Source organism: Parasteatoda tepidariorum, chromosome 8 (assembly GCF_982258835.1).
Source record: "Parasteatoda tepidariorum strain Cologne lab strain chromosome 8, Ptep-v5.0, whole genome shotgun sequence".
Lineage (NCBI taxonomy): Eukaryota > Metazoa > Arthropoda > Arachnida > Araneae > Theridiidae > Parasteatoda > Parasteatoda tepidariorum.
In genome coordinates, this window is record NC_141762.1 from 78,929,521 (window position 1) to 79,060,529 (window position 131,009).

At 30.9% G+C, this 131,009-nt stretch overlaps 6 protein-coding genes and 1 long non-coding RNA gene across 12 annotated transcripts; 1 reads left to right on the top strand and 6 right to left on the bottom strand.

Moving 5' to 3' along the window:
* Window positions 1–14,458: 14,458 nt before the first annotated feature.
* On the bottom strand, window positions 14,459–20,843 carry LOC147806465 (uncharacterized). Its single transcript, XR_015428560.1, has 2 exons — window positions 20,778–20,843; window positions 14,459–14,661 (listed from the first exon to the last, which is right to left on the bottom strand). It is a non-coding gene; the product is annotated as an uncharacterized LOC147806465 (long non-coding RNA).
* Window positions 20,844–42,983: 22,140 nt separating this feature from the next.
* Window positions 42,984–43,670, bottom strand: LOC147806466 (uncharacterized). The gene has a single exon (XM_087149633.1). The coding sequence runs from the start codon at window positions 43,668–43,670 to the stop codon at window positions 42,984–42,986; it is 687 nt and encodes a 228-aa protein (XP_087005759.1).
* Window positions 43,671–54,990: 11,320 nt separating this feature from the next.
* On the bottom strand, window positions 54,991–55,422 carry LOC139426422 (uncharacterized). The gene has a single exon (XM_071185280.1). It carries the CDS (start codon window positions 55,420–55,422, stop codon window positions 54,991–54,993), a length of 432 nt encoding a protein of 143 aa, XP_071041381.1.
* A 7,289-nt stretch (window positions 55,423–62,711) lies between these two features.
* Window positions 62,712–118,179, top strand: LOC107450928 (very long chain fatty acid elongase 7-like). Of its 6 annotated transcripts, none has more exons than XM_087169217.1 (9): window positions 62,783–62,850; window positions 76,525–76,641; window positions 82,542–82,637; window positions 87,985–88,175; window positions 92,233–92,316; window positions 98,569–98,628; window positions 99,590–99,698; window positions 102,131–102,267; window positions 117,967–118,179. In XM_087169217.1, exons 3-9 carry the CDS (start codon window positions 82,607–82,609, stop codon window positions 118,123–118,125), a joined length of 771 nt encoding a protein of 256 aa, XP_087025343.1. In that variant the 5' UTR covers window positions 62,783–62,850; window positions 76,525–76,641; window positions 82,542–82,606; the 3' UTR covers window positions 118,126–118,179. The 6 variants fall into 6 exon arrangements, with proteins under 6 accessions (XP_087025341.1, XP_087025346.1, XP_087025342.1 ...); XM_087169219.1 differs by having other exon boundaries at window positions 76,525–76,567; XM_087169218.1 differs by lacking the exon at window positions 62,783–62,850 and adding an exon at window positions 62,873–62,952.
* On the bottom strand, window positions 68,933–70,270 carry LOC147806467 (uncharacterized). Its single transcript, XM_087149634.1, has one exon. It carries the CDS (start codon window positions 70,268–70,270, stop codon window positions 68,933–68,935), a length of 1,338 nt encoding a protein of 445 aa, XP_087005760.1.
* LOC147806468 (uncharacterized) lies at window positions 70,335–71,117 on the bottom strand. Its single transcript, XM_087149635.1, has one exon. It carries the CDS (start codon window positions 71,115–71,117, stop codon window positions 70,335–70,337), a length of 783 nt encoding a protein of 260 aa, XP_087005761.1.
* On the bottom strand, window positions 71,278–73,221 carry LOC147806469 (uncharacterized). The gene is made up of 2 exons (XM_087149636.1): window positions 72,440–73,221; window positions 71,278–72,322 (listed from the first exon to the last, which is right to left on the bottom strand). The coding sequence occupies exons 1-2, from the start codon at window positions 73,219–73,221 to the stop codon at window positions 71,278–71,280; spliced, it is 1,827 nt and encodes a 608-aa protein (XP_087005762.1).
* Window positions 118,180–131,009: the final 12,830 nt, after the last annotated feature.

Sequence of the window (131,009 nt, forward strand, 5' to 3'; positions counted from 1 at the left end):
TTAGCTTGCCTTTAAGAAAAAATCATAAAAATTTCAAAATTTGTAATTTTAGCTAAATGATGGTGTCGACATATTTGTTATTAAATACAAATTATGTAAAAAAAATTAGATAACTTACATAATATTGTTTTAAGCTTTTGGTGGTTTAAATAATAAGTAGTAAGATAACCAATAAGTAGTAAGATAACCAAGTGAAGGAACAGTTTTTACCAGTGAATAAACACTAAATTTTCCAGTGAATGAACACTTAATTTAGAAAATGTTTGATGCTCGTTAGGAATCCATTGGCCACACAAATGTCTAAAAACAAGATTTTTCTCGGAATTACAACATATAACCACAGTTAATGCAGAAAATGTTACTTTTTTTTCCGTCATGGAATGGAAAGTAAAATATGTTTGAATACATAATTTTAAAAAAAAATTTTTTTCATTTTTTTTCTCACAGTTTAGTAGTCCGTTCTAAATTATGAATGTTTATCATTGCGTAATCCGATGATGCTTTTATTATTATTATAATTAGATCACTTTTTTGTTTACTCTTTTCATGGTTTATTATCTTTGGTGGTTTATTTTGGTGGGTTTGGTGGTTACATTTTTTAAGCTATTTTTTAATCTTTTTAAGTATTTTTTTTCTCTTCGTCATATTTTCTGCTTTAACTTTTTTTTCAGCTCTTTCAATCTCTTTAAATTTTCGTTCTTTTTCTGAAGTTAATGCAAAAAAGTAATTTTTTTCTTTTGATTTAACCCTCCTCTTTTTTCCAAATTTTTGGCCAATGTAAATGTATCTTCGAAATTTCTTCTGATTTTCCAATACCATTTCTAGAATTCCTCACTGGATAATAAATGAGAAAAAGGAGTTTCGAAGTTTGAGTCAAATCCATCTCTCATTGACTTATATCTAGAGGGTCTTCAGCAGTACTTACCATTTACTTATGGAACCAATTGTTTTTGCAACTAACAATGCCTCAAGAGGACTTATATCAAAATCAGTTTTCAAGATACTTTCATTATCAATGTTAGTTGTATCAGCTTCAGTGCCAAAATTTGATTAACCAAATGTTCTTTTTGAAATAAATTCTTCAATATTGAGAAAAGCCCAGGCTATTGGATATTTGGGAGATTAAACTTTTCTGTCGTCAATGTTCCTTTAAAAATTTGCAACATAACTTGTGAGATTTCCCTCTCAAGTTTCTGAAGAAATAGTGCATCGTAACTCTCGAAGCATGTATTTTGTTGATAAGTAGTCTTGCTCATTAACTCTTGGTGTCTGTTTTGCATGCATTTGTTAAAGTCAACGTTTTTTACATCGAATGGAAAAATATCGCATTTCATGAAAGCATTTTAATTTCATCAGTTGATGCCTCAAAATCTTATTTAAAAATGGATGTAAAATTTTCTCGACATATTGCTTTACAATTCTTTTAAGATCTAACGGGAGATTTCCCTGAATTGGGTAGATAACTAAACTAGAAAATTTGTTTTGATGAACATAACTTGCTCAGTTTCAAATTAATATGAGATTTATACCTATCCAAAACGAGCAAAATAGGGAATTTGATAGCATTTTTAATTAGGCGTGGGTAGAAACATTTGCAATATATTTGTGAAATGTTGCTGCGGTCATTGTTTCATTTCATGAATCGCTTTTTCCAATGAAATATATAGCAGGGACTGATTCTGTAATATCTCAAAGAATTCTTCAGTAAGGAAAAACTACTAATCGAGGTACTTTTTCTTTCCTAGGTACTTAAGAATATAAATCCTTATAATTTTTAGAGCCAAGGACGTTTCCCGTTTAAGGGCAGTATTCAACTCTTGTTTCGTTCGCATTGTAAATGCAGTCACTTTCTAAAAGGATGCCAGGGCTACTTCATCTAAAGTTCTTAAAACCAGTATTTCGAATATTATTCTCTATGGGAAGTTTTGCCTTTTGAAATTATCTTCGCATTGCACTGAGTTATCGGTGGATGTCGCCTTAAAAAAAACTTCTCCCATTTTTCACCTGGATGATTGTCTTTAAATGGATTTTTCCTACCAGTTCCTGTCTGGACGTTAAAGACAGCAATAAGATAATAACTTAGCTAATTATTAGCACAAAGGCCTGCAAAGAAATTTTCTATTCAAGCTTTTATTATTATATTTAGTCAGTGAACATAGCTTATTAAGGTGTCTAAGGTATGATGTAATAACTAATCACTATAATTATAACGATAAATAATTAACAAATTATTATTATAATTCTTTAAATAAATTTAGCAATTAAATTTGCATTTTGAAATGAAATTGTTATAGAAACTATTCAGGCAACATTTAACTGAATTTAAGGTGTCCTCTCACAGAACTACTAATTATCCTTGTAAAATCATATTTCACACATACTGTTCATTCACTGGGAAATCTATTCCCAGTGAAGAAACATGCCTGTTCCTTCACTGGTTAGAAGTTGTTTTTTGTACTCTTAGCATAATTTTGATGTATAATATGACTGAAAGTACAGAAAAATTAAAACTTTTCTTTTATTTTCATTAACTTGAAAAAATCCCAATAAAGGAACACTTGTTTATTCATTGGTTTTTCATCGTTTGGTAATCCAGTTAAAAAGCACCCCCTAATCTCAGTACTTGCTTATGTTATGATGCTTGAAATAAATACAACGTAACTTCAATAACCATATTTTGAATTCTATTTTTCACAATGAAAAAAAAAGCATTATTATACGCAATTAATTGTACTTTAAACGGATAACTACCACCACTGACCTTATAATTGTGTCAAAGAAACAAGATGTTGACCAGATACTAACAAATTCAAAACTTTTTCCAGTAAAGACTCTAAGACCAGGTAACTCAATGCGTTGTTAGATGACTTCCTATTGTTAGGTAGTAAGCTACTGTTACCATTCAATCTAAATTAAAACGTTTAAAATCTTATTTCTAAAAAATATCTATGAAATGTTCCTTCACTGGGGTGTGTTCCATCACTGGTTGGTTTACCCTATATCGTCTTAATCTTAAAAGAAATTTTCGGAAGTGTTTCACAAGCGTTTCGCAGAACTAGTTTACCCATTATTTAAGTAAATTTTGACATTTTTAAGAATCTTATTCTTTACCCTTTTACGTTTATTATTTCTTCATTAATATACTAATCAATTTTTTCAGTTCTTTAATTTAGGTTTTCTTTAAAGTAAAGTTCCTTTCTAAATTATAGTCAAGTTTTCTTGAAAAGAATTATTGTCTGCTAGCTAAGAATAAAATCTTGTAATGAAATTAAAAACATTCCGCTGCTTAAAATTATTTAATGCAAAACAGCTGATTATTTACTAAGCATACTATTTTTTTTTTTGAAAAAAGAGTATAAATTATTGATTGTCTTTCTTTTGCTTCTCGTGACTTCAACATAGATTATCTAAAATAGCGTTGATGTATTTCAAGTCAGTACAAAGAGTATAAAGATACCGAACATAAAAAGTTGTCGAATTCCTAGCCAAAATTTTTAAGTGTCTTAAAATATCTCAGTATTTTAAATGTCGTTCTAACATCTTAGTTGTGAAATTAAATTTTTAATTATTGGACCACGAGTGATTCACTTATTATTTCATTATATATTTTACTCTTTCTTTATGATACCAAGTAGATTTTTTTCCTGATAATATACTAAACTATTTTGTTTAATTTTTTACTTTAGCACGATTCCCAAGATATTATTGTAGTATAATTTGTTATCAGGAAAATGCCTTATTTCGTTAAGCAGGAAATACTAAAAATAGAAATTTGTAAGAAGATTCCGAAGACGTGCCAATTTTAGAGTCATCTGATTTCAAAATAATGCTATAAGAAATGCGCAATTTCCGAACTCATTTTAATAAAAATAAATAAAAAAACGTGGCAAGAAGGCGAACATACTTTTTACAGAAACTGTGAAAACTAATTTTTCCCATATTTCGTCAAAAGAGGATAAAAATGATATTGCTCCAAGGGACCTACTCAATAATTTCGCTACTTCCAGAATGAAATCTGTTTGATCGGAACATATTATTCCTTGAAAATTAAAACGAGGAAAAAATTAGCTTTTATTATTTATCTAAGCTTATTCCATTTATTTAATGATAGCGGTATTAAGGTTAAGAATATGCGATGGAAGCCCCGTTTTATAATATAAATGCGTTAAATCATGTAGCTTGAATAATTTATTTTAAGCAAATTATTTAATAATTTAAGCAAATAAGGGTGTAAAAATAAACTCGATCAAAATACTCCGAAAGTATAACCTAAAATATATGTAGAATAAACTTTGGCATCGATATATAAAAAATACCTTTTCAAACAACTTCGAGTAGGACGGAATCGCAAACTTTTTTAAAATAGTTGTCCTTGAAACTATTTAATTTCGATTCCTGGTGCTAGCGGACATTTCATTTTCGACTTTTGAAATTTAAAGCTTGCAGCAAAAAAAAAAAAAAAATTCATTGATTTTTTTAGAAAGTAGTGAATTATTATTTTTTTCAATCAAAGAACCTGTGCCTATAGCTTATGTAAAACTTATTTTCATATCGAGTGAAATAATTTAATATGTTGTGTAACTATGAAACTGAATCGAAAGTATAAAAATTTCATTGATTTAAAAAAATAATAGATGATAATAAAAGTAGACATGTTTTGAGCGTCCAATAATGAAAGTCACAACTTATTCCAGCCTGACAAGTCTTGAGAATGGGCGATTATATTTGAACGCTCAAAGCATGTCGACTTTTACTTCCCTCTTCATACGTTTCGAAGTCAGTTGAGTTTGTATCGTCAATTATACTGTTTTACATTTGGGTCTTGATCATTATTTTGATAAGGATTTCACACTCGTTAAAGTAAACATATGCATTTTAATATTTAACAGGATTCATGTGGTCTTTAAAAGCGTAAGAGCATCAATATTGTAAAAGTTATATTTAACTTAAAAATTAAAATTTTGAGTTAATGAAATTAAATATTTTATCTTTTAAGTTTTTCAGTATCTTAAGGATCTTACTAGCTCTGTTTAAAAGGAGAGTATCAGATATATATAAGAAAACATAAATAATCATAGTAGCAGTATTTGGTGGTAAATGTAGCTTATCGTAATTGAAGAATATGCTGTGCAACATTGTATGATGAATTTGCGAACGTAAGTTTCAGAATGCATCGAAACACGAGGATGCAATTTGCTAATCATCTTTATCCAAAGAAAACCATGTAACCTAAATATCTAGCAGAATGAAGCGATTTTATAACCAACGAATCATACAATATGCAACATATTATTTCAATATCTTATTCATAAACATAACATATTTCAATGTCTTTAAAATGCCACTAAACATTCAGCAATTCCTTGAGTTATAGAAAAAAGAAATATCGTAAATTACAGAAAACCTTGTGAATGTGCATTAGAATTACTATACAATCTACATTTTATTTTTCAAGCACTTTTTTTCATCTTCAAACTTTCTTGCCTAGAAGACTCGATTAACCCTTTCGCGCTGACTGTCACAAATACGTGACAGCATAAAACAGTATCTACCAGGGTAAAAAGATAAAACTGGTAAACAAAGTAATTCTTTACCAGTTTATTTGTGGGCGGGGTTATAATTGTTTGATTTATTTAATTCACCATTACTGAGTTCAAAATAAAATTATTTAGTTATACTTTGAACTAGCATTGATTATATATATCATTAAACTAACTATAATTAAATTCAAGGCAGAGTAAGTCCGTGAAATTAGCAAAGCCTGCATTTAAGCTACCGCTTTTTATTTATTTACATCCTGATTCTGACTTTGTACGAATGCTTTCATGAATCACTGGCCCCAAGGGGTTAAAGCTGTAAAAATGATTATCCCTAAAATTTTGTATATAGCTGTAATAAGTTATGTCAATTTGATTTTAGTATGAAATACTCGAATAAATTTAGCAAAAACAGCATAATCTAAGCAATATCAGATAAAAAGTTCATGTATTTAAATTCTAACAACTTAGAAAATCATAAATAACCCTAAATCGATTCAAATTTTGATAAATCGATCAAATTTTCTTTTCAAAGGACATTAAAATAATTTTTTTTTTGCTTTTTAGACAGAAATTAGCTTAAAAATTGTCTATTGCCTAGAAACTTCGAGAGATTTTCTATTAACAATGAATTAAACCTCTCTGAGCAATCACAAAACATTATTTCAATTTTTTACAGTCATAGTATGGTTGCCTAGCAACCTAGTAAAACTAAGCATTCCTCTTTTGAATTAGTCAATGGGTTATCTTAAAATATTCATTTGCGCAGGCGACTTTTTTTGGCGGTTTTCTGGACTATCGCCAAATATATAAACCTTTATTGCTACCCAATTTACCACCCAATATTTTTGAAATTTTGTCTACCCCCCCTAATTCAAGTGTCTAGATTCCAAATATGTAAAAAAAAATATATGTTTATTCAGAGAAAGTACGTTTTTGTGTCTGATTTCGTAACTTAATTAATAGTTAGCCCTAATTAATTAACATATTTGAGGTCACCCCCAAGAACCATTAAGATTGACACTTAGTTCGTGAAAATCCGATCATTAGAACGAAAGTTATTCAGGGTGATTCGTTTTTTTTTTTGCGGACTGTACATAGAGTGCTGATGGGACAATACTTCTTACGTGGGCTTATACACCATTAATTTTTCCACTCATTGATGCTGCACCATCGTACCCCTGTCCACGTAACTTTTTTATATCAACTTTCATAGACTGTAATTGGTCTAATATTGTTGTTGCTATTGCTTTTCCGGTTAAGTCATGCACCGGAATGAATTGCAAAAACTGTTCGGTGATGTTAAAATTTTCTTTATCGACATATCGAACGCATAACGATAATTGCTCTATACCTGCAATATCAGTTGTTTCATCTGCAAGAATGGAAAAGCAAGTAGCATCATCAATAACTTCGTTCTGAAATCGAGGGCTGGTATACTGAGCATTTTTTCTGCTTGACTCTAAAAGGTTCTTAAGAGTCGAATCGTTCTTACTCCGGAAACGAAGCAATGCCCGAAAATTTCCGTCGTTCTCTTCACCTGGTTGTTCAGCAATTATTCCCGAATCCTTATGTCCTCTTAGAGCGAGACCTTGATTTCCACAAAATAGGATGGTTTCAATGATTGGAGTAATGTTTTTTCTATTTTCTAATTTTCTTCTGCTTGCTGCACTGTCAACTTGTTCATCCACAGGTTTCATCTTTCCAAATAAAATATCGTTTAATGTCCCAGCAGTTTCGATCGATTTTTTGCGATAAAGACATTTCTCGTGTTCAGAAAATCGCTCTACAGCATTTTTCCAGTTGTCAAATTTTACATTGCACAGTTGGCCTAAAGAGGTTGCTTTCCAGAACCGGCACCACTTGGGGCGAAAAGTACACAAAATTTGCAAAAAGCACCACCCTTAACCTCTGAATGTGCAAGCCATTTCCAGCGATAAAGCCATTTGTACTGAAATTTCAATTTTCTTTTTCCTTTTTCAGGAAAAACAAATGCTGGATTGGGTTCCCAAACATTTTTAAGTATATCCAGTTTTTTATCCTCGCATGTATTATCTTCTGAAAGAAGTCCAATGTCATATGGGTGGGAAGTAACACTTTGAGGGCCGCTTTCACATTCATCAGATTCTGTTACGCTAGAAACGTTTTCTTCAACGGAAGTATCACATTTCTGTTCAACAGAAAAACTTACATTGGTACTAGATGCTGTCACCTCACTAATTTCAGGTCGTGATTTTTTCTCAAAGTAATTAAAAATTGTTAAATGCTTGCGTTTAGACATCCTAAAGATCCAAGAACAGCAAAAATATATACATATATATTGGCAGAGAAATATCCACTAAGCTGCGATCTCAAAGTTTCGAGCTGGAATGAATAACTTCAACGAGCACAGAGTCTCCAAAACAAAACAGATTTAGAAACAAGCTCCGAAGGACAAGCGGCAGAGATAACTCTTAGTCTGACTAAAATCGAAAATAAATGTAACCCCCTTTCATATAATTTTTTTTAACCGCATCTACAAAATTCTCGAATTGTCTCAAAGACGACAGAACGTCTAGGATTCCAGACCTCGCGAATGCCAGCCAGTCTCGAAAACTATCGCGACTGGCAGGTCAGAAAGGAACCAGTGATCGGGGCTCGCCCGTAACAGTATCACGTGAATTTGGTTTCAAAAATACAACCCTATTATAGTAAATGTTTTATCAGTATTCTGAGAAATACCGTGAGAAAAAAAAAGTAGGCATACGGCAAATAAAAATATATAGTCTTAAAAATAATAACCCGCATAATTTCTACTAAACTTTTTATTTTTGTCTGTATTATTTTGTAAATTCACTTTGTCTGAGCTCAAGGGGGGGGGGGTTAAACCCCTAAACCCCCCTTGCGTACGCTCCTGGGAGTGCAGACAGTGTGGGAGTACATAATGAACCGTTAGAGTCGTAAGTGCACTTGGTGTAGCCATTCAAATCCCACAATGAGCGAAAATGGAAGTTGTAAACAAATTCCAACCTCAGTCATTAGATGATCCATGTTTCCAACCTTGATGTTTAAATAAATCCATCCAATAGGTTTTATTAAATGGTCGCCGACTAGAAAATGTCCATCAGTCCATGGGTGAATAACGGCATTAACAGGAACGCAAGAATTTTGAATAATTTTAACGTCAGACACGGATCACAGAGGGCTTGAACTTCTTTATATTGTTAATAATAACAGATATTAAGGCACGCTTATTTGTTTGAGTTATACAATCATTTAATACAATTTATTGAATGATCATTTTCATTTGCGGGCCCAGATCTTGTAAGTGGGAGGTTCCGGTTTGTGTTGAAATGTGAATTCGGATAATTTAAACTGGTGGCACCGCGTGGTTCATTATTACTAGAACTAGCTGAGTGTCTAGTAGACGGGAACTGAGTTTTATGTTGCTTGTTGGATTCCTGAACTGATTGAGATGAATTTCGTGATTGGGTTGTAGGTGAATTTCGTTGAGGGGGAGTGAACTGCACATAAAAGAAGCATGACCCTTTTGTCCGCATCTCCAGCAAGTAATATCTCGAACCTTATCAGTAGTAGGACTATATTTGCGTTGTGGTTCAACGTGCAAATTGAATGTTTTTTACTGTGATTTCGATACTGAAAATAAGTTGTTAGTTGATTGGCGTGACATATTTTCTTGTTGGAAACTTCGATTTGCATCAAGTGCTGTAGCTCTATCAATTAAATCTTCGACATGAATCAAGTTCTGAGTAGCTAAGGAAATCCGCCATTTTTCTTCCATGATATCACCAATTATCATAGAAGAGCCGCGAAGACTCAGGGGATAGAGCGTTCGCTCTCCAATGAGGCGAACCGGGTACGAATCCCAGTGGATACGAATTCCGCATCCGGCTTGGCTTGCACCGACCACAGTGCTGACGTGAAATATCCTCAGTGGTAGACGGATCATGGGTTAGACTCCCCTTGCTGCCAGTCTAACCATGGGAGGTTCTCTTGGTCTTCCTCCCCATGTAACGCAAATGCGGGTTAGCTTCATCAAAAAGTCCTCCACGAAGGCAAATTTTTCCCTATACTCGATTCAGGACTTCTCATGTCTTCTGGAGAGGGTTCAAAATTACAAAGCTACGGAGTTGAACATCAGTAGTTGTAAACCCATTAAGTGGGGTCGGCTGCTCAACGACGATCATAAAATTATCATAGAAAAACGATCAGTTTGTAGTGTAGTAAACTCAGTTTTTTCAAGAAGCATTTTCATTAGCATAAATATAATCAACTAAACTTTAACTATTTTTTGTTTGTGAGGGTTCTGATGAGCTAAACATTCTTGCATTGTAATGTGCCTTTCAAATCAGTTCTTCATGCTCTCCAGTCTCACTATAAATTTTACCTCGTGTCATTTGCCATTTTTTTGCAGATTCAGCGAAGCGAGAAATAGCATTAGTTAGTTTGAGAGAATCAGATAATCAGATCAATTAGACAGTGTCGCAACTATATCTACTTCTTTTATCCATTCAGACGCATTGTCAATGGCATCTCCTTCAAATATTGAAATAGAATTTGTGGTATCATTAGTGGATGTTATTTGGATGATAACTGGTTGACTTACTTGTTTGTTTCATATTGTTTTTAAGTATCCAAGCAAGAGTTACAGCAATATTAGAATCTGATGTGAGAGAGGAGGTGAAGGGATATGTTGACTGCTTAAAAAATCCACTTGTTTCTGAAGTAATTCAATTTTAGTCAATAATTTTGTGTTATCGAAGCAGTTTTCTTCGGAATATTGTGCGTTGTATTCATTTGGCTATTGTATGCGAAGAATTAAAAGTTCGTCTGAAGTTCCATTATCTGTTCTATTAATATTAGCATTAACTATACGCGATATTAAGTAATTTTTATTTCCACTGAGCGAAAGATTTTCGAAACGCAAATCTGACTTTATTTGGGTGACAGTTAAATGAGTCAGTTGTTCCATATTCAAGGCACTCAAAACAATATTCTCCACTGTTGACATCTTGGCGAAGAAAAGTGCTGTGAGAGGAATCTGTTTTGGCGGCATCTGTTACCGAGAAGTTTGGCGAGTAGAAATCAATATTTCATCGAAGGCAATTTTCAAATTTTCTTCAGTGAAATGTTTCTTTTGTCAGAATAGGATTACCTGGGCCATTTGTAGCCAATGGTGAACTCTTTTTTGCTTCGTTAGCAGTCAAAATTTCATGGGAAGCATTTAAAATGCAGCTATAAAATGACGATGCTTTAAGTTAAAGAAATTGAACAGTTCTTCTTTAAAAAGACGACTGGACCATATAAGATATTGTTGAAAGACAAAGAATTTAGTTTAAATGAAATATAATTAAGAAGCTAGACGATATTTAAAAAAAAAATATTTTAAATAACAATAATAAACTGCGACAAATATTTTAAAGCGAAGCGTCTTATTTCTGTGTATAATATGTTGCCCCCATTTTTATATAAATGTTTAACTTTTCTGCACTGTGAACTTATGCTAACCTTACAGCAGCAAATTTTGTGAATACTATTATTATAATAGAATGACAGCCATTGACTACTAGGTCATTAGGCTTCTAGCTCTCCAGTACTTTTTAATAATGCAGTCAAAGTCTTTTAGTGCGGAGCACGTGTCCAAATTCGCAGCAGTCATTGCTTGTCCAGAATTATTTTATGAATATAAAATTTTGCAAAATAACTTTATACAATGATTCTAAAAAAGTGCAATAAATACATATATAGTTCAGTCGGAATTCAAATGACATTAAAAAAACTTGTACTTTGCGGTGTTTTTTCGATTTAACATTTTTATTTTTATTCGAAACAAGTTAGAGATACTTTAAACACAGAACTCAACAATTTTCCGATGCTGCTGCAATAATCTGCTATTACATTAAAGAAATAATAATGGAGGAAATAGAATAAAAAATGAAACTGATACACAACACCCTCTTTTCGACAAAATACGTAATTGCTTCAAACAGAAACAAGGAAACGAACTTGTTATTCAAATGAAAACTTCAGGAACTTTTCGATCTGTTGTTGTAATTAATTCTATTAAATTCGAAATAGTCCGGTTTAAAATAGGCAGATATAAATGGGAGAAATTTAATACACTGAGAAGTAAAATATAGTTAAAACTAGCAGAGGTTGGTAAAATTTATAAAGTTTCTGGCTCCATGGGAACTCAAAAAACTTATTAATTATTATTAGAGCGTTTTGGTAGTGATTGATAAAATTAACAATAAAATATGGTTTTAAAACATGCGTTAAAATTTGGGCGACTTGGTAAAATTCGATAATTTTATCATGATACCTTAAAGCGAAGCATAAAAACCATTCATTTGGTTAAATTTACTTTTCAGTTTCGTATTTTTTTCTAAATATGTGATAATAAAGATTATAATTTTGAAAAAAAAATTTCCGGTCAACCGTTATTATATGAAATGATTATAAAATGAATATTATAATATACTAGGAGGCTTCGCCCCCTGCTCGCTGGCGTTCACCATCCCCCGGAACTGCTTTCGCAGTTCATTTCGGATTGCTTCGCTATCCAATGCTCGCTTCGCTCGCTCATTGGATATGTTCTTAACGTCTAGTTTTTGTAAACTTTTTTGAACACTGAAGTTCCGAAAACTTTTCACTGTAGAAAATTCTAAACCTGTACATTTCAATATTAATTTGAAATTGCAAACAGTTCACATATTTTTCTTAATCATAGAAAAAGTTAAGTTTTCATAGTCATAGAAAAAGTTAAAATTATAATATAGTATTTGGCAGTTAAAATAAAACTTTTTGTTTAAGTCATTGCTAACAATTCAAATTTCTCCGAGGCAATTCTAAAGTATAAATTAAGCTAGTATTGTTAAGTTGAAACACAATATTTTTAGTTTTGATGTCAACAGTACAATTCAATTTTTCACAAAAACGATTGTTTCCATTGTTAAGTTCAATGTCAACAACTCAAATTTTTCAGAGGCAACTCTAAACCTCTAAATATTATTTTTTTTATGTACACATTTCTAAATGTCAGTATTCAACGACAAAACAACTTAAACTCTTCAAATTAACATAAAGTTGTAAAATGTAATGAAAGAGGATCATAGCAATAATGAAAGAAGTAAAGTTAGTACTGTAAAATTAAAACAATATTTTTAATCAATGAGCTAAGTTCTTCAAGAAGCAGTTGTAGAAGTAGGTTGCTTATTTAAAACCTTTTATAGAATTTCTTTAAGAACACAATTGTTAATTTGGGCATTTGGCGATACAACACTTTTAGAATTGAAGGATTTGTAACGTCAAGCGCTCAGATATCATAATTTTGATCTAGTTGCGCTTCTATGTTATTTTGATTTATGTTGCTAAGTTAACTTTCAAAAAATTCTCTGGTTGGCAACAGCATTTTTATTTTTTAAGTTGTTTATTTTTATTTCTTTTAGAATCCGTTATTTTTTTAGCGAAATGTTTTTTAACCTAACAGAATTCTTTGCCGACTGTTTTCTCTATGAATGAAGAAAATAAAGTAAATATTTAACTGTTGAGAAAAGAATCTTATTTAGTTGTACAAAGTACTTCAGCAAAAATTTGGGAGCCACGTAAGAGAATTATGTATAATAGATTATATCAGAAACACATCATTAAAAGGCAGAATGCTTTGGTGTTTTCAAAACAAAGCAAACGTTGCCACCGGCGGAAAAGAAATACAGCCAAAATTTGGGAGCCACGTAAGAGAATTATATATAATAGATTTTGGCTTTATTAATGAGAATTATGTGTTTTTTTTTTCAATTTAGTAAAAATGCCATTTATCTTACAGTACGGTAATTAAACTGGCATTTTCTTCTTCGTTTATAATGAAATAACCCAGATAGCAATATAAGGTTTTTTTCACCCAACAAAAACCTTTTCATGTAAACCTAAAAAGGGTTTTTACACGGTTTACGTGTAAACCTTCTAACCTTAAAACGAGGTCTGCGACAATCTGCTCTATTCTACGCACATTACCCTAATCCAAAACCTTGGAAAACAACCTTCAACATAACAACCTTAAAACGAGGTTGTCTTAGGGTTTTCAAGCTGAAAAAAAAATCTTGAATAAAGCTAGTTCTAAGATGAAAATCATCATAAATCTACATAATTATAAGGTTTCCGTTTGCAGCGTTTCGTATGCTCAGCTAAAATCTACCCTGTCATAAGATTTTTATTGACAATGCAATTTAATGCTATTGCGTCAGCTAAAACGTCATTCTGAACGTGATGTCATCGCTCCCACGATTATATGACGGCGCGTTTCATTATTTGTTTTATATTTTACTTCTTATAGCTTCCCAGTCCGAGGAAAATTCTCCTTTCCATCAATTTTGCTTGATTATTTTGCGGAAAATAGACATTTTTTATCAGTCTGACTTACTCTGCAGTAAGAACTTAGTGATTTACAAGTTCAAATATCGTTTAATATGATTTTTTTTTATTTAACGATTTGATAAATGAAAACACAAAATAAGTGTCATGTCAATAGAACATATGTAATACTCAAAGAGGGTCTGCGTATTTCCTTCTTTCTTATTCAGAAATTTATGCGGTGTGAGAAATTTTGATGAGTGCAAAATTGTTCAGTTTTTTGTATATCAAAGAAAATTAACATGAAATATTTTCTTTCGTCAAAATAAATAAAATGCAACTGATTAATTATCTCTTACTTAATATGTATGATATGATAAATGTAGGAAATTTAATGATAACAAAATATTTTTCAAAAAAAAAGTCGTTTAATGAATGTAGAAATTCCAAACATATTTTTTAATGCACAACAACAAATAAATATTATGATTATCATAACAATTAGTATATGACAAGTGCATTAGTACAAATCAGATATGCCAGAATTATATTAGGTATTTTGTTAATATATAAAAATATTATCTGTATAATAACCATTAGTGAATAATACAAAACAGATATACCATAATTAAATCAACTATTTCGTCAATACATAAACAAATGATATTATAGGTATAATAACCACCGGTGAATACGTAACATATTTAACATGACGGAATTACCGAAACAATCTTCATTCAAGCAAATGACTTCCTCGTCAGATATGCTCCTTTCTCTGAAAAATAAGAGGAAATTTTTGTGTGCGTACTAGCATATATAGGGTGTCCCAAAAGGTCGTTTACAAACTTAACATGCTGGTCTGTCATATCATGATGAACAAGATTTACATAGGAATTTGTGTCCGAAAATTAAAACTGAGACCGCTAGAGGGCGATAAGTGCAGGTTTGGATGAGGAGAAAAAAAATGATATCGATAGCGGTGTTAATATGATTTTTATTATAAAACATCATTACATCACAGCAAATGCTCAAAATTCCTTCCATTCGCCACAATGTACGTTTCACAGCGTCAGCGCATGGATTCACGAACCCGTTCAAATTGGCCAGGAGTGTCACGGACACGTGCTGCCGCTTCCGCGATCCTGGCGATAAGATCCATGTCCGATGTTACAGGTGTCTCGTACACTATGGACTTCATGTGTCCCCACATGTAGAAATCCAGGGGAGTCGGGTCGGGGGATCGCGGTGGCCTTGGGACTGGTCCGCCTCTACCGATCCAGCGATTAGGATAAATCCTATCCAGGTATTCTCGAACAGCGTAGCTAAAGTGGGCAGGCGCTCCACCATGCTGAAACCAGATGTTTCGGCGTGTAGCGGCTGGAACGTCACTCTTCAGATCCGGCAAAACTCTTTCTAAAAAAATGCGATAGGTATTTCCGTCGAGGTGTTCAGGTAGAAGGTAAGGGCCAATCAACATGTCACCGATAATACCAGCCCAAACGTTTACGCTGAAACGCTGTTGATGTGCATGGGCACGTGTACATCTTGGTTTTTCATGCGCCCATACTTGCATGTTGTGCAGGTTCACGACACCATCCCGTGAAAAGCAGGATTCATCAGAAAACAAAATCCATGATGGAAAATCTGGCTGTGCGACCCGCTGTTGCAAATACCAGCGTGAGAATGCAATGCGTTTGGGATAATCGTCAGCGCACAATGCCTGTACTTTTTGGAAGTGTTGTTTGGGTGTTGCATGTCATCGTGAAGTATGCGCATTATGGTAGAACGAACTACACCCAAGACACGTTCGCCTTCTCGGAGACTTCTTTGCGGGTTGATGGCATACTCCTGTAGCACGGTTTCCTCTACGACAGGTGTGCGTGTAGCACGTTCTCGACCGATGTGGCTACGTGCTACGAAAGCACCTGATTCACATAATCTGCGGTGCAATCGTCCAAACAAAACATGACTTGGCTGACGTCTGTTTGGGAAGCGCTCAAGGTACGTCCGTGCCGCGGCTCGTCCATTTCCATCAGCGGCGCCGTATACGTAATGCATGTCGGCCATTTCTGCGTTACTAAACTCATTCATCCTTCTCCTTCAACGTCCACGCCTGAAATGATTGTTTTCCCCACTATCCCGTTTTCGTGCAATTATCGCCCTCTAGCGGTCGCAGTTTTAATTTTCGGACACAAGTTCCTGTGTAAATCTTGTTCATCATGATATGACAGACCAGCATGTTAAGTTTGTAAACGACCTTTTGGGACACCCTGTATTGAATGAAATTTTATGTATATACACATGAATTGTATGTACGTACATATTGTACGTACAGGAATACATGCGTACATTATATGTATACAGGTGTATGCACACGTATAAATAAAAATACATGCATGCACACGCAGTATATAATTATATATCTGCTGTTACTTTAAATATCGTTGAATGAATAACATTGTTATTAGACAGTACATGCATATAGTACATGCACACTTGAGTACATTGTATGCATATGGACGTAGAATGAATAAATTTCTTGTTGAAAACGGAAAGCAGACTACTCTGAAAATTTTTTGATCTAATGATCGGTTGTTTTTGTTGGTCTATGTCGCACTGACGATGAACAATGGGGTATTGGTGCAGAGTAGGGAAACATTCCTGAGGATGATCCGAATACATGTCAACACAATTTTGATCCTCTGTAGAGGGGATGGATCTCCTGCTTGACGACCTGCGCGTGAAGTCGAGCTCTTAATGGTTGAAAAGCTTAATTAGGATAGATACCGCACACCTTTAGTTCCTTTGTAGGTTGATCAAAGTGATGACCCATCCACACACTGACGGTAGTCAGTGATCCTTGACTTCGGTGTTCTACTGGGAACCGTGTCTTAAAGTTCACTCTACTGCGAGATGATCTAATGATCGGATATTTACGTTCTTGAACTCAATCTTAAGGGTTAAAAGGATCTCAAATATGTTAATTAATTAAAGCAAACCATATTTTAAGTTATGAAATTAGACAAAAATAAAACGTACTTTCTCTGAAAAACATACCTTTTCTCGACGGATGTACATTTCTAACCCACAAAATATAGGGGGTAGCCGAACTCTGGGAAATATGGTCCCTGTTGCGGCAAGTACTAAATCCAAGTAGTTTGCGCCATCAAAATTATTCGGAATATGTAGGTTACTCTAAGTATGGCAAGAGATGAAAGAGAGAACTGAAAATATGGTTGAATTGGCTTTTTGAAATATCTTTGGAACGCTGTGTTTTGTTTTGCTTTTTGTTGTTTTTTATTTAAAATAAATGTTTTGTTTTGCCTGTTTTTAAACGTTATCAATCAATAGACAAGATGCCTCTCACAAACACAGTCAATCCGGTTAGGAACGACATTTCTGGCGCCCCCGGGTGGGCGGCCTTGTCTTAAGGATTGGTAAGAAAGGTAGGCGAAGATTTATTAATTTCCATTTTGAAGATTAAATATTTGACAATTTGAATACTTTTGAAGATTTGAAATATATATATATATATATATATTTATTTGAATATTTGATACCATAACGGTAATTTATATGTGCTTGGATCGATAGTTTCAGAAGCTAAGAATTTGATATTAAGATAGTAAAAATGGAAATAATAAAAAGAAATAAAACGGCTCAAAGAGCTTCATTTACTAAGGCCTACAGTAAACTAGAAAATTTATTAATTGGCGATAGCGTGACGTATGACGAAATCGAAACGGATCTTTGTTTATTTGAACAAAAGGTAGACATTTTGGAAATAACTCATAATAGTTATTTAGATAGTTTGCTAGATGAAAAAGAATTCGAAACTGAATATAGTTCCGTTGAAGAATACCGAGAAAAAGCTTTGAGAATTCAATTAAAAGCTAAACGTTCCTTAGATAATTTGAAAAAGAACTCGAATGAAAACGAAATTGTTACTTCCAAAAATAACGGCGAATTACCGAACAATAAATCTCCGAAAGCTTTATGTCAACGGCTCCCCGAAGTTGAATTATATAAATTTGGCGGAGACTTGAAAGATTGGTTAGCGTTTTGGAACCAATTTAAAAATATTCATGAAAATGTTAATATAACGAAAGCTGATAAATTTCACTATTTAATTCAGTCGACAAAGCTGAAATTGGAAGCTAGGGTAATTGTGGAATCTTTTCCTGTAACAGATGAAAATTATCCTTTAGCTGTTGAAAGTTTAACCGAAAGGTATGGTCGAAATATGGTTGAATTGGCTTTTTGAAATATCTTTGGAACGTTGTGTTTTGTTTTGTTTTTTGTTGTTTTTTTATTTAAAATAAATGTTTCGTTTTGCCTGTTTTTAAACGTTATCAATCAATAGACAAGATGCCTCTCACAAACACAGTCAATCCGGTTAGGAACGACAGTCCCAATAATAGGTTGGTCCAAAGAGCCGTCCAACGGGTATTCGCAATCCGAAATAAATCGTCCCAATTGGCCCTCACTATTAATAGTGAGGTCTGAGTCCAAAGCTTAGACTCCTTAATGTTAATTTTACTTTTTGCGTATTTCACCATGTCTTGAGAACTTTTAAAACCAATTAAAATAATTTTGCATACAAATATAAATTTCGTTTATCCAAAGATAATTCTTTGCAAATTATAACTTTTAGTAAATATTTACTTTTTTTAAATTTAATTTTGTAATAGACGAAAATTTTTTGACTCTTAAAGTATACAATTTTTTATAACATTTTAACGAAGGAAATTTTAAATGGCAAAATACAATATTTGAGTAAAATGGATTGAATAGTTCCTGTTAAAATTGAATTTTGAAAAAGTCGCATTTTTAAGAGCTATTCGATTGATTTCGCTCAAATTTTGCGCTTTGGCATTTAAAATTTTTTAACTAAAATTCACAATTTCTTAGACTATCATTGAATAAAATGATGAAAAATAATTATTTTGACTAAAATTTATATTTTGCATGGAATTAGCTTTGGACAAACGAATTTTTTAATTGAGTGCAAAAAAAATTCAATTCACTTAAGATGCTCTCAAGATGTGGTCTCATGCGTAAAGAATATTAACTTTAAGGGGCACAACAAACTTTGAACCGCTCTTCTGACTATAACTATTGGGATTATTTTTTCCAGATTGCGGCTACCCCTATAATTTGAGAGACAAAAACCCAAGAAACACCATAAAACAGGTATTATTATTAGGGTGTATTAGGACAAACGAATCTTATTATAGTGTGCAAAAACTTCATGATTCGCTTAAAAAAGTTCTTCAAATATAGCGAAATACTCAAAAAGCTTTGTTAACATTAAGAGATCCAAACATTCAATCGCTCTACTGCCTAAACAACTTTGGCAATATTTTCAGGCTGGAAAACTTTTAAAATATTGACTACCTTCCATATTTTGAGGATCAAAAATTCAAATCCATCAGAGGAAAAAAAATCGTTTTTTTTCTGGTTTTGTAACTTAAAATATCGTTCGTATAAATTAATTAGCATGTACAAGATTACGTCCTCGAACTAAAAAAGAAAATTGAGACTCAAGACGTAAACCATTTACGTATTAGATTGAAAGTTATTTTGTTTCGCACTATACATAAATATGAGCCGGCCAGGTGGCCAAGTGGTCAGCGTGCCTGACTGCGGAGCCAGTGGCTGCGGGTTCGAATCCCCCTCTGGGCATGGATGTTTTCTTCTCTGTATCTGTGTTCTGTGTCCTTTCTCTTTTGTGTGTGAATGAGACCCGCCCTATAAACGGGTTGTGGTAGTGTGACGTGGGCGACGCTGCTCCACCGCCGTGGCTTCGCCACAGGTGCCCACTGGGTAACGAAAAGAGGGTTAGCAGTTCTGGCACTTTCTGTGGACAATAGTTCCAAGTGCCCATCCTTAAAAAAAAAACAAAAAAAAACATAAGTATGAAGTCGAATCAATAGATAAACTACATTCAAGTTCCGAAAATTTTGTGGTAGAAGCAACCCAAGAGCCGCTAGAATCGATCACGTTATCTTCCATGTTGAACCCGAACTATCGCTTAAAGCAAACTGAACTAGGGTGTATTAGTACTGGTCACAAAAATTTTTATGGACATTATTCGAAACTTGACAGTATTCGACGATTTTTAATCAATTATGGAGATCAAATTCTCAAATGAATTCTAATTTCAAAATGAATCACAATTATTCCTATAAGCAATCAATTCTACTTATGGTGATTAGAAAACGAAAAAACATGCATTATCCTGTCTTGACATTAAAAGTGCTTAAGCTAATCGGAAAGTTACCCAAATTGTACATTTACAAAAAAATGTACAATCTTCTAGCCATGGATACACTCGAAAGTGGGTTAAGAAAATATTATAAATGCTACGTTTGTCAAAAATCAGAATCAAATTACAGTAATACACAGTTTCTATTTTAAAATCCTGATAAGTAGTCTGGAGCCTCATAAAACTTTTTTATATGGATAAATCTTCAATTTCTGAAATATTATTTTTATTTGCTGAGCTATATTTTGGTATTAGTGTAAATCTAACTAACGTTAGTGCTAATTTCCATTTTTTATAATAACTATAAATGTACTGTAAATGCTATTGACTTGAATCTATCGGCAACTCATACATCCAAAAATAAAATTAAGGTAAAATAGTAATAAACTAAAGTATTGATGATTAAATTTAAATTTAAGTTCCAGTGTTTACTTGAAACTTGCTGAAATTAAGAAGAGAGTATAATAACCATTTAATGTCCTTTGGGTAAGGCCGTTCCAAGCATAAATTTAAGTTTTAAATTCTTAAGTTAATATTAATTGATAATCTTAAAAAAACAAATAACAATGCGTAAATTAAGTACTTAATAAGGCAAATGAAATGTAATTAAACCGTGTACTTACTTTTTATATCAACGAAAGGGACTTGGAACAATAAAACAGAATATCATTAAGAAACTTCACTTTTAAACTTTTCAAGCAAGTAAACTCCAAGAGTGTAAATGATCAGCAGCCGTAAAATAAGTGTAAAGTTGCGCATGACGTAAGCAACAGTTTTTAAGACAGTATTTTGAGAGGGAGGAGAATCAGGGGTTTACAATAATTTTCAAAAGTAAAATTTAGTGAGATTATTTTTTTTTTATTTTCTTTTATTTTCTTTTATTTTTATTATTATTTTTAATTGAATAAGAATATTGAAGTTTGAGCATTAAGCATTGCCTCAAAGTTTCGGTACAATAAAGCCAACAGAAGTTTTTCTAGTTTTTAAAAGAACTTAGTTTAAAATTTTATTTATTGCTTTTTCATTTTAATTTTATGTATTTTAGGCGTATATTTGTTTGATATTTCAAATAAGACGTTAGAAAGAGAACAGATTTAAAATACTATTTTCCGATTTTTTGACTGCTGCAGAATTTCAGGAATGGTTGAACTTTTACATACCTGCTAACTCTTAAACTTTTTCGAGAAAATCCTTTACAGCAGTGACAAAATTTAAATTGAGAGGTATAAAATTTTTACATCCTTTTAAAATATATAATTTCACATGACGAAAAGGGAAAATTTGAGCATAATCGGTTGAATAGTTTCTGAGAAATCAAATTTTAAATATACACAGGAACAATTCGTTAGACTTAGCTCGATTTTGTATTTTGCCATGCAAAATTACATACACAAAAATTGTATAAAAAGTTGTATGCCTTATAATTCAAAAAATTTCCAGCTATTACTTAATAACGTAATAAAAATAATAAATATCTACTAAAGTTTATTTTCTGCATGCAATTATCTTTGGATAAACGAATTTCAAAATTATGTTCAAAATTTTTTTAACTCGCTTAGAAAGGTCTCCATATGGGGCGAAATATGCAAAATATAAAATTAAGATAGAGGCATCCAAGCTTTGGATCGCCCTCATGATCAAACTATAGGAACAATATTCCCCAGATTGTGGCTATCCCCCTATACTTTAGGGGTTCAAAATCTGAATCCGTCGGAGAAAAAGTATGCTTATTCAGAGAAAACACTTTTTTGTGTTTAATTTCGTAACTTAAATAATCGCCTGCACTAATTAATAAGCATATTTGAGATCACCCCTTTGAAAAATTAAGATTGAGTTATAAAACGTGAAAATTCAATCATTAGGTCAAAACCTATTCAGGGTGGTCTGTCTTTTGTTTTGCACATTATACATCGAGTTCTGTGAACAAAATGTTCTCAAGTTCACTCCAAAGATATGATGAAAGAAACTGTGGGTCTAGGTTTTGAATCCACCCAGCTTTAGAGCGGGTACCAGCTTGTCAGGGAAATAAAGGTGGTAGGTGCACAATGCTGATTTTATTTTCACCATCACTCCTCGTTAGTCATAAATCGCGGAGTCTTATTATCGATGACCCTATAGCTCACAATAGACTGTTGGGCAAATTTTTTCTGTACATAAATATTTTAAATAAAATTCTCTTCGCGCGAATATTTTATTGCTACGCCATAATTAGGTTCGCAATAAGGTAAAATGAACGAGAGAAGGCCACAAATTTTAAAGAAACCGCAAAACTAAAGCCAAATTCGAGAAAAAAATAAAATTTGTAAAAAAATATTGAAGAGTCAATTTTAAACTCCAGATTCAAATTATTTAAAATTTTATTTATTTTTTAATGAAATTGTTCGAATGAAAAGTTTCTAAAAAAGAACTATTACTTATACTTGTGTCGAGAAACCTTTAAAAGAAAGTTTTCGTATTGTACTTTCGCAGACCTTAAAAAACAATCCAAAAACATGGCTACATATGCTCGTTTATTTGCTTTCCCTTAAATGAGGTCTTTGCAAAATATTTTCTTATTATTTATTAATATTTTCACTGAAAAGGTTAATATTTGCTTTATTTCGTTTTCTTTGAAAAAGGTTTTCACTTAAAATTTCGGCTAACCTAATCATGACAGCAAACAAAAATGCATAAAATAAGGTTTACAATTTGCTTGTTTTTTAACCCAAATAAAAATATTTTCTAAAAAAGATTTAAAAATCATTTAGTTTTCCTTTAAGGAGGAAAGGTTGGAAATTGCAATATTTTTACGTCATTAAAAAAAGGTTTTTACCGCAAACCTTTTCGTGACAATGAAAATAAAGTTAAAACACAAGGTTGTCGTAAGGTTACATGCTTTCTGGGAAATATGTTATTTCGGTAGCAGTTAAAAACGAAGCAGTTTGTCAACAATAAATTCATCCTCTCTCATGGTATAGTTTCTATATATCGAAAAAATAAAAACCCACTCTTGAAATGTTTCGTTTTACTGTTATAATTCTTTGTTCTTCATTATTAAAATTCCTAAATATGTTATCAGTATTGCTAATTGGTGGGCATTACGCAATTTAAAATTTGGATTAAGGAAACTAAGCAGATTTGTCCAGCATCAAGAAATCAATAACTCATGTATCGCCTTGGATTGTTGGAGGCTAGTTGAAAATGCATCCTTCCCAGAAAATCTTAAAATGCATCATCCTGATTTGCCTCATATGCCAATCATCGTTCTTTCCTTTCAGCTATGATGACCATACTTGTTTCTTACCTTTATTTATTTTCCCTTTTTTCCTTTTCCTTCTTTCTTCGTTCCTCTTTCCTTTTTTTATTTCCCCTTTTTCCCTTTTTTTATTTCCCCTTTTTCCCTTTTTTCGTTTCCAACATTGTGTTTCGCTTCTTTTTTTTCAAATCTGTTTCATTTTCAACTTTTGCGTGTTGTTGGGTCTAGAAAATGCACTCTTGCTTAGAGCACTCTAAACATGTCAATAATTTCTATTATAATTTTTGAAGTTACTTATTTCTTCATCAATCAAATGATTTAATCAATTCCTTACGTCCTTGGTTACGCCACATATATTTAGTTGGCTGCTATTTAGCAAACCTTTCAACACGCATTAATCTAGATATTTAAGAAATATAAATTTATTATTTTCTTCTGGAAAAAATTTTATTTTCCTATTTAAAAAAAATAATAGTATATCTATAGTATTTATTCAATTATAATTTTAGATATAATTTCAAATTCATTAATAAACTTATTCCTTCTTTAAACTTCATCAAATATAAGAAATTAATTATTACATTAAATTATAAATGTATTTATTTTTTAATCTTATGAAGAGGGGAATATTTGAATTAATTTTATTTTCTGTTAGAAATTGTATAACCACATCTTTACATTTTGTTATCAATTATCTATTTATTTTTTTAAATACAAAGTAACTATTTTAAATCAAAGAAACACATAATGGGAAATTTTTTTATACTATAAATACTTTAATTTTCTTATTTGATTTTATAATAATGATAAAAATGATGATGTTACTATATTAGAAAATTAGGAGTCGGATTTAAGAGTATCTTTATATATTAATGGATACATTAACAAAACATAGGGAAGGGGAGAGTCAAAAAACACTTTCTCGCAAAATTACGCAATAAATTATTTACGTAATAGTTTCCTTCATTATAAGCAGATGACGTAAAACTATACGAATTCTAACATGGATAACAAAACTAATGTGTGTTGATTCTATTATGTATGATATCTTTATTTTCTAATATTTAATTGAATATAAACTCATGTTTGTGAAAATTGCAACACCATGAACGACTTACGCGAGTGAGCTGAAATTTTCAGGAAATGCAAAGTAGAGTATGATATGCAAATGATTAGAATTTCAAACCCGTAGGCGAATTGACGAAACATACCGTAGATTGCCAAGGGTTGGCGAAAATTTCTATTGGCGTTAAAGGAGCGTTCTCGCAAATCGCCAAACAGCTGTGTGCTTATGTTTTTGTTTTGTTTTCGGTATCGCATAACATTCAACAAGTTAAATATGGATGCGACATTTCAATTAAGCGGGTCTTCATTTGATTCTTTTGCATCAAATAAAATATAAAGCGTATTTTTTTGTTATAGCGCCGACATAATCGTTTGTATCTGTTGACTAAATTGTGTTTATTAGCGTTTTCTATAAGGTCGTAATAGAACTAAGATAGAAAAATTACACATTATTACATATTCTATAATTTCATAACTTTCATTAAATGTATTACGAGTAGTGAAATTCTTTTCCTATTTATCCACTAATTAGAATTAATAATTTCACAATAACCTTTAATCCTTAATAATGAAATGATTATTATAATAAAGTTTGTTTACTTAAAGATAATTTTTTTTTATTGTTTATCAGAGACTTAGTTTCCAATTCTATAATCATTAATTAAACTTAATGGTTCTGCTCCATAACCATTTACAATTTTTTTAAAATTTTATTTAATTTTCTGTTATTATGAAATTCTTTAAATATTTTTCGACGTAGAGATTATTTAGCAATAATGCGAAAAGCTGAAATTTATAAATGTATAATATTTATAAATGCTTAAGAGAATTTTTAGCAGCTATTTCGTACTAATTATTTTAATTGAAATGTTCATTATACGCAGTTTTATAATAATAATCGTAAAATTCATTGAAAAATTGAGTATTACATTTTAAGATGCAAGTATAATTTAATAGTTATTTCATTTTATAACTGCAAAACGGTAGATAAGTAGCTTCGTTATAAAGTTTTACATGATACGAGAATATTATACGATTGCTTTATAATGAAAGAACAACAATTTAAGTTTTAAACCTTTTTTGGAAAAAAAAAAATTGAAAATTTCTCCTGTCATCGGTGTTAGCGATTAGAGAGTCTTTTATCGTATAAATATTAAGTCAGTATTGTTCCCTTTTAAATAAAAATGCATTTTGCTCCGGAAAAAAAAATTACTTGAATTTTGTCGATAGAAATTCCCTAATTATAGCAGCAAAAAGTTTTAAATTTCTAATCAAACCTTACCTCATTATAATTTTGTGTAAATAATAATTATTAATAATATTAATGACTATTGAAAGGAATTAATTGAGAATGTCCAATTTTAATGAATTAACTGTTTACGCAATCAGATTAATATTTTTTTTTTATAATTTACAAATGGAGAAAAAGTCTTTACAGTTTAAAAGTGAAGAGAAAAATATAGTTGAGATTAAATTTATAAAGTAAGCACAACCCGAAGGAGATCGAAGTAATGGCATCAAAATCGAAATTTCAAAAGAGAAAAAATCACGTTTTAGTGTACAGTGAGTAGTAAGCAAAAATAAAACTAACTTTTGATCTAATGATCAGATGTTTACGTTCTAGGACTCAATCTTAATGGATCGAGAGGGTGAATTCAAATATGCCGCTTAATTATAGCAGACAATATATTTTAAGTTCTGAAATCAGACACTAAAACGAGCCTACTTTGAGAAATTTTTTTCCTGCGTATTCGGATTTCTGATCCCCAGTATATAGGGGTTGCCGCAATCTGGAAATATTATCCCAATAGTTTGGTCAGGAAAGCATTGCAATGTTAGGACCCCTTAGTGTTAACTTTACTTTTTGCGCATTTCACCATATCTTGGGAACTTTCCAGTGAACTTTTAAGTGAATTGAAAATTTTTTGCACTCAATGTTTTAATGTTCATTTAATTTAGAATTTCCTTAATTCCCTACCACTATTGTAAGATATTTACTTTTCACCTAACTTGTAAAATTAAAAAGTTTAGAATTCTTTACAAAATCACTCAGGCGAAGTGATTGCGTTTTATTTAAATCTTATTTAGAAGGTATTTTTCTAAAAGTATTTCATTTAAAGTTTTTATCTAATTTTTGTTTCTTATTTATCTATAGTTATTGAAAGTTAAGTTGATATATTTTAAGTTGAAATGCATGTCGCCCTGCTTTGCATGGTTCAAAAATTATTTCAAGGGAAACATAACTTAACATTAAACACTCAGGACTTACAATTATAAATCAAACAATCACTACATTTATTTATTAAAAAACACTCTTATGAACTGATAATAAATTGATCTAAGTCCTAAATGTGAGTTCTATAACATATAATTTATTTAAACTCAGTATATACATCTAACCTCTGTTGTTGCCAATGGCTCAATTTTAAAATATAGTTTTTTTTATATAAATTTTCGGATATTTTCATATAAAGGATAGTATTAAGTTTGAGAATTAAATTTTTTTTTAAAAAAAAGTTGTTAAAAATTATAATTAGTATTAATACTTGACAGCAGGAAGTTTTTAATAAAGGTTGAATTTTTTTTTAATTCTGTTATTTTTTAATTCTGTTATTTTTTTAATTATGTTTTTAATTACCTAATTTATATAACAGTATTTAGGAATCTATAAATTTATACTACGTATGATCGTTGCAGAATAACCTGTACACAATATAGGTAAATAAAATATATTTTTAAAATTGTGCATTTTTTATTAATTGCATTCATTATTCTTATACTGAAAGAGTATCAAGGTATCTATGACCTCCATAATAAATGAAGTATTTACGGACTTTTATATATATTAAGGAATTGAATCAATTTTTCACGAAGTTTAAGATCTTATCCCATTGAAAAAAAAGTTTTTTAATAAATATTTTTTTTATAATAAATGCTTCTAGTAATAAAACAAACGTGATATAGGTCATTAAAAATAATCCCTTCATTTGTACATTTTTCCCTTCTTGAAATTATTTCACACATTTCTTTTTTCACTAGCGAATTTCCGATTACTTTAAAATTATAAAAATATTGATTTTTTCATTTGCAAGAAATTTTTACTTTAAAGCGTGATAACATTTTTGAATACTCCAATTTTTTTTCTACTAATAAATAATATGTCTTTGTTAATTTCTAAAAAAGTTGTTCATAAAAAAGTTTACATTATTCTTTTATCAAGATTGATTTAACAGAGAAAATCACTAAATTAAAACAGGTTATGTTTTCTTACAATAAAAGTTAAATAGAATTAATTCTTCAAAATAGCGTTCCAATAAAACATGGTATCAAATGTTACGTTATTTTTTGTGATTGGTTCATTAATAAATTATTTTTATTTCTTCACAAACACAATTCTTGTAAAAAAATTTAAATCTGTTGTATTAAAAAACTAGATCGTTTTATAAAATATAAATTATTGCGCTTAATAAAATATAAATACAGTTTATTTGTAACGTGATCCTAAGAATAAAAAGGCTGTTTTCTTTTTCAGTTCTCTACTAAAATGAATTAATGAGTTATTTTTATTCATCATGGCTAGTCGAGGAGGAGAAAAAAAATATCGAATTTCACTGTTTAGGTTAATGTAATTTCATTCTCCCACCACATTTACGCGTAATCCATCGCCAATTCCACGTGAAATCGCCTAGTTTATAATCTACGGTATGTTCTGTCAATTCGCAACCCGTAGCGCATACGTATGCTGAACAGCACCCTCTGAACGGCGGATGGATCCGAATAAATAGACGGCTGTAGCCTAGCGAGTATGGTTATCGGTGGTTACCTGCTAGTGGTAAACGTTAGCTTAGTCATTACTTATGCCTATTCGACGAAAGAGAGCGATATTTCAACAACTTACGGAGTTTAAACGGGGGAGAATCATCGGCCTGCGTGAAGCTGGATTATCTTATCGTGCAGTAGCCGCTCGTGTGCAGCGTAACAGCAGCGCAGTGATGCGTGTTTGAAAGCAGTGGATGGACAAGTGTCGGACGGCTCGGAAATCCGGGAGTGGACCACCCCGAAATGTCACGTCAGCTCGCGATGATAGACACCTGTTCGGCGTTTCGCTGACGGATCGTACGGCTCTCTCCAGACAACTGGCAGCACGGTGGTCAAAAGCTACTGGTGTTTCATTGTGTGCTTTATCAATTCGTAGACGTCTGCTGCAGCGTGGACTGCGCGCAAGGACTCCTTTAAACAGGATCCCCCTCGCGCTAAACCTTTGCCGTCTGCGGCTGCATTGGACCAACCAGCATATGGACTGGCGTGCTGATTGGCAACGTGTCGTGTTTTCTGACAAATCTCGCTTCAATTTGTGGTACCATGATGGCCGCATTCGTGTCAGACGCTATGCCGGTGAACGCCATCTTCCAGAGTGCGTTATCGAACGCCACAATGGACGAAGAACCATTCTGGGGTGCCATAGCATATCATGGACGATCTCAATTGCTACGAATTGTGGGTAATCTGAACAGCAACCGGTACATCAGTGAAGTTCTACAACCCCAAGCTGTTCCCTTCCTTCAAGCCTTGCTAGGTGCTGTATTTCAACAGGACAATGCCCACCCTCATATTGCTAGGACTGTTCAATCTTCCTTGCATCGCGACAGGTACAACTTCTTCCTTGGCCGGTGTATTCCCCGGATATGTCGCCGATTGAACATGTGTGGGATTTCGTTGGTCGGCGTCTCACTCGTGATCCTCGTCCTGTTGCTTCTACAGGCGAAGTTTGGGCGCGCATACAAACCATGGAGCTAGGAGTAGATGGAGGAGACGCTAGCAGAAATTCGTGAAGCCGAAAACTCGGCAATGTTAACCGCGAAATTAACCGTCGGCCATCTTACTTACTTCAAAACATTCGCAGTTGTAGCTCGTTTATGCTTGAATTGTCGTATGTTCGGACAGTTATTATCATTTTTATTTTATTCGTTATTCGAGTAGTCTTACTTTGTCTTATTATTTTTTCTTGGACTTCTTATTATTTTAGTTATATTATTTTAATTATGACTTCTTGCATCTTAAGGTTTTATGTTACTTTATAAAAATTTCAGCTGTAGTTTCATTTATTTCTGTCGAAGTTATTCATCTGAAAATTGATATTTTTTAAAACCAGAAAGTATCCCATTGCATTCCAAATATGAAATAGATAAAAAAAATTTAAATTTATTAAAAATCTAATATTATATACAAGTGATTGCATGCAATATTAGATAATAATAAAGTACTCCATGATTACTTATACATTTATTCTAAGCTTTATAGTGATGTAGTTTTTGCTTAATGTTAAGGTATTGATAGTTTCTGTTCTATACCTTCATTTAATGTATTTCCCCTCAAAAAATAATAATAATTTTTATTAAAGCGTAGGGTTTTCTAATCCCTAAACAAAGTCCTTTTTTAAAACAAAGTGATTTATTTTAAATTTAGCAATAATCAATTTCCTATTTATAGAGAATATATATATATATATATATATATATATATATATATATATATATATATATATATATATATATATATATATATATATATATATATATATATATATATATATATATATATATATATATATATATATATATATATATATATACATAAGGATTTGTGAAGTTAAACCTTTTTAAAGAAATTGTTTATTGCTCTCAGGGCTAAGATATTTTGAGTTAGTCACTAGAATACTGTGATAATATTTTCTCAATCTCCAATTTTTATTTGTTTTTAAGAAATATTTTGACGAAAATTTTTTAAACTAATTTACTTAGTAAGCTATTAAAAATGTCATATTTTAAGTATTCATAAAATTTTCATAGTATAAATTATTTAGGTATATTAATATGGATTTGTATAGACTAATTTTTAGCAAGAGAAATGAACATTAATTATGTATTGCACTTTCTGAAATTCTTTTTTTAACAAGAAACATCTTTCAATATTGTGGAATTCAATTTTATTTTCTATATTGAGCTATGAGTTAGCTCTATGGATGTGACATATTCATAACCGCTCAGAGCTTGTTCTTTAAATTCTAATTTTTCTTAACGTAATAAGTTTATCTACCTTTACTAGTATAATAATTAGTAAGTTTGAACTCTTAAGTTTGAACTTATAAAACTCTCAGGGTGGTTGAAATTTTACAATTCTTAATAAATTTAATTATATTTTTTAAGTTGTATTGATAAATACATAGAGATTGTAAAATGAAATAGATCTACTTTTGTTTTAAAAACTCTCCAAGTTAAAGTTTTTTTTTCTAAATGTTTTTGTTGTATATCTTCATTGAAAACATTAAATGTGTTTTTCTCTACATTTAAGAATCTTTTTCTGGATTTATAAAGTTCAATGCACCCCTCTAAGAAAATTGTTAGTTGCTTTTTGTTGTATACATTAAATGTACAGTCCGCAAAAAAAAAAACGAATCACCCTGAATAACTTTCGTTCTAATGATCGGATTTTCACGAACTAAGTGTCAATCTTAATGGTTCTTGGGGGTGACCTCAAATATGTTAATTAATTAGGGCTAACTATTAATTAAGTTACGAAATCAGACACAAAAACGTACTTTCTCTGAATAAACATATATTTTTTTTTACATATTTGGAATCTAGACACTTGAATTAGGGGGGGTAGACAAAATTTCAAAAATATTGGGTGGTAAATTGGGTAGCAATAAAGGTTTATATATTTGGCGATAGTCCAGAAAACCGCCAAAAAAAGTCGCCTGCGCAAATGAATATTTTAAGATAACCCATTGACTAATTCAAAAGAGGAATGCTTAGTTTTACTAGGTTGCTAGGCAACCATACTATGACTGTAAAAAATTGAAATAATGTTTTGTGATTGCTCAGAGAGGTTTAATTCATTGTTAATAGAAAATCTCTCGAAGTTTCTAGGCAATAGACAATTTTTAAGCTAATTTCTGTCTAAAAAGCAAAAAAAAAATTATTTTAATGTCCTTTGAAAAGAAAATTTGATCGATTTATCAAAATTTGAATCGATTTAGGGTTATTTATGATTTTCTAAGTTGTTAGAATTTAAATACATGAACTTTTTATCTGATATTGCTTAGATTATGCTGTTTTTGCTAAATTTATTCGAGTATTTCATACTAAAATCAAATTGACATAACTTATTACAGCTATATACAAAATTTTAGGGATAATCATTTTTACAGCTTTAACCCCTTGGGGCCAGTGATTCATGAAAGCATTCGTACCAAGTCAGAATCAGGATGTAAATAAATAAAAAGCGGTAGCTTAAATGCAGGCTTTGCTAATTTCACGGACTTACTCTGCCTTGAATTTAATTATAGTTAGTTTAATGATATATATAATCAATGCTAGTTCAAAGTATAACTAAATAATTTTATTTTGAACTCAGTAATGGTGAATTAAATAAATCAAACAATTATAACCCCGCCCACAAATAAACTGGTAAAGAATTACTTTGTTTACCAGTTTTATCTTTTTACCCTGGTAGATACTGTTTTATGCTGTCACGTATTTGTGACAGTCAGCGCGAAAGGGTTAATCGAGTCTTCTAGGCAAGAAAGTTTGAAGATGAAAAAAAGTGCTTGAAAAATAAAATGTAGATTGTATAGTAATTCTAATGCACATTCACAAGGTTTTCTGTAATTTACGATATTTCTTTTTTCTATAACTCAAGGAATTGCTGAATGTTTAGTGGCATTTTAAAGACATTGAAATATGTTATGTTTATGAATAAGATATTGAAATAATATGTTGCATATTGTATGATTCGTTGGTTATAAAATCGCTTCATTCTGCTAGATATTTAGGTTACATGGTTTTCTTTGGATAAAGATGATTAGCAAATTGCATCCTCGTGTTTCGATGCATTCTGAAACTTACGTTCGAAAATTCATCATACAATGTTGCACAGCATATTCTTCAATTACGATAAGCTACATTTACCACCAAATACTGCTACTATGATTATTTATGTTTTCTTATATATATCTGATACTCTCCTTTTAAACAGAGCTAGTAAGATCCTTAAGATACTGAAAAACTTAAAAGATAAAATATTTAATTTCATTAACTCAAAATTTTAATTTTTAAGTTAAATATAACTTTTACAGTATTGATGCTCTTACGCTTTTAAAGACCACATGAATCCTGTTAAATATTAAAATGCATATGTTTACTTTAACGAGTGTGAAATCCTTATCAAAATAATGATCAAGACCCAAATGTAAAACAGTATAATTGACGATACAAACTCAACTGACTTCGAAACGTATGAAGAGGGAAGTAAAAGTCGACATGCTTTGAGCGTTCAAATATAATCGCCCATTCTCAAGACTTGTCAGGCTGGAATAAGTTGTGACTTTCATTATTGGACGCTCAAAACATGTCTACTTTTATTATCATCTATTATTTTTTTAAATCAATGAAATTTTTATACTTTCGATTCAGTTTCATAGTTACACAACATATTAAATTATTTCACTCGATATGAAAATAAGTTTTACATAAGCTATAGGCACAGGTTCTTTGATTGAAAAAAATAATAATTCACTACTTTCTAAAAAAATCAATGAATTTTTTTTTTTTTTTTTGCTGCAAGCTTTAAATTTCAAAAGTCGAAAATGAAATGTCCGCTAGCACCAGGAATCGAAATTAAATAGTTTCAAGGACAACTATTTTAAAAAAGTTTGCGATTCCGTCCTACTCGAAGTTGTTTGAAAAGGTATTTTTTATATATCGATGCCAAAGTTTATTCTACATATATTTTAGGTTATACTTTCGGAGTATTTTGATCGAGTTTATTTTTACACCCTTATTTGCTTAAATTATTAAATAATTTGCTTAAAATAAATTATTCAAGCTACATGATTTAACGCATTTATATTATAAAACGGGGCTTCCATCGCATATTCTTAACCTTAATACCGCTATCATTAAATAAATGGAATAAGCTTAGATAAATAATAAAAGCTAATTTTTTCCTCGTTTTAATTTTCAAGGAATAATATGTTCCGATCAAACAGATTTCATTCTGGAAGTAGCGAAATTATTGAGTAGGTCCCTTGGAGCAATATCATTTTTATCCTCTTTTGACGAAATATGGGAAAAATTAGTTTTCACAGTTTCTGTAAAAAGTATGTTCGCCTTCTTGCCACGTTTTTTTATTTATTTTTATTAAAATGAGTTCGGAAATTGCGCATTTCTTATAGCATTATTTTGAAATCAGATGACTCTAAAATTGGCACGTCTTCGGAATCTTCTTACAAATTTCTATTTTTAGTATTTCCTGCTTAACGAAATAAGGCATTTTCCTGATAACAAATTATACTACAATAATATCTTGGGAATCGTGCTAAAGTAAAAAATTAAACAAAATAGTTTAGTATATTATCAGGAAAAAAATCTACTTGGTATCATAAAGAAAGAGTAAAATATATAATGAAATAATAAGTGAATCACTCGTGGTCCAATAATTAAAAATTTAATTTCACAACTAAGATGTTAGAACGACATTTAAAATACTGAGATATTTTAAGACACTTAAAAATTTTGGCTAGGAATTCGACAACTTTTTATGTTCGGTATCTTTATACTCTTTGTACTGACTTGAAATACATCAACGCTATTTTAGATAATCTATGTTGAAGTCACGAGAAGCAAAAGAAAGACAATCAATAATTTATACTCTTTTTTCAAAAAAAAAAAAATAGTATGCTTAGTAAATAATCAGCTGTTTTGCATTAAATAATTTTAAGCAGCGGAATGTTTTTAATTTCATTACAAGATTTTATTCTTAGCTAGCAGACAATAATTCTTTTCAAGAAAACTTGACTATAATTTAGAAAGGAACTTTACTTTAAAGAAAACCTAAATTAAAGAACTGAAAAAATTGATTAGTATATTAATGAAGAAATAATAAACGTAAAAGGGTAAAGAATAAGATTCTTAAAAATGTCAAAATTTACTTAAATAATGGGTAAACTAGTTCTGCGAAACGCTTGTGAAACACTTCCGAAAATTTCTTTTAAGATTAAGACGATATAGGGTAAACCAACCAGTGATGGAACACACCCCAGTGAAGGAACATTTCATAGATATTTTTTAGAAATAAGATTTTAAACGTTTTAATTTAGATTGAATGGTAACAGTAGCTTACTACCTAACAATAGGAAGTCATCTAACAACGCATTGAGTTACCTGGTCTTAGAGTCTTTACTGGAAAAAGTTTTGAATTTGTTAGTATCTGGTCAACATCTTGTTTCTTTGACACAATTATAAGGTCAGTGGTGGTAGTTATCCGTTTAAAGTACAATTAATTGCGTATAATAATGCTTTTTTTTTCATTGTGAAAAATAGAATTCAAAATATGGTTATTGAAGTTACGTTGTATTTATTTCAAGCATCATAACATAAGCAAGTACTGAGATTAGGGGGTGCTTTTTAACTGGATTACCAAACGATGAAAAACCAATGAATAAACAAGTGTTCCTTTATTGGGATTTTTTCAAGTTAATGAAAATAAAAGAAAAGTTTTAATTTTTCTGTACTTTCAGTCATATTATACATCAAAATTATGCTAAGAGTACAAAAAACAACTTCTAACCAGTGAAGGAACAGGCATGTTTCTTCACTGGGAATAGATTTCCCAGTGAATGAACAGTATGTGTGAAATATGATTTTACAAGGATAATTAGTAGTTCTGTGAGAGGACACCTTAAATTCAGTTAAATGTTGCCTGAATAGTTTCTATAACAATTTCATTTCAAAATGCAAATTTAATTGCTAAATTTATTTAAAGAATTATAATAATAATTTGTTAATTATTTATCGTTATAATTATAGTGATTAGTTATTACATCATACCTTAGACACCTTAATAAGCTATGTTCACTGACTAAATATAATAATAAAAGCTTGAATAGAAAATTTCTTTGCAGGCCTTTGTGCTAATAATTAGCTAAGTTATTATCTTATTGCTGTCTTTAACGTCCAGACAGGAACTGGTAGGAAAAATCCATTTAAAGACAATCATCCAGGTGAAAAATGGGAGAAGTTTTTTTTAAGGCGACATCCACCGATAACTCAGTGCAATGCGAAGATAATTTCAAAAGGCAAAACTTCCCATAGAGAATAATATTCGAAATACTGGTTTTAAGAACTTTAGATGAAGTAGCCCTGGCATCCTTTTAGAAAGTGACTGCATTTACAATGCGAACGAAACAAGAGTTGAATACTGCCCTTAAACGGGAAACGTCCTTGGCTCTAAAAATTATAAGGATTTATATTCTTAAGTACCTAGGAAAGAAAAAGTACCTCGATTAGTAGTTTTTCCTTACTGAAGAATTCTTTGAGATATTACAGAATCAGTCCCTGCTATATATTTCATTGGAAAAAGCGATTCATGAAATGAAACAATGACCGCAGCAACATTTCACAAATATATTGCAAATGTTTCTACCCACGCCTAATTAAAAATGCTATCAAATTCCCTATTTTGCTCGTTTTGGATAGGTATAAATCTCATATTAATTTGAAACTGAGCAAGTTATGTTCATCAAAACAAATTTTCTAGTTTAGTTATCTACCCAATTCAGGGAAATCTCCCGTTAGATCTTAAAAGAATTGTAAAGCAATATGTCGAGAAAATTTTACATCCATTTTTAAATAAGATTTTGAGGCATCAACTGATGAAATTAAAATGCTTTCATGAAATGCGATATTTTTCCATTCGATGTAAAAAACGTTGACTTTAACAAATGCATGCAAAACAGACACCAAGAGTTAATGAGCAAGACTACTTATCAACAAAATACATGCTTCGAGAGTTACGATGCACTATTTCTTCAGAAACTTGAGAGGGAAATCTCACAAGTTATGTTGCAAATTTTTAAAGGAACATTGACGACAGAAAAGTTTAATCTCCCAAATATCCAATAGCCTGGGCTTTTCTCAATATTGAAGAATTTATTTCAAAAAGAACATTTAGTTAATCAAATTTTGGCACTGAAGCTGATACAACTAACATTGATAATGAAAGTATCTTGAAAACTGATTTTGATATAAGTCCTCTTGAGGCATTGTTAGTTGCAAAAACAATTGGTTCCATAAGTAAATGGTAAGTACTGCTGAAGACCCTCTAGATATAAGTCAATGAGAGATGGATTTGACTCAAACTTCGAAACTCCTTTTTCTCATTTATTATCCAGTGAGGAATTCTAGAAATGGTATTGGAAAATCAGAAGAAATTTCGAAGATACATTTACATTGGCCAAAAATTTGGAAAAAAGAGGAGGGTTAAATCAAAAGAAAAAAATTACTTTTTTGCATTAACTTCAGAAAAAGAACGAAAATTTAAAGAGATTGAAAGAGCTGAAAAAAAAGTTAAAGCAGAAAATATGACGAAGAGAAAAAAAATACTTAAAAAGATTAAAAAATAGCTTAAAAAATGTAACCACCAAACCCACCAAAATAAACCACCAAAGATAATAAACCATGAAAAGAGTAAACAAAAAAGTGATCTAATTATAATAATAATAAAAGCATCATCGGATTACGCAATGATAAACATTCATAATTTAGAACGGACTACTAAACTGTGAGAAAAAAAATGAAAAAAATTTTTTTTAAAAATTATGTATTCAAACATATTTTACTTTCCATTCCATGACGGAAAAAAAAGTAACATTTTCTGCATTAACTGTGGTTATATGTTGTAATTCCGAGAAAAATCTTGTTTTTAGACATTTGTGTGGCCAATGGATTCCTAACGAGCATCAAACATTTTCTAAATTAAGTGTTCATTCACTGGAAAATTTAGTGTTTATTCACTGGTAAAAACTGTTCCTTCACTTGGTTATCTTACTACTTATTGGTTATCTTACTACTTATTATTTAAACCACCAAAAGCTTAAAACAATATTATGTAAGTTATCTAATTTTTTTTACATAATTTGTATTTAATAACAAATATGTCGACACCATCATTTAGCTAAAATTACAAATTTTGAAATTTTTATGATTTTTTCTTAAAGGCAAGCTAAGCTTAAGTGTTCTTTCATTCGTTAATTTTCTCTATTTGATGTTGAGAAATTTGCGATGTTGTGAGAGATACTTAAAAAAGTTGACTACGTATTTTTATTAATATTTATAAAATATATATTCAAGAAATTGATAAACATATTATTCCAAATCTATGCATACGTATGTATATTATTGAAAATGTATCAGTTATTGAAAAACAAAATCAGAAAAAAAAAATAATCACATTAAATAAGCACAATCTGGTGTATAATCATATTCTCTCAGAAGATCATATCATATCCTATTTTATAAAACTAGACATTCCTTGAATAAAGTGTTTTTTATTCAAAATGTTTTATTCAAATTTCTTTACTAAATTTCAAATAAATTATTAAGCGACTAAAAAGGAAACATTGTATTTTATAGTTAGAAATCAATAAAAATTAAAAGATTAGCAAACGATTATTAGCGAGAAAAAATATGAATGAAATTTTACACTACGCTCGCGAAGTCAACTTCCTCGCAAGTTTATCACATTTTAATATTAATCGCCCCATTTAATCATTTCTTTATTGTCTCCAAATTATTTTTTTAAAAATAATTAATTTTAATTTTTCTCCGCTTCTAATAAATAAAAACAGTTGAAACTTTAGATTTTTCAATTGAAAAATATGTAGATTAATATGGTATAAAAAAATTCATACCTTATAATTCAAAATTTTTTCATCCTCTCTTTAATTAAATAATAAAAAATAATTAATAATCATTAAAAAAATTTTTTTTTATGAAATTATTTTTGGGTAAATGAGTTTTATGAGTGGGTGCAATTTTATTTAAATTGCTTTATTAGTTTTGAAAATATGACAAAAAACGTAAAAAGTTAAATTAACATTAAGGGGTACGAACTTTGGATCGCTCTCCTGACCAAACTATGGGGACCATTTTTCCCAGATTGCGGCTACCCCCTATATTTTGAAGGTTAAGAATCCAAATATGTGAAAAAAAATGTATGTTTATTCAGAGAAAGTCCGTTTTTGTGTCTGATTTCGTAACTTAATTAATAGTTAGAACTAATTAATTAGCATATTTGAGGTCACCCCCAGGAACCATTAAGATTGACACTTAGTTCGTGAAAATCCGATCATTAGAACGAAAGTTATTCAGGGTGATTCGTTTTTTTTTTTGCGGACTGTACATTGCTCTGCTCATAGCCTCAATTTGGCTGTATCAAATGCATGCGAAATAACTGGCATTAGAAATTGCTTAGGGACAATTAAAACATTATACGACTTTTTAAATACGCCAAAAAGACAGTATGTCCTATCTTCAGCAATAGAGGAGATGGAAACCAGCTCTAAGAGGGAGAAAATTAAACAGCTATGTGCAACCCGTTGGATGGAAAGATACGACTCAGTAACAGCTGTGGTGGATTTTTTAGAGCCTATCGCCGAAACACTACCAAAAATATCAGAATGGAAGGATAAGGAATCAGCTACCCAGGCTAATTCTTTACTGTGCACAGTATCTAATTGCCAGTTCGTAATATCTCTTCTGTGCATTTACAAAGTTTTCACCATAACATTCCATCTCTGTAGATACCTACAAAAAACAAGCATAGATTTGATAGAGACAGTGAGTCTTGCAGAATATGTCATTAAAGATCCAAAATTAATGCGTGAAAATGCCACTGAAACATTCTCTGAAATATTCAGCTCTTCTTCTCTTATGCTAACAAGCATTGGATCTTCCACTTCCATGCAAATCCCTAGAATAACAGGAAGACAGAAAAATCGCGATAATTTTCCCTCATCGACACCGGAAACATATTTCAGAGTTAGTGTTTTTATTCCATTTATAGAAAATTTTATAACACAATTAAACTTAAGATTTGTATCGCATCGTGATATTTTGAAATGATTTCAGTGTCGTCTACCTGCCGATCCTTTCATTTGCCAACATTCAAACATAAAGGCTTTTGAAGCATTAGTGGAATTTAAAGCTGGAGATTTGGATACCTGTAAAGAAAGCCTTAAGTCTGAACTAAAACTCTGGTATAAAAGATTAAAAAGGATTAGTGAAGACGGAGGTAGTGTTCCAAAAACTGCGGCGGATGCTCTTGGAATGTGCAATAAAGATATAACACCAAACATTTTCAAACTCCTAGAAATATTGGTCATTCTACCCGTTTCAACGAGTGCAAACGAAAGATCCTTTTCGACTTTGCGCCGTTTGAAGACTTATTTACGCAACTCAACGGGAAATAATAGAATGAATGGATTGGCGCTCTTAAGCATTCATAGAAAATTTACCCCAGCTGTCGAAGACATTTTAAACGAACTTGCAAAAAAAACCCGTCGTTTGGATATTACAGTATAAATCAATAAATTTTTAGCGTGTTTGTATACTGGCTTAATTCCCTATTTGTTGGTAAGTCATTTTTTAGTTAAATTCATTGGTTTTCTATGGAATATTCACATTTATATGGTTATTATTTAGGTAGCTGTTACAGTATGAGTAGTTTTTTCTGGCTTGATTTATTCCTACTTTTTAATAAAAATAAAATATTTTACCTCTTATTATAAAAAAAATTATATTCTTGAACTTAAAAAATAAAAACAAAATTTAACTAAACAATTTTGTCTAAATAAAAAGTCAAAATTGTCTAGCTGTCTAAATTAGGGAAGTAATAGTGCTTTATTACATACTCGAATTTCTTTTAGTAATTTCTGAAAATTATGAACCCCCCCCCCCTTGAAAAAATTCTGCGTACGCCACTGATTGCAACCATAGGTTGACGCTGACTTAACCAAGATATAGCCCCACCTGCATGCAAAACTAAAACTCCACTCGTCGATCTTCCTGTCTTCATGCAGCCTCCAAAGTCAGCATTACTAAAACATTCTAGAATTCCTGGTTTATAGCCCGATTTATAGATAATACATTTTTGCTTGGAACTCGCAATGCATCGAAATACACGTTTTACTTTGATAAAATCTTCTTTGGCAGGATTTTTTAACTTACGTGACAAAACGCTTATAGGGTATGCCAAGTCAGGTCTAGTGACCATCATAAGATACATTAATGCACCGACAGCTTCACGATAAGGAAATACTGTTTCTCTCTCTTCTTCACTAGTGCATGATTCTTCCTCTTTTAAAATAGGTGTATGAACTGGCCTACAATTACTCATACCAAACCGCTGTAGTATCTTTGTGGCGTAAGCTTCTTGTCCAAATTTAATGCTTCCATCATCAAGTCTATAAATTTCTACTCCTAAAAATATGATGCTGGCTTGCTTGTAATTTTGAACTGAGCTTTCAACTGATTTATGAAGTCTCTTGACTCTTCTTCGTGAGTAGCAGCAACTAGTCTATCATCTACATAGAGAGCTACGAGTAGCTTTTTATCTTCTTTCTCGCGAATGAATAAACACTGATCCGCTTCATTAACTATAAAGCCAAGGTTTAAAAGAAATCTACCAAAACATTTATGCCAGCAACGAGGAGCTTGCTTAAGGCCATACAAACTTTTCTTGAGTTTGCATACATCGTTGGTGCCATTAGTGTAACCTTCAGGTTGATACATGTAAATGGTTTTCTCTAAATCACCATATAAAAAGGCAGTTGATACATCAAATTCCGTAAGATGCATGTTCTCACGAACTGCAATACTTATTATTGAACGTACAGTTCCTAACTTAGTAACTGGACTAAAAGTTTGATTGTAATCAATGCCCTTTCTTTGATTAAATCCTTTAATCACAAGTCTTGCTTTATACTTATCTATAGTACCGTCAGGATATTTCTTGATACGAAACACCCACTTACAAGGCAAAGCCTTAGCTTTCTCTGGTAAAGGTGTTAATATCCATGTTTGGTTTTCTTTTAGTGATTTCATTTCAGCATCCATTGCTTTTATCCAACATTTGTGTTCTTCGCAATTGATAGCTTCTTCGTATGACTCTGGCTCATTTGAATCTGATATGAAGCTTTCAGCTGCCATCACATAATCTTCAAAACTTTTTGGCTGTTTTAGTTCACTGCGATTTCTCAGTTTCATGTTAAATAAATTTTCTCCATCTTCGCTTTCATTTTCTGAACTCATTTTCTCTTTTAAGTAATTTTGATCAAACTTTCCCTCATTTTCAGCTTCTGTAGGTAACTGACTCATTGTATCAATCAAAGGTATTACTGCAGAATCTTCACAATTAGTTAGAAGTTTCTCATCAAATATTACATCTCGAGAACAGATAACATTATTGTTTTCCTTTATCCAGATACGATATCTTTCATCACCATCATATCCCAATAGATAACCTTTTATGGCTTTCTTATCCATTTTTCTATGCTTCTGTTTTGGTATATGGACATAGCATGATGATCCTACTATTCGCATATGTTTTATTCTGGGTCTTTGCCCCATCCATAATTCATAAGGACTTATATTTGGTAATGAACCTTTTCCTGTTCTGTTTAATATGTACACAGACGTATTTATTAGTTCTGCCCATAATGATGAAGGAAAATTTATTTCTGAATTGGAATTCTTCAAGGTTCTTGCCATTTCTACTAAAGTCCTGTTCTCTCGATCACTGACGCCATTCTGCTGAGGCGTATAAGGAGCTGTTAGTCTTTGAATAATTCCACCTTTATGCAAGATTCTTCTCACATTTTCATTATCGAATTCTCCTCCATTATCACTCAAGATCTCCTTGATATTGTGCCCTAGATTTTTGGCATGTGCTAACATATTTTCAAGAGCTTGGGTAACTTCTGATTTCTTATAAAGATAAAATACATAGCGAAATTTAGAAAAATGATCTTTAAAAACTACAAAATAACGATACTTTTTAAGTGATTGATCAAAAGGTCCACAGACATCTGTTGAGATAAGCTCTCCTGGGCTCTTGGTTTTCTGTCTATTACCAAATTTTAATCGATGAGCTTTACCGTAGATACATGCTTCACAGAGTTGATTGTTGAATTCAACTTTAAGATCCATTTGCCTTTCAAGAACATTCTTTACATGGCGTTTGTCTTGGTGTCCCCAGCGCTCATGATATAATTGCGGAATGGAATCACTTGTGGTAACTAAGTTCACTTCCACTGGATTGTTTGGAATAAGAGCTTGCATATGTGCTTTATATAAACCACCTCTTACATTTCTTGTACCATAGAGTACAGTTTTGTTACCAATTTTCAACCAACATTCTTCCGTTGTTGATACGAATTTACTGTTTTCGTTTCTATCCTGTGCTGCTAGTACTGAAAATAAATTTTTCTTAATATCTGGGACTAACCAAACTTCTTTAAGTTCTTTAAATTGTCTCTCACCATTAACTTTTGTCATAATCTTTAAAGTGCCTCTGCCTATAGTTGGTAGTACCTTACCACTTGCAGCAGTAATCCCATGCGGGGATTCAAAAACTTCAAAACTGGCGAAAAATTTACTATTATTGGTGACATGTTTTGAAGCACCATTATCTATATAAACCAATCGTAGTTGCTTTCTTCAAATGAAAAAACTTCTCCGTGAAGAGCTAATAATGAATTATTTGCTATAACATTATCTCTATCTTGAAATTTCTCATTTTGCTTTGGCTTAGCTGGCCTACCATCGGCAATCCACTTTCGACAATTTTTCACCCAGTGACCATTTGGATGACAGTAGTTGCACTTTTCAATTTGTCTTCTACTTTTAAAAATCGGTTTGGCTCTAGTTACTTTTGCTTCTAATGCTTCTTGATTTAATGATTCACTAAAACTTGAATCTTTCTTTATCTCTCTTTCATGAGTACACAACTGTGTTGTTAGTTCATCTAGAGTTCTTTTTTCATCATTCAAAAGTAGCCAACTTGATTTAAAGGTACGATAATTGAGATGAAGAGTGTCCAAAATTTTGCAAATTAACAACATTTCTGGTAGCCGGTTTTCACTTTTACTCTCAAGACCACTATTTAAATCATTCCATAAATTTTTGAGCTTTGATAAATGAGCTGACATATCATCATCCGACCAACTAAATTTAAAGAATTGAAAACAAATGCTATAGAGCTGGTTGTCAGAAGAATCTTCAAAAATTTTCTGAAGTTCCAGCCAAACTTCTCTTGCGCTATTAAATCTCATTACCTTCTGTAATGTGTCTTCTGTCATGGAGTTGGTTAACACCATCATCACACAGTTATTTGCCTCATTAAAATCTCTGAGATCATCCTTATATTTATTTTTGATAGTTTCAGAAGCTGTTGGCTCAGGCAGTTCTGGCTTGTACAGTCCGCAAAAGAAAAAAAGATATCACCCTGAATAACTTTCGTTCTAATGATCGGATTCTCACGAACTAAGTGCCAATCTTAATGGTTCCGGGGGGTGACCTCAAATATGTTTAATTAATTAGTGCTAACTATTAATTAAGTTACGAAGTCAGACACAAAAACGTACTTTCTCTGAATAAACATATAATTTGTTTTGCATATTTGGAATCCTTATTTTCAAAATATAGGGGGTAGCCGCAATCTGGGAAATTTGGTCCCCATAGTTTGTTCAGGAGAACGATTCAAAGTTTTGACCCTTTAATGTTAATTTCGTTTTTTGCGTTTTCAGTCATATTTTAAAAACTAATGAAGCAATTCAAAAAAAAAATTGCACCCACTCATAAAACTCATTTACCCAAAGATAATTTCATGAAAAAAATAATTTTTAATAATTATTTATTATTTTTTATCATTTAATTAAAGTGAGGATGAAAAAATTTTGAATTATAAGGTAGGGATTTTTCTATACCATTTTAATCTACATATTTTTCAATTGAAAAATCTAAAGTTTCTATTGTTTTTATTTATTAGAAGATGAGAAAAATTAAAATTAATTATTTAAAAAAAAATATTTTGGCGACAATGAAGAAATGATTTAATGGGGCGATAAATATTAAAATGTGATAAACTTACGAGGAACTTGACTTAGCGCGAGTGGCGTAAAATTTCATTCATATTTTTTTCGCTAATAATCGTTTGCTAATCTTTTTATTTTTATTTCTATAAAATACGATATTTCTTTTTAAGTCGTCTAAAATTCTATTTGAAATTTAGTAAAGAAATTTGAATAAAACATTTTAATCAACGAATGTCGAGTTTTATAAAAGCATGCTTGTGATAGAATATGATTATACACCAGATTTTGCTTATTTAATGTGATTATTTTTTGTTTTTTAGTTTTTTTTCTCAATAACTGATACAATGAATAGATTTGGAATAAAATATTTATCAATTTCTTGAATATATGTTTTATAAATAATAATAAAAATACGTAGTCACCATTTTTAAACATCTCTCTCATCATTGCAAATTTCTCAACATCTTATATATCGTCTTCATCTTAAAAGTAATTTTTTAATCACCTACCCTGAAGTGTTTCGCAGAACTATTTTACCAACTATTTAATTAAATTTTAACATTTTTAAAAATCTTATTCTTTACCCTACTACGTTTATTATTTCATCATTAATATACTAATAAATTTTTCACGTCATAGATTGATTCGAGGAACATTTCAGAGACTTTCAAGTCATATCTTGGCTCCCAAATTCACCTGACCTTAATCCAATAGAGCATTTGTGGTCCTACTTGGAAAACCTAAATCATACTGCCACGCTAGCCCCTCGCAATGTGAGGGAATTGCAGGACCAGTTGGTGAGCACTTGATACCAGATACCTCAGACTCTATCAGCACCTTGTGGAATCAATACCACGGCGGGTGCTAGCAGTTTTGAGGGCTAAAGGTCGTCCTACGTGTTATTAGCAGGGTGGCTATAATGTAATGTCTCTTCGGTGTATATTTCACACATTTCCTATGCATTCTATAGAATGCCAAATGAGAAACAGGCAAAGTATAAAATGCATTCGTCAAAATGTCATTCAAAAATGACAATTAGGTTATTTTCTTATTTTTTATATGAAAATTTTGTTTCCCTTAATAAGTGGCACTTAACTAGACTTAGTATATATTTCGGACATTTACCAAACGTCTAGTCATACTAGTTCTAGTTAATTGCCACTGCCCGGTATACATTTGCCTGGTATACCAGACACTGATGCTTTTTCAAGGTCAAGTGTCACTGCCTGGTATACATTTGCCCGGTATACCAGACACTGATACTTTTTTAAGGTCAAGTGCCACTGCCCGGTATACCCTACACTGAAGTTTTTTTAAGGTCAAGTGCCACTGCCCGGTATATCCTACACCGATGATTTTTTAAGGTTCAGTGCCATTGCCCGATATATATTAGCCTGATACTCCAAACACTGATGTTTCTTCTAATCTATCGTCAGTAAGTATTAAAATATCGAATAAATGTAATTATATCCACGAATAAATTAATATCAAATCGGATGTAATAAATATTTCGGACATTCACCAAAGCGACTATGTGATTGTCAACATTCACCTGTGAAAGTCAACAACCACCGATTTCGGTCATTCACAGTAGCATGCACATCATTAATATAACATAATGACCTCATCAGTATGTTTTTTTCATATTTGCCTAAATAATATTTGTCATTCTATAGAATGCCTAGGGAAAATATGCAATACCTCTCACATTTCATACTTTGCTGAAAACATCCGGCATTGTATAGAATGCCTAAGCATTCTATTCAATACCGGCGTTTCATACTTTGTCCGGTAACATATATAAGAAAACAAAAATAATCTTAGTAGCAGTATTTGGTGGTAAATGTAGCTGTAATCGTATTTCAAGAATATGCTCTGCGACATTTTATGGTGAATTTGCGAATGTAAGTTTCAGAATGTATCGAAAGATAAGGATGGTATTTGCTAATCATCTTTATCCAAAGAAAGCCTTGTAACCTAAATATCTAGCAGAATGAAGCGATTTTTTAAACAATGAATCTTACACTATGCAACATATTATTTCAATATCTTATTCTTAAACATAACATATTTCTATGTTTTTAAAATACCACTAAACATTCAGTAATTCCTTGAGTTATAGAAAAAAGAAATATCGTAACTTATAGAAAACCTTGTGAATGTGCATTAGAATTATACAATATACATTGTATTTTTCAAGCACTTTTTTTTCTTCAAACTTTCTTGCCAGAACACTCGATTAAAGCTGTAAAAATGATTATCCCTAAAATTTTGTATATAGCCATAATAAGTTATGTTAATTTGATTTTAGTATGAAATCCTCGAATAAGTATAACAAAAACAATATAATCTAAATAATATCAGATGAAAAGTTCACGTATTTAAATTCTAAAAACTTAGAAAATCATAAATAATTTATAAATCGATTCAAATTTTCTTTTCAAAGGAGATTAAAATAAAAAAAATTTTGCTTTTTGGACGGAAATTAGCTTAAAAATTGCCTTTATCCTCAGGGCCGGATTAAGACCTCTTGAGGCCCTAAGCACTGAAAATATTTTGGTGCCCCCTCTAACAATTAAAAATATATCTACTATTAAGTCAAGTGTTAATTCAAAATATTAAATCAAAATTTTTTTAAAAGAAAATATTTAGTCAAATTAAAACAAAAAAATTTAAATAATATAATCAATTCAAAACTTTTCAATTAATAAAAAAATAAATAACTTCTGTTTGTGTGTATGTACAATGTGCAAAAAAGCAAACACTCTGAGTAATTTATGATGGAAAGTTTTAATCTTTATATACTAAGACTCAAAATACTTTAAATTAGAAAATCAGACACGTACTTTTTCTAAAAAAAGCATACCTTTTTTTTCAATGGATTCGAATTTCTTGAGTCTCGAAATAAATAGCTCTATTTCGAGAATTTTTTAAACAAACTAAAAAATTTAGCACCCAATAATAAAATTTATTTACCTAAAAATAGTTCTGTGTCAAAAATACTTTTTAAAAAGTATTAATTATTTTATATTTTATTTATTAAGAGAATAGTCGAAAGAGCTTTAAATTTAAAATTTAACAAATGTTATTTTAAATGACAAAATACAAAATTTAATGTGTACTAAATCTGTCAAATACAATTGAATTATTTAATTTCAAAAAAGTTTTATATCTAATATTTAATTTCTCAAGAACTATTCGACAGATTTCGTTCAAATTTTGTATTTTACCATTTAAATTAATATTCTTTAAAATTATATAAAAATTTGTATATTTTTAAATTTAAAATTGTTCCGACTATTAATAATAAATAATTTTTAAAAAAAACTATTTTTGACAGGGAATTATTTTTAGGTAAATGAAATTCATCATTAGGTGCAAAAACTTTTCAATTCGGAGCAAATATTAGGTGCAAAAAATTATATAATTTTTAATACCTAATTTTAATTTTATTTTTACATTTAAGTTCAATTAATTTTTTGTTATTAAAATGTAATAATGGTTTAGAAAAATTAAACTCTTCACTTATATTGATTCAGACATAATCAATGTTGATGGATGAATAATAATTATTCATAAAATTTTTGAAGGGTTTAGCTACAATCTGAAGCAATATAAGCTTTACACTATTACAACATGCTTTCAAAAGCAATAATTTAGAATAATGTTTTAGTACAATAAACTTTTTGTGTGCATTCACGTAGGATTTTACCATTTTTTTTCCTTTCATGAAATTTATTTTTCTTCTTATATTTCTGTAAAAATGTCATAAAAATTTTTAGAGTCATAAAGAGTAGTTTTATCTGTTGCTTATAATTTTTATTTACCAGAAATGACTTTGTTAAAATAAGGATAAATTATCGATACTATAATTTCAATAGCCTATTGAAATATTAACTATTTTAAATATTAAAATTGTGAAACTTAATTACGAATTGCAAATAAACTTAAAAGTTTTTAAGAAAAGATTGCTAGTTATTTTACATATGATGCATTAAATGTTAAATGATACACTATATGTTAAAATAACCAACTTTGAAATACCTTCTACTAGATCTTAGTACACATTTTAACACAAAAGGAAGAAAAAGAACTTTTGAATTTAAAATTTCGGTACAGGCAAAGATGATAAAAGAAAAATTTTGAAAATAAATATTTTCTAAGTGGAAGTACATCAAAGTTAACCATTATAACAAGGCTATTTATCAAACACCTGACTTTTGCTTTTCTTAAAAACAAATTAGTGATTTCGTTTGAACAAAATTAAACTTATATTTCATTAATCTGCCTTTAAAAACCTGTTCAAATTTTAATAATTAAAATTATTTGCCCAATGAAATGGAAGATTCCTCAAGTATTGTTTATAAAAACATTTTCATTTTCAATAAACATTGGGGAAAAGGAGGATGAACCAATTTAAATAGAATAAATGGTTACCTACGTCAAATCTAAAATTTCTGCACGAGTCTTGTTCCTCTTTATATGACCGTTTCCCGAAACTTTTCTTTTAAAATAGTCACACAAATCAAATAGTAAAATATTCGATAGAGTTAAATTAAAAGTAAACAATGCGAAAAAAGTAAAATAATCTAAACACGAACCAAGTTGAAACAAAATACTGTAAGCTAAGGTGTAAAGTGTTTACCAAAATGTTAAATTTGTGTGTATATACGGGAAATCAGTTACTGATTGTAGCTTAAATAATGTTATTGGTTTAAAATTATGTCAATCAAGAAACTTTTCTTTTTCTTGACCTCCCACTTTCTTCAATCTTAAGTCACAATTTATTTGTATCTCTACCCCCCCCCCTCGAAAGGACAGCAATTTGAATTTTCTGAGATATGGACCCTTTTCTCTAAAAAAAAAGGGAGGGGGAATGAGTCACCTATATGATGCTTAAAGATATCTGAGATGAAAGGATGTTCTCTGTCTGTGGTAAATCAATTGGTTGCACTTGTCTTGACCTTAAAGTGGTACTTCTCAGAAAATTTAGCTTTGTATTCTAACACATATGTTGGTGACAATCACAGTGGTCCTTTTGAGGAGCCTCTGAATTCATGTAATCGAATGCTGGCAATATACATCTTTTGTTGTTATACAGCGGGATTGTTAGTTACATGCAGAAAGCAAGATCAGGTTAAATTGGACCACGTTTCCCAGCAGTCTGGTGCTTATAATAAAATAACAGGAACAACAATATTTTCCCCACTCGTTTATACAGAATGACCAATTTTTATTTTAAGAAAAAGTTAAATGGACAATGGAAATACATGAATTAATTATTTATTTATTTCAATTTGATATACATACGAGCTACAAGTAAAAATTAAGCACAACTATTAAATTTATTTTTAGTGACAGAAATAATATTATTATTTTCAAAATATTCACATGTTCAAATTATCTTAGTAAAAGTTTATGAAATTATATATATATATATATATATATATATATATATATATATATATATATATATATATATATTCTCAATAATAATTTTGATTGGCTCAAACTTTAATCATTATCATTAAGGATTTCCTTTATTAGTTATTAAACATATTTTTAAATTCAATTAATAAAAATATCTTTCCTAAATTTTCTATTTATTTTTAATTTGAAATTTTCGGTACTTTTCTTAGTTCCTAATTATAACTATACAAATTTCGTTATAAGATGTACAAAATATAATTTACTTGCACTAAATCCAATTCAATGATTGAAAATTTGATTTTATTGCTACTTGTTTCTTACATTTGCTTTTAAAATTAAATCAGTTTAGATGGGTGCTCTTTTTAACGAATTTTTCACAGTCAACGAACATCCGGTTCACATTGTGAATTTACGCATCTTTTGTGCTCAACTTTTATATTATTTTTATTTATACAAGACTCTAAGGACTAAGGAACCTGTAATTCTTTCCTTATTAAAAGACTAGCTGCTTGCATTCATATTACATAGTATATATTTTAAATCTTAAATTCTAATTTCAATATTCGATATATATAGATAAAAGAAAATCATAAGTGATACGAAGTGTGTGGTCATATTTTCTCAAATTTAACCTCTCCTCCACAAAGAAATTTCGAAAAATGATACTTACTCAGCTCCTTTTTCTTAATTTAGTGAATAAAAAAAAATATTTGACGTAAAATTTTGAAATAAATTTTTGCAACACAACCTTTACGTAATTAGATAATTTCTTTTTCCAGTTGCAATGAAAATATAATTAAAAATATAGTATAAGCAAATATTTTTAAAAAATGTGCAGCACATAAAAGCAAACACATGCATAACACAGTTTTTTTTCACATCAAAAATCAAATTTTTTGCATCATCAAATCATTGCATCAACATTTTGTAAATCAAATTTTTTTACATAAAAAATCAAATTGTGGAAGTATTAACGAAAAATATTCTGTAAACATGAATCGTAGCAGTATATTATAGAATCATTGTAATGGATAAATAAGTAGAGAATATCGCATAGAAATTCACTACCTAATTTTCTATATAAGACCAAAAATCTTTGATACATAACATCTTTCTTTTTTTTTCTTTTATTATGTAAAATTTTGTACTTAGAAATGCTTGTTATCTACTATTAAAATGGAAGCTTAAAATAATAAATTTATAAGTGTTTCGAAGAAAAAAATTTTGTACTGCGAACATTTAGTTAGACTTTGTGGTGCCCCCCTATCCTCTGGTGCCCTAAGCACGTGCTTAGTGTGCTTAATGGTTAATCCGGCCTTGTTTATCCTAGAAACTTTGAGATATTTTCTATTAACTTTCTATTAACTTTGAGATATTTCTATTAAACCTCTCCGAGCAATCACAGAGCATTATTTAAATTTTTTTAGAGTCAGAAATTGGTTGCTTAGCAACCTAGTGAAATTAAGTCTTCTTCTTTAGAATTAGTCAATGGGTTACCTTAAAATAATAATTTGCCCTGGCGACTTTTTTTGGCGGTTTTCTGGACTATCGCCAAATATATAAACCTTTATTGTGACCCAATTTAAGACCCAATTTTTTCAAAATTTTGTCTACCCCCCCCCCTAATTCAAGTGTCTGGATTCCAAATTTGTAATAAAAAATACATGCTGAGTTATGCTTATGTGCCTGATTTCGCAACTTAATTAATAGTTAGCCCTAATTAATTAGCATATTTGAGGTCACCCCCCGGAACCATTAAGATTGACACTTAGTTCGTGAAAATCCGATCATTAGAATGAAAGTTATTCAGGGTGATATCTTTTTTTTTGCGGACTGTACATCTTTCCTTCAACTTCCAGAGCATCTGCATGATAATTCAAAACGAACTTAATTCTGTATTTCCAAATTGCCCAATCACTTTTACCACTTAATAGTTTCACTTGGATTTTTCCTTGATCCATTACTTAAAACTAACTGCAATTGCTGACTTTCGGAATATGAATTAACTTAGCACTAACACTTCCGCTTAACTATCGCCAAACTCAATTATTTCATTATTTCAACTTCGCATAAACAGCTTGCTGGAGTCCATAACCTGTAGAAATTATTGAGTTATGCAAGTATTGACTGAACATGACATCTTTAAGTTAAATTAACTTTTTATTCAGTATACTACAAAAAAGAAACAAAATGGAACGATGATCGTAATATACATAAAAATAATAAAGAGCACGGGCTTCATAGGTGAAAGTTAAATTAGTAGTGCTGATGTGTTCCCAGATTTCCTAAATATGTAAATACCAATGTTTTTTCTTTCTTATTAACACGTCTACATCAATAAATATCACGTAGAACAAACTGAAAACTTAACTTTATTTACATCAAAAAGAATATAAAAACAAGAAGATGTTGCCAGCACAGGAAACTCAAAACTATCTAACTAAACTCGAACTCAACCTCAACATAGGGCTTCTCTCATAGCTTTCCATCTCCCTCTAGCTGCGGCCAGATATTTTGCCTCTCTCCATGCCTTTCTATTGCTTTCATATCATTCACAATCATCCTGCCCCAAGTATTTTTAGGTCTTCCACTTTCTGTATTGCTCTGAGTGTTCCAATCAAAAACTTGTTCTACGTAAATCTGAAAAATTTAGAGTAAAGCATGAAGTTTTTTCATATGATTTTCATTGCTGTGCCGTGCCTCAGATTCACATATTAGGACAGATTTAACATTAATATTGAAAATTCTAATTTTTGTTGAATTTGTCCTGTTTTTGTTTTTCTAGAATTTATTGAGAATAGTGTGACTGCTTCGGGAAATTATTTTATCTATTTAGTATGTGTTCACCAGTTCCTCTTTTGCTGTTGATTATACTTCTAAGATACATAAAACTGCCTACCTCCTCCAGTTTATTATTTTCTAATATGAAACTTAATTATTTAGGATTAATCTTCAAAATTTCAGTTTTATTTTGGTTGATAATAATCCCTATTATATTTGCCTCCACGTTTAAAATGCTTGTGTTTGTTTGTATGGCTTGAAGGGTGTTGGTCAGTTAACATAAGTCATTTTCAAAATCAAGATCAGAAAGATATTCAGCAAGGTTTCATTTTATACCCTTTTTATTCTCTGATACTCGCATCATAATCTAGTCAAAACTATTAAGCAGATTGTTGAAGAAAGTATACAGCCCTGTCTAACATCACCAACAATCAGAATCCTTCAAGGTTTAGGGTTGATTATAATCCTCACGTATACATTTTTAATACTTCAGGATTTTTATTTTCAATTTCTTTTTAATTGAATTTCTCTTCGTTTATAAAACTATCTGTGCATTAAAATTTGAAGTTGAAGTTTAGATTTCTTGTTTTAGTTTATTTATCGTTTATGTATGTTTAAAAATGTTAATTTCAAGTTAATATAAAGCACCGCAAGTACTGTCTCTTTGGGTCAAGCCAATTATTTTTAAATAGAAAATTATGAAATTTAAATAAAACTTGTTGTTTGTTTGTTGGCAATAATTCTTAAAAAGAAAATTAGGTTTTTAGCAGATATATAAGTCTATGTAATTGAAACTAATGCTTTAAGTAAATGAAATAAGAACAGTAAAAACTTAACAACTTTAATATAACATTTAACAAGTAAATAACATTCGTGGAAATATTAGAACACAACTATAGACAAAGATCGCTGACGTTATCTTGAGTAGAGCACAAAAGCTAAACTGGATCTCTTTGTTACAGAAAACTAAACTGAAACTCTTTGTTCAGTTGCCAGATCACGAAAGTTCAAAGTTAGTGCCGCCACACCATCCCCCTTCCTGAAAAAAGATTTTAAACAAAATTTTACGTAGTAAACTGTGCATATTTGGCGGGGAAGTGAACTCTGATGTAGTCCATGACAGGTGTATGTCAAATGTATTTGCAAAGAATTTAAAAAGTTCACTAGTAAATTGGGTTCTTCTATCGGTTGTCACTCGTTGAGGTACTCTAAAACATGCGATCCATCCACTGTAAAATCCCTGAGCAACAGCTTCAGCTTTTATATCTGTTAATGGAATTGCTTCAGGCCAACGAGTAAATCTGTCAATGCAAGTTAAACAATAGGTAAATCCTTGCGAAGATGGCAGAGGATCTACCGTAAATCTAGACAGAGGAGAATGCACATGTATAGTGATCTTGGAACGTTGGCATGATACACAACTCTTTGTCAAGAGGGAGACATCTTCTTTAATGTTTGGCCAAATGAATCTTTCACTTAAAAGTTTGGCGGTTGCTTTTATTCCAAAGTGAGTCAGATCGTGTAAGCAATGGAAAACTGCAGTGCGATGATATATGGCCGGATTATCCCAGTTGAGGTATCACAATATAGGAAAGTGTTCGGATCAGAAATGCTAATCTTTTTCAACTGCAGACCAGTTTCACTGTTAAGTAAGGCTTCTAATTCTGGATCATTTATTTGTTCTTGAGCAATATCAGCATAATTTAAGTCTTTTGGTACTGCAATCTGTTGAATTCTGGAAAAGGTATCAGCAACTGCATTGTTTAAGCCGCTGATGTGCCGGATGTCATTGGTGAATTCACGGATGAAATTTAGTTGATGAATTTGCCGTGGTGAAAGATTGTCATATTTTTGAGTTAATGCATGAATTAAAGGTTTATGATCAGTGAACACTATAAAATTTGTTCCTTCTAACATGCAACGAAAGTATTTTATGGATATAAAAAATTTAATGAGTTCACGATCATAGGAGCTATACTTTTTCTCTGCAGCACTCAATTTATGAGAAAAGAAACCTAAAGGCTGCCACTCAGCATCTTGATGACTTTTCTGATGAACACATGCACGAATAGCAGTATCTGAAACATCTGTCATCAAAGCCAGCACTGCATATGAGTTTGGATGAGTCAAGTACGAGATTTCTTTTAATTCTGCTCTGCAAGATTGGAATGAGTTTTCAGCTTCATATGTCCAAGAGAGAGGAGTTTTGTCATTTTTCTTGCAACGTCCAAGCATTTGATGTAATGGTAATTGCTTTTGAGCAGCATGCGGCAAGAATTTACGATAGAAATTTAGACATTATGAGGTACAGTCATTTTTTCTGGTTTTCTTGGTATTCACTAATTAAAGAATGATATTCCGCAGACGTTTTCAACACAGTTAATTTAGGCGTTCATTCATAAGAAATTTTTCCGCAAAATGTAACATTAGTTAGCTTATCAATTAACGACTTGGATTTTAGATCCACTAAAATGTCATAATGTGATAAAAAATCAGCTCCAAGAATGGGTCGTGATACATCAGCTATAGTAAACGTCCAGGGAAAGATGCGACGCAGTCCAATATCAAGATTCAATTTTCGCGTTCCATAAACCAGAATTTGAGAACCATTAGCAGCAACGAGTTTCAAGATGGACGGAATCTTATTGCGCTCATTCTGAGAAGGTAGCAAAACGGAAATATCAGCGCCAGTGCCTACTAATAATTTAAGACCTAATGTCCTATCAATAACTATAAGGCGACAATTTGCATGGCCGTTGGCGTTCGCCGCCAGTAACGCATGGCCGTCTAGTTTTCGTGCTTGAAACTGCATGGTTGGATACATTTGTTAGCTCTTTTACGGAAACGATAATGGTACCAGCAAAGTCTATTTTTGCTTGTGGAGCGATTACGGTGTTTATTCATATTTTTATCAGAGCTTCGACCTCGGAAACGCAACACATTATCAAGTTTTTTTTATATAATTCACACACTTGAGCTTGCAGCGATTCGATAGTATTTGAATAATCGCCGTCGTTGGGTACTTTTTGTTTCGTTTCCGAACTAGCAAAAATATTTCATTTGAAAAAGTAACATCAGCAATCTTATCCATTATAGCTAATTTATTAAGAGGATCTGATGAAGTACTTAAAATCGATTGCATTTGTGTGGGAAGTCTTTGAAGCCATAATGATTTTAGAAATGCGCCGCCAACACGATCACCAGCCAAATCTTGCATTCGTCGCAGCTGTGTAGACGGTCGTCTATCACCTAATGCGATATCTTGCAACAGTTTTTTTAAACGACGTTCTTCAGAAATATTGAATATTTTTATTAATCTTTGCTTTAAGGAATCATACATGTTTGTAACTGGAGGGGAAGGGATAACGTCACTGTCCTGCGATAAAATGTCCGTCTCGAATGAAGCGACGATCGTATGATATATTGTGCTATCTTGAGTAATTCCCGCAGTGATAAACTGATATTCCACCTGTGAAAACAATATTGCAGGATTCTCTTTCCAAAAATTGCGGAACTTTAACAGCTACAGGCGAAAGTTCCTGCATCGCAAGCTCCGTTTTAGAACTGTTTCCATTTTCGCCATCCATCACGTCCGGTGTCACCAGTTTAGCAGATATATAAGTCTATGTAGTTGAAACTAATGCTTTAAGTAAATGAAATAAGAACAGTAAAAACTTAACAACTTTAATATAACATTTAACAAGTAAATAACATTTGTGGAAATATTAGAACACAACTATTGACAAAGATCGCTGACGTTATCTCGAGTAGAAAACAAAAGCTAAACTGGATCTCTTTGTTACAGAAAACTAAACTGAAACTCTTTGTTCAGTTGCCAGATCACAAAAGTTCAAAGTTAGTGCCGCCACAGGTTCAGTTTTTTTAAATAAAAATAAAATAATAAATGTTAAATATGCTCATGTTATCTGTATACTATCGTTTTATTAAACACAATGATTCAAGCTAAGAAATAAGTACTTGTGCATTTGTTCCATCTTTCATCATAGTAGAAACAATGGAACTCATCACGTTATTAAATGTTTCTGTTGGGCTCTTATGTGAAAGCATATGCAGTGTAATATATAAATAACTTCTTATGATAGAAAATAACAATTTACAATTTGCTTATTATCAATAAAAGGAATACAATTTACCACAACAAAAGAAGCTTTTTTGATAATCTTAATTCCATTATTGTATTACTACCTTGCCACTCACTGAGTTGAAATCTTTAAAAAATAACATAAAATGAAATAAAATAAATCATGCTTATGTGGACCCTAAATTACTCTCATACCAAGAAACAATGTTACGATACATTTTTAACATTCACTTCCGCATTATACTTGGTAAGTAATTGTATAAGTTCTGGTTTTTGGTAGGCTCAATAGTATTTTGTTTTAATTTTGAATCATCTGCAGAGGGTTGTTCAATGTTTTTATCTATTGGAGAGCTGTTTGCTACGTTTAACAAATAAGCTGGTTACAGTCTATAAAATGAAACACTGTCATCTTTTCCTTTAATTTTGATTATGAAATATTTTTCATATCTTCTTGACACCGGATATGGTCCTTGTTAGGCCACTGGATATGGTCCTTGGTTCAAGTTTTTTTTATTACTCCATCTAGTCTGATGAATGCAGGTAAACATGATTGAAGATCCTTGTTTATAAAAATATTTTGCTTTATATTTTGTCTTGCTTTAACTGGATTTAAGGATTTCATCTGATTTTGCAGAGCTTTTGCAAAAGATTCTGCTGAGAAGGGATATTTGGAGGGTTCAAAAAATTCTTCTGGAACTTTTATTGTTTTGATATTGAACAGTTTGAATATTTTCCTAGACCAGATCTCAAACCAAGAAGAACAGTTATGAGAGTTTCACCCCATTTTCTTGAATTATGAGCTTTAATTGCACATCTTAGGGTTCTATGTTGTTTCTCTACTTTACCATTTCAGGTTAGATAATGGGCAGTGGAATGTTGAATTTTAATGCCACATAATATTCAGAGGTTCTTAAAGACTTCGTAAGAGAATTGAGTTCCTCTATTAGTTATTACCTTATATGGCACACCAAATCTTGCTATCCATTGCTCATAGAATGTCTTGGCTACTGTTTCTGCTTCAGTATCCTGAATTGATATGGCTTCTAACCAAGATGTATATCTATCACTGCAAGTCAGGGAATATGTTTTTCCATTTGATGGTGGAAAAGGTCCAATTAAATCTATATGAACTACATCAAATCTCTCGTCTGATTGTTGAAATTCAGCAAATTGTGATATAGTGTGTCTGTTATTTTTTTTTAGGCAATTTATGTATAACTTTGTCCATTTCTGCAAATCTTTATTAATATTGGCCCATATAAATCGAGATGCTAATTCTTTTACGGTTGATTTGACTCCTGGATGTGCCATTTCATGTATTTGCTCAAACACATCATGACGATGAAATTTAGGCACGTATGGTCTGATATTAGTGGTTGAAGTTTCTCACCATAAAAATTTTCCATTTCTGAAGAGATACTTTGAAATTTTAAATAAGGGTTCATAAGCAAACTTTGCAGCTCTGGATCATCAGTTTGCAATTCGGCGATAATTTCTTTCATCTATTACAGATATCTCTCCTATTCTAGATAACGTATCCGCAACTATATTATTTTCACTTTTAACACGTAGAATAGATGTGGAAAATTGAGAAACATATCATAAATGTCTGAGTTGTCTTAAAGAAAATTTTAAATTTTTTTTGTTTGAATGCAAGTATTAAAGGCTTATGATCTGTAAAAATATTAAACTTCCTTCCTTCTAGCAAATGCTTGAAATATTTATATTGTTAAATAAATTCTGCGTAACTCTCGATAGTAAGTACTATAACTTCTTTCGGTAGTATTTAATTTTCTGGAATAAAAACCTATTGGTTTCCAACTATCGTTTTCGTATTGTTGGAGTACTGCACCTATCGCCAAATCTGAAGCATCTGTAAATAAAGACAGAGGTAATTCACCTAGCTCCATGGTAATTCACGATTTAGGTGGGATAGTAAGGCAACACTTGCTAGATCTTGTTTGCATTTTTCAAACCTTTGAATAGCCTCTTCGGTTTAATTAATTTTCCTTTGATCCTTCTTCACTGATCCTTTAAGATATTCATGTAAAATTGCTTGTGTCTTGACAGCATGGGTGAAAGCCATTATATAGCAAGACGGAAAAGACAAAAACCTGGTACGTAAAACATTTCATTCCAGCATTTTTTTCGAAAAGAATGAAATATCTGTAACTATCAAGATTTCTTTTATAATTCTGGCATATATATAAAACTGCTTCTTTTCCAAGATAAAGTAGATACTGTTGAAAAATTTTAAAAAAGAATAAGTAAACTCCTCCCCAAAACTAACTGTAACTGAAATGGTTTTACTACCAGCCTTTCCTCTTTTCCGTCTCGCTTTCACCCCTGCTGGACAGCATCTTTCAAAAATCTTCTGTAAAAATTTACCATACCAAGAAAAATACGTAATTCATGAATAGTTTCAGGAAATTTTTTGTCTAAAACAGCTTTGACTTTTTCAGGAAGTGGTTTGGATCCTTCTCTGGTAGTCAAGTAACCTAAAAATGTTAACTTTTGAACACCAAAAGTTGATTTAGGCATATTAAGTCTCAATCCATATTATTCTTAGCTGTCGAAAACTTCTTTTAATTGCATTCAGATAAGCCAAAAGACGTAATTATTGCTGTTTTTGGTATATGTATTTCTGTGATTGGAATTTGATAATATGCCTTAAATAAATATATCTTCGAAATTATTACTAGACGTAAGAAAAAAAAATTGTATACCATACAATTCAAAATTTTTTCTACTATTATTAAATGAAATAATAAAAAATAATAAATATTTACTAACATTTATTTTTGCATGGAATTATTTTTGGATAAAGGAATTTTATAATTCTGTACAAAAACTTTTCAATTCTCTAAAAAGGTTCTCGAGATTGAGTGAAATGCGCAAAAAATAAAATTAACTTTATTGGGTCCAAACTTTGGACCGCTCTCCAGGCCAAACTATTGGTACCATATTTCCCAGATTACGGTTATCCCCTATATTTTCGGATTAAAAATCCTAGTCCTTTGAAAAAAGGGTTTGTTTATTAAATTGAAGGGTATTAAATTGAAAAAACTATTTTTATAGTAGAAATATTGCTTTAAAGCGATATTAAATAGAAAATATTTAAATTAATTGTACATTTTATTAGTCCCAGAATGTTATTTTATTTAAAAAATGAATATGATGAATCATGAATGTATTAATAGTCTACAGAAATTTTGACTGTATCCATTTCTAAAGAAGAAAATGTCTAATAAGTGCCTACCAAAATATAAGGAAAAAGTGTAAAAATATCAACTGTGAAATTTAGTTGAATTTAATTTAAAATACAAAAGCGAAGTTTATGCGTAAAATAAAGAGAAGAATAGATTAATCATGAAATGTAATAGTCCTATTTTTTAAGTAAACATCGCTAAACTTAACGATTTGTAAAAAAGAAGAAAAAAAATTACTTATCAACAAGTGCTTTTAGAAAAAAGAGGATAAAGAAAAATAAGCACCAGGGGAAAAAAATTTGAGAAATAAAAAGCACAAGAATAAGAAACTGCTTTTAATACTGAAATGCAAAACTGAAGCACGAAGTAATGATGACATGTTTGATTTAAAATTTTGATGAATTCAGCTGACAGTTCACTTTGGAAACATGAGCTCCGATTAAAAATGTATTAGAATATTTATTAGAATGCAACTAGAAATTACTTATAGCTATAAATAATATACAAAAATTGATTTTGTGATCACAAAAAATTCGCTTTTAAGAAAGCTAAACGTCAAGAATCTAATAAATGCTCGAAATGTATATTTTATATCCATATACAAATTATATATTTTTAGCCATTTAGTTTTGAAATGAATCAACCTCGAAAAATAACAAAAAAATAGCTACTTTTTAACGATAAAATTGCCGAGTTTAAAAGCGGACAAATTGGATATTCTGACTTTTTAAATGCAGTATTATATAGAGCAAAACTATTTAAAGAAAAATTTGAGCAAAAATAGTTAAAATAAATTAAAGTAAAAAACTAAGTTTCTATTGATTCTACTTGAATTGAAGCATTTGCCTTAAAAACGGAATAGATATTTTTTTTAAATGAATATTATTTATTTTAATTTTTTGAAGAAGATAAAGCTTCCACAATTTTTTATAACTATTTCATGAATCTTTTCAAAATCAGTTTCTGCTTTTAGTTTTTAAATTTATTTAAAAAATGAAATAAATATCCTAAAAATGATGACAAAAGGAAAAATTCGAAGGAATGGAAAAATTAATATAGAGTGGAAAACGTAAGAAATAATGGCAAAATTAAAAAACGAATATTTTGAAGTAAAGGAATTTAAATTTTGTCAATAATTTAAATAATTATTTAATTTTGTTTTATGTTAATAATTAGACATGCTGTACAATCATAATATTAGATGAATAATGTAGGATAATTTTTTATTGCGATTAACGAATTTTTAAAAAGCATTTTTTTTCGAAATGAGCTATTTTTAAATATTTTTGAAAGAAATTTTTTTTCCAACTTCAGATGAAATCAATAACATTTAAATTTTACTGTAAAATTTCTACCCATATCTTAATTTCAAGCTTAAAAAATTATAATATTTAAACTTATTCAATATTTTTATGTTCAGTAATTTAAAAACGTAAAAAAATGTTCATTGAGTAAAACAACTTTATTTAATTTTTGCAATGCCATTGCTATTTCATATTATAATTGTAACTTTAAAAGTAATATATGTTCTATAAGTTTTTTTTAATTCTGTTTATGTTTCTATGTTTAATATGTTTATTATGTTTATTATGTTCATTATGTTTTATTATGTTTATTATGCTTATTATGTTTATTATGTTCATTATGTTTTATTATGTTTATTATGTTTATTATGTTTATTATGTTTATGTTTATTATGTTCATTATGTTTTATTATGTTTCTTATGTTTCTTATGTAAATTATTATTTTCTAAGAAACTACTGATTTAAAACCAACAATAACGGAATAGAAAAAAAAATAAGTATGTATTCAAAACCAAAATTATTTGGAAAGTGGTACTAAGAAGTTGAGAAACATAAAAATAGAAAACAATGGGACTTAATTACCCCAATGATGTTTAATTAATTAAGGAAATACGTATATGCATTTTGAAATAAAAGAGATAAGCTATGTACTTGAAATCAAAAGTTATGGAGTAAAGGTATTTATTTGCCTAGAAGAACAGCAAAAAAATAGTCACACTATCATTGACGACAATGATGTCAATTAATGTTGGTAATATGTATTAATTGAGATTAAAAACTAACTTCTGAACTTAAAAGTAATAAGGGGAAAAGATGCTTATTCGCGTTTTAGGTAACAGTAAAAAATCTGCACATTATTATTGACACGAATGCTCAATTTATATTACTAATGAGTATCAATCGAAATAAAATAAAATAAGCTATGTGCTAAAAGATCAAGGTCATACAGGATACATTAATGGGAAATTCGCTTAAGAAAACCGCAAGAAATCGCTATTCACAGATGACGCTTAATTCATACATATCACTGACGGTAATATGTACTACTGGTATTATGGTAATTGGTGAATTGGTTTTGATGCGAATTCTACAATGGGTTTTTCGTAATTTCAGAAAATATTTTTTCCGGTGGTAGCTTAGATAGTGTATTAAAATTTTAATTCCGAGTCACAAAAAGAATGTTCTTGAAGCATCGGCATCATTTCGTCCACAAAGTAAAGAGTTACCTGATGTTTACAGATGGATCTGCAGACGCTAAATAGTCTGCAGAGATGTTTTCTGAGATGTTGTGAGCTAATTTATATCTAGTCTTAAACGAGTGATGGGAGGAACTCCACATATAAAAGATTAGTTACACAAAAAATTCTCAGGAGGAAATATATTTATGTTTCAAAACAATTACTATGTGCACAATACCACTACTTCTTTGACAATATGTGTTTTTTCCTTCATATTTTTGCTCAAAGGCGTGTTCTAAATAGGGGAAATACAAAATAAGCTTAATTGCGTTAGCAACTTACTTCCTCAAAACTCTCATTTAAAGAGTTTTCATAATATAATCCTACAAAGCTTAAAGGTAAAAACTGATAAATTGTTAACTTAGATTTTCCTTGTCCAAATCCTGTTTTTACTAAAGGTAGACATTCTTTTTTCAATATTTGAAAATTCTTTTAGTTTTATTTGATATACCTAAGATATTTTGAATTAAGTTTGAAAAATAAAATTCTGAGAATTTAAGGTATGTGATTTTATTTAAATTTTAATTAGTATCAGTGAATCTTTAACTTATTTTTTAAACTCATCTTTTGATTCAGTTCAATTTCAAAATATATTAAAACTTGCACCGTAAACATAAAACCTATCTCTAAATTCAGTAACAAAAATATTTTACTAAATTACAAGACCGCTTTCAGTTCTGCCTATATTCTCTGAATTAATCAAAAAATTAATATCGAGATGAATTTATATTTTTTTTGTGAAAATGTTTTCTTGCTGCAGACAGCTAGTTAGGTTGTATTAAAAACAGACACATCCCAGATGAACTTTCAAAACTTATATATTTAATTCACACACGGAACAATAATCCCTTGTAAAACTCCTGCAACTTTTTTTAAATATTTCCAAGGCATTTGATAAAGTAAATCATTCAATTTTATAACAAAAACTCAATTATACTGGAATAAGAGGTAATAATTTAATTTGGTTTGAGTCTTACTTATTTAATAAACAAAAAAATTATAAAAATTAAAAATTATTTTAGTAATTTAATTTTTCTAGGTTTCATTTTAGGAACTTTACTTTTCTTAATTTTTATCAATGACTACCCGTTCTTCGCACGGGGAGAGTAAAAAAATTAATAAAAAAATCAATAAATCAGTATTGAGAAGCACTACGAAATCATGCCCAAAACTGTAAATCATATACCGATCCAATTAACGAAATTGGACGAAGAACCAGGTAAGTGAAAATTTGTGGGGAATTAATGAATCAGAGAAAATAAAAGAAGTGGTTGTATCAATACTGTTACAGAACTGTTTTTGCCTTCTCTCAAATTTTAACATAACTAATTACATCAGTTTTCAGTATGCTTGCATGATTTTTATTTCAAATTAGGCAGGAATAAATAAATAAAAACAATGAAATATTTGTCCCTCTTTTTAATAAATTGGTAATTAAATAGTTCGGATGCAACTTTTTTTTAGTTCTGAAAATATAACTCATCTGGTTCTTCCTCTAAGTTTGTCAATTAATATAGTTAAAATAATTAAAAAATTTTTGTTTAATATTATTTGTTTCCCGTTTTGGTTTCTTTCCGTCATTGAAGTAAGCAAAGCCTGTTTTTTGTAGTTTATCCCATTAGAACAAAGATAAAATATATTTAGTATCACTTCGCATGATGCTATTGCACTAACAAGTAATTTTCTAAGGTACATATCCCTTTCGAGGACCGCAAAACACTTATTTCCAAAGTATCAGTATGTACTACTAAGTATTGGTGCTGTCTTAATAATCACCAAATATATCAATATGATATTTTATACCTTTATTAGTATATTTGGAACATATTACATAACCATTCAACATTTAACTTTTATGAAAAATACATTTATCAGTGACAGCCAACAAAAGCCGAAATCGAAAATAGAATTCTTATTAGAACTTGATAAGATTTTTGGAGCTTGAGCATTTCTCTATCTGACCTTTAATTTACTATTAAAATAGTTATAAGTAGTAAATAGACAAAATTCTTTATCCTCTAATCCATTAAAATATTAATACACTATCTTTGCTATCACTGAAAAATATAATTTCTGAAATTACGAAAAACCCGCTGTAAAACTGCTTATCAAAACTGCACCAATTACAATAATACCAGTAGAACATATTAACGTCAGTAGTGCACAATAAGTAAGCGTCATCCGTAAATGGCGATTTCTACGGTTTTCCTAAACAAACTTCCTATTAACCTCTTTTTCCTTTAAATTCGCTTTTTAGCACACAGCTTGTTTTGTTTTATTTCAATAAATGCATATTATCAGTGGTAATTAAGCATTAGTGTCAATAATAATGTCGTGATTTTTTACGGCTTCCCAAAATGAATAAGTATGTAGTCTCCATTAGTTTTGGTTTTTAGTGCGCAAGTTTTTTTTTAATATCAATTAACATATAACTAACATTAATTAAGCATCATTGTCGGCAATGATAGTATAATGATTTCTTACGGTTCTTCTAGTATCATTGTCTAGATAAATATCTTTACTGCATTACTTTTGCGTTCTAATACATAGTTAATTTATTTTATTTCAATATGCATATATTATTCAAATTAAGTGAACCAAATATACCAATGTAATATTTTATGCTTATCTAAGTATATTTGGTACTTATTACATAACCCTGCAACATTTGAGTTTATACATATTTGTCAGTAGCAGTCAACTAAAGCCGAATTAAAAAAAAAAGTATTGGAACTTTATAAGGATTTTGGAGCATGTTCATTTCTCTATCTGACCTTTAATTTACTGTTAAAATATTTATAAATAGTGGTGGAAAAAAATTCTTTCAATTATAATACTTTAAAATATTAATACACTATCTTAGCTACCACTGGAAAAAATATTTTCTGAAACTACAGAAAACCCGTTGTTGAATTCTTATCAAAATCAATTCGCCAATTACCATAATACCAGCAGTACATATTACCGTCAGCGATACATATGAATTAAGTGTCATCTGCGAATGGCTATTTTCTACGGTTTTCTTAAATGAATTTCCAATTAATCTTTCTCCCATGAGCTTGGCTTTTTAGCACATAGACTTATTTTATTTTATCTCAATTAATACACATTATCAATATTAATTGAGCATTAGTGTCAATAATAATATGCAGATTTTTTTACGGTTACCCAAAACGCTAATAAGTATCTTTTCTACTTTTTTTTGCTTTTTAGTTCAGAAGTTACTCTTTTTATTTCAATTAATACATATTACCAACATTAATTAAGCGTCATTGTCGTCAATGATAGTATGACGATTTCTTGCAGTTCTTCTAAACAAATAAATACCTTTACTCCATTTACTTTGCTTTCTAGTATATTGCTTACTATTTTATTTCAATATGCGTATATTACCTTAATTAATTAATCATTATTGACGTAATTAAGCCTCATTGGCGCCAATTTCTTGTGTCTGTCCTAAACGAATAAGCACCACTGTTCCATTAATTTCTGCTTTTGATTACATAAATATTTTGTTTCTATTCGCGATCGCAACGCTCGAGTACGCCGTCTAGCGGGAGCCTGTAAATATCAGACATTAATTTATCACGTTTTCATTTAGTTCCATCAAAGTCATTGACAGAATCAGACACCATTTTTTAGCAGCAAATAAGAAACAAAATTTCCCTAAGGAAAAGGCCGAAGAACTTGAAAAAAATCTCCAGAATATTAGTAAATCTTTCAGGAACAGAACACGCCAAACATTTGAAGAAAAATTCCTCAATAATTTTTAATTTCTATTATCAACAAACTTGCAACTGATGACATCCGATTTCGGATACTGTTACAGATGTGTGTATTAAGGTAAAATGCATTTCGTCTGTCTTCAATTCATTAGGAATTAAAGTGAAGTCAACATTGCTTTCGTCATTCCAGTGAATAAATATGAATTCAGAACATACAGAATTGTAATAGTTATAGCATATTCTTCTTCGTTATAGAATAGTATATATTTCTGTATCCATATAATTCGGAAAACAACAATAAAAAAATATCCAAGTTACTTGAAATAGTGCCATTTGTGCTGATTCTTAATTAATTTTAATCGTTTTCTTGGCAAGTTTTTTTTAGTTTTGAAAGAATAAGTTCAACTAGAATTCAGCTATTCTGTTTTTAGCTACATATTCAAATTCATATCAATTATAAAATTTTGCTGTGTAGTATGTTATCTAAAAGTAATGAAGGGATAAACTATGTATCTATTATTTGAGAATAAAGTTTTCAAACAAGGAACTTATCATTTTGGAATTCTCCGGGAATTATAAATCAGGTAAGTGCAATGATTTTTACAATAAAAAATTTGCTTGTAAATATTTTTTTTCCATTTGATGATGGTTCTCTACAGAATGGTTTTTTACGTCTGATTAAGAACTATAAGAATAATAAAAAAAGAAACAATATGAAAGTTTTTATTTCAATGTAAAGAATTCTTAAAATCGTTTTTTTTTATCCTAAGAATTCTTTATTTTCCGTTTTTTAGTTTATAATTTTTTGATAAAAATTGTTCTCAAAATACTTTTTTTGAAAAATTAAATGGTATAACATTATGTGTTTATGTATACTTCTTGTATATTCCAATGTTTGAAGTAATATGATTCAGAAAAGTATGGAATAAAAATTCGGTACTTACGTATTAACGCCACCGCCGCTACAGATTTGGCGGTTTTTAAGTGCCGCCAATCTACACTTAAAATTTTTGCAACAATTCATAAAATAAAACACTTTATTTAAAATCAAAATAGTCAATCGGATTTCGGTGGAAAATGAGCCGATATAGAGTTTAGCATAGATTCAAAACAATCATATCGCCATATGAACTCTGATAAATAAGATTCCAAATGAAATAACATTTCCAAAACGTACGTTTACCAAGATAAAGTTTCATGTTGTGGGAATTGGTACATTTTCGTTTTATCGGTAAAATATTTCCCTCCTGAAAAAATAAAATTGCATCTTGTTTTGTTTTTGGCAAATTCCAAAGACGAATTTTCGTAGCACTAAAAATGGCTACAAAAAAGAATTGTTTTTTTGTTATTGTTTCGTCAGCATTCTTTATTTTACGTTTCTTTGTTTCTAAATAATGATTTTTATTGAAACTTGAAATTTTTTGATAAAAATTGTTGTCAAAAAACTTTGTTTACAAAATTAAATTTCATAAAATTATGAGGCTTATGTATACTTTTTGTTCATTTTAATTTTTGAAGTAATATGATTCTTAAAACTATAGAATGTAAAGTTTAAATAGGACTTTCATGTTATATCATTAAATTTAGTAATACTATTTCTCGGGCATTAGGTTTTAACTCTTATAAGAATATACATATTTTTTTCTGTTAATGTACAAATATTTTTCCGATGTGTTTTGGATATTCCTTCTCTAATAAAAAGAGATACCATTTTGTTTTCGGTTGTACAAGAAAGAATATCAAGCAGTTTTCTTTTTTAAATTTAATAAGCCACATTAAAAGAAGGAACGTTGCAATGCTACACGCTACATTAACGACGTCTCCAGAGTAACTGAATGACGGTTCAGATAGAAATCGCAGGTGTGCGTCTCATACAACAACGCCCCCTATAGTTCGTTGCGATCTTGAAATTACCGTTGGTTTTAAATAAGTAATTTTTTGAAAGACGCTTAAAAGAATTAATGTAAATAAAATAAAAGCACGTGGTATCAGACAAATTTTAAATTTGGTGACGAAGATCACGCGTGCAACCACGTAATGTTCATTAAATTCATCTGACATAGCGAATATAAAATAATTAAATATTTAAATACGTGCAATAAACCATTTTTCGATGAAATAGAGCTATAAGCTAATAATTATCACTGATGTATCTTTAAAATATGTGAAAATTGATTTTTTTAAGTTTAAAACAATGGCTAACGCTTAACCAATCAGAAAATTCCATTTCGTTTTTCGCTCATCCTTTTAGAACGATTTGTCGTGGAATGTTTTAATGTTTACAGTGTCCTTCCTCGTGCTTGAAACTATCTGTATGCCAAATTTCATAACTTTCGGTTGGATGTTTTAGGAGTCTATAAAGGACACACAGACAGACATTCATTTTTATATATATACTAGCTGTACCCGCTCACACGTTGCTGTGATTAATGATCAAATTTATACAATACATCAAAATGAAAATTAATAATAAAATTATCCCTACATATATGTCACTTGAATATAACAAAACATAGATGCATAGTTGATGGTAGAATAAACATGTTTCTTCACTTGTGGTATTAAACAATACATCATGAAATGAAGGATATTTGATGATTGATGGTGAACTTTATCTTAGTAGTACTTGTAAATATACAATATTTTTTGTTTTCCCATCAGGTGCAAGAACAAATAAATTTGATGGTTTTCCAACTCGTGAACACGCAACGTACAGCTGTCCATGTGTGAAGCATGGATTTATCAAATGCAATCCTCATACTTGCAATGATTGTCCCTGAGCTTTGTTAATGGTCATTGCAAAGGCTAGTCGTACAGGAAACTGTAGACGTTTGAATTCAAATGGAGTATCCGTTGGTATCATGGGAATGCTTGGTATTAGTTCATGTTCTCCTTGGTGTTTTCCATTTAAAATGGTTGCCTCAATTATGTTATTCATCAATTTTTTTACTGATAGCCTAGTCCCATTGCATAGTCGTGGTGGATTTATGTTTCGTAGAAGGATGATTGGGGAACCAATTTTCAAAGATAAAATATGCGGTGGCATTCCTGGTAGATCCAATGAATTTAAAAATTCTATTGGATAATTAACTGATTCATCTTGATTGACAACAGTATCTATGGATTTATATGTTGTTTCTTTATCAGGTATTTCATTTTGAATTTTGCAGTTTATTAAATTCACATCAATGTTTTTGGCTGCCAATATAGCACGCTCACTAACCCATTGATTATTTTTATAATTCTGCGATAAATTTGGAAAAACTTTTGCAATTAATTCATCAGTGGAATTTACAATGTAACAAAAGTTTTCTGGTAATGTAATACAGTGTGTGGATTGGTCCATTTCCATTTTACCATTCCCAATGTCTAGCAATTGTTTTGCAAATCGTTTGGAAGATTCATCTTGTTGTAATTGAATACGCATATTGGTCTTTAAAGATATTTTCTCCACATACCGCCATAATACTGATGATTTGAGACATGCATTAAATTCATCTGCTGGTGTTGAACGGGGTATAACTGGTAGAGTTTGTCTGAAATCACCAGCTAGTAAAATGAGTGCACCACCAAAGAGCTGCTCATTTCCTCTCAAATCTTTTAATGTGCGATTGAGTGCTTCCAATGATTTCTTGTGTGCCATGGTGCATTCATCCCATATTATAAGCTGACATGATCTTAGCACTTTTCCCATCTCAGAATCTTTGCTTATATTACATGTTGGAGTTTCGATTACCTGCACATTTAATGGCAATTTCAATGCTGAATGTGCTGTTCGACCACCGTCCAAAAGAGTTGCTGCAATACCAGACGATGCAATAGCAAGTGCAATATTATTTTGTGATCTTATAGTTGCCAGAATAATTGAAATAAGAAAAGTTTTGCCAGTACCTCCAGGTGCATCTAAGAAATATAAGCCACAACTCTTGTTAGATATTGCATTTATAATTGTGTCATATGCTGTTCGTTGTTCTAATACCAGTTTCGGCAGATTAATTCGAACAAATGCTTGTAATTCATTAACATCGAAGTGCGTTTCTCGTTGTATATCACGATCGAAAATGCCATTACCAGATCTATTTGGAGCAATCATTCCCAATTCTGTCAGTGATTTGTTGGCTATTGTCAAACATACATTCTCAATTAAAATCAATGCTTCATTGTATATATTTGATGTAAATTGAATGGTTGGGATTAGCATTTATTCTACGCATGCGATGTAAAATGTCTTCACTCATATAGTCTTTATATTTTTCCCAAAGATCCTTTGGATTAGCCGGAAAACATGTAGTTAGTATGATGGAAAATAGTGTACGTATCTGTGGTGGTTGAGCTGTATTGTAAGCATCAGAGAGTGAAATATCCCAATGAGCATCGTTTTCTAAGAGACTTAATTTCTGGCAAGCCTCACGAAATGTAGCGCACACATGGCCATTGACTGTTTTTAATTCTTGGAAAGATGTTGGTCCACGAACATTGATTAATAATAATCTCAGGTAAAAGCATTCTGCGTTATTTGGATGTACAGTGTACAGACGACCCAATGCATCTGTGGAATATAAATTTAGATGTCCTTGTACTGCTCTACCTTGTTTACGACGCTGAAATTTTCTTGTTGATGTATTCCACGTAAAATAAGTTGGTACTTCAGAGTACATTAGTGTCTTTGCAAAGGTATCATTTCTACATAATGTGAAAAATTCAGTTAATGTTGTTGGCGATGGTGACATTGCTCTTGCACGTACATTTTCTGATGTAAAATACACACGCTGTCCATTTTCAAGATGTACTGCTAAATGAACAACCGTTGGATATCGCTCATGAATGGAAAATGATAAAATACGCCATACAGCCTTATTGCTACTTATGAAGCGTCCCAGTTGATATTGGGTGACCTCATCGTTAGAAGCAGTTGTATTTTCCAGTGTATACACTGCCATATCGCTTCCTTTGTTCACATATTTGCAAATATATTTTATAGCTTTCACTGAATTGCAGTACTTAACATTTATGTGCACGTTATACGTTTTTAGTAGTAATGGAGAATATGGTACTACCCAACGATTATCAACATCAATAGTATTGTTGAGTACTTTTAGTTTAATGGATTTTCCGTCGTCGATAGAGTGGATATCCATCATTGCCTGTAATAGTTTCCGCAAGTAAGTCTCTAGGATACCGCTTTGTGCACTTTCCATCTGACATGCATGGTGAATTATTATTTAGTGAGCCACATGGACCGTGAATCATATTTTTTGAGACAACTTCGTGCAAATCTTTATCAATTTCAATGTCTGGTATTTCTGCAGAGATGATTTCATCAATTCTGTTAGGTGTTATCTTTTCCATCATCCATATTAAAATATGCGCATGTGGTAAACCTCTTTTTTGCCATTCAATGGAATACATCCAACAGCGCGTCTCTCCAAATACATGGTGTTTGACAATAAAATCCATTAAGGATTTTAACTTTTGTTTAAATACACGTGCAGAAATATCATGACGATCTGATGGCGATTGTCCAGTTAATAGAAGCTCCTTTATTTCATCCCATGCTGAGTTGCATGTAAATGTGATGAAAAAATCTGGACGACCATATGCACGAACATACGTCATTGCATCTTGTGCATATTCATGCATGTGTCTTGGGCTGCCTGTATGTGTGGATGGTAAAATGACTATTTTTCCAATTTCACTGAGATTGCCATCATTTACAACTGCATCACGTAAATGGATGTACTCTTCAGAACGCAATTTGACTTGATTTAGTCGTATGTAGAGGAGTCTTTCACTTTCTATTTTTGCATACATGTCAACAATGTATTGATGAAATAATTGTCTGCATTTCAATACATGATTATCAGCATTCTCACGAATCATCATTCGATGTGCATAATAATGCAAAGCACTGACCTTTTTGTTAATGTCCACATTAGTTGTAGGATTTCTCATATTAATATTAAAATGATATCCATCCTCTCCTTGCCAAAATAGAATGGGATATTGTAATGCATCATATGAACGATACGTTTCTGATACTTTCTGGACTTCACCATTTCTACGATGAAGAATTATGTTTCGAGAAGTAAATTCTTCACCAACTATGACAATTGCCACTTCATCAATCGTTGGTGCGTTGAATTTTCTTTGATGTTGACCAACAGGTGTTTTATATGCTTTCATTATTACTTTGTAATCGTCAGATGGCATTTGTTCAATGGCGGTTTTAAATAATTTAATTAATTCATTATGTTGTTCAAACAAATTTTGTAATTCAGCGACAATCTCTCGTTCAGTACTCATATTCAGTTGACACCGTCTGTTGATTTGTTCGTCAGTATTTCCCATAAAATATATCTGAAGATATTTGTGATCAGCATTTGGCAAGGGTAGTAGTGATCCAGCATGGTGATAAATTTGCCCTTGCACTTTAAATATTGGCATAAAATTTGCGCTAACGATATTCGTTGCTCCGAACGATGTCATTTGGAAGCATGAATTGTACTTGCGTATATTTTTCAAAAATTTTTTTGATTGACTTGTTTCACCTGATACTAAAGTTAGTAATGGTTCAGGTGGTGAACGCAAGTTTGGTAACTCTACTTTTCCACCTGCACAGCACATACCTGGTGTTTCATTTTTAAATTTTAGAGCACCACAATACGTACACTTTTTATCCATTTTTCCAATAATTACACTTGGATGAAGACTGTAATTGTAAAGGGGATTGTAATTGAAACCACACAAATTCAAATCAGTATGTATCGTTCGTCTTGTCTGTGTCCCGCGAATTCGATTCCTTTGCTGCCTTGCTTGCCTCTGTTCACTCGTTTCTAATGATCGATCTACAGCAGTGTGATTTCGATCTCTTTCTTGCCTAGCTTGTCTCTGCTCACTTGTTTCTAATGATCGAGCAAGAGCAGTGTGATCTCGCTCTCTTTCTTGCCTAGCTTGTCTCTGCTCACTTGTTTCTGAAGCTCGTTCTTCTCTTTTCCTTTTTGCTTGATTTGTAGATCGACCAATGGCACTTCGCTTTGGTGGCATAATTGAGGAGTTAAATAAAACGTATTTCCAGAAAATATTAATAATTTTCACGTATTAATAGTTTATTCTCGTATTAATAACTGCAAAAGTTTTTTGATATCTTAAAAAACAACCTACAAATGTATTACATCCTATAAGAAATAATAGAAGTTGCCATCTTCAGTCATTGTAAAGTAGGAATAATACTGAATTTGATATCACGTGAATAATAGACTCATCATCTATTTTTGCTCCAAAGAGCTAACATAAGCACAATACTAACATAACGTTAACTTGCGGACTGTTTTGCTCCAATATTGCTTGATAGGTCAGCTCTGATAGTATAGGAGCCTAACAAATTATAACAATAATACAAACAATCTAGCCAATATTACATTACGTCATATTACATTACCAATTAAATGTTATTTTGATATTTTTTGAATAAAATTTGCTTTTGCCTTGATATTTATTAAAAAGTTTTCACAATTCGCGATCGCAACGCTCGAGTACGCCGTCTAGCGGGAGCCTGTAAATATCGGACATTAATTTATCACGTTTTCATTTAGTTCCATCAAAGTCATTGACTGAATCAGACGCCATTTTTTAGCAGCAAATAAGAAACAAAATTTCCCTAAGGAAAAGGCCGAAGAACTTGAAAAAAATCTCCAAAATATTAGTAAATCTTTCAGGAACAGAACACGCCAAACATTTGAAGAAAAATTCGTCAATAATTTTTAATTTCTATTATCAACAAACTTGCAACTGATGACTTCCGATTTCGGATACTGTTACAGATGTGTGTATTAAGGTAAAATGCATTTCTTCTGTCTTCAATTCATTACGAATTAAAGTGAAGTCAACATTGCTTTCGTCATTCCAGTGAATAAATATGAATTCAGAACATACAGAATTGTAATAGTTATAGCATATTCTTCTTCGTTATAGAATAGTATATATTTCTGTATCCATATAATTCGGAAAACAGCAATAAAAAATTATCCAAGTTACTTGAAATAGTGCCATTTGTGCTGATTCTTAATTAATTTAAATCGTTTTCTTGGTAAGTTTTTTTTAATTTTGAAAGAATAAGTTCAACTAGAATTCAGCTATTCTGTTTTTAGCTACATATTCAAATTCATATCAATTATAAAATTTTGCTGTGTAGTATGTTATCTAAAAGTAATGAAGGTATAAACTATGTATCTATTATTTGAGAATAAAGTTTTCAAACAAGGAACTTATCATTTTGGAATTCTCCGGGAATCATAAATCAGGTAAGTGCAATGATTTTTACAATAAAAAATTTGCTTGTAAATATTTTTTTTTCATTTGATGATGGTTCTCTACAGAATGGTTTTTTACGTCTGATTAAGAACTATAAGAATAATAAAAAAAGAAACAATATGAAAGTTTTTATTTCAATGTTAAGAATTCTTAAAATCGTTTTTTTTATCCTAAGAATTCTTTATTTTCCGTTTTTTAGTTTATAATTTTTTGATAAAAATTGTTCTCAAAATACTTTTGAAAAATTAAATGGTATAACATTATGTGTTTATGTATACTTCTTGTATATTCCAATGTTTGAAATAATATGATTCAGAAAAGTATGGAATAAAAATTCGGTACCTACGTATTAACGCCACCGCCGCTACAGATTTGGCGGTTTTTAAGTGCCGCCAATCTACACTTAAAAGTTTTGCGACAATTCATAAAATAAAACACTTTATTTAAAATCAAAATAGTTAATCGGATTTCGGTGGAAAATGAGCCGATATAGAGTTTAGCATAGATTCAAAACAATCATATCGCCATATGAACTCTGATGAATAAGATTCCAAATGAAATAACATTTCCAAAACGTACGTTTACCAAGATAAAGTTTCATGTTGTGGGAATTGGTACATTTTCGCTTTTTCGGTAAAATATTTCCCTCCTGAAAAAATAAAATTGCATCTTGTTTTGGTTTTGGCAAATCCCAAAGACGAATATTCGTAGCACTAAAAATGGCGGCAAAAAAGAATTGTTTTTTGTTTTTGTTTCGTCAGCATTCTTTATTTTACGTTTCTTAGTTTCTAAATAATGATTTTTATTGAAACTTGAAATTTTTTGATAAAAATTGTTGTCAAAAAACGTTGTTTACAAAATTAAATTTCATAAAATTATGAGGCTTATGTATACTTTTTGTTCATTTTAATTTTTGAACTAATATGATTCTTAAAACTATAGAATGTAAAGTTTAAATGGGCCTTTCATGTTATATCATTAAATTTAGTAATACTATTTCTCGGGCATTAGGTTTTAACTCTTATAAGAATATACATATTTATTTCTGTTAATGTACAAATATTTTTCCGATGTGTTTTGGATGTTCCTTCTCTAATAAAAAGAGATACCATTTTGTTTTCGGTTGTACAAGAAAGAAGATCAAGCATTTTTCTTTTTTAAATTTAATAAGCCACATTAAAGAAGGAACGTTGCAATGCTACACGCTACATTAACGACGTCTCCAGAGTAACTGAATGACGGTTCATATAGAAATCGCAGGTATGCGTCTCATACAACAACGCCCCCTATAGTTCGTTGCGATCGCGAATACTAAATCAAAATAATTAAGAAATCTTACTTGCTTGTGCTCACCTAATATAAAGAAACTTGTCGAATTATAATTAAATATTACAGTATATGTAATTTACTTTTCAAAAAGAATAGAGCTATAAGATAGAAAATATCACTCTTGTTATCTTCAAGATATTTGAAAACTGTATCGTTTATAGCGAAATTTAAAACAATGGCTAACTTTTAACCAATCAGAAAATTCCATTTCGATTTTTGCTGATATCGCTGAAACGGCTTGTCGCGGAATGTTCTAATGTCGACAGAAACCTTCCTCGTGCTTTGAACTATCTGTATGCCAAGTTTCATAGCTTTCTCTCGGATGGTTTAGGAGTCTATAGAGGACAAACAGACAAACATTCACTTTTATATATATAGATAGATTATTTGGATCTGTTAAAATTATTTGGATTGGTTGTTATGCCCATGATTTGCTATATTCACGCTCTGATATAAATACCCACAAGTCAGAAGTTCCACTAGATGTAGTAAGAACAGGTGATTGTTTTTCGTAGAATAATCTGAATTTAAATTTAGGCAAGACTGAATATATGTATTTCAGCTTGATGAAAACAACTTTCAGGTTGCACCAAATTTTTCTCGCTTGAATGCAATGCATTTTCAAATTGCTTTTTTTTTCCCGAATCATTGTATATCTTTGCCAAAATAAATCATTTAGTAAATTAATAGAAAAAGAAAATATTTCAGGGACGTAAGCCGACACAATTAAAGAGTTTGATGAAATAACCAGGTAAGTGAAGTTCTATGGGATGAGAGAATTTAATGAATGAGAGAAAATAACGAAAAGTGGTGACATCATTATGGGTATGTTTTATGTAAAAGAACTGTTTTTGTTTTCAATTTAATCTTAACAAAACTAATACATATATGATGTTAGTATGCTTACATGATTTTTATTTCATATTAGGTAGTGGTAAATAAAATGAAGCAAAGAATTATTAGTCCCACTTTCTAATAAGTTGGTAATAAAGTAGTTTCGATAAAACTTTTTTTTCGTTCTAAAATGTCACTTAACTTGTTCTTTCACTAAGAGTTTCAATTAATATAGCTAAAATAATTTTAATTTTTATTTAATATTATTTGTTACCCTTTTCGGTTGCTTTACGTTATTGAAGTAATAAAAATTTGTTTTTTGTAGCTCATCCCATTAGAATAAAGATAAAACGTATTTAGCATCACCTGGCATGACACTATTACTCACGGCCATTTCATAATAGTCAGAATTCACCACTATAGAGTAATTTTCTGCCGTACATATACCTTTCGAGGGACAGTAAAAAACTATAATATAGGTATAGGTATTGAAACAATTAGTATTGGTGCTGCGCTAATAGTCACCAAATATATCAATATAATATTTTATACCTATATAAGAATATTTGGTAAGTATTACATAACCCTTCAATATTTGATTTTTTTGAAAAATACATTTGCCAATGATAGCCAACTAAATATGAATTTCTTTTTTTTAAAATAAAATAGAAGAATTTTTATTAGAACTTGAAAAGGATATCAGAGCATGACCATTTCTCTATCTGACCTTTAATTTATTGTTAAGGTATCTATAAGTAGAGGTGGAACAAAATTATTTTCATTCTAAGTTCTTCTCTTTAATTCATTAAAATATTAATACACTATGTTTGCTACCACTGAAAAAAATATTATCTAAAACAACGAAAACCCGTTGTAAAATTCTTATTAAAACCATCTATGTCAATATAGAGCCTATTTAAAATTTCTAATTGATCCGATATTTCATAGCCATTTTTCTTTTTGGTACTTACATAGTTCTTTTTGAAATATCAGTTAACATATTACCAACATTATTTAAGCATCATTGTCATGAATGATAGAATGACGTTTTCCATGGTTCTTCTAGACATATGTATATATATATATCTTTACTCCATTACTTTTGCTTTCTAGTACATAGCTTATTTCTTTTACTTCAATATGCGTATATTACCTAAACTAATTAAGCACATTGTCGTTAATAATAATATGGCGATTTCTTACATTTTATCCTAAACTAATTAGTACCACATTTATCTTATTTTTGCCTTTAAATACATAGATGAATTTTTTAGAAACACGCTTTAACGGAAATATTACTCATGAAAAACAGTGCGTGTTATCAGATTACTTTAAAAGTATAAATTTAGTGACTTGCACCACGCTTAATACCACGTAGTGCTGTTCAATTAATTTATGTAACACAGCGAATATAAAATAAATAGATATTTAAATTCTTGCAATAAACTATTTTTCGTCTTCATAAAATAGAGCTATAAGCTAAAAATTATCACTGATGGTATCTAAAAAATATGTGAAAAATTTAACCGTCTATAGTTAAATTTGAAATAATGGCTAACGTTTAACCAATCAGAAAATTCCGTTTCGTTTTTCTCTCATCCCGCACGAACGGTTTGTTGTAGAATGTTTTAATGTCGACTGTGACTTTACTCGTGCTTCAAACTATCTCTATGAAAAATTTCAGCGATTTTGGTTTGATAGTTAAATAGTTAAGGAGTCTCTATTAGACACCCACACATCCACAAATAGGCAGACATTAATTTTTATCTATACAAGATTATTAACTATTTTTTTAAATTGTTAATTCTACTACTAATCAAAAATAATTTTCATTAATTCATGGTATAATAATAATAATAACAATATATATATATATATATATATATATATATATATATATATATATATATATATATATATATATATATATATATATATATATATATATATATATATATATATATATATATATATATATGTATATATATATATATATATATATATATATATATATATATATATATATATATATATATATATATATATATATATATATATATATATATATATATATATATATATATATATATGTTACCGTTAAAGTATGAAACCCGTTATTTTATAGAATACCTAGTTATTCCATGAAATAACTGATCGTGTCCGTTAAAGTGTAAAACTCTCTTGTATTTCATGGTTTAACTAGTTATTTCATAGAATAACGATCTGCAGCCCGTTAAAGTGTAAAATAGTGGTTTTTGTGGGGTTTACCGTCAGTATCCCAGTAACTGAAGTTGACAGAGGAAAAGGTGATGCCAAATCTATTTTAGCTGTCTGAACCGAAGAAGGATTTTTCCAATTGGGCACAAGAAACGGCAGCATAAAACAATTATATTCCCGATCCCAGTTCATTGTCTGCGAACAAAAACACTACCTTAACTAGCAGTTCAATAAGGAAAAAGATTAGTTTTGCTAATTAACTAACATTGTTTTTAACAAATGAAGCTGAAATGGCGTCTTGGGGACAATTGTAACAATAAGTAAAGGGACGATTGTAACAGCTGAAAATAAATAATCTTATGTTTACAAACCATTGCTTAAGTCTTTAAGAACCACCAATAGTTTCCTATATCATTTATATTATGTTGCATGTGCATTATTTTATTTGTCACCTTTCACAGCATAAATTAAAATTTTTAACCCCTTAAAGTTAAAAGCTTAACCCTTTAGGTCTCTGCTCATTATTATTTTTACTCCTAAAATATCACTACTATTTTGATCAATAAAGAAATATATCACAACTATGATACTATGTATAATTAACTATGTTTTAGTTGAATTTATGAACTGTTACAATTGACCCCGTAAGTGGGGACAATTGTAACAAGTGCTCGACTGTCAAAAATTGTTAATAACTAATATAATAACATTTAAAATTAGGTATTTATTTTTTTTCTAGCAGAGGATAGTCTACTTTACTCGTCTGTCAATTAATACTAATAATATATTGGATTTTTTGTTAGTTAAAAGTAGTTAAGTAAAAAATGTTACAATTGACCCCACTCTCCCCTACTTATTTTTCGGATTTAGGTATTAAAAATGAAAAAAATGGTTGATTTATGTTATAGAAGAAATTTTTTTAATTTCAATATAAATAAACTAATTACTTGGAATTCTAATGGTTTTAAGAACATTTATTTAAGTACCATTTTTAATCAAATGAATAGAATTAAAAGAATATGTAGTAATGTCTATTTATCCAAAACACGAATGGACAAACTCCTTCAAAATGTGATAAAAAAACAATGGATAATCAACTAATGTAGTTAAGTTCTATATAAAATCATTGAAAATTGTTTGTTAACATTATTAATAAATTTACTAAAAACTTCTCTACTAACTAAATTTGTGTTTTTACCATATGCAAATCCAATTCCATCAAATCTGTGCATCCCGGCCAAATTGTTTTTCTTTTTTAAATAAATGCTACTTTTCTAAAATCATTAAAATTGTGTAATTAAATTGTATAAACTTTAAATTATCCTGTATAATATTATTACCTCGCACACATCCTATTTCGGGCCAATCCAAGGTAACTGAAAATCAAACGTGCTTCAGTACTGTAGTAAGAACACACTTCAGTACTGCTGTAAGAACGTGCCATGAAAGGTCCCTCCATTCCAACCTCTATTTTCGCTTCTGTTTTAATATTTTGTAGTCTGGCAGGCTTATTACAAAAACATTTTAATTCCTTCTGGAAAAATTTACGTTTTGAGTTTTGTTCTGTATTTTTCTGTTTTTATGTGTCATATTTATTTTGTATTTTTTTTACTTAATGTTATCTATTTTCGTTCGAATTTTTTTTAGTATTCCTCACAATATTGTATTGATATATTTTGCTTTGACTATATTAATGCAATATTAGAAAGCACTCCTTTTTGGTTATAGAATCGTGGGAGCTGATGACGAGAGTACATCTTTTCATTATTTTGTTTTCCTGCTTTTTAATAATTTTTTTCAAATAAAAGTTTTTTCTAAATAGTTTTTTGAAAAATATTTCATTTTAATAGTTTTTCTTCTTTTCATTAATTTTTATTATATTATATTTTATGTTTTCTCCATGTTTTTTTTTTATATAAAATAATATATTATAATATACTATACTATACTATACTATAATATAATATATATATATATATATATATATATATATATATAAACAAAATGTGATTTTTACATAAACAAAGATGTAATCTTAATAATGCGAATGTTTAATTTAATGTGTGGCAATTTATTTGCGCAGATGATATTTTATGTTAGGAAATCGAATTGAAAAATACTTTCATTGAACTAGTATGTTTTTTTTCGATGGATATAAATTCTTAAGTACCAAAACCTTTTTTTGGATTAGCGGCTACCTTCAGTGTAATTTCATCGTTGTTGTTGTTACTTATCTCTAAAGGTCTGACGTTGTCAGACCAGATCCATAAATCCGTCGACGAGTAAAAAGTTGGAAACAAGGAGAGGAGAAGTGTTAATTTCTTCCCGAAGAAGTCCCAAACAGCTTAAAATATGTTCAGCTGAAGCCTGATGTTGGTGGCATTTTGGGCAGAGAGGGTAGGATTTTATACCCTCAGAAAAAGTAAGACATTTTAGATGTCCACTGGCAAGGCGTGAAAAGCAAGTATTGGTTTTTCTGTCACATGGAAGAAATCAACGACTGTCCCGGCTTACTAACCCTATACCAATCATGAGATTTCTATATTAATTTTCCCTCAAAAGGCTTCAAGTCCCGCATCCGCTGCTAGTAATTCACTTCTAAAAACATTAAGTAAAGTCTTGGTAAGTAAAAGTTTTGTGAAGTGTTTCAATATAAATGCCACTACCTGCAAGATTGTCAATTTTACTGCCATTGGTATACACATGTCACTTCTAGGGATAATATTTACGATTTCCAAGTTGTCTAAGATGATCTGGTAAAGTATTCTTTTTATTGATGGAGGAAGAAAGATTGCAATGAAAATGAACCCTAGAAAAATCTTCTGTAGGCGTCATGCGGAAATGAATGGAATGTGGCTCAACACTTTTAGCAATAGCATTTTGAGACGAAGCCAAACTAAAAGGGCTATTTTTCTTGAGTCTCTGGTAGTTTTCCCAATTACAAAGTTACTTTGAGGTATCGTTCTGAGAGCCATAACTGTAAAGTTTGTTAAAGTATTTTGTAAGGTTGGCCAGTCTTCGAACGTGAAGAGGCTCTAAATCAGCTTCGAAAAGGACTATCTCTGAAGGGCAGCTCCTCTTCCATCCAGTAATTATCCGAGCTGCACCCCCCCCCCTTTTGCTAAACATCATGGCTAAGTCAGGGAAACGTTTGAAATTTTGAGTCCCTTAATGTTATTTTCCCATTTTATATATTTCACAGTATATCTCAAACAAATTAAGAGAAAAAATTTTTTGTTCACAAATGTTTAACTCCTTTATGCTAAAAAAGGAAAATAATATTTTTAAAAATATTTTTCATATGAAGTTTAAGAACGATGAGACTATTTTAAATTGAAAGAATAAATCATTGTTGAGGTATTTCGGCACTCATAATTTTAAATTTCCAAATTTATTGGAAAAGCGTCAAAAAGTTTCTTAGCAAAATGAAAAAAAAAAATTGGAAAAAGCTGTATTTTTTAAGTTGTTTCGTGCATTATATTTTATATTTAGACAATTTAGATTGTTTTAAATGTGAGCATTATGTACCACAAAATATGAATGCATTAAAATTAGAATAATTTAGTTTGAATATCAATGCTATTTAAAAAATAAGGATTTCGATGGTTAGTTAAAGGTATTTTATTTTATCGTTTTTAATATGGTTTAGTAACAGTCAATATTTTTAATTATAGAAGCCACTTTTAAACTTCCGGAGTATTCTGAAAAATTAAATTCAAGTGCTTGCTGAGTCTAAGAGATGATGTTTTACAATTTCTTCGAGAACAATGGTAAGTTCTATAATTTTACATACTAAATATTTTGGCAAAATATTTCTTACGTAAAATTTTAGCATATAATTACTAAATAATTTACTAAATATTTAAATTTACTAAATATTTTAGCAAAAGGTCCAGAGCAGTTTTTTCGGGCTTGTAATTATATTAATAACAATATTTAACTCAAATAATCTCCAAAAACAGGGCTTGTAATTATATTAATAACAATATTGAACTCAAATAATCTCCAAAAACAGGTCTCCAAAAATACCACAAATTTATTTACTACTTTCGACACAAATTCAATTCACAATTTTTAAGAAATGATAAAAGTATTTTTTTACTGGATTCAGTTAATTATTTCTGGTTCGGAGAAATCGATATAGATAAAAAAAATTTTAAAACTGCAAAAAAACCTGAATTTTTCAATGCTCCTGGGTTTCGGTCTTTGATAATGCAATTGAGGGCATTATGGTTTTCATATTTTAAATTTTCATTTAATTTTCTATTATTGTTTTTATGTTTATATGGTGAGGCTGGGCATGTTTTCAGTGTACAGAAGCAAAATTTATTGTGTTATAATTAAGCTAGTCTTCCTTTTATATAAATTTTTGATTCGATTTTTTATGCAAATTTAAAAATAAAATTGCTTTACTTTGTCTATTGCTTTTCGAATCACGTCTTTGAGGTTTCGAAAATGTTTGCTTGTTAAATTCTTCATGTTAGTAGATCATTACGAAATTGCTGAATTTTCTTAAGCATGACAGAAGCTGACGAAAATCTGGGCAACACAAAACAATGTTACTATACTAAATAAGAAAATACAAGAATCGACTTAAACGAAAGAGGGTCAGAGAGTCCATACGCAGGACGGCAAGCACCACCTTACGAATGCAACCCCACAACATCACGAGGACCAAGAAACAGACCACGAAGCCCGCTACCCAGAGGGTGGCCGTACCAAATGGCCTGCTGACCAGTCAATACCGAGCCGACAGCAGATATACCGCTCCCTTTCCGCTGTCTACCAGACGGCGCCCTCTGACTGAAAAGTCTGAGAACCTTGTTCATTTAAAACGAGAGAATACAGAACAGTTAAAAACTGACATATATATATATATATATATATATATATATATATATATATATATATATATATATATATATATATATATATATATATATATATATATATATATATATATATATATATATATATATATATATTGCAAAAATAAATTTTGTTTCATCCGTTATCTGAAATTGTATTTCAGCGTTTATAGCATTATTGAAAAAAAAAAAAAAATAGGTGTCAAGTTACTTTTCTCGACATCAGTTGTGAAGCACTTAAGTTATTCTTTCAATTGTAAATGGGAGCGTCAGAATAGATCGAGGTGTAGTTTTTCTTCATCTTCGAATTCAATCTATTGCTCTCTGGTATATACGAGGGAAAGGTCTGCTTTAGAGAACTTTGGCTAGTATTCAAGCGTGATCGGAGCTTTTGACTTGCTTCTTGACAATTTATGCACCTGCTCTTTGCCTTAAAAGTCTTCGCAAGGTTTTTAGTCCAATTACAGTTGGAGTATATCTTGTGTCTCAGACAGTCTTTCACCATGTTTTCTAATCAGTTACACTGCTGGCGGCACAGCGCTCGAATATATTCGTTGTGGCTTTTTCCGTCTAAATTCATAATAATTTTTCTTGGTTCGAGTGAATCCCTTTTCAAGTTTTAATTGGGAAATAAACTTTAAACTCTGCTTCGTTAGCTCTCTGTTACTTACCCAGAAAGAAGGAATCAAGGCTTTTTGATGACGGCCTCTTTAACTTCAAATCGAATAATAATAATCTTGGTTTCTTCCTCGTAAGTGTATTTCTCATTAAGGCCATTATCTTTAAATTCTCCAGTAAATTTTACAACTTCTCTTCTCTTTTTGACTGCTTTTGGAGTAGAACTTCTCTTCTAGTCTCTTCCCTTAGAGCCTACTTTTTGAAGGATTTATTTTTCTCCTTAATGAGTTCTTCAACGTCTTCAGATTTTTGTTCCTCTCTGGCGGGCCTCGCCATTACCCTGTGTTCCAATATTCCTACTAATATATACGAATATATTCCTACTTTTAATGGCTTCTATCCGCTATATTCCTGCGAATATATTTCTACTTTTAATGGCATCTGCTCCCGATTTAGGCTCTTTTTTATTTAACTTAATTTTCGCGCTTAATGCATTTTCGGCCTCTTGCTGTTGCCCTTTTGTGTACGACTAGAATTCATTCTGTAGCACGACGAAATGCTGTACAAATGCTATTGCCATCAGCTTCGAACCAACCTTTCAAAGCAAAAAAAAAAAAAAAAAAAAAAAATGCGAAGATATCATCATCTCTAGATCAGCTCACACGTTTATATCTGCAAATAGGTGGACTATATATATATATATATATATATATATATATATATATATATATATATATATATATATATATATATATATATACCGGAGCCATTACATTATGACCACTCTGTTATTAACATGTAGGACCAACTATAGCCCTCAAAACTGCTAGCACCCGCCGTGGCATTGATTCCACAAGGTGCTGATAGGTAGTCTGAGGTATCTGGTAGCAAGCGCTCACCAACTGGTCCTGCAATTCCCTCACATTGCGCGGGGGTAACGTGGCAGCACGGATTTGGTTTTCCAAGTAGGACCACAAATGCTCTATTGGATTAAGGTCAGGTGAATTTGGGGGCCAAGACATGAGTTGAAAGTCACTGGAATGTTCCTCGACGATTCGACCCTTATGACATGGTGCATTATCCTGTTGGTAAACACCATCCCCCGCAGGAAAAACTGTTGCCATGAATGGATGAACCTGGTCTGCAACTATGTTCAAGTAGCTTACAGACGTCAGGGATTGTTCTATGAGGATTATGGGTCCTAATGTGCCCCATGAAAACATAGTTCCTGGCCGAGAAACCATGAAAACCTAGGCGAGCCCATTGTTATAGATGAAGGGTGGTCATAATGTAATATCTCTTCGATGTATATATATATATATATATATATATATATATATATATATATATATATATATATATATATATATATATATATATATATATATATATATATATATATATATATATATATATATATATGGGTGATTCTTTTCAAACATGACATATCGGACCAAAAAATTTCTTCAAATTTAAAGTCTTCAAAACAATCTAAAATTTTTTTTGTATACTTCTTAAGTTGCATTTATTAATATCTTTCAGACAGCAGTGTAGTTTATTGACATTTACTCGAGAAAAAAAAAATAAAATAGAAATTCACCAAATCTTGAATGCCAGGAAAATGACATATTAGTTTAGAAGTTTAAAACACAGTCATTTTAAGTTAATAGTATGTAACTCAACTTAAGCCGTTATGTTAGATGGACAATGAATTGTTTAAATTAATTCTTTTCATCCACTGTAGAAAAAATCAAAAATTTTTGTTGTTGCTGATATGTACAGAATAAAATTGTGTATAATAATCAGTCATTAAATGAATAAATAGCTTTGATTACTTCCAACCATATTACAATCATACATAAACTTGGTATTAGGTTAATATTTGCTTTTACTCCTTACAGTATTAGCAGTTAAAATAAATTTTTGGCAACACTTCAATGTCCTGCAATTCATAAGCCAGGAAAATGACAGCCAGGAAAATGACAAATTCGCCATTTTATAGCATATAACTTTACTTTAATTTAATATTTTGTCCTAACACGTTTACATTCTGCAGAAAACAACAGGATTTCTTAAAATAACTCAGATAAATCTATGCAGTTTATGTTATTAATGGTTTCAAGAAGACAGGAAAATGACAACACAAAAACCTACTCATCATGAAAAATTTCTTGAAATAGATTTTTAACCAGAAAATTTTTTCTTTATTCATTCAACAAGACATGTTCATGTAGGAGGGTATCTAATCAATCTATTAACATATGATATTGATTGCTGGCTCTATCTATTTTGGTTAAATATCACTAAATAAAAATAGTCAGGAAAATGACAGATTTTCTTGGGACAAACAAGTTACTGACAGAAAAAATTATTTTAAACGAAGTTTTTGTAAATAATACCCTCTGTGTATATTCTAGAAATACTTATACCGGTTGAGATAAAAAAAATTAGATATAGAAAAATTTAAGGGAAGTTTTGAAGCTAGTTATAATAGGAAATATTGTTTGGGACATGCCAGGAAAATGACAATTTGAAGTTCAATTAAATTTTTTAACTATACAAAGCAGTTAATGCTAGTGCAAAGTCATTTTAGATAAAATGCTAACAGCAATGCAATTTATTAATTTTTTTGCAAAAAAAGTTCTTTTAGTATTATAGTATTAGATCCTGGAGCAAGGCACAGTGAATTGTCATATTTCGTGAGAATCACCCATATATATATATATATATATATATATATATATATATATATATATATATATATATATATATATATATATATATATATATATGTATATATAACGTCGTTGCCGAGTGGAAGGATTAAAACAGGTCATAAGTCGGGAAGGAGGGTACAAAATTTATTTATTAGTTATTAGGCAAGAGCAGTCAGGAGAGTGAGTAAAAGTGCACATGAAAAGTTGCGCTCCTTGGTTATATGTTAGGGAAAATCTTGCAAAGTAAAATCCGTAAAATGTCTTAATTTAGGGAAAGAAGGAAATCTTAGTAGTTGCTATTGGTTTATGAAATACATCGAGCATTTCCCACACAGAGCAAAGGGAAAAATGTCCTGCTTTTAATTAAATTCATACTTGTGCCAAAAATAGATTTAAGAACAGGATGTGGCTTTTGAAAGTGTGAGAAAGTATTTCGATTAGAATAATTAATTTGGATAACATAAAAAGATTGCAAGAAGCTTTTTATGTTACATATATTATATATATATATATATATATATATATATATATATATATATATATATATATATATATATATATATATATATATATATATATATATATATATATATATATATATATATATATATATATATATATATATATATATATATATATATATATATATAAAATTTTTTCTAATATTTTAAAAATAATTTTATTTTAATGATTTTTCTTCTTCTCTTTTCATTAATCTTTATTATTTTCCATGTTTTCTCGATATTATTAACTTATTTTATGATTTCTATATACTTTCAGCTCATGCGCAGTAAATAATACTCATTAATTTGTTTAATTTTCATCGTTTTTCACTTTTTTCCTTTTATCCTTTTTATCTTTATTGTGCTATTTATATATATAAATATATATTGTAACGAATGTTTTCTTTATAGGTGACCTAAATGAAGTGAAAATTCGAGCAATGGATCTAAGAATTGTATATTTTGCAATTGCCATTTATGTTTTATTGGTGAAATTAGTGATACCATGGGTTATGAAAAACAGAAAACCATTTGTTTTAAGAAGAACTCTAATTGTATACAGTTTGCTAATCTCTTTCCTGAATGGTCTTCTCGCATATCATGTAAGAAACAGTTAATGTTGTATACCAATGTTGTTCCCTTAGCATAGAAAGTCCTAACTGTATCGAAAAAGTTTGCAAAAAAGTGGCTTGATTAATTTTTTCAATAAATTAATTTTTTGATTAAAATTTCAATTAATTATTCCAATCAGTTAATATTTAAAATTTATTCTAATAAAATTTTAGAGATTATATAAACGTCACTAGTGAGAGACATATGGGCAGGAAATGAAAGCGTAGCAGAATCTTTATTCCATTGAACATTCTGAAATTTTCTAAGAAATAGCGGATTTCTTTTTGCGCAGGGAAGACATCAGAATATGTGAAAATAGTTACCTTGCACCTCTTCAAACTTTGTATATTGCGCAAAAAAAATTAATAAATAAATAAATAATTGGAACTTCCTGAATAACTTTTGATCTAATAATCGGGTCTTCATGTTCTAGCACTCAATCTTAATAATGACCTAAAATATGGTAATTAATCAGCGCAGACGATATTTTAGATTTTAAGCTTAGTTAAAATTCGATTTTTGCAGAACTATTTGACCGATTTCGGCCAACTTTAGTTTTTGCCATGAAAAATTATATTCCTTAGAATAGTGTAAAAAATATTTACCTTACAATTTAAATTTTTTTCAACTAGTGATAAATGAAATAATTAAAAATAATAAATATTTACAAAAAAATATTTTTTCGCATGGAATTGTTTTTAATAAACGAATTTTATAATTGTATATCCAAATTCGAAATTAAAATTTTTTTTGGCTGGCATTAAATGAAAAAATATAAAATAATAAATATTTACGATGAGTTATTTTTTGTGTGGAATTATGTTAACTTTGGAGAAAAGGAATTTCATAATTGTGTGCAAAAGTTTCTCAATTCACTTAAAAAGTTCCCGATGTATGGGAAAATAAACAAAAAGTTAAATTATGAGGTCCAAATTTTGGACCACTCTCCTGACCAAACTATTGATACCATATTTCCTTAATTTCGGCTACCCATTATATTGTGGGTATCAAAAACCCGTATCGGTCGTAAAACAGGTACATTTATTTTTAAAAAAATGCTTTTTTGTGTCTGATTTCCTAATTTAAAATAGCAATTGCACTTATTAATTAACGCTAAAATTGTGTTCTAGATAGTGAAGATTTGGTTATTAGATCAGTGGTTATTAGATCAAAAGTTATTCAGGGTGTTCCGTATATACATATTTTTTTAGCACTGTACACATCATCAATATGTGGAGAAAAAAAATTTCAATTGTTTGCTTCTTATTTTGCTACCATAGCTCACCCATTGTACACTAATGTAATTTAGTCTGACTTTGTACTCTTTTGAAAATTAAGTTCTAAATATATAAAAGAAATAAATCCTGTTCAAACTTTAATTTATGAACATTTCGGTTCGAATGAGTTTTAGTCAGCCGCAGAAAACCGCAGATTAATGCAGTACATATACTACGAGGGTTGCTATTTATATTTCTGGCCTAATAATGAAAAAACAAATACGTAGGATAAAAATTGGTTTTATTGTTTTTCAAAATATTCTCCATGATGATCAATACACTTTTGCATGCGTTTGAACCAATTTTCAAAGCACTTTTTCCAGTCCGATTGAGGTAACTCCAAAACATGCGTTTTGAATGCATCAACCGCTTCTTCGGGGATCGAAAATCGTTGTCCACATAATTTATTTTTGATGTGTGGGAATAAGAAGAAGTCATTGGGTGCCAAATCAGGGCTGTACGGCGGATGACCCATCAGTTCGATCTTTCGCTCCGTCAGAAATGCCTTTGTTTGAGTCGATGTGTGAGAGCTCGCATTGTCATGATGAAGAATGATTCACCTGCCCTTCTGCTTTTTTCGAATTTCGCCGATGATTTCTGGCAAACAAATGGTCGTGTACCATTCAGAATTGACCGTCCTGCGTTGCTCTAACGCCACTGTTGCCACATGACCGTTAATGCCGAAGAAACAGGCAATCATTTGTTTCGATGTGCTTCTTCCTCGAACAACTTTTGTTGGTTTTGCCTCGTCTTGGAAGACTCATACAGTTGATTGCTGTTTTGTTTCCGGCTCATATGCATAGATACATGATTTGTCACCTGTGTAGATGTTATACACAGCCTTTGATGTACCTTGAACGTATTTTTCCAACATTTCCTTGCACCAGTCGACACGAGCCTTTTTTTGAGCGTTTGTCAGATCATGCGGGATCCAACGCGAACAAATTTTTTTTACGCTCAAATGTTCATGCAATATTTTATTGATGCTAGTCCAAAGACGCCTCTATCTCACGGTATGTCACATGACGATCTTGCTTTATCAGTTCACGCACAGCATCGATCTTTTCTGGCACAACAACGGATTTTGGACGACGTGCACGGGATTCGTCCTGGATCGAACATCGATCACGATTAAATTCGTTATACCAATTTTTTACAGTGCTGTAGGATGGCGCTTTATCGCTGAATAAAGAATTAAGTTCATCGAAGCACTCTTGTCTTGACAATCCACGTCGAAAGTTATGAAAAATAATGGCACGAAAATGTTCAGGATTCAATTCCATTTTTTGAAAGGGAAGAACTTTTCAATTTACTGTCAACAACACGAATGAAGCTATAATGGTAAATCGTCTGCTGAATTTATATTTAAAAATATCAAACTTTCGATTAAAATTGTCAGCGGTCGCCTAGCAACACTTACTCTTGCCAAGGCCAGAAATATAAATAGCAACCCTCGTAGTATAATAGTTACTGCGTATGTATAGAGTAAATGCCATATTTTATAAATTATCAATGGAGTCATTAACAGTTCGGCAGTTTTTTTAATGGCCACCCGAAACAGAATTAGGCTTACATTTCTCTTGTAAAAGACCCGAATATAATTTTATATTTCAATTTTCAGTTCGTTGTTTCCAACTCGAAAAAGAAATTTCATCGTTTCTTATATTCGCATTAGTGTTTTATATAATAGGATAGAAGGAACTTGAGATAACTCTATTCACATAAAAATATTTAAACAGTCGAAGAATGTTTTTCCAGTGTTTAAAGTAAACAGCGGTGAAATAAGACTAAAACCTGATATAACGAATCCATTTTGGATCAATTTATTAAAAAAAAGGAGAACTTAGTTTTATTAGTTGAATTCTAAAAGTTCAGTGATTTCAAATTAGAATGAAAAATGTATGCTTTTAAAAAAAGCTGTTTGCGTGTCGTTTCTCTTCAGTAACAACACAACCGTTAGCGCACTGGACTTACCGACAGTGGGCAAATTTAGTCTCAGTTAAAAACTTAATATGGTATGTTTCCTATAAACGTTTAATAAAAAAATTAACAATAATTATAAAAAAATAATTTATAATAAATTTTTTTAATCTGAATTAAAATTGAAATAAAAAAAAATATATATTGAACCTGGATTTCTCAATTGTGATAAGTTTTGACTGTCAAAAAATGTCTGCGATTTTTTTTCATCATTTTTGGTGCCAATATTGAGTGTAGTTATTTTGATGAGATGAAGTTCTAAAAATGTATTTCGCTGAATCTAACAATGTAAAGTCACCGGGAAGGACCACGAAATTGTTTTAAATTGTAACCATTTATACTTTTCTGATTTGTGAATGATTCTACAATGTTAATTAATATATTTTTGTGAATGATTCTTTAATGTTAATCAATATCGTTTTGTGAATGATACTATTATGTTAATCAATAACGTTTTGTGAATGATTCTATAATGCTAATTAATATAAGTTATTATGTAGAGTTATTTAAGAGCATTTATTTGTAAATGTACGATTTCTTTTACCTTATCAGCTAGTAAATGCTAAAGGTATTTATTGTTGCGACTATTAGTGAGTAATTATTACTGTTTACGAATATAAAATGTTTTTCTTAGTACTAAAGGAACACTCCCGAGAATTTCCGGTTCATTTTACGTGAGCAATTTTAACTCATCTCATCATTAAAATGTTCTTAAGAAACTAAACAGTTAGAGTAGAATTTGAGAACACCATTTATATAATGTATTCATTATATGTAAACTTTTTTTCAGATGTTTTGTCACTTATATGAAAATTGGAATGTTCGATGTACTGTGAGGAATGCTCCACAGGAGGTTAAAAATAGCTATGTAACAGTAAGCTTTATTTAGTTCATCTCATTATCAAAACATAAAAGGTTTATTCCCATAAAAAGGCTATTTACATGCGTTTTTACATCATAATTAAACATGTCAAATGACTGTGTAGACTGATTTTGTATTTTTAACGTAAATATACATTTACTTCATCTACTCAGTCTCTCAGTTCTTCCAAAGCCGTTATGATAAATTCTTTTTTTTTTTAAATATATTTTTTTGCTCTAAAATATTTTATGTGCTGTATTAGGTCTGGTGTATTAGGTATTAGGTGCTTAAATAAATTTTTATCAGTTTAAGTTCATTTTGTTTTGGTAGAAAAAAAAACTCTTAAAAAATGATAAACTCTTAATAAATGATACTTTGATATCCAATACAGAGCTAATTAAATCAGTGATTAAGTGCACAATATGAATTAATTAAAGTTGTGAATTATTAAATTGTCCTCCAAAAGTACCATTGTGCTAATCAGCTTATTGGTTTTGTATAAAATATTAGCTTATGTTGTACAGAACATTTTTAATAAAGCTCACTATCGAAAATATGAAATTTCATTGATGAAAACCATTGTTATAGATAAATACGATAACTGTCATGGAAACAGCTTTTTACGAAATATTTTTTAAAAAAAATAGAAAGTAAACGAAACCACTAGAAAAAATAAGTAAATATTTTTAAATAAACTCATAGTTTAAGAGATAATAGCTATCATAGTAAGATAAGATAAACTCATAGTTTACTCTTATTCATCCGAACGGCATTTTAGTTGTAAGGCTTGTTTAGCATGTCATGTCATTTCTGCCGTAGCTGCCTACATAGCAGATTAAGCTGGCAAGCAAGCATAAAAAAGCACATTATAGCTCCTTCAGATGTCTACCTTTCCATGCTTTGGACGAAGCTTAATCAACAAATAAGCATGAGATGCTTGTATACAACTTATCATGTAATTGCTATTTAAGCTAGCTGTATAGCACTTGATGCTAGTTAGCATTATGAAGCTTATTATAGCATAAAAATCCAGCAGACTAAGCAATACGTTGCAGAAACTAGCATTTTTTGTTGCTGCTACTCGCATGAATTTTGACTTGGATATTAATGGCAATAATTAATTGTTTACATTTCTTTTTGTTCATAATTTTTAAATTCTCAAACTTTATATTATTATTCTTGAAATAAAAATAACATAAATTTTGTATAAAAAAATCAGTACAAATAGGTTATCGGTTATAGTTCAAAAATAAATAGAACAATGACAGGTTCTGATTTACTCAGGTCTCCTGCTACCGATAATACAAATAGGTGCATCGAATATAAAGCAAAAAGTTTTTTCTTTGCTGTTGTATGTAGTACCAATATGATAGTATCATCTACAAGTCCAATTTTCCAAGATAGTTGTCTCCTTCACATTTTTCATGATAAATAAAGGAAATGTTATTTTACACTGTGGAATACTTTTTTTTTGGTTCACGAAAGTAAATTTTGAAGTGGACTTAAGGAGAACAAAATGAAAGAAGAACAAAGGATTTTTTACAAAAAGATTTGCAATACGCATGAACACCTTTATTGACAAGGATCTAACACCTCATCCACCCTTAAGACTTCCCGTGTAGTTAAGTGACAGATGCACGTTAAATCTGTCGAGTCGCAAAAGTCCTCCATATTCCCATAACAAATCAATACCTCTGGGGATACTGGATTGTTCGATCGTTCTCTGATTCTGGTCAAAATTACGATCTGTAGATGAATGAATGGATGTATGAATGGGTCCGCCCTATAAGTGGGTGTGACATCTGGTGTGGCAGAAATCGAATTCTTGGCCATAGATGGCGCCACTGGAAAACAAGAACAATCGCACCCCCTCTGCCTAAAACAGGCATATGTCAACAACAATTTTTTGCAAATTTTCGTTATGGTATATATTCGAAAATGTTTCAAAGTTTACTTGCTTTCAATCTCTTGATCAGTTGTGGGTATATCCTCCGATATTTTTTTCTCGTCTTCATCGTTTTTATCACTATTAACGGGAGCAAACATTAAATCAGATATTGACGGAATTGAAAAATATTAGGATGTGTGTTGCAGCATAGCCACCGAGAGTCAAGATCTCTCAGTAGGTTTGTGACGTCATCCTCGGAAGTGTTAGCAAACCATAAGTGAACGTGGTATTCAGATTTGTATTAAGAGAAAACTATAGTAAATAGCTTAAATTTTTGATGGACGTAAACTATTTTTGCTTTAGCTAATTAAATAGCAATTAAGTATTTTTAAGTGGTGAATTTTTAGTTTTTTATTAGAATAAATCAATGGTATTTATCACGTTATAGCTCAATAAAATGAACATGAAGGACTGTTTGGTGCTTTTCATGAAGTAATATTATATGTATTTCATAATAGAAAAAGATTTAATAAGAAATTTTTTCTTTTAATTTTACATCATGATTCATAAATATTTCTAATATCAAAAGAATGAACCTCATTTAAGTGTATTATTTATTATTTTCTAATATTTAATCAAATGTTGGATTTAATCATATGTTTCAAAATTAGAAATGATATATTTTAATATGGAAACGAATACGAGACAAATAAAAATATGTTATATCATGGCAGAAAAGAGACAAATAAAGAAATTATAATTTTATTGGCACATTTATAAAAATGTTACTTTAAAATAGGTTCTAAAGATTTCTTTCAGAATCACATGATATACAATTAAATTCCAAATGGAAATATTATAAACATAAACACTGCAATTATTTATAAATAAACAATGCATATAATATAAAAATAGAACAAAATTATTTAGCTAAGTACTTAAATAATAGTAATTATAAAGTAATGATAGTAAATAAATTATAAATAGTTTAGAAAAGTATTTCGATCATTAAGATTGTAAAACTTTAAAATAGTAATTATTATTTTCAAAAATAAACATAGCTTCTTTCATTTTTTGTTAACTATTATAAAAAGTAAAGTATTTTCATCAGCTTTTTCTAACATATAAATTTATTGATGACAATGTTTCTCACAAAATTTGTTAAGGAAATATCACAAATAGAAATTTCTCTAGAAAATTATTAGTATAATATTCTGAGCAAAAATTGTTCAATAATTAAAAGAATTACGCACGGTAAAAGACAAGAAAATATTGAATATTTTTTATGAACTGTATTTGAAGTTGTCTACAATTTTCTTCAATTTTTTTTAAGCATAATTTAAAAAAAATTAAGATGGAAAAAAATATAAAAGCATTTAATAAAATCATTTTTCCCTTTACTCAATAAGATACACCTCAGTAGTTGATACATTTTATGTAAGATACATTTGAATGAATAATGTGTACATATGTATAAGCTATTGTTTTAAAGCTTGTTTAGATAAACTCTTCCAGACTTATAAAATAAACTTAAAAATGGGAATAAAATAAGAACAGCACATTTTTTTTTCTAATGGTGGGAATTTGGGGGTAGTCCCATTGGCCACAGAAATGCCAGAACTGCTACTCTCTTCTCGTTACTCAGTGGGCACCTGTGGCGAAGCCACGGCGGTGGAGCAGCGTCGCCCACGTCACACAACCACAAACCTGTTTATAGGGCGTGTCACATTCACACAATTACTCGAAAAGGAGAAAGGACATAGAACACAGAGAGAAGGAAGCATCCATGCCCTGAGCAGGATTCGAACCCGCGACCAGCGACTCCGCAGACAGGCACGCTAACCACTCGGCAACCAGGTCGGCTACAGCACTTCTAATTTGAGACTTTATTGTAAGATTGCAAAAATCTAAATTTATTTATTTACTTTTTTAAAAATGGAATATTGATTAGATAATTTTAGGAAATTAGGAATTAATTAGGAATTAGGAAATATTGATTAGATAATTTTATAGAAATATAACATTGAGGAAATTTATTAATATGAACGAACTACATTGAATATTAATTAATTTTTTCTAATATTCTTCTTAATATTTTCTAATTAACAATAGAAATCAAAAATTTTATATATTTATTTGTTTCAGCACTTTTGATAATATTTGGTTAATGTAACGCATTAAAATAAATTACAAAATCTAATAACCAATTATAAGGTAGTAAAAAAATATTTAAGACATCATCATAAGATACGCAAAAACAATTTATCTAAATTAGAAAGATTCATACCATATAAAGCATGAACAACAGTATCATTAATATTCATCTAAAATTATAACGTCCAAAAATTCAAATGGATGGCAAACAATTAATTGAATTCCTTTTTATTAATATCATTTATTGCCGCGGAGTTTTTTTGTTTTTAAGTATAAATATTTATGAAATTTCAATGTTCAGTGTTTATTGTTCAATGAATGACAAACATCTGAAACTGGCGGCTTGTCGCTTGTCAGCTATGCACCACTGTATGTGACGTCACTTAAAGACCTTGGTGATCTCAACGGCCTTATTTCTCGGTGGGTATGGTTGCAGTCGATATGCGCGTCATCAACTTAAGAAGATCTTCTGACATGCAATTTTTTACCAAAGCGCCAATGTTCCCTCTTGGATACCGAGAAGCAGTTAACCCCGAGAAGCTTTATTATGCACATTTGTAATACATTTTAGGTGACACTACCCAATGCAATAGAAATCAAATTCAGAGCTTCCAGAACATTTATTTTTGCTTTAGAAGCGTCTTGTAGATCACTGGAATCACGAAAAAGAAACAATTACCAAACCAATTGTTTGCTGTAACGTTCTTTACATATTTGGATAATTCGAAGATTAAAAAGATTGAAATTTAATGGAAAAAAATTCCACTCCCAAATTTTACAATTTACACTCCAATACTTCCTTTAAACACTCTTCTCGCGTTTGATCCATCCCACCATCGTTCTGATTTTGAATATCGGGGAAAGCAACCATACCCACCGAGAAAGCCTTTTCCCAGACGAAGGACTAGAAGATAAAATAGAAAGAGTGTCAGAGAAGCAGCTAATAAACAAGTCTGTTTCATTTTTTAAAAAAAAAGAAGACGAAGTAGAAGATAAATAAACTTCAGAAAAAGCATTATGCAAGCTTTGAAGAAAAAAAAATGATTTTGATCGCTTAGAAAAACGTACGGGATTTTCTGATAAAGGGTAACGTAAAATCCTGGTAAATATAAATCATGAGTATAAGTAATTTTCAAGAACTAGCAGAAAAGGACGTAGAAAGCGAAATAACGTACAAAACGGACACCGTAAAACCGGGGTTCTTCTGTACAACAAGCAGTATACATAAAAAAAATAATAATCTGAAGGGCAGTAAATGCACATGTTACAGCTACAAAAATAATTTGCGAGCTGCCACTACATTATTGCAGAATACTCACCAACCACAAAGCAAAATGGCGATTCTAAGCAGAGATGAGTGAAATATTTTTTGGACCTGTTTTTTATTCACTTCTACAAAGCGCACTCTAACCTATAACGGGAAGGGACCACAGTCATTCGTTTCTTACATACTTCTTTCTTTTCCTCAGCGTAGCCCTTTTTGACACTAGTTGAATTAAAACTATATTTTAAGTGCCGGCCAGTTGGCCGAGCGGTTAGTCTTCCTGACTGCGAAGCCCATGGCAGCGGGCTTGAATCCCGCTCTGAGCATGGATGTTTCTCTCTTGTGTTGTTCTCTGTTGCGTGTGATGAGTGAATGTGGCCCACCCTATGAACGGGTTTGTGGCAGTGTGGCGTGGGCAATGTTACTCGCCTCCGTGACTTTGGTTCACAGGTGCCCACTGGGTAACGCGAAATGAGTAACACCTATGGCATCTTCTAAGGCGAAACGAATAAAGTTCAGTGCCTGCCATTCGAAGAAAAAAAATATTTTAAGCATTTTATTGAGAGAATTATGCTTGTTTGAGTAAAAGTAGGTGCTGCGATATAACAAAAAAGTTAAATTTGTAACCGTTACCAGAAAACTTTTTAAAAATTATCACAATTTCGATTGCATGCCTCAGAAGTAAAATAACTGAAAAAATATCCAGAATAATGAAATAAAATTGTTCTTTGAAGTGTCTGGAATATTGGTCGCTAGAGGTTCATGCATAAAGGTAGTATTTTTATGACCTCTCTGTATCTGTATGATTTCATAAAACTGATATTTAACAGAAAAAAAGTTTTGATAAATGATTAAACTTTGTTTCTATAATACTTTATTTTATAATTATTATTAATATTTCTATATATCCGGTTTACTTCTACCAATAATAAACTTTTTAATATTTTTTTCTTAACAGAAAGGCTTCAATATAATTTGGTATAACGCCTTAATGAAGTTTATGGAATGGTTTGATACTGTAAGTAAATTATATTTTTTACATATATCCTTATTTTTTATAACTATTATTTATCGAAACTTTTAAAGAAGATATTTTTCTTTTACAGTGATCAATTTATGGGGAAAAATAATTAAATAAAAAAATTTAATTAAATAAACAAAAATACAAGAAATTTAGGGTGATTGAAGGTTTGCATCAGTAAAAATGGAAGCTTGAAATTATATGCTGTAGAAACCTCATACTGTTTGAAGCTTCATAATTTTAAAAACAACGAAAATAAGTAAATAACGAAATAAATAAGATAATAACGAATATAAGTAAATGACAAAATAAGTTCCATAAGTAAAAGACAGAAGTGCAGTGATACTGATGAACGCTTAAATATTAAATAAATGATAAGACATTTTATTAACACGCAATTTAAATCGCATTCTTATTGACAGATTTAAAATTAGCAAATATTTCTTAAAAAATGAAATATTTCATATCTGAAATATTTATATACTTACTCTGTGTTTAGAACTCGATCTTTCTCAAATCTCAACTTCTGGTGGTGGGATAGGAGGCAACTTAACCGGGAACACCCATTTTTTCTTTCCGATTTGGATCTTTAAGAAATTTGACTTGAAGGTCTTTACATTTTAGTTTACAGATGACGCTGTAATCGCTAAAGGAAAATGGGGTTGAATTTACTTAAATGGAGACGCTTAGAGAAATAAACGTTAGAACAAGAAAGAAAAAAAATGGAAATTCACGTATTTGATTTTTTAAAATCTTAACTTATGCACACCTAATTCCTATTTCCCCTTTGACTGGGGTTATTCCCAGAGAATGGGTTTTGTGTCATTCGCTATAATACCAAAATAAAACTCATATATTTTTTGACAAAAGCTGCAAATCAAATCGAAAATTTCGTTTTTCATTTAGATGAATTGTTCTGATAATCGAATGTCTTTACTGAAACGCATTTATTTTTCAGATATTTTTCGCCCTTAGAAAGAAACATTCGCAAATTACTCATCTACATCTGATTCACCACACCGGCATAGTTATATTCCCATTTTATATCTTCCAACTTGAATTACCCAGTAAGATGAATTTTTTATATTTATTTTTTCTTAAAGCGAAAATAAAAAGTAGTGTTAACTGGGTGTAATGAGAATCATTCAAAAATAATGAGGTTATTTCACTCTCTGAAATAAAACTCTCAATTTTGACGGATCAGCAATCCTTGAACTATATTTCGTCAATTCAGAGAATCATTTCCTCCCGAAATTGCGCTATTTGTAACGAAACTCTCAAATATATGACAAAAATGCTTCCTCAACTCGAAATCTCATTGTAGTGCTTTGTGGGAGATTACTAACTGGAATGACGAAGTTCAAGTTAGTACTAACTAGAATGACGAGTTCTAGTTAGTAATCTCCCTCAAAGCACTACAATAACGAAACTAGGATAAAGACTAGACGATTGAAAACAAAGTGACGAAAAAAGCCGACCGGGTTGTATGGTAGTCGAGGAATTGGTCTTGATCCGGTGAAATTTATCTCTCTGTTCTATCTGTCTTTCTTGTGTAGTTAACGTGACATTTATCGTTGAGCATGCCCACGATGTAGTAATTATCAGAAAAGTTAGATACATTAGGCACTACAAGTTGTTTTTTGGAGAGAGTAATAAAATGTCGAAAAATTTCTTTACCATTGAAGAAACTCGCTTCCTCGAAGAAATGATGATTTGTCACTTGGACGAAAGGTTTGCTCGGAGCATATACCAGGACACGGTTTCGTCAAAAGTGAAAAAAGCTTCGCGAAATTTGAGTATCCATTTTTTTGCAAATAATCGAAATCGAAAAAAATCGAAGAGTTATAATTTTCCATGGAAATAAATATGGGAATCAATTTATTTTGCCTATCATGTAACATGCATCATAATTATATCACGTATTATATAACAGCTTATCACATAGGCAATGCTGTGAAAAATGGAAGAAAAAGGAAATACACTGTTTTTTGCTTTCTTCTTGAGAAAATTATATTCTTTCATCAAATTTAATTAAATATTTAAAAATTTTGCCAGCAAAAGTATCTTCTTACTGAGAAAAGTACAAAACAATAATGTTTATAAAATAACTTTTCTGACTACAAAATTAAAGGAAGTGGTTTGTGAAATATTTTAGTTTAAATGGTCTGTAATAAAATGCAGCAAAAAAAGTGTATATACTTGTTTTAATAGTTGCAAAATCCTAACGGTTATTTCAGAGAGTTGTTTGGTAAAGTTTCTGTCCTCTATTCAGCACCTCCTGTTCTGAATATGAAAATTCTACTAAATATAGTTATAATTAAAATGCATAGCTTTCTCCTTTTTAATAAAACGTAAAAAAGACATCAGTAGCTCTTGATATTTGAAATGCTGCTTCAAAAATGCATTGTTTTGGATCATTAAAAGGTATTGGGGTGTTCGGAAATTTTTTCCCTAATGAAGTGAGTAATTACATGATATAGTAAATATTTTATTGAATTATATATTACCCATTTTTGTCCAGTAGATTTTGCCATTTGTCTAGCAGTAGTATGATTTCATATTAATCATATTAATAACTATATTATTATTCACCGAAGAGCCATTATATTATGACCACCCTCCATCTATAACAATGAGCTCGCCCAGGTTTTCATGGTTTCTCGCCCAGGAACAATGGAGCACATTAGGACCTATAATCCTCGTAGAACAATCCCTGACGTCTGTAAGCTGCTTGAACATAGTTGCAGACCAGGTTCACACATTCATGACAACAGTTTTTCCTGCGGGGGATGGTGTTTACCAACAGGATAATGCATCATGTCATAAGGGTCGAATCGTCGAGGAACATTCCAGTGACTTTCAAGTCCTGTCTTGGCCCCCAAATTCACCTGACCTTAATCCAATAGAGCATTTGTGGTCCTACTTGGAAAACCAAATCCGTGCTGCCACGTTACCCACGCGCAATGTGAGGGAATTGCAGGACCAGTTGGTGAGCGCTTGGTACCAGATACCTCAGACTACCTATCAGCACCTTGTGGAATCAATGGCACAGCTAGTGCTAGCAGTTTTGAGGGCTAAAGATGGTCCTACATGTTATTAGCAGGGTGGTCATAATGTAATGGCTCTTCGGTGTATAATTATATTATAATTATATTGATAATTACATTATATTATTAATAATAATATTATTATATTTTATTTTAAATTTTTTTTGCGCACTTAAATATCTGTTCTTGGCTTGCGAAAATCTGATCCAGGTATTCTTTGGTCTCCTCCTTTGAAGTAAAGGTGTTATTGGTTAAAATATATAGCATTTTATTGCGCATGTGTACTAGTACTTGTATCATTCGTTATAGCGTACTTGTATCGTTCTAACGTATCATGCAAATAAATCTTTTTTTTCCAAGACAGGCAATAACTGTGGGTCGAAATAATAGTAATGGTAACTACTGTCATTATTTTGGATGGAATTTGCAATATAGTATTTTTTAATTTTCAGATTTTAGTTACATTCTTGGCTCTAACATTAACTGCGTGATTCATGTGTTGATGTATCTATATTATGGATTGGCAGCCATTGGTCCTCATGTTCAAAAATATTTATGGTGGAAAAAGTATTTAACAATGTTACAAATCGTAAGTAGATTTAAAACTTGAATTTAAATTGTTAAAATATGATTTATCAGTCTTTTTTAAATCTCATTTACTGTTTTTAATTCTAATACATATATAATATGCATAGAGTGAAATTTAAAATTTTTCCTTATAACAACTGAACATAATAGTCTTAAGCTGTTTTTATTGTTACATTCTAATTAGCTAAAAAATCTAATGCCTTGGTTCCTTAATTAACGAAGAAAACCCGGATTTCTGTCAGTATATAAGACTAACATAAATTATGAATATATATTTAACTGTATTTTTCTGCATATTTCTGCCACGGACTCTCTTAAGTGCTCTGACGTCACCACGATGCTTTTCTGTAATTTCCTCTTAGCCAAGCACACCCTTGTGCTCTCTTGCAACACTTAATTCAAAGTGTTAGTAGGTATAGTAGATTTGGATAGTTGACACAGAGGTTCCCAATTTTTTTCCGTTACCGAACCCTAAATAATCAACCTTCTTTCTGAAAAACCCTAACTTTATAAATAAAATTTAAAGTAATTGTGAATGTAACAACCTGTATGTCTTTATTTAAAACATATAATTAGAGGAATGAAGAGTTTTCATCGTTTTATTATTAGCAATTTTAAATTAAGTTTTATGTCAGGCAGCGAAATTTTTGCAGTCCTAGTGCAAATCTAGTCTAATTATGAATGTGTTTCTTCTGTATATACATAAGCAGAAAATGATTAAAATTAGCTGAGATATTGCATATTTCGAAATAAAAGCTTAAGAGAACTGCTATAAACTTTGAAAATGGTTTTAATGGAAAAATATTTCCTTAAAGAAAAATATCTTAAGAATTGAGTTATTTTGATTTGAAAAGCGTGACAGAGGAAATACTAATGGAACATTTTATAAATGCTTGTTTTTATTTTTATGATTTGTATATACACTGTTATTAGAAACATTACATTTTCCTTCAAAAAATGCTATTTCTTTTTTACTGACACTTTACTAGAAATAATTTCATAAGAAAAACCGTAAAATTAAAGAAAATAGGAATTATAGGGTGGATCTACTAAATGCAATCAGGGGTTTTAAAACTCATCACTGGTTAACAGAAGTACTAACTCTAGTTACATTTTCAAGCATTCCACAGAACCCTAGGGTTCCCCGAAGCACCATTTGGGAACAGCTGCTCTAAGGTTTATTATATCTGTCCGTCATATTAACATGCACCGAGGGACCATTATTGTGATGTTTAGATTTCTTAATATTGGTCTTATATGTTAGCGAGAGCTTAATTTGAGCAATGATACGTAGGAAACAGGTATCAACTGAAAATATTTAATTGATGTAAATAAGAATAAAATGGAAATTACGAATGAATGACGTGAGCGTCTGAACGACGCGGTGTTTGTAAACAGACTGATCAGATGAGTCTCGGCGTTGCCAGATTCAGTGTCTGAAAGTTACACTGGGATTGAGTGATATTTCTCACACCCCCACTTCACGAAAGTCCCAATACAATACTGAATTTTTTAAGTTGTTCACTAGTCATCGGTTTGGTGAGTACATCAGCAGCATTTGATTTCGAATCAATGTAACACAACTGGATCAGTCCAAGTTCGACTTTTTCTCTTATGAAATGGTGACGAATGTCTATGTGCTTCACTCTAGATGATAGAATGGGGTTGGTACTGATCTTTATAGCACTTTGATTGTCACAGTGTAATTTTATTGCATCCATCTTTTGGTTGAACAGTTCCTCTTTGAGTTGTTTAATCCACAGTAATTCTTGTGATGCTGCAGAAATTGCCATGTATTCAGCCTCTGCTGTTGATAAGGCGACTGTTTGTTGCTTTTTGGAGTTCCAAATTATGGCACAACTTGATTCGCAGAAGACAAAACCTGTGGTTGATTTTCTGTCATCTTTGTCGTTGGCCCAGTCCGAGTCAGTGTAACCTTGTAGTTGTCCATTTTTCCGGAAAGTTAGCCTTTTCGATAATGTACCTTTTAGGTATCTAAAAATTCTTTTGACAGCCATCCAATGAGGTTTTCCTGGGTTGTTGGCATATCTACTAACTACCCCCACTGCAAATGCAATGTCTGGACGTGTTCCTTGAGCTGCATATATTAGGCTTCCGACTGCTTCTCTATATGGTATCTGTCCTATCTCTTGCCTTTCTTTTTCGTCTTTCGGAGACACTTCTTTGGATAGTACTTGATCAGTTGGGAAAGGTGTTGCTGTTTCTTTGCAATCTTGCATGTTAAATCTTTTGAGCATGTTTCTGATATAGGTGCTTTGGTCTAAACTGATGATTCCTTCTGTACGGTCTCTTGTGATGGTCATTCCAAGAATGTGGTGGGCTTCTCCGAGATCTTTCATTTTAAAGTGTTGTTTTAACTTCCCCTTGAGGTTCTCTTTTTGCTTACGGTCATTCGACAGAATCAGCAAGTCGTCTACATAGACGGCAACTATTAAAGTTTTTTCTTTCTTGTTTGAAACAAAGATGCAAGGATCAGTTTTCGATCTGAAAAGTCCTATGTCTTTGAAGGTTTCAGCTAGTTCCATGTACCAAGTTCTACTTGCTTGTTTTAGTCCATATATGGATTTGTTCAGTTTACAGTATCTGTGAGGAAAATATTCAGGGAGGTCAGGGAGTTCCATGTAAATTTCTTCTTCCAGCTTTGGGTGTAGGAAGGCTGCTACAACATCCATTTGATCTAAATCCAGATCCAAGTTGGCTGCTTGAGCAATGAGAAAACGGATAGAACTGTTTCTGACTGTAGGTGAGAAGGTTTCCTCATAGTCTATTCCATATTTTTGAGAGCATCCTTTAGCTACTAGGCGTACCTTATGTCTTTCTGTTTCGCCATTTGGTTTGAATTTTGTTTTGAATGTCCATCTACTCTTAATGGCTTTTCTACCAGGTGGAAAATCACAAAATTCCCATGTACCATTTAGTTTGTGAGCTTCGATCTCTTCTTCCAGGGCAGCTTTCCATTTCTGAGCTTCATCATATTGCATAGCATCTTCGTAAGTTTCTGGATCCTGAGCTCTACAGAGATTTGCTTGATACACAATGAAGTCATCGTTAAAGATTTTTCTATTAGGTGCCGTAGCTCTCTTCGGGTATCTATCTGTGTCTTGATTATAGGGATCTCCATCTTCACTGTCTGAAGAGTGGTCTGTGGTGTCTGGTTCCTCTGTTGTGGTTGCAGTGGAAATGTTTTCGATTTCAGTCATATCTGCAGTTTGGGATTCTGTTGACGTTGAGTCATCTGCTTTATTTAAAAAGTCATTTTCAAGGAATATAACATCTCGACTAATGAAAACTTTCTTTGTAGGATTAAAAATACGGTATCCTTTTGTTTCTTCACTGTATCCAACAAAGATGCCTTCTTTGGCTTTTGGATCAAACTTTTTTCTGTTCACATCAGGGATATGTACCATGACTTTGCATCCAAAGACTTTTAGGTGGGAGAGGTTTGGTTTCTTTCCTGACCAGGCCTCTTCAGGTGTCATGTTTTTCAATGCTTTTGTGGGTGATCTATTCTTAAGTAGTTGGCTATGTAAACAGCTTCAGCCCATAGTTCAGTTGAGAGTCCTGAATCAATTAGCATAGTACGAGCTTTCTCAACTAAAGTTCTGTTCAAGCATTCTGACGTCCCATTTTGTTCTGGAGATCTTGGCACATTTGTTTGATGTCTGATGCCACAAAGATTTAGGCAGTTCTTAAGATCAGTGTTGACATATTCACCTCCATTGTCAGATCTTAAGGTTTTTATTTTCCTGTTGGTTTGAGTCCCAACAAGAGCTTTAAAGTTCACAAAAGTTTCTTTTACTTGATCTTTACTTTTGAGGAAATAAACAAAAGATTTTCTTGAAAAATCATCGGTAAATGTTAGAAAATAACGCTCTCCTCCAATAGACAATGTTTGCATTGGGCCACACAGATCTGAATGCACAAGTTCTAGAATGCAGTTAGTTTTGGTTTTAGATTCTTTAGGAAAAGGTGTTCTTGAAAGTTTTCCTTTGATGCATGTAATACAGGTGTCAGATTTATTAGTCAGATTTATTATTCCAGTGGACATTTTATTAATTAAAATGTTCATATCTCTTCTATTTAAGTGAGCAAGTCTACGGTGCCAGATGTTTTGAGAGTTTAGTATGGCAGTTGATGCAGAAAATTTAGCAGTGTCTAACACATACAGTCCATTATTTTCTGATGCAGTAGCAACTACATTTTTATTTGGAATTATAATTTTGGAATCCAATATCTTACATCCTTCAGAGTCAAAAATTATTGACTTACCCTTTTTGGCGATTTGAGAAATGGAGAGCAGGTTAGTGGTGAGTTCCGGAGCATGTATAACATCACTAGCTGTGATAGTACTGATTTTTAATGTAATATCCACTGTTCCAATACCTATTGCTGGAACCACGTTGCCATTGGCTATATCAATTTTCCTGTTTCCACCAGGTTTTAAATTTTGTATCCAGTCCCCTCTCGGTGTCATATGAGCATTACAACCAGAATCCAGATACCAGTCTGCAGGCTGGTTATCTGTAGAGTTGGATTCTACAGATGTGAAAAAGCCAGCTGTATTTTCTCTCTTTTCAACTTTCTTTCGTGTGTTCTGTTTCTTTGGTTTTGGACAGGAATGACTATAATGTCCATATTCATTGCAATTGTAGCATCTTGGTTTTTTTAGTGGCTTTATTCTTCGGTTTATGAGCAAATTTCCGGGATTTTCCATAAAATGCACTTTCAGAATAATTTGTCGATGTAGAACGCAAATCTTTCACATTTTCTTGTAATAGCAAATTTTTGACAAAATCAACTGTAATGGCTTGATTTGCGCCTAGAATGAGTGGTCTGAACTTTTCTGGTAGTCCTCCAAGTATTATTCCACCAACAGTTTCACAATCTAGTGGCTTTCCGATACTTTCGAGTTGTTCCGAGATGTTCGTTATGTTGTCAATATACGTTGACATCGATGAACAATCTTCATATTTTGTTCGAAATAGCGATGAATACAGTCCAATTCTTCTAATTACCCCTTTATCTTCATAGGTATTCTGCAATGACGTCCAGGCTTCCTTAGCTGTCTTCGCTTTCTTGGTTTCGGCTGACGCTATCGGTTTAATCGATAAATTTATTTTTGCCAGTGCTCTTCTATCTAATTCTGGAACAATTTCTTCATTTCTTATCGGTTCAATACATCCCCAGAGTCCAGCATCAAATAAGAAATTTTTCATTAGAAATTTCCAATCGGAATAGTTCGAGCCATCAAGATGTTTCGATTCTGGAAGTCCCCCACTTGACGTAGAAACGGGTGTTCTTCGAACATTTAATTGAGTCTGTAAATCTTCAATTTGTTGCTGCAATTCTTTAATTGCTTTTGTTTCAGCCATTTTTCGATGTCAGAAGTGATTTCAGTGAACAAATGATGAAAAAGAAACTGACCTGTTCTGTTATTTCCAACACTTTCGATTTCCGAATTCGTTCTTAAATGTTCATTTTAGTTGATTAATATTTCCACTTCTGGGCCCGTGACCTGTTAGCGAGAGCTTAATTTGAGCAATGATACGTAGGAAACAGGTTTCAACTGAAAATATTTAATTGATGTAAATAAGAATAAAATGGAAATTACGAATGAATGACATGAGCGTCTGAACGACGCGGTGTTTGTAAACAGACTGATCAGATGAGTCTCGGCGTTGCCAGATTCAGTGTCTGAAAGTTACACTGGGATTGAGTGATATTTCTCACATTATATAGCACCAATACTGATTTATAAAGGACCAATATAGTGCCTAGAGAAGCTGAGTGATTAACATAAAATATTAGATGAGTCTCATAATTTTTTACAGGACCGATATCGGTTGTAAAGTGGCGGTAAAATATCGGGACAATCTGATAATTCCAAACAGGGCCTAAATCTTATACTATAATACGAGGAATGGTTGCCAAGTCGAAAATCGCCCTAGAATTAATAAACTCCGGTAAACTTGGGGGTCTGGGGTTTTTGGCCACGAGGAATCGATTGGCGCTGGTTTTGAAGCGCTACGGTAGAGCAGTTCGGAGTTACAGATAGGATATTTTCAAACTTTATTAGTTCGCCATAATGGCTATAGATACTTTTCTCCACTCTTATAAATGTATGCTAATGCGAACCTTACAATTGAAATATTAATTTTCGACAACTTAAACCAATAATATACGAAGGAATTAATAATTTAATTGTAAGGTTCGCATTAGTTTACATTTATCAAAGTGGAGAAACGTTTAACTTTTGTGTTAAAATCACCATCAACAAAGTCCGACATTTCAACATTCATCAGATTTCAAGCTACATTTTCAACATGCAGAACGCACCTCTACATGAAATTCTTGAAGGAGCCGGAATTTTGGAACAACAAGCGATCAACTCAATTCTACCCGCAAATGGACAACTAGAAGATACCGTCATTGTCAGAATGCTTCTCCATTACGCCGAACAAGCTTACCCGACCGTCAAAGTTGCCGTACCAAGTTGCCGTATCCAAGACCCTGAATTTGTCGCACGCTTCTACGTTACAACAGCGGATGGCGCTTATGAAGGAATGGCTCTTCTCAACGATATCAGCGACCAGAACAAGGCTTCCAACTATCTATACGGCGTTCAACAAGGATTCGACGTGCTACTCATTCCCATTCACAAGAGAGCTCAAATGGATAGAGGCGAGCACTGGATGCTAGGAATTTACGAAGCAAGCTATGGAGAACGTCAGCTATTAGTCTGCGATCCAGTCGACAACCCGCTGCCCATCGATGCTGTTTTGAGAAAAATACTGCGACACGTTTTGAATACCGTTGTTACGAATGAAAAGCTGAAAGGATGCATCGTGAAACCTCACAACGCTTACAACCACCAAGATGACGCGTCTTCCTGCGGAGTTTACATCGTCTTTTATGCTCGACAATACCTCTCTCATCGACGCTTTTTCCTGGACAAGAATTTTCAAGAAGCGGATGAACGGAAGCAAATTTACGAATTCGTTGTGAACAGTGACCAATTGAACATGTCGGGACCATCTGAAGCCGCATCTTTCACATCTTCGACCAATATGCACGCTTTGAATATCCAAGACCCGATGATAACGCCGTTGCGCCCGACAAGAGCAGTCAAGCAGCGCAGCGAAACTTGGACGTCTTTGAAGGAATGTGCAACGGAACACGATTGATTGTCACCGAACTTTGCAACAACATCATCAAGGCTAAGATCATCGCCGGTGAACACGCTGGCCGACAAGTACACCTTCCAAGGATCACGCTCGACTCCAGCAAACTATGCAGACTGGCGCAACTATGCAACGGCACCAATTCCCAGTTACTCCAGCATTCGCCATTACGATACACAAGTCACAAGGCCAAACATTCGAATTCGTCGGCGTGCTTCTCCTCACGACGGTCTTCGTGCAAGGAATGCTCTACGTCGCGTTTTCAAGAGTCAAGCGTCAAAGTGCGTTGAAGGTCCTGCTGCCTCCTGAGATTCCAACCCACACCCGAAACGTCGCATGGAAGGAAGTCCTGAACAAGAGAAACTCACCAGCCGCACCTGCCTCTCCGACAAGAAACTACCTGGACAGCATGGAAGACTTCGCAATCGATGATTAATGTTTATTATGTTTATGCTGTTATAGGTTTATAATATGTTTCTTATGTATGTTTATATGTTTGGTTTTTCTAAATAAATTTGTCAAAAATATTGAACTTCAACACACTTCAATCTTTACACTGCTCACTTTGTACCATTTCTTTAATTGTATAATTTTTTGTTATCAATTACATTTTATTTCCTATGACTTTTCAAACTTTACCTTTGTATAGACCCTTTCCAAACTTTGTTTAGATAGTTTACAATGGTGCACTTTAACCGGTTATCTTTTCACCAATGGTTTCACAAATTTTCTTATGGCATGTATTGTTTTGATAAATCACAATTGAAAATTTAAATCTTCGAGTTAGTTTCGATACCTGTTTTCTCCGAGCGGAGCTCGGTCACCCGCTGGTAGGAAAATAACGACCATTTGAACCCTTATTGAGTCAAGATTCGTGAACATTGATCCAATGAGGGCAACAGTTATTTTGCTGCTAGGGAACATTATTACAAAGAAGGAATAAAATACTTCCCTGAGTGAGATTAGTTTTAAAGTAGCGCCTTTTCTTGTTCATTGCCATATTTCATAGTTTTTTTTCATTAGGTTTTAATTGTTTTCATTTTAAACATTAAATTACTGGGGGGGGGGGAGATGAAGCACCATATAGGGAACGTCTGACATCCTATAAGATCAACAATGATTTGAGTTAGAAGGGGTAAAAATGTACTTGAGAATGCCCCTTGGCGAAATTAGCGACTTATGTTTGGTGCCATTCCTGTTTGTGCGGAACACCGTAATAACAGGAATGGCTGCCAAAATATAATGATACTTCAATAAAACATTTGAAAATTTCAACAAAACATCGGCCAAAACTTTATAAAATTGCAATGAACCCGATATGAGCAAAATTAATTAACCCAAGAAAATGCATTTTGAATCGAAACCAAAATTAATGGAGAAAGCACAGAAGGAAAATGAAAAAAATAACTCACTTCTTCTTTAAGCTTGAATATCCTCAGATTTAGGTGCACCGATTTCTCTAATAGCAGTTAGATACTGTCTAAATTTATCATGAATAGAATCTGTGTACCTCCATCGCTACATAAATTCGGCGAAATACGAATCGAGAATGGTGTCTGTGGTACCGGACTGGCGATGACATTTTTTTCTAGAGTCCCTTTTTATGCCCACATACCTTCGACCTTATTGACCAGAAGAAAAAGTAACCTTATCAGCCGGTATTCAACTTAGAACTCACATATACCGTTGAACATTTAAAAATAACGCTAAAATCTAAACGAATCAGAATCACGATTGGGTTTCAACATCGCCCAGCTTGGTGATCAACCGTGATTACAACTTGGCGAGAGTCAAGGAGCACCCTCAAATATAGTCAACCCGAGTTAGGCTCTGCCACGTGTGCTTCGAATACGGGGATTAATCTCCGGCTAATGACCTATAGTAATTTGTTGAATAATATCGCTTCCTCGCTTTATATAGGTTTATATTATTGTCTGCATTAAAATTGCTTTATATAAGTTTATAATGCTGATAACAAGGACCTCTGACATATTACAATCCTAACATATTCTCTCTATGTGATGTTGGTGCAGAAAAATTGCTAGCTAATCTGCAGGAAAACGATTTTAATTTTGTTCGCGAAGCGAACAAAAATGTAATTGCGTAGCAGTTATCGGGGTTTGGCGAGCGACAGCGAGCAGGGGGTGGGGCCCTCTAGTATATATATATATATATATATATATATATATATATATATATATATATATATATATATATATATATATATATATATATATAAGTAAATACAAGAAAACACGAAGAAAGTTAAGAAAAACAATGCATTTTATATCCATTTGCGGGTAGAATTGAGTTGATCGCTTGTTGTTCCAAAATTCCGGCTCCTTGAAGAATTTCATGTAGAGGTGCGTTCTGCATGTTGAAAGTGAATGCTTGAAATCTGATGAATGTTGAAATGTCGGACTTTGTTGACGGTGATTTTAACACAAAAGTTAAACTTTTCTCCACTTTGATAAATGTAAACTAATGCGAACCTTACAATTAAATTATTAATTCCTTCGTATATTATTGGTTTAAATTGTCGAAAATTAATATTTCAATTGTAAGGTTCGCATTAGCATACATTTATAAGAGTGGAGAAAAGTATCTATAGCCATTATGGCGAACTAATAAAGTTTGAAAATATCCTATCTGTAACTCCGAACTGCTCGACCGTAGCGCTTCAAAACCGGCGCCAATCGATTCCTCGTGGCCAAAAACCCCAGACCCCCAAGTTTACCGGAGTTTATTAATTCTGGGGCGATTTTCGACTTGGCAACCATTCCTCGTATTATAGTATAAGATAGTAATTTCAGAGGGGATCTTCGGATCGACATCCTGCTACTCTGAAAGCAAAAGCGAAAGCAAACGATTTTTTGAAGTGCATTCTATGCCCGAAAATTTACCTTCCTATAAAGCGTGTGATGATAAAAGATGCAAAACTTGCCCTAATATTGACAAAAAACATACTGTTCTTTATAACGTTAGCTCCAAATCTTTTTGTAAAATTAAAAATGTTATTTATATGTTAACCTGTGGTTTCTGTAATATGAAATATGTTGGACAAAATAGTAACTCACTTAACATTCGAATTAACCAACACCGTTCTGATATTAACAGTAATAAGGCTATCAATAACCTGGAATTGAATCATTTTAGAGTACATAAATTTAACAGTGTCAAAATTAATATTTTAGATATTATAGAGGATTTAGATTTAAGACTACAGAAAGAAAATTACTACATGCTTTTATATAAAACAATTTTGCCGTATGGGCTAAACGATACCTTCCAACATACACAGATTAACTACAATAACTCATCAACTTATTCACTTTTTCATATTAAAGATAAGCGTACAAATCGAGGTAAACGGGGTTCAAGAAGTAATAGAAACTCTCATAATAGTGACAAATTAAATATAAAATTTCTTTCTAATATGGAAAAAGAGTTTAATAAACAATATAGCATTAAACCAATTAAAGATTTTGTCTTCTCCCTTAAGAATTATGAGGTATATAAGTTCTACGATCTAATTATTAACTTTTTTTTCATTAATTTACATTTCAAAATTCTTTGTTTCGATCTTATAAAAGCCAAAATGAGCAAAATTTTGCCTAATAAAAAGAAAAGATTAGATAATTTTTATTTCGTTATTAACTTTCAAAATCCTATTTTCGATAAGATCAAATTTCACAAAATTTTTGAAAATTTTAAAGCTTTATTTCCATTAAAAGATTTTAACATAATTAAAAGTTTTAAATATAACAAATCTCTTGGTAGAACCATATTTAACTATAATGATATAAGCAAAAATTTAGGGAGTATTAATATATCCGATTATGAATGTCACTGTGAGGAGGATAAATATTTTGATTTTGTTGATAAACATCATAAACATATTATTACTGGTAATTTAAATATTATAGAAAACTTGGAACTTAGGAATTTAATGATAAAAGGCACAAAATTTAGACCCATTTACCATATAACAATCAATAAGATTCGTAAATACTTTCTTAATGATCTCAATAGTTTCTGTTTAAAGATATTAAATAGATTCTCTTTACCTTTAGGTATGCTAGCAGAATGGAAATGGGGAGTTTATTATTACTTTAAAAACTTTATTTTCAATAATAAGGATAATTTAAATAAGAATAACAATTCAACAAATTTTTCTAATATTGTTCAATCAATTAAGCAACTTCAAAAAAATTTTGTAATTACTCTCATAGACAAAGCTAACAATAATTATGCTATTTTCTGTAAAAAATTCTATGCTGAACTTTTAAATACGGAATTAAAAAATAGTAAAAATTTTGAACTTAGTAATTTCAATAATAATATTGTCATTAAAAAAATTTTTAGCTTTTTACAAGAGATTAAAAATTAAAATTAGCAATATACAATTTCCTTACTGAATTATCAGTCCTAAATTTCATAAAATTCCAGTAAAATTTAGAACTATCACATGTGGGTCTAATACTTATTTAACTAAACCTGGCACCATTTTCTCTAACTATTTAAATAAGATTATTAACTATATTACTAAAGAAGGTTTCTCTTGGATTATCACTAATAATCAACCGATTTTAGATTTCATTAAACATAATAAAATTAATTCTATTGCGACTTTTGATTTCCGGGATCTTTTCAATAGCATTCCCCTTTCTAAACTAAAAGATGTCCTTTTGAATTATTACTATGATTTTTAAAATATACTTTGTTGCGATTTTGATTATAGGGAAATTCTGATTAATTTTTGTCTTTTTAGTAATTATCTTTACAATGGAAGGGATATTATTCTTCAAATTAATGGAATACCACAAGGATCTAATTATTCATCTCTCTTAGCTAACTTATTTTTGCATTATTATGAAAAAAATTATACTCTTAGTATTAAATTTGTTTTTAGATATATTGATGACTTAATTATCTTTAATCTCCAAGATTATACTATTTTATTGAGTGATATATACCCTGAGGAATTAATCTTACTTCGTAATCATGATGATAATATTAATTTCAATTTTTTGGATTTGGGTATTATGAAAGTTGAAAATATCTGCTATGTTGATTTATACGATAAAAGAAATGATTTTAATTTTAATATTAATAAACTAGTTACTTGGAATTCTAATGTTTCTAGGTGCATCTATTTAAATACCACTTTTAATGAAATGAACAGAATTAAAAGAATTTGTAGTAATATTTATTTATCCCAAAAACAAATCGATAAACTCTTTCAAAATTTGATAAAAAACATTGGATACCCAACTGAAGTAATAAAATTTTATATAAAATCATTGAATTAATCGTATATTATTGTGGATATATTTACTAAACATTTTTTTTTTTGATTTTGATTATGATTTTTCCATGTACAAATCCTTTTCAGGTAAATCCATTGCCAAAATTATTTACTAAATTATTTCCTTGTTAATTTGTATAATTTTTCCATGTGCAAATCCATTTCGGGCAAATCCGTGGTTAGGATTATTTACTAAAAATTCCTTTACTAAATTATTTCCTTTGTTAATCTATACAGTTTTTCCATGTGCAAATCCATTTCGGGCAAATCCGTGGGTAAAATTGTTTGCTAAAAATTTCTTTATTAATTTATACAATTTTTCCATGTGCAAATCCATTTCGGGCAAATCCGTGTTAAAATTATCTATTAAAATTTTTTCCTTGATAATTTAAATAATTTTTCTATGTGCTAATCCATATCGTGCAAATCCGCGGCTAAAATTATTTTCAAAACAGGCACTTTATGTTTCTCTTTTCTATTTTATATTTTTTCTTCAATAAACATCTACCTTCTAAAACTATTTATGATCAATTTTTAAAATTATCCAGTATAATATTACCTTGCGCACATCCATTTCGGGCCCATCCTTAGTAACTAACAAATCAAATCTCAGAATAACAAATCACTTCAGCTGTGCAGTAAGAATGGCACTTTAAAACCCTCTTGTTACACTCAATTTGCGCTTTTGTTTTCATATTTTGTAATCTGGCAATCTTTCTGCGAAAAAATTTTTAAATCATTCTTGAAAAATATTTCGACCATGTAAGTTGATCTGATTTTGCTACTCGCTTTATAGCCCCCTTTTAATGTTTTTCCTTTTATTTCATTTTATTTTCTGTTTTTACATGTTATTTTTACTTGTTGTGATCTATTTTACTTATTGTTATTTTTATAAAAAAAATTTTGAGTGCTCCTCACACTATTGTATTAATATATTTTGCTTTGGCTTTATTGATACAATATCAGAAAGCACTCTGTTTTGCGGATATAATCGTGTGAGCTGAAGAAAAGATTATATCTCCCCCCCCCCAGTTTTTTGAATAAAATTTCATTCTTTTTTTATTTTTTATTATTGATATATATATTTATTTAAACTATTGTTTGTTATTTTTTTACTTATTATTCCCCCCTTCCCTTTCTTTTTATATGTCTATAATTTTTCTTTGTTTTATTCTTCATTTTGATATATATATATATATATATATATATATATATATATATATATATATATATATATATATATATATATATATATATATATATATATATATATATATATATATATATATATATATATATATATATATATATATATATATATATATATATATATATATATATATATATAACACAATAAATAAAACGAAAAAGGAGAAAAAGAAAAAATGAGAAGAAGAAATTATTAAAAAAAATAACGTATTGAAAAATTTGAAATTATTACTATTATTTTTATTGCAAACATTAACTAGGATTTCAGAAAAAATGCGTGATGACAGGTCACTTTTATAACCGTAGAAAGTGATGCATTTTCTCCGATTTTGAATTGACACCTGGTTGACATAACCAATCACCAAACTAAATCCGATACAAGCTTTTAAACCTAATATTGTGCAAAGTAAATCAATATTTAAGATCTAAAACTCAACTAATTTTGCCACTCAACCAATTTTTAGATTTAAAAAGCAAGTTTGATTAAGTTGCAAACTACCTTTTGTTTGTTTTACCTTGACAAAGTTTTTCTTCCCATTTGGATATTTAAATTGACGCAAATTTTTGTTGGGATTATATTTATTGTGACAATTTTAGATATCAAAAGACTGCTGCAACCTGAAAACGTTTGGAAACCCCTGTTATGCAGTGTGATGAATCGAATCGCACAAAATACACTGGTTATGATCAATGAAAAATTTGATCAATGAAAAACCAATGAAACTCTCCCAAAAATAAGCCAAACACAATGAAAATTAAAAACGTTCTCAAATGATAGTTGCTTAGTAAAACTGAAATATCTGAATTAGTGGCACTGAAATTGAGTGACGTCATGTGCAATTATCATAATCACAAGCTTGCGAATTTCGATGTGTTACTGAAATTACTGAATTTTACAGTTACCCTTGCTGAATTTTACATAGCCTATTTGCAACAATGATCTCCAATCATAATTTGTTCGAATAACTGTGATGGAGGTCTGTTGGAAGGTTAGAGATCGGGCAAAATCAGATAGAAGTAGCCAGATGGCTAATTGTGAGTCCTTCTGTGCTTAACAGACTTTAGCAATAATTTCTAACCACTGGTTTGGCAACTGGAAGGTTCACACAACGCCGGCCAAATGCTAAGAGGAACACCGATAGTCGATACTTATCGCTATGTGCACTAAGGAATAAAGCCACAATACCGAGTCAGCTCAGATCATTTCTTAGTGCAGCCATTAGAAAATTGGTATTAATGTCTATTGTGAGTAGAACGTTATACGAACATGGTTTGTTTGCTAGGCGATCAGCTATTTGCGTGCCACTCTCGTCACGCCATAGAAAGGAAAGTTTGATTTCAGTACAGCAACCTGTTCACTGGGCAGCTGACCAATGACGATCTGTTTTCTTCTCCATGTTCTCTTCTCCATGTTGACCATGGATCGATGGTCAAGCCTGTCCTATCGACCCAAGTTTGGGATGCTTTAGAAGGAAGTGTAGCTGCTTCCAATTCTCCAGCCTTGCCAAGCTTGCGACTGCCTTGCAAGAACAATACACTTCAAACGGAACTGGTAAACCGGATAATTTAAAGCATTACACATCGCTGCATGTGTTATATTGCTGCTATATAGAGGTGATCATACTTCATACAAAAAGCATTTTTTTCTGATTTATTTATTTTATACATACACTAATTTCTGTAACACCATATTTTTGTTGGTTAATAATTTTATGATATTTTATACATTATTATGTGTGCCAGTTAAAATAATTTTCATGCGTAGGTTTTTGAGTTTTGGTTATTTCTGTGATTTTTCTTAATTTTTGATAGCTAGTGTTATCAAAGTACAATGGTAGTTTTAGATAACTGAGTATGGTGATGCAAAAGGGAGATAAAATGTTATTTTTGAGGAAACATTATTCAATAACAACAAATTATTTTTAATATGCGTATATAATTCAATTGATTCATTAATAAAAGAAATATTATTCTTTTTTAGGCGCAATTTGTCGTCGTTCTGGTATACTTTTTACTTGTATTTACAACTGGATGTGAACCTCTTGGAAGTTTTGAAATAGGAATGTTTCTCTTTGTGTTAATGATTTTACTCTTCTTTCTTAATTTTTACGTCAAATCTTACAACACAAAAACTGAATGATTAAATTAGTTATTAAATAATTATCAAATAAAACGTTGATTTATTTCAATAAAATGTTTTGTAAATTTTTTTTATCCTAAAATAATTGTGTACTTGTTATTTCCTTAGACGATATTTATGCATGAATACGAAGTGAATTTAGTTTAGCTGGTCAATTAAATACTAAAAAGTTTTATTGCACTAGATATTTCTGCTCTATAATAGAAATTCGTAAGTGGCCCTTTCGCTGTCTTAATTCTATGCATTTCTTTACATTTTGTTTTGCTGCTGATAAACTATAAGACTTAGAAACTTAGTCACAAAAAAAGAAAAGAAAAAAGTAAAGTGTACAGGGATTACGACAGAATAAAATTCAACATTCTTTTATTGGATTTCGAATTCAATTTTATTATTCCATAGTACTCTTAAACTTGCATCAAAATGAGTTCAGGTCTACATTCCACAAGAATGTAATTAAAGATTTGAGATTTGACGGGCTGAAGGGGCCATTTTCGTTATGAAGCTAACACGAGCTTTTTTTTTTTGAAATTTCAATTTGTTTGAAAATTATTATAATTTTAAGAGACACAAGACCACAGCAGCTGCATTACGAGCATTCAAGACAGAAATTGATGTTAAGGACACTATAACGCAACGAGCATATTTTAGCAAAACAGAGGTCATAGCAGATTCTCTTAAAAAATGTCGCGATAAGCATGATCTATGTTGTTTCTTTTCCTCTAAAAGAGATAGTTTATTTATTTATTATATATTACTCCTCTAAAAGAGATAGTTTATTTTTTCACTTTAAGTTGTAGTTGTAGTTCAGTTACGTCGCACTAGAGCTGCACAATGGGCTATTGGCGACGGTCTGAGAAACATCCCTGAGGGTGATCCGAAGACATGCCATCGCAATTTTGATCCTCTGCAGAGGGGATGGCACCCCCGCTTCAGTAGCCCGACGACCTGCACGCGAAGTCAAGCACTTTACGGTAGAACAGTTTAACGAGGATCAATACCGCACACCCTCGGTCCCTACGCAGACTGATCCAAGTGGTCACCCGCACACTGACCGTTGCCAGTGATGCCAGTGATCTGTTGGGAACCGTGTCTTAACGATCAGTCCACTGGGGGACATTCATTTTAAGAATTTGCGTTTTAAGTTTTGAAATAAATTTTTAGAACTCCCGTCGTATTTTCTGTTACTTGTGACACTACAGAATTATTACTGGTGGCAGCTTTGGGGACTTTGAAAAGTTTAATTTGCTTCTGTTAGAAGATTTGAACTTCTTAAATTATATAGCAAGTTATTAAGTTATTTGAAAGTATACTGAAACACAGTAGCTCATTGTAGAAGCTGTTAATTGTGACAGCTAGGAAACCATGGAAGTTCGGGGTAGAGGGATCGAGGTTTAGGTCGAAAGCCGAAGGAAGGATACTTGCGGATGAACACAATCGATTACCACTGCTAGTAGTGAACAGTCTGCTCACCGATATTTAAGGAGTGGATATTTTGCCATAGTAGTTGGTGTATTTGACAACTAGCCCTGACTATACCTTTTTCTTGTTCTTTGTTTTTGTCTATGGGGATTTCCCCAATTTTTAATATGACTTTAATGATGACTCTTACTTACATTTCAAACTAGTGAAGACGGATCGGAAAGTGGCGCTTCGCGCCAAACATCGAGATTACATAGATATCAAGCATCAAGCAAGCACCAAGCAAACCATCGTGGTTGTTGCAGCGTCCGATACCTCGTCCCGATACTTCGTTTTCCCCTGTGACTCCTACTTTCAGGAGGAGGTGCTTGCATTCGATAGTTTAATTTCGATAGTTTCTATTAAAGAAGGATGTTTCAGTGCAACAGTGTTTTATTTGACATCTTCTAGTTTATCACTAAGCAATACTCATCTCTTATAATGTTATAAGAGTTATGGCCTTTCTTAATAGGAGGAAAAAATCAGATCTCCTTGATTTTGCCGAGGAACTAGGTGAAACAATTTCTCCTCAAGTACATATGTGTTTGAAATAAAACACATAATTCAAGTAAGTAAAAATTATGAGATTGAGGATGCGAAAATATCATTGGCTAGAGTTACAGAGGAGAGAGTATGGCAAGAAGAACTTGAGCATCAAGAACGATGTAAAGAACTTGAGCATTAAGAACGACTACGGTGGGAAGAGCTTGGGTGACCAAGAGCGCAACGGCGGGAAGAACTTGAGTGACAAGAACATTAACGGCGAGAAGAAAATGAACCCTTAAAAGGAGATCAAGAAGGATTAGAATCAAATACTAAACAACTCATAAAGTACAGTTATTACAAATAACTTCTAAATTTCAAGAGAATAAAAACGAAATGAAATTATATCTTATCAATTTTGAGTGTAGAGCAGAGAGAAAACAAATTCCAAAGGATGAATAGGTGGACCATTTATTAAGCGTTGTACCACAGAACATTTCAAGTATTTCGGAGGGAGAATTACCTAAAGAAGAAAAAAATTACGATTTTGTAAAAGAATTTTCTGAAACAATATAAACTTAATGTGGAATGATTCAAACAAAAATTTTACCAGCATTTAAAATCTCTTAATAAGTCTTGGGGACATTTTGCCCAGAAATTAAAGAGTTATTCATCTAAGGAAACTTGCTAAACCAAGAAATCGTCGAACTCCATGTATATATTGAGGTTGGGGAAACTTAGATATAGCTTCTACTTTCTGCTCATGATTTACTCGGTTTTTATTTATAATAAATCCTAGATACTCCACTTCTTTCTTTTCAAACTCACATTTATGTAATTTCAGGGTTAAATTCAAGAGAGTAATGCTTTAAATACTTCAGTTGACTTCCACATCATTTCTCCCCACGTTTTTGCTGTAATAAGTACATCATCCAAGTAACATAATACACCATTGTTGTACGACGGACCTAATGAGTGGTACATCAATCGTTGAAATTCTGCTGGAGCATTAGTTAAGCCAAAAATCTTCCTTTCGATCTCTCCAGTTTCATCTGGGGTTATAAAGCATGCTTTTAGCTTTGCTTTTTCAGTTTGGGGTATTTGTAGATACCCTTGCTCCAAGCCTATAGTTGTGAAATAACTGCAGTCACATAATTTCTCCAATAAATCATAAATTTCTGGCAATGGAAACTTATCTTTTATAGTTTGACTGTTAAGACGTCTGTAGTCAACCACACGTCTGTTCTCACCAGTCTTCTTCTTTACTAGTATGACAGGACTTGCATAGGTTGATCTTGTTTCAGAGACTTTTTCATTTCCTTTCCATTCATCCACCAATTTCTTTAATTGCTGTTCTTTAAGGAGCTTTATATTGTTTCATATAAATGGGCTTTGACCCTTCAGCTTCTCTAATATCAATTTCTGTTAAGTTAGTACATCCTAGCTCTGAAATGTTCATCGCAAAACAATCTCGATATCCATTCAACAGTTGAAGCAATTTTTGCTTCTGTTCATTTCTAATATTAGAGTCAATTTTCATTTCTCTCAATTTAATGGGAGCTTTTCCTTTGGAATTATCACAGCTAAATGAACTTAGGATATTTTCTTTTAACTTCAACGATTGAGCACAATTCAACAACTTCTGCCCTTCCAACAGAGTAACCTCCTAAACGCCCGACATTTTTGTGTCCAATATTTGCCAAAGGAATGCACGTTTTTCCATTTTTAACTTCTGCCCTTCCAACACAGAGATCTTCTAAAAGCCCGACATTTTTGTGTCCAATACTTACCAAAGGAATGCACGCTTTCTATTTTTAACTTCCAGTGAACAATCAATATGTTTTCGGAAGGATTCTCCATCATAATTTACCCATTTTAGATATCCTCTGCCTGAGATCTAATAAGACTAACTACATTTTTCTGTAATTCAGTTGTCTTAACTTTAATGTGGATTCGATTTACTTCTTCTTCAATTAAGAAATTATTAAATGGTTCTTCTTCCCGATATCCGATACGAAATATTTTCCCTATTCTGGCATAAGCGATGTATGATAGTTCAAGCCATGTTCGTTCGATGAGATCAACTGGCTGAGTATTATAAGGAACAACATAAATACTTATTCCGTTGCCTTTTACATTATCAACCTCGATATCAGCTTCAATTTTTCCAATAGTAATCACTGAAGGTAACTTTTGATTTCCAAAACCATATAATTCATCGACAGCAGGTTCAAGTTTCAGTTCATGTCTTCGAGTAAAAAAAGGACTAGATGGCTCGAGGGAAAGTATTTTTTGTTAGTGATGAGTAAAAGTAATGCTCTTATGGTAGAATGACCAAAAAATCTGGTTCTCCTGATGAGCTCATTTAAAGTTCAAGGTTGTTCTTCGCTGTGGTTTCTCATAAACAGTTTTTAAGAAAAAGAACATCCAGAAAGTTTCCCCCAGAGGAAAGAAATTTGCACATGAAATTCGGACAAAAGATGTCGGCCCCCTCCCTAGAAGTTCAGAAAGGAGTCAGGCAACACTTTTCTTGAAGCAATAATGATAAGATCGAGTGACATTTGAATTATAAAAGAACTTTCCCAGCGGTCAGTTAAGGAACATATATCACCTCAGCAAGGGATGATTTGGTAGCAGATTTCGCTAAAGCTCTCAAAATAGTTACTTTTTATTTACTTTTTTAAATAATTTTTTTAACTTAGAGCAGAAAGTTTTATTGTTCTATCAGAACATTTTGATTCTGATCGAAACAACATTGATCAAGTAGGTGAGGGGGTGGTTTTTAGTTTTTAGGAAATTGCCGGTAGTTACACTCTGACCTCTTTAAACTTCCGTTGTGGTAAGGTGAAAGAAAAGAAAAAGACTGTTTTATTTAGAGAACGATAAACGATGTGAAAAGGGTGAACAAGGAAAAAAAAATGCTACAAGTCATTCATTTGTAATTTTTCTCCTAATAAATTAAAACTCAAACAAAATTATTATCAATTTCTTTTCATTTATTTTATTTTTATTTTTTATTAATTTTTTTAAAAACAGAAGTGAGTAGGTCGTAGAGTGCCAGTTCGAAAAGTGCATAGGAATATGTCCCCGTAAACCAGTCCATCAGTGTATTGATTCTTAGCAAATAGATAATGCTTGTCATTCAATGACTTCTGCAAAAAAAGCATTGAGTGTTCAAAAGAGCCACTATCTTCATTTTATAAAATTACAACAATAAAAAGTAAAAGTTCTAAATTTAAAAAGTAACGAAGTACAAATAAAAATACGTACATTATATTTTTACTTTTGTTACAAGTAACGAAAGTAAAAGTATTGAAATGAATGGGTATAAGTAATTATTTTTCAGTTGTTTGTAAAACGAGATGGTAATGTATTTAATAAAAAAAATTAAATATAGAAGTTTCATTATATGACTATCGAAAATCACTCAACTTCCATTGTTAGTACTCTGCCAACAGATTAGCAGTTTGCGCTTTATACTACTATACATCGAAATCATGCTCATCTGGTTGCTTTATGAAAATAAGCATCTATGTTAATTTTAGAGGTTTTGCATTGGGCGAACAATGAAACCATATTATACTGCATTGTGTAGCTCCTAATTCAATTAAAAATCTGCCTTGGTGTTTTAGTTTCTTACATTGCAACATTATTTCGGACTATGTTTCAAAATTAGAAGTTAATATTAAGAGAAAGTATAGGCTTTTGTGTATATTTAGAATAAATGCTATTTTCTTCTATTATAAAGGGAAATTGATATTACAATTAAGCGGACTTGTATGGGAACTAATTCACTTATAATTTTGCGAGAAACAAAGTTCAAAAATTCTAATTTAATATAAAAGTGAAATAGAAAACAGGAAATCTTTAGAAGTTTTTCATAGTTTGCCGACACTTTTTTTATAAAGATAATTTAGATAGCTAAAATTCAAGATATTTTTTTAAAACTACCATTTTGTGAAAAAGGTTTAAAAAAAGATTTTTAATTCTCTTTTAAAAGAAAATATTATTATCTAATAATTTGATTTTTTTTATTCAAGCATGATACAGCAGAACAACACGGGATTCCATCTCGCGCTACGTGTATTTTGCGCTTTGTACTGTATTGCGGGACTATGATCATTTAGTTGCTTGCTGAAAATCAAGCTTCGATGTCAGTTTCGTGGCTTTGAATTGGGCGCATGAGGGAACCATATTATGCCTATTATCCTGCCCTAATTCATCTATAATTTTGCAGCTTGACCTCGTGCTTACGTTTATAAAAATTACTAATGGGGCAAAAATTGAAAATTATATGTTAATATAAAAGAAAGATTTTATCCCGTAATGCATGTGCAAGGAAAACACACACAAACACTCACAAAATATAACAATACAATTAGGTCTTTTGTGCCCGAACTAAGTCAACTATACTTTAGAGTCTTATCCTTATGTTCACTTATATTGAACTAAGAAATGTGGCAAAATTTTAAAATTAATGGTTAATATAAACGCAGAATAGATGCCTTTACGTTTATGCATAGATCGCTCAAAAAAACTTCGGTCATTTTTCATAGAGTGCCGCCGATTTATTTAAAAATATAACTAAAAGAGCGATAATTAAAAATATTTTATTAAAACTGCATACCGTGAAAAATGTTTGAAAAAAGTATTTTTAATTTTATAATAAAAGAAAATTACTAGCCAATACTGTTATTTAAATTTGCGTACGATATGGCTGACCAACACGAGATTCGAAATCACGCTCTTGGGATTAGCATTTTGCTCTTCTTACTATACCACAGGATCATGATCATCTGGTTGCTCAAGAAAGATAAGAATCCCAGATTTGAATAGAGCGCTTAACAAAAGCGCATCATGCCTCATTTTGCGGCCTCTAATTCATCTATAATTTTGTGGCTTAAAGTAATAGTTTAGTACTTTATGTCACACTATACCTTAAAGTTACAAAAATATAAGATATTATTAAGAGAAGATATAGGCCATGTGCATGTGCTATATTTTTTATTATAAAGGGAATATTGACATCAAAATTAGACCCATTTGTGTCCGAAATAAATTGTCAATAATTTTGTGACTAGGTCTCACCTTTATTATATTGCAATAAAAAATAAGGTAACGTGTGAAAATTATAGGTAATTATAAAAGTCAAATATAGGCCTTCATGTATATACAGAGAACACACACACAAAGGACTTTACATTTAGGCCTTCTTGTGACCTGACTAGTTTGTCTTTAAATTAATGGTTTGGCCTCACGTTTTTTTTAATACTGAACTAGTAAAGGAGGCAAATTTTGAAAATAATTGTTTTATACAAAAGCAAAATATAGGCTTTATATACATGCAAAAAACACAAGAAAGCTTCAAGAATTTTTAATAATTTTCCGACTATTTTCTAATTAAGGAAAGTCATCTAAAATGTTGCATAATTCATGAAAATAAGCCTCTAATTCATCTGAAATGTTAAGGCTTGGAGTGATAGTTCAGTACGTTATGACACTCCTTGTACATTAAGACCGATAATTTAAAACATGTTATTAAATTTACCATAATATAAAATAAAATTAAAAACGAAAGAAAATCTTGTAACTTAAAAAAAAAATTAAATATTAAATAACGTGTTTACTTGCATACGATACAACAATCCGCAGCGTGATTCGAACACTAAGCTTCTATGTCATTTTCGTGGCCTTGAATAGAGCTCACAATGGAACCATATTATGCTTCAATATGCTGCCCCTAAAATGTTAAGACTTGGAGTGATAGTTTAGTACATTATGACACAATGTCTCAAAGTTTCAAAAATATAAGTTAATGTTAAGAGAAGATATATGTCATTGTGCATGCGCTTTATTTTAGTTTAATACGCTATAGCAATATATTTTACTGAGTTTTATAATTATAGGTAAATATGTAGATGTAGGCAATTAAGTATGTTTAGAACATGTGCTATATTATTCTATTGTAAAAGAAATTCTGACAGTAGAGTTAGGCACCCTTGTGCATGAATTAGTTTGTCTATAAATTTTGCGGCTCTGCCTCGTCTTTTCTAATATCAAAATTATAAATGGAGCAAAGTTTAAAAATTATGGTTTAAAATAAAAGCAAAATATAGACCTCTAGATTCAGAAAAAAATTACAATTAGATTTCTTGTGCCCGAACTAATTCGTCTTTAAATTAGTCGGGCTTGACCTGCATTTTCTTACCTGTATTGTCGGGCTTGACCCGTATTTTGATCTGTATTTTATTCTAAACTAATAAGTGGGCAAATGTTTAAAAATGATAGGTAAATATAAAAGAAAATATAGGCCTTTTATAAGCAGAGAACACAAGATATCTGTTGAAATATTTCATAGCGTGCCAATGTTTTCTTTATAAAGAGAATTTAGAGAGCCATAATTCAAAATATGTTTTTAAAATTATCATGCTTTAAAAGAGTAAAAATAAATAAATAAATACATTTATTCTGTAATAAAAAGAAAAAAATTGACAGATTATTTGCTTTTTCATTTACATATGATATGGTAAACTTCTCCCGGGACTCATACTTACGGACATGGGATTAGCAGTTTGAGCTTCATACCATACTACGAGACCATGGCTATCTGCTTCCTTGACGAAAATCAAATTTTTTATGTCTGTTTCTCAGCTTTGTACACAAGGAGCACAATGGAACTGTATTATATCTCATTTCCTAAATCATCAGATCCTATCATCCGAAGATCCTAATTCATCTATGAATATGGGCTTGGCCTAGTGTTTACTTATAAGGAAATAATAAATGGGGTAAATTCTGAAAATTGAAATTAAATATGAAAGGAAAAAATATGCATAAGAAAGTCTCAAAAGTTTCCATATTTCCCTGACACTTTCTTTACATATTAGGAAATATTGAGATCGATAATTAAAAATATTGTATTCACAATGCAATATAGTTCAAAAAGAAAAAAAAATCAATTCTGCAACAAAAGGAAAAAACTATTTACTATTAATTAACCTTTTTATTTAATAAGCCTTTTCCTTCGATACGACGTACAGCCCCGGGATTCGAACTCGTGCTCCTTTAATTAGAATTTTGTGCTTTATACTAAACGGGACAATGATCACCTTGTTGCTTAACGAAAATCAAGCTTTCATGACATTTTTGAAGTTTTGCATACTGTGCACAATGTAACCACATTGCGCCTCATAGTGCGTGAACTAATTCGTCTACAATTTGGCTGTTAAGTGTTATAGTTTAGTACGTTATAACAATATATCTGACAAAGTTATAAAATTTTATGTAAAGAATTAAGATAGACAATAATGCTATTTAGGACACTTGGTGAAATCTTTTGTTATAAAGGGAATATTGCCATGACAATTTCTCCCCCTTGCGCACAAACTAATTCTACGTACTTTCAAATAGGCCTCGTTTTCACTTATATTAAGTTAGTAAATAGGTAAGAGTTTGACAGTTAAATTTTAATATAAAATCAAAATTAAGGCTTTTATGTATATGTAGAGAACACAAAAAATTGACATTACAATTAGGGCTTTTGAGTCCAAACTAAGTCATTTAAATTTTGATGTCTAGACACGTTTTTACCTATATTGAATAAACAAATTGAGCATAATTTTAAAATTATCTAGGCTGATAAAAAATAAAAATATTGGCTTTCATATATATACCGAGATCACAAGAAAATTTCAAAAAATTTTCATAGTTTTCCGACGCTTTTCTTATACAGGCAAATACTTCGTCATTATATATAATTTGAACATGGGCTATATTCTTCCATTGTGGAAGGAATATTGAGCTTCTTGTGTGTAATTAATTCGTCTACAGTTTTAACTCGTCTTCCCTTCTATTGAAATAATAAATGGGGTAGAGTTTGAAAATATTAGAAAAATATAGACCTTTATGCATGATGAGAACACAAAAAATTGCGAAATTTTTCATATTTTTCCAACACTTTTTCTTTTCATGAAGGAGCATATTGAGAGCAATGATTTAAAATATTTGATTAAAATTACCATAAAGTTAAAAAAGGAAAAATAAATATTGATTGTGTAATAAAAAGAAAAAAATTATGGACTGACAATTAGCCTTTTAATGTACTTTGTTATTTTTTCCGCCTTGCATAGGGTGTGCAATGTAACAATATTATCTCATTGCGCAATCCCTAATTGATCTATCATTTTGCAACTGTTAATGATAGTACTTTTTGACAATATATATGATAAAGTTTCGAAATTATAAGTTAATATTAAGAAAAGATATAGGCTATTAAGTATATTTAGAACATGTGCTGTGTTTTTCTATATTCTTCTATTGACATTACAATTATATGTCCTTGTGCGTGAGCTAATTTTTCTACAATATCGCAGCTTGGCTTCGTCTTTCGTTTAATTGAAATCATAAATTGGTTGAAATGGAAAAATATAGTTTAATGTAAAAGCAATATATTGGTGTAAGAGTTAAATAATAATTATTTTTTTGGTGCGTAAAAAAGTAAAGTTATTTGTGTAATTGTAGTTAATAGATTGAAATATTTGTTGTATGTACTAATAATTGGATATAGTCATGATTAAAAAATAGTTAGATAATTGAAATGTCGTGATAAAACAAATTAAGGCCGAAATATATAACAGGGTAATTAAATTAAATTAAGGGGTAATGTGATCGTTAAGGAAAGTGGTAGTACAATGCTAATGTGGGATAACAACAACCCAATAGGTCCAAAGGTCACAAAGTGTGAGGTTTGAACAAATTGGATAAATTGGTATCACCGAATTTAGAATAATGGTGAAACTAAAAATAATTAAAGATAAAAAGATAAAGAAACAAGGTCATGCTATATCCAGATATAAGTATTTAAGATAAATGGGGTAAAATTGATGTTTCCAATATTATCAAGAATACAATGCCCAAAACAATAAATAAAGGGTACTCACCATACATGAGGACATATTAAACAAACAGACATCAAAAGAAGACGGGGAAATAAGCACTTCAGCACCACATTCAATTATAAACAAATTATTTTTATTTAGTAACAAATATCGATCGTTATAATTACTACACATGAATGGCGATTATTAGAAATGGGTGATAAGAGAATTAAAACAATGAAGGCGTCAAACATAAAAGTAAAATATAAAAGAACGAGTAATTTAATCGTTAAAATAAAATATGAAAAGAAAACTTAAATTTGAGAGGATTTTTAATGTTAAAGAAAAATTAAAGGTATAACCTGTTGATTTTAAATTTACAGAATTTGATTACAGCTATGGATTTAATTTAAGATGAAGGTAAAAAAAAAATGTAAAAAAGAAATCCCTCGATACGGACCGAAGTCCGCATCTCGGAAAAAAAAGGAACATGCCCGAAGGCTCGAGAAAAAGAGAATGTAATAAAAGTGACTTAAAAATTCCTTAACTGGTCTAGAACCAGAAAAATTACGACCAATTAAATTTAAAGAGGCGGAGAGTTTGAAATTTAAAGGAAAGAGATTGGTTAGTTAGCCCCCCTAAAATTAAAGGAAGAAAAAGAAAGGCGTGAAAAGAGGGGTTGGTTGACTTTCCCCACAGGAAGTGCGATGACCGCAACGACCGTGAGAAAGGTCAACAAGAAAGTTAAAAATAAAATTGCCAAATTGAAAAAAGGAATAACGTTTAAAGAAAAATTAAAGGCTTAGATAAATTAGATAATTAAATTGTCACATTACATTAAGTGTAAATGTGACAATACCCGGACAGACCGGAAATTTTTATAAAATTTTCGAAGTCGTAAGAAAATTTTAATTCAAACGAAAATCAAGTAAAAAATAAAAATATAAGAATTTTCCTCAAACAAAAAAAAATTTTCCGAAGAGTTTGAAGACAAAATTGCTTAAAAAACAAAGTAACGAAAAAGAAAATTTTTTTTTTTTTTTTTAAAAACTTGTCTTAAATATAAGACCATAAAATAAAAATTCAAAACTTAGCATTAGAAGGTAAAAGTAGAAAAAGATATAACATTGTAAAAAGAGTCACCCATTTCTGTACACAGCTCTGAATTTCTGTACATAGCTAACAACAATTGTTACAGGCGGAAAATCCATGTTCACATAACTCTTTCATGAACACTGGAAAGAAAAACACAGAAACAGCAGTAATAGTTCGTATAAGCACAAAAAAAAACAATTTAAATCAACACTAATAACAAATGATTATATGGTGAGCAAATATTGTTAAGGGAACTTGACTTGGAAACATCAGTAAAAGTTTTTAAAAAATTTTAATACATGGATCTCAAACATATTGTGACGCAACTAAAGCGAGGAAGAAAAACGAATAAGGCCAAATAAAACAAAAAGTATGTAAATACAATTACTAATAAATGTCAATTAATATGACATAACAGGAATAATAACATTAAATTGGAATCAAAAGTAAAATTCGATTGCATTTTGCAATAAATAAACAATTTGTCAATTAGTAATATCAACATAATTATGAAATTTTGATTGGAAACGTCGTTTAGAACGCACTATGTTTGAGATAATCATACATTGAATTCATTGAACATAAAATATGTGAACCAAAAATACGCTAAACAGAATTAATGTTAACCATACACTCTAATAAAAAAATTAATTAGACATTGTGATAAAAGGATTGGAGAAAAGAATTGTTCATTAATTAGCAATATAAATTTCAAATTGCTGGCACAAAACTAAGTACTTAAAATGAATAAAATAAATTAAGAGTTATTCTCATATTCATGAATATAAGGTTTAACAAATAATAATATAAAGAACATCTTATCTAAGAAACATCTCATTTACTGATAAAAAAATTTATCGCAATTAATTAAATTGCAAGTTGAGAATGACAAGTATTGTACATTAAAGACTCAAAGTTTATTGTGTGATTGATAAGTCTAATTTTTCCACAAAAAAATGACTCAGCTTGAAA

Bases quoted from the DNA above. Each gene is read 5' to 3' on its own strand.
- LOC147806468 (XM_087149635.1), bottom strand. From the start codon at position 71,117: ATGGCAGTGTATACACTGGAAAATACAACTGCTTCTAACGATGAGGTC.
- LOC147806466 (XM_087149633.1), bottom strand. From the start codon at position 43,670: ATGGTGTTAACCAACTCCATGACAGAAGACACATTACAGAAGGTAATG.
- LOC107450928 (XM_087169215.1), top strand. From the start codon at position 82,607: ATGATGTTTTACAATTTCTTCGAGAACAATG. The intron at 88,176-92,232 runs GTAAGAAACAGT...ACTTTTTTTCAG, and splicing joins ATGGTCTTCTCGCATATCAT to ATGTTTTGTCACTTATATGA. The intron at 102,268-117,966 runs GTAAGTAGATTT...ATTCTTTTTTAG, and splicing joins ATTTAACAATGTTACAAATC to GCGCAATTTGTCGTCGTTCT.
- LOC147806469 (XM_087149636.1), bottom strand. From the start codon at position 73,221: ATGCCACCAAAGCGAAGTGCCATTGGTCGATCTACAAATCAAGCAAAA. The intron at 72,323-72,439 runs GTTTGAACAACA...TCAACATCAAAG, and splicing joins GTCGCTGAATTACAAAATTT to AAAATTCAACGCACCAACGA.
- LOC147806467 (XM_087149634.1), bottom strand. From the start codon at position 70,270: ATGATTGCTCCAAATAGATCTGGTAATGGCATTTTCGATCGTGATATA.
- LOC139426422 (XM_071185280.1), bottom strand. From the start codon at position 55,422: ATGTATCCAACCATGCAGTTTCAAGCACGAAAACTAGACGGCCATGCG.